This window comes from Gracilinanus agilis, chromosome 6 (genome assembly GCF_016433145.1).
Source record: "Gracilinanus agilis isolate LMUSP501 chromosome 6, AgileGrace, whole genome shotgun sequence".
In the NCBI taxonomy this organism is placed as follows: Eukaryota; Metazoa; Chordata; class Mammalia; order Didelphimorphia; family Didelphidae; genus Gracilinanus; species Gracilinanus agilis.
Window position 1 is genome coordinate 208221924 of NC_058135.1, and position 118832 is coordinate 208340755.

The window sequence follows — 118832 nt, forward strand, 5'->3', positions numbered from 1 at the left end:
TATATATATATATATATATATATATATATATATATATATATACCATGCAGAATATATATATACATATATATTCTGCATGGTGTGGTGAACTGAGCTGAAGGGTGACCAGTGACCAGTTAGATTTGTTCTAAGGCAGACCTGAGCTTACTGAGAAGGCTTTTGGCTTTAGACTTTAGAGGGCTTTTTGTCTTTTGGGGGGTTTGACTTTTGGTTCGGGCTGTTAGGGTCTTTTCCCTTCCTTGACCTTTTTGGAAGGTGGCTGGTCTTCGTTGATAGATCTAATTGGGGTTGGATTAAACACTGAATGGGTTGGTTTTTGATTGGACTGGATTGAGTTGGAACTTTATAAAGTAGTTGTTATTATAGGTAGATATAGGCAGTTTTAGATAGTAGTTAAAGGCAGTTATAGGATAACTAGTATAGACATGAGGAAAATGTCTTTCTCTACCTCTTTCCTATATTTCCCTCCTTTACTATATTCATTTTACTATATTCATTTTACTATCTCTATTTTAATTAAAACTAAATTGTTAATTGTTAAAAGCTGCTAGAAGTTTTCTCTGGCAAATATTAATTTACAACTCTACTATATTCTCATTAAAATTTAAGTTATTAAAAGTTGCTCTCTTCTTTTGTCAAAACCCCTATTTTAGCCCTTATACTCCAAAACCACAATCTTTTTCACTGTGTAATATTGTTTCTGATGTTCCTCTTGGATCAGAGCCTCAGTAGTCTCTACATCATAGGAACTGTGAACATGGTAGACATGTGACTGGTGAAGGTTAGTGGGGAAAGGAACCCCCAAGCATCTTCACAGCCTGAATGCAAATGAAATCAGCCTATGATTTTGAGTGGGAATATAAAACAATGACACCATCCTTATTTTTCTTCTCTGCAACTTAGCTTTTTCATTATTAAAGTGAGTGGGCTGGACTTGATAAAATAGTTTAGCTGATGATACTCCTATTTGCTATAAGTATAATCAATTATTCAGTTGGAAAATTCTCTGGACTGGCAGGTAAAAGAACTGAATTCCATCTCACACCCTCAGTTACCAAATGGAAGCAGCAAGAGGTTTCATTTCTCTGAACCTGGTTTGATTTTTTTTGTAAAGCAGGGATAAAGACTCCCCAGCTCTAGTAGAAGTAGTAATAATGGCATTTTTTAGGACTGAATTTGAAGGTAGGAAGACAAGCCTTGGAGAAATGAACATGTTTAATGGTAAAATTGTAATTCTCTTACAATTCTGAATCTTGACTTGAACTCACTAAAGTATTACAAGGAAAACTTTGTGTTATTTTGTCGTCTAGCCAAGTTACAAGTGTGAGCAAGCTTCAACAGGCTCATTCTGGAATTATTATGCACATAGGATATTGCCAGCTTGGAGTAAAGGGTGGGGACTTAGGTGGAGCATGAGATTTACCTACATTTGCTATATTCTCCACTTGGTTTCAGGTAAGACTAAAGGCTTAGAGTATAACAGAAGGCCAGACTTCTTTTTTGGTTACTCAATGCTCATCAATCTGATATTTCCACACAAGGAAGAACATAAAGCCTGTGGTACTTCCTTCTCTACCCAGCTTCAAATATAATATTGATGGTAGAAGGCTGAGCCTTAACGTCATGTCTGCATAATATATGGGGAAACTTAAACTTTGCCAAGTATTTGATTAATCTGATCAATTCTGATGGCTAAACCAGATAACCTGAAGCTCAAATAAACCAGTTTAGTGAGTTCATACAGGCTTGGATTCCTGCCTTTTGGCTGGTGGAGTTGTTAGTCATGAATGACAATTTCCTTTTTTGGAAATGGAGAAAGTTAGGCAAGATCACACATAGAACCCCTTCTAGCTCTAAATTTTAAAACATTAAACTAGAAGTCATAAGACCTAGATTTTAAGCCTGCCAATACTCTTAATTAGCTGCATGATCTTGGGAAAGTCTCTCCAAGTCATCAACCTTAGAGATGAAGTCATAGTATCATGGATTTGTCATAGGGTCATAGATCTGGGATCCCAGAAGTCTTATAAGCCAATTGCATAATTTTAAAAGATGAGACAAAAGGATCAAGATTTGAAGTTGAGTCATCAGATCCCAAGCCTAGTACAATTTCCACTTCCCTAAACATAATCTCCTCATTTTACAGAGTAGGGGGAAGATAGAAAACAATGAAGAAATAAGCAACATATACTAGGTCACACAATCACTTTGCTTCTCTGGTAATAGGTGTCCATCTTGTATTAATTTTGAATGTATTCAATATGTAAACTCCTTGTGGACAAGAATTAGATTGAATGTAAACCCCTTTGGACAAGGATTATTTTATTTCTCTCTCTTTATTCACAGTTTCTAAAGATGTACTTGGCATATAGTAGATGTTCAAAAGAATCTTTGTTGATTGATTGATCATATGATCCACAATATAACTTTAATATAGTGCTCTCTCACAAAACAATGAATAAAGTCAAACAAAAAGAAAAATCACATATGTCTTAAGGGGCGTAGCATGTCTAATGGACAGAATTCATAATTAGGAGTCTAGATCTTAGAATTATGGGAGTTTGAATCCTGGCTCTGCCACTCACTCTTTGTGTGACCTTGGGCAAGACAAGTTCTCTCATTTGTAAAGTAAAGCAATTGCTTCTGATGCTTCACTTCATACTCAGTAAATTGGCAAAGATGACAAAACAGAGGAGCAGTTAATGCTGGAAAAGGGAGTGGAAAGGTGAGGACATTAATCTATTGTTGAAGCTGTGAATAAATACAACCATTCTGGGAAACACTGAAATTATGCAAATAAAATGACTAAAATGACCATCTATCCAGAGATTCCTCTGATAGGGATACATCCATCCTAAGGTCAATGACAAAACAAAAATTATTACATACAGGGGCAGCTGGGTAGCTCAGTGGATTCAGAGCCAAGCCTAGAGATGGGAGGTCCTAGATTCAAATCTGACCTCAGATACTTCCCAGCTGTGTGAGCCTGGGCAAGTCACTTGACCCCCATTGTCTATCCTTACCACTCTTCTGCCTTGGAGCCAATACACAGTATTGACTCCAAGATAGAAGGTAAGGATTTAAAAAAATTTATTACATACATGTCAAAACATTTATAGTAGCATGGTGTGTGTATGTTAGCAAAGAAATGAAAACAAAGTACCGCCTATCCATTGGGGAATAACTAAACAAATTATTGTGTTTTAATATTACAAATTACTATCATATAGGAAATGGCAAATAAAGTGAAGACAGATAAGTATGGAAAGACTTATATGAACTGATGCAAAGTAAACGATCAGGAAAACAATATTGCAATGTTCACATAAATAAATTGAAAGAACAACCACCACAAAACAACAGCAAGTGAGATTTGTAAAAGTGTAAAGAACAAGGTTGACCCTAAAGGAGAAATACAAGAAGACACCTTCCCCTCTGATTTGCTGAGATTGTGGTAGTGGGAGATTTGACAGGAGTGGAACATTGTATAGAACATCCAATTTTTTTAAATGTATTGATGAGAATTTTTACCTTTTTTCATTTTTAAAAAATATTTTGTTATAAAGACTGGCTTTGTGGGAGGAAGGTGGAGAAGTAGATATGCAGAAATCTAAGAAAAATAAGAACAAAAGATATTAACATAAAACCATTTATAAAGAAACAAAAGAGCATCTTTTTCAAAAAATTAAATGAGGAAAATTGGATTAGAAGACTGCTAAGGTCACTTTTAGCTTCCTATCTGTGCTTCTATATTGAGCGGTACCAATTAATAAAATAACTGAGTGCTAACAAATCTTTTAAAAAACAATTCACATGAAAATTGTGAGCTTAAGAAGGCTTTGTTGATTAGATGAAGTTGCCCTCAGCTCATCAAGAAAAAAGAAAAAAAAAACAACAACTTCTCATCTACATGCTTGTTTGGAAATGTGTGCTTTGATTTACTGGGGCTACAAAGATTCCTAAAGTGAAAGGAAAGTATGGTGTGGAGAGAATTGGAGCAGCCCCAGCCTGCTCCTGGTGAAAACAGTTCATTGGATTGCAAAAATATCTGCCACCTAGTGTTCACTGACAAAGCTACAAATCAGTGGACTTGAAAAATAAAAAAAAAAAAATGACCAGATAAAGAAGGGTTGGGCTTGGAGGTCATTTGTTAGTTAGCCAGACAGCTTTGAATCTCCAGTTGAATTTCATATCCTAATGAAGCAGAGATTACTTAATTACTTAGAAACTTCTTAATAAACTATATAAACTCAATACATTCTTTAAAATAATTTATTTCTAAGACCTTAAAAATGATATGTACTGTTTTCTTTAAACTCTCCACCTCCAAGGAGATAGCCATGGAGTAATAAAAGAAGAATGAAGTTAACATGAGAAGATTTGGTTTTTCAAAGTAAATTGAAAGAAAAACAAAAAAATAAAAACTGAACCACATACAATTATAATGATCAAACAACCCCGAGGAAGAAATAGGAGAAAGTATCTCCCTCTATTCTTAGAAGAGTTAAAAGATGTTTAATGTGGAACATCACATAGATTATTTTGACTTGTTACCTTTACCAAATTATTTTTCCCCTCTAAATCTTTGTTGCAAGGGATAGATAGCTTTCTATGTGGGAAAGAATAGAGGGATATATTGGGAAATAAAGGTGATGAAAATGTAAAACATGGCAATATAATTTTAAATATTTTTATTTTACATTTTTTGATACGAATTTTTAACATTTGTTTTTGAGTCCTGAATTCTTTCCCTCCTTCAACCCCTACCCCATCTATTGAGAAGACAAACAATATGATATCTATTATTCATACGAAGTCCTATAGAACCTATTTTTATATTAGCCATGTTGAGAAAAAAAGAAAAATGAAGAAAGTAAAAAAGAATATGCTTCAGTCTACACTGAGAATTCATCAGTTTCTCTGGAGATAAATAGCAATTTTCATCATGAATCCTTTGGAATTCTCATGGATCATTATATCAAAAACAATTTTTAAAAGATCCACTTTTTAGATCTTTCTCCATTACTAATTTGCCATGGTAAAATCACTACTTCTCTGGGACACAATTTCCTCATTGGTAAAATGAGGGAGGTGGTATTGCATGATTCCTCATGTATCCTTTCTACCCCTACTACTCTGAGAGTTTTGCCATTTTCAGAGGATCATAACTCTAGAGCTGGAAGGGTCCTTATAGATAATTTAGTCTAAATATTTAATTTTATAAATGAGACCACTGAGGCTCAGGGAGTTTTAGTGAATTAGCCTAGAGCAGTGATGGGCAAACTTTTTAAAGAGGGGGCCAAAGGAAAGGGAATGTTCATCTGTCAGTCTGTTTCTAAGGCAACTCTTTTAGAGTTTCATTGTATTGTATACTACTCATTGCATTTGTTAGATTAGGAATAATGTCATGTACCAGATTGAACATTTCAGAGAGCCTCATCTGATCTATGGGCTGTAATTTTCCCATCAATGGCCTAGACTATAGAAGTAAAGTAAAAAAAGCTGTATTTTGAACCCAGGGCCTCTGAATTAAAGTTTGGAACTCTTAAGCTTGTTTAAAATAGAAGACAGCACCTAGAATTGTGCTGAATATAGAATATGTCCATAGTATAAGGCAGGGGTTGGCAACCTTTTTGGCCATGAGAGCCATAAATGCCACATTTTTTAAAATGTAATTTAATGAGAGCCATACAGTGCTCACAGTGTGCGTTCCTGTAACAGCGTCTAAAAAAAATTGACTTTATGTCTCCTGCAGAAAGAGCCATATCTGGCACTCAAAAGAGCCAGATATGGCTCGAGAGCCATATGTTGCTGACCCCTGGTATCAGGATTAAAATAAGGGTTTTGACAAAATAAGAGAGCAGCTTTTAATAACTTAAGTTTGAATAAGAATATAGTAGAGTTGTAAATTAATATTGTCCCTTTAAGCCAAAGAAAAGAAAACTTCTAGCAGCTTTTAACAATTAACAATTTAGTTTTAATTAAAATAGAGATAGTAAAAGAATATATTAAGAAAAATGAATATAGCAATGGAGGCAAATATAGGAAAGAGAGAAAGAAATTTTCCTAATGTCTATACTAGATATCCTATAACTTCCTAAAACTGCCTATATAACTACCTAATAACAACTACCTCACAAAGTTCCAGCCCAATCAAAACCAACCCAATCAGTGTTTAATCCAACCACAATTAAGTCTGTCAACTAAGACCAGCCATCATCCAAAAAGTTCAAGGAAGGGAAAAGACCCTAATAGCCCAAACCAAAAGCCCCAAACCCAAAAGGCAAAAAGCACTTTAAAGGCTAAAGCCAAAAACCTAGATCAGTAACCTCAGGCCAGCCTTTATATTCCAGCAACTAGATGCCACCCTTCAACTAATCACCAACCCACACCACCAGCAAACCAATCCCCAATGACCAATTCATGCCCAGCAGCAAACTACCCTGCAACTGCCAGCCCTAACTGTCAGCAACTGACAGGCCCACCAACTTACACTTGGCCCCTTTGATAACCTTTTGTTACCTCAATTCCTGTCTCTTTGGTTCCTCCTTCCTGTCTCTATAGTTTCTACTTCTTGTCGCTACAGGCTGGTTAATCCCTATATATCTCTATGGCCTCCAGGTCCCCTATTAAATTAGGGAAAAGGAATAAAGAATCCCTTTTGACAATAATAAATGTAGAATTGAATCCCTACTGTCTCTGATCCCTATGTATAGAGAGGGCTTTAAGGTTTACAAAACATTGTTCATATATTTTGTCATTAGATCCCTCTAATAGTCTAATGAGATTGGTTCTGCAAGTATAATTATCTACATTTTCATGATGAAGAAACAGGTTCAGAGAAATTAAATCCTTTGCTCATTGTCACATAGCTACTAAATGTTAAAGGCAGAATTCAAACCCAGATATTTCCATTTTCCAAGTTCTTCCTTTTCATTTCTACTATATCATGCTTCTTCCTCCTATGTTCAAGGTGTTTCTTACTTGTATGAGAGTGTAAGAAAAAAAGACAGAATATTCACAAATTAATTAAAAGTTCAGAGAAATAGAAGTGGGAAAAAGATGTTGATTTAAATTCTGACTCCACCACTAACTGTATAATCTTAGGTAAGTCACTTATCTTTTCTAGGTCTCAGTTTCCTCATCTTCTAATGAATAGTGTTAGATTAGATGACAGCAAAATTTCCTTACAAGGGCAGCTAGTTGGCAGAGTGGATAGAGTACTAAATCAGGTGTCAGGGAGGACATGGGTTCAAATTTGGTCTCAGAAAACTTCTTAACTATGTGATCCTGAGCAAATCCCTTAAAGCCATTTACCTTGCTCTTGACCTTCTGACTTAGAGTAGTTACTAGAAGGGAAATTAAAAGTTTTAAAAAAAAGGGAAAAAGAAACTTCCATTGATGTTCCAAGGTCCCTTTCTGGTCTGACACTATGGTTCTTTTTGTTTTTTAACTGTGGTCAATAGAATACCATTTTCTTTCCTTCAGATTCCATAGATGACAAGCCTGCTTTTAAAAAGTAATGATAATTAAATAGAACTAAAGCCTTAGTGAGAGCAGTGAAACTTGTAAAATCTAGTATAAACTAGCAGAAAGTAATATTAAAAAAAAAAAGAATGGAATGTTAAATGTTCCTTGAGAGTTGACTAATTTGTTACATTTTAAAGTTTGATATTGCCTTCCTCTATCTGTATCAAGAATAAAAGTTTATGATTTCTTTCTTAAAAATAAGTGACTCTATGCGATCTCTTTTTATGACTTTGGAGATAAGCATTTATTTTCATAGGGAACAAAAGAAATAAAAGATGTTCGCCTACTATTGCCCAGGGAATATAATTCCCATCGTTATTTGCTTTCCTGATGTCTGGCTGGGAAAAATGATATCTACATTGTAGCCTTTTTGTTTGGAAAATGATGTTTCTATTATTCTAAGAGGAGATAGTTGACTTAGAGAACAACATGTACAAACAAACATATTTACAAATAAACTTATTGTAATAAAATTATCATGTCTGACCAAAATTCTTTTCCTCAACAATCTATGCTACAAAAATGTTTGCATGTAGAGGTCAATGGACTGTATTTCAGCCAGAAAAAGGCCCAAGGAAAAGTTATTATGTATTAGAAATACATTTTCCACTCTTTACTATAAACAGAAACATATTTTTTTCTAAATGAGATTCTTTGCTGGCAGTATCCTCCTTAGCTTAGTATTTAAAGGCCTCCACAGCATAGTTTCAAACAACAAACATTTATAAAGTCCCCAGTACATCCTATACACAGTGATAAGAGCTAGGGATAACAAAAAGTAAAAAAGGAAAAGATAGGCCTTGCCCTCAATGAGTTTATAATCCAATGGATTTCAAACTTCATATGGTTATAGTACTCATTCCAGGATACTTCTCTAATTCTTCCTTCTGGATATACTTCAGATGAATAGATGAAAGCTGAGGAGAAAATATTTGGAGCTGGATAGGATTGAGAAATCTTACCCCTTGGTTTTTGGAAACATGAATATGGAGAAAAGAAAACATGAAACAGTAGAAAGAGAAAACAGAAGAGCTGGCTTTTGATGAGTCCTGTTACTTAGCAGGGTATAACCTTGGGCAATTAATTTATATTCTCTAGTCTAGATAACCTCTAAAGGCCCTTTCAGCTGAAAATCTATATGTTAAAGGATTTACCTAAGACTCCCTAGGTAGCAAGTGACAGGGAAAGAATTCAAACAGAATCTGGAGTCTAGTGACTCCAAACAAAATCCTGTTTTCATTGTGCCAAAATTCTGGTTTTAATCCATACAATTCACGTGACTTTGCACAATTCACTTTTCTTCCTTCTAAGACTCAGTTCCTTCATTTATAAAATGGGAGCTGGAAGGGAGAGAATGAAATGGGATTTAGATAATTTTTTTAAAGTGCATTTGTGCCCAGAAACAAGGAAAAATATTGCAGCAGAGGCTCCTATTAATGAGAATAATGATTCTAAGAAGTAATCATATGGAGTTGTATTTGAACTATCCAAAGTTCCAGCCCAATGGAAATATATAGTGCAAATTCAAATAATGCTTCCATTTTGTGAATCTTAATTGTAAAGCTCCATGAAACCATGAAGTGAAGATTTTGCCTTCTGCTGATTTTTTTTTCTATACATTTTCCCTCAGTAACTTGTGTCAGCTTCCTAACCCTTTTCATACTTCCCATACCCAAGAACAATAAAAACAGCTCACATTTTATGGTTAAAAGACTTTCCTCTGAACCGCCCTATGAGGTAATTCATTAGGTATTGTTAATCTGATTTTGCATATGAGGAAACAAACACAGGCTCAAGTCACAAAAATATTGAGCAGTCCAGATTCCAGTCCAGATCCAGGTCTGGACTTTTAGGTTTCATTCCATCACATTCTCCTCCTTAATAAAATCTTTATTCACATTTAAGTATAAATTGCTGAATTATAGTAGGTTAAAAAGTTACTCCTCTGAGAGGACCAGGTGCTTTATTAGGAATAAAACAAAGTCTTAAAATCAAAAACAATGAATCTATAATTGGATGGGATCTAATCATAGAACTCTTCCATAGAGAGATTTTTGTATAGCAATGAAAGCTTACAAAGCTCTTTAAATACTTTATCTCATTCAGTATTCTTCGCTAAATTATTCCCATTTAAAAGCTGAGGAAACTGAGTCTCAGAGAAAACTACTTGAATTGAACATGGTCACACAGAGAAGCTAAATTTCAGAAGCATGATTTTATTCTAGGTGGCCTACAGAGTAGGGCATTTTCTATAGCATTTCTAAATCTCTAAATGAAGAATTAGAAAGAACATTAGCAACCATCTGGTTGGATTTTCAGATTTGTCCTTGAAATCATATCATATGTATAGTTCCATATATATACATACATATATATATATGTATATATATATATATGTATTTTTTTTTACTAAGGGCGAAGCTAGTCATGCCCTATTCATTGTTTATTCCAGGATATATAAGCCTTTTCTCTAAGGAACTCAAAACATTACCTAAATAGATCCTTTTCTCTCCCAACCTTGACAAAATTGGGAAGTGGTACTCAACTCTTCTACTAGCTATTAGGGTTCCGTTTATAACTTCCAATAGGAATTATTTAGTTCCAAAGCTGAGACTTTGAGCCAGGAATGAAATTGGTCCAGTAGCTAACGAATCATGGATATAAATACATTTTAGGGGATGAACAAAGTGGGGCAGTGATTGGAGCTGAGGTCAGACATTATCTTTTAATTCATGAGTAAAATAATGATAATATATGACCTGTAAATTTTTTGAGTTCATGTAGTACAGTTTAACTTGATATTCAAATGACTGATTCAATGATTTAACAAACTGATAAAACTTATTTTACAAAAATCCTGTGCTGGTGATAAAAAGAGAAAATGTGTCCTGATATCTTTCCCACAAGGTACTTGGCAATTAACACAAACATAGATGAGTATTGCAGAAGGCAAGGAGTAATGAGGGAAAAGAGAAACTAGATAAAATTCTCTAGGAATATTTACAGAAGATGTTCAATTTAATTAGCACAGTTTCTCCCTTTACTGTTGAAAATCATAGGACTTCTACAATTTAGTAGATCATCTCTAGGAGATGAATGAGTTTGAATCCTATCTCAGGCACTTAGCAGTTGTGTGATGCTGAGCAAGTCACTGGGGCTCTCTTAGTCTGAGTTTCTTCATCTGTAAAATTCTGAAGATCAAATGAGATAATATAGTGTAAAGTATTTAGCAAAGCTTAAAGCACCATATAAATGCTAGCTATTATTAGTGAAGTTCACTGAACTGAATGAGGTGCATCCTTAGACAACAGACCACACAGTCTATCACTCAGCCTTTACTCAAAGAAATTCCAACTTTGTAGAGCCTATCAGAGTCTGTGCTTCTCTAACAAAGATTTCAAAAGCCCAAGATCATTTCCATGATGCTATAAGCCATCAGAGGAGGGCATTGGAGCCACAATCATTATCCTAACTTTGTAGACACAGAAGGTAAATCTGAGATGGTTAACGTGGTCAAAGACTCATACCTCAGAAGTAGAAAACTTGAAGTTTAGAACCAAATCTTCCTATTCCAGAATCTAATGTTCTCTCTACATCAAAGTTCTCTCCCTTAAAATAAGGCATTTAGAGGCAAAGGGAGTTACTTGTGAAACCACGATTCAAGTTAAGCCAAGCATCCTGAATTTCCAGTTCAGTGCTCTCTCTGCAGCAGATTATACAGCCTTTCAAATATGAAAATGAATTCTGTGAGTGAAAAGCAATCATTCACCTAGGGGCCAGGTTCTCAGCCTCCTTTGCACACCTGCCTGGAGCAGATCTGAATGTAAAGCCCTTAGTTACTACAAGGAGCCAAATTAAAGTGGAGTTTGGAACAAGCTCAGCTGCCCTCAAACCACTTAGCCCTTGGCTAAATTAAGTCCCTCATAGACTATGAGAATCCCTCCCTGTCTCCTTAGGGTTTCCAATAATCAGATCCTAAAATCTAGATTTACCTTGGCTTATGATACTTGTATGTCCCCAAAGAATGAGAGTTAGTGATACAACAGTTCAATTAAAATATGTAAATTATTGCCTTCTCACCTGCCCTATATGCTTCATATGTTATAGTATATTTATAGGAAAGGAGACTATAACCAAGAAAGGTAAGCACTAAAGACAAGAGATGAAAATTTACCAAGAAAGGCAGCGGTGGAATCCAAAAGTATTGTTGTGTGGAGATGGAAAGCATGGAATCCCTGCAAAGATACAGGGACAGCCTCACCCAGAATTCCAGGGGACCCCCCTGGAGAACTTTGACTGAGGGGGCTGTTGAGAGGAATTGGCAGTATTGGACCTGGAATTGGTACAACTGGATTTGAATCCCACCTATTAACCAGTTATCAGTCAGTAACAGTATTCTCTATATGCCTTAATAATCTATTGTGTCCCCAAACTCTCAGTGCAGATTTAAGCTATCAAACTTTGAAATTGCACTAAGGCTTTTGGAATATCATATATAAGTAAGATCATTATGGCCAGAGCTGGTTTTACAAGTCGGTAAAATTATGTAGCTATTTACATAGTACAAGTTGAGGAAAGAGTCTACTGAATACCTAGTCCTTGGCAGGGAAGGAATGTCTGTCAGGAAAGCAGCCAACACATTCTTCACACTAAAGGAAATCAATAGTACCCATGGGAAGATCCCTTAATGGGAAAAAGTATGTTGTCCAAGTCATGGTCAGCGTGTAAACCAATTGTAAAACTAAGTCAAGTCAAAGCTCTTTGAAATACAAAATCTTGAAGGAAGGTGGGAATAGAATTTATAGCAGCTGTCCCAAAACAGTAGGTCACCACAGAATCTTTGGGCCTAAATGCTCAAATATAGGAGATACTGGCAAGACAACAATTTCTTCTGTGAGACTTCCTTCATCCAACCAAAGGAAGAAGCATAGTTCAGTAAAAAGGAAATTGAATTTGAAATCAGAAGACCTGAATTCGAAAAATGGCTCTATTTCCTTCCTCCATAACTTGGGGCAGATCATTTTGCTTCTCAAAACCACAGTCTCCTCAACTGTAAAATGGGGATGAGGTTTGAGTAAATGACTTTGAAGATTTCTTCCTGCTTTCCCTATTCTAGGACAGCCTGTTTTTATGAAAAGAACATTGTTGCCATAAGCCAATGTTCCAGTGGTACCTTCATCCTGCTTCTTTGTATCAGCATCATTATAAGAATGAATAGTGGCTTTAATCCTATATATGCCTTTCTCTCCCACCCACCTCTTCTTAGGGTACCTGAGATTTCACCAAATTAGGGTTTCATAATCAGGGAAGATAAGTACACAATTTTTAATAAAGTTATTTTGTTTTTAATATAATAATAATTTCCCAACATATTTCCATAAAATGAATCCTTTATTGTAACAATGAAAATATCCAAAATTATTCAATCAATAATGCAGTCTCATTTTATAACATATACAACATTCAACCTCCATGGTCCTCCGCTTCTCTAACAATTAGTGTGAGAAGCATTTGACATAGGATAGCATTGAAGTAATAATAAATGGTGGCTTACTTAAAGAAATATTTTAGTGGCAGCATGAATGTTAGTTCATTTAGAGAGATCTAGCATTGTTCTTTAAGCATATGGTAGAATGCAATAAATTTGTAAGAGAATGAGCCCATGGATGAATGATAGAAACAAAAAATTAAAAAATCATTTTTCAAATGCTTACAATGTGCCAAGGACTGTGCCAAGTTCCAGGGATACACACACACACACACACACACACACACACACACACACACACACACGTCTGTTTTTAACCTTGAAAAGTTTATATATAGTGTCTAGAACGTTATAAGCAGTATGTAAATGTTAGCTACTACTACTACTACTATTACTATTACTATTATTATTATTATTGTATAATTGGAGTCTGAGCCCTAAAACTACAATTCCTGGCACCCCACTCTCCTCACATTACGTGCTGACATAGAGAAGATATAAGTTTGGTGTAGCCCCGCCAATCAATCAATATCTCTCTCTCTCATTCTCTCTCTCATTCTCTCTCTCTCTCTCTCTCTCTCTCTCTCTCTCTCTCTCTCTCTCTCCCCCCACTTTGGTGATAGTGCACTGTGGAGGTGAGGTGCCGCAAGTGGGGAGGCAGGAGAACTTGCTCATGTGATTTTAATTTTGTTAGATAATAAACTTTTTTTGCTTCTATTTCCTTTTTATTCCTTCTACTTCAAGCAATTATTAATAAACTCTATAACCTATAATTCTTGGAGTGTTAGATATTAATTTAAATCTAACATTATTATTATCATCATATTCCAATAGGGAAAGCTGAAAAATATAAATAATTAAATAGTGGGGAGAGAGTGATGTTTAGGTCAGGAATGTTGAAGGGTTGGTATAGGTATTGATTGACACATCCTTTCCCAGAATAATAATATAGATGTGATTACTATTGATAAAAACAAAGGAAAGTATGTGGTGGAGAAGAGATTAGACAGAGTGAAGGTTCAAGAATAAATAAGGATTCATGATGGGTGTGAGTTGGGCTAGAAGTCCAGTACCTAGAGAAGAAGACAAGAGTGTTCTACTGGGGTGGAATTGATAGAAGCCTGGAATTAAAACAGCTAGTCATCAAGGAATGTGAGTGTGCCTGGGTTGAGGTATCCCACGAGAGTGAACCAAGATGGCAACTGTGCTCTTGGAAACCTGAAGTCCTTTTCTTCTGGGAAAGTTCTGGTGCTTTGCTGTGATATCTATTATTTCAAGAAGACATAGGAATGTTATCCTAAAACATATTTCTCAGGGTATAGCTGTCAGTCAACAGCTTGTCTATCTTGGGCAATGAAAATATCATTGTGAGTCAGTCAAGGAAGAAAAGATCCTGAAGACTTAGATATCTACTACTGCTCTGGAGATGCCCTAAACTTGGAGTCACAGCATTTGAGGTTTGATTCCCAGACCTGATACTAAAGGATCTTGGTCTGCACTTTTTTCTAGGACTTAGTATATACCCTCATTAAATGGGTAGGTTATCCTTTAGAATTCCTTAATCTATGATGCATAAAGTTACTGTTATCTTAAAATACATATTTTAAAAATCATATTCCTGTGTGAAAGAAGTTAAGAATTTTGCAACTAAATGATTTCTAATGTTCTCTCTAGCTATGATAACAATGACCCCTCTCCTTCACCCTAGAGTGTGTGGCCACTTTAGAGTCCTAATTCAATCTTGGACGGAGGTGCATTCCACTGGTTTGTTAAGATTATTTCAGTTTGAAAATCCCCTATTAAAATGAAAATTGTAGTAACTTAAATCATGTTAGCTTCACTCTTTAGGATCAGAATTGAAGATGACAATTGCTTGGAAGATGCATAAGCACAAGGGAACAAAAGGAAAAAGAAAGCTGGAAATGTAAAGTAAGGGGGCACAGGAGACATATTTTACATTTTACAGGGACTTTTTAGCGTCCACAGGGATGATTCCAAGTTCTCTCTATAGACAGCAATGTCATTTCTCTATGCCCCTGAACACTTATAAAAAACATAGAAACATAGGCAAAAGTGGAAAGATCTTAGAAGTCATGTAACTCAACTTCTTCATTTGATAGTTGAGGAAATTAAGTTATATAAGAATGATCACAAAACTCCCAATTTGATGCCATCAGATGGGCAGAGATATCATATACAGAGATAATAAAATCATAGAAATACTAGTTGGTAAAAACTTTAGAGTCCAGCTAACCACTCCATTTTATAGATGAATAAAAAGGCTGACATTTATGTAAAGATTTAAATGTTAGTATGGTGATATGTGTGTGTGCATGCATATCTTTATATATAGGTGTGTCTGTATATAGAAATATATGTATACATATATGCATGTATACAGGATATCTCAAAAATCTTCATGCAGTTTTAAACTTAACTAGCTTTAAAAAATGAGAATTAAATTGTGCAGTGGATAGAACATTTGCCTAAAGTCAGGAAGAAATCTCATCTTCCTGAGTTCAAATCTGGCCTTGGATACTTACTAGGCGTCACCAAGTAAGTCATCAAACCCTATTTGCCTCAGTTTCCTCATCTGTAAAATGATCTGGATAAAAAGGTGGTCAACCACTCAAAAATATCTTTGCCAAAGAAAACCCAAATTAGGTCACAAAGAGCAGGACATTACTGAAATGACAAAAACACTAAAAATAAATTTAAAAATCTTTGAAACAACAGCTTCAGTTAGGAAAGCAAGACAGCTATTGAAGTCCAGGGGGTAGCTATCAATAATACCTTCTATCTCTCAGAGCTTTGGTGAGGATCAAATGAGATGATATTAGTATAGCTTGACACATTGTCTGGCACATAGGAGGTGCTTAATAAATGTTTGTTCCTTTCTTCTTTATTTCTGCTATTCTTCCCAAATTCTTAGCATCTTACGTGTGCCCCAGTTTCCAAAAGAAATTAAAAAACCATTGTGATGTAACAGAAAGATCATATATCATAATCAGATGGACTGAGTTTGAATCTTGGCTCTTCTACTTCCTAACTTTATGACCTTGAATATCACAATCTAATTCACTGAACCTCATTTTCTTTGGGAATAAAATGACAGGGGTAGAATAGATGAGATCTAAGGTCCCTTCCAGCTCAAATATATTGTGATGCTATGAAAGATATTATTTGATACACATTTGATATGGGAAAGCCAAGAGACCTTTCTAACTTTAGCAAGTCTGCTGTATATAAAAATAGCATGACTGGAACAAATATAAAGTTAGAGACATCAGCTTATCCCTCGAGCCCAGAGTCTAGTCTGTAAACCATCACAAATGACAAGAAAGCTTCAAATGATTTTGATGCCATCATACATCTTCCTAGGGCTGATAAGCAGTGGCTCATGGTCATTAACCAAAGGGCTGACAACATGTGGAGTCAGCGGGAAAGGGATGACCATTTTAAGTTGATATTTTAAGCTATGGTCAACAGGGTTTTCTTTGAATATGAGGTTGCTGATGAGGATGAGGCTGAGAGATGAAAGAAAATATCTCTGTTGGGAAAAAAAAAAGATCTGAGAGTTCAACATAAGCATTGATACCAAAACTACAGAAATGCTCATCCTTCTTAGAGAGTGTTTTCGATAGTGCTGAATCACAGATGAAGAGTGAAGACCAGAGATATAGTCCTAGCTTCATAAATAAATAGCTGTGTGACCTTGAACAAGTTACCTTCTTCATCTATAAATGGGGGGGGGGGTTAGTTACTTGGACTAGGCCAGTGGTTCTTAACTTTTTTTGTTTTTTTGTTTCATGGAGCCCTTTAACAGTCTGGTGAAACAGAATGGGAGTCTTCTCAAAATATTAAGTTTTTAAAAAATTCATGATTTAAGGAAAGGATAAAATTTACTTAGAGGTTAATGAAACTAGATACGTATATTTTTCCACCTAAATTCAAGACTTCCCTGATACCTAGTCTTGGCACCTTTGTCCATGGACCACACAGTAAGAATCCCTCAGTGAAACTATTTTTAAGGTCCTTTCCTCCTTTACCAGCCTAAGATTCTATGAAAGACTCTCTGGGGAGAACTCAGAGTAGGAAAATCCATGGTGGATCAATGAATTATCAACCCTAACTAAGCTCTGTGTATGTTTATGAGAAGGAGGCATGCATGTGTGTTTTCTGAGCTTCATGCAGAAATGTTTTTCCACTTTCTGACCTCCATGGATTGAGCCCCTAACTTGTGCCAGATCTCAGCACTGTTCTGCTTCTCTCCCCTAAGGCTTGGTTGTCTCTAAGAGAACCTTGGCTATAGAATATGTTTTGTCAGATGGCTGATGGCAGCAAGGCCAGTTTTGCTTATAGACTGAGAAGGCAACTGCTTGCATAATGTGATTTCTGAGTCTAAGAGGACAGCTTTCTCTAAATGTTGTGTTGTTTTTTTCCACCTAGTCATTCTAATACCTGAAATTTTCAGGTAAGTGACTGCAGCCTCTTCTTCAAAACCTTGAGGGACCAGTAAGACAAGATATTCTCCCTACCTCACCTGTAAACCCTTCATATTCCCATTCCAAGGAAAACCATTAGCTTTGTAGATAGCTTTAATTGTAAGGAAATATATTTTCTATGTAACTTTCAACAGCAATGGTGGAGCAAAAAGTTTAATCTCTCATCTATGTAAAAGACTTTTAAATATTCGAAGATAGCTTTTAGGATTTTCCTAAGTCTCCTCTTCTAAATGGCTAATACTAGAACCTTTCCTGGGAACTGCCTTTGGATGAATTGTGAACAAGAATAGAAGTCACTGGGCACTCAGAGTTAGATTCCAAGTCTAGGTGAACAGAGAATTGGGTCAGGAAGGAGTGGTGATAGGTGTAGAGAAAAGTATATGAGGCCAATCTAGATATTTTAAGCAGGCCCTGAATGCCAATGAGGCTGTTTGGTTGGTTTTTACACACATGCAAACATCATTGAAGCTGATAAAAGGAAAGATCAGATATGAAAGGATCTCCACTTTGCATCTTTTCACCTGCCTGGCTTCCATTCTACAGAAACAAGATGGCTCTGTGACCTTCTCATTTTCTGCCTCCTTTTATGTGTTGTCTCCCCCTTAAGATTATAAACTCATTGAGAGTCTAGATTTTCTTTGGTATTAATTGTATCCTAGCAAAGCACAGGTGCTTAATCAGTGTCTTTTAGATTGGATTATTATTGGATCAGATCTCAAGTAATGAGGCTTTAGTATAAAGAGAGCCAGATTAGAACTCAAGAGATATGTCTAGCATAAGCTCTGTAACTATTCTGGATTTGACCAATTCAGTTAATTTCTCTAGGCCTCCATTTTCCGTTTGTTCAAGAAAGAAGGTTTTTTAGATAACGGCCAAAGACTTTTTTGAGGCATAAAGAGGAAGCTACTCTTGGATGATTCCAAAAGTGCCCCAAATTCTGAGTTATGATACTTTCAGTCTTAACAGAGTCCCTCAGTGTGACACTCAAGTACTACTATATTTATATCATCATTGCAGACTTTTAAAATGATTTTTTGTTATTACAATAAAGCTGTTTTCCCACCGAGGAGACTGAGGTTTTTCAAATTGGAATTTGCCAAAAAAGGCAATTCTCAGGGCCTCTATACCCTGTGTAGTTGTTATCTGTATTTTGAATTTAGTAATTTTTAGAAAGTGAATTGATACTAGGGGAAAATGAATCCTCTCCAAAACAAGAAATAAAATATAGTAAAAACTAGAGAGGAACAATGGGATCAGTGACATACTTTAGAATAAGTAGCTTTTCCAAACCCAACTACAGTTCTTTCACCCTCTAATCATACTAAAATAAGGAGTGTCTTTTGTTGTTGCTGTTGTTGTTTTTCCCTTTAAAATGACTAGGACTTTCTCTCTCTGCTGTCTCTGGTACTCGAGAGAAAGGAGATATTGATTTGTGCATACATATATGCACACATCTACCTATCTCTATATGCTAATACTGTAAGGGGAAGTAAGGGGTTTTTGGGGTTCAGTTTATTAAAAGATGGTCCCCAGAGGATTGAACTATTATCAATCCTCAATTAAGAATAATCTCAAGTCAAAATTGACTTTTATGAAAGTTTATTTACAATTAAGAAGAGAGAGAGGAAATAAGGAAATAAGAATCTAACCCAGTAGGTAATTTACTACAATCCTCTAATTAATCCAGGTACATCTAATTAACCCTCAGAGGAGAGTCAGAGGGCCAGAGGCCTGGAAGTGAATGAAGCAAAACTTCATTCACAGAGTCTATTAAAAGAAGTTTCTTAAGAGAAGTTCAGGAAGATTCAGTCAGTCCTTAAACTCACCATGTGGAATTCAAAGAAGATATTTAAGGCAGTCTCACCAGGGTCTCAGTGTTCCAACACTCCTCCACGAACCAGAAGAGGTCCAACAGCAGACACTCTCTTCAACCAAACACCTCTCACTCACTCAACTCCCTCTTTTTAAAGAGGTCACTTATAAGACACTTCGAGTGCCTTCCCCTAGCCTGCCTATCCAATCACAATAGATGTTTCTAATAGACCACTTAAGGGGAGGTCAGTTGATTCTGATTTGGCACTCACTGTAGCACACATGGGTTGGGACCTCCCAGAATTGGAAGGTGCTCTCACCTTTGGTGATTAAATCTAAAAATGGGCAGAATAGATTTAATCTGATTATCGCAATACCCATACAAAATCAGCTACAATTATATATATATATATATATATATATATATATATATACATATATATCCTACTGAAATTAAGGAACATTTACAGTGAGAAGCTATTTTTTGTGAGGTGCAACAGCAGAGATTGTAGGAATCAGAGAAAATAGGGAATATCTAAGACCCTGTATAACCAGAAAAGTCTATCTCTTCAATGTAATTTAGTTACCTTAAGTAGTTTTCTAGTTTTATCCATTTGACTGTTTCTGATACAATGTTTTGAGGGGAATCATAACATAGTCAATAAACTAAGGAAACTGGAGACTGGAAGACTTGAGTTCAAATCCTACCTCAGAAAAAATAACTGTGTAAGCCTATTCAAATCATTGAAATTTCCTGTTTACCTGTTTCCTCATCTGCAAAATGAAGGTGTGGGCTCATTGAACTTTAAGGTTCTTTCTAGCTATAAGTCTGAGTTCCATCTAAATAGAACTAGTTCTCTTCTCTTTTTTTCTTTTCTTATTTTTCTTATGAATATTTTCTCCTAGTTACATATTTCATGTTCTTTCCCTCTCCCCCAAGCCTCACCCCCCCAACCCCTCTTAGCCAATGTACAATTCCACTGGGTTTTACATGTATTATTGATTAAGACCTAATACCATATTATTGATAGTTGGACTAGAGTTATCGTTTAGTGTCTACATCCCCAATAATATCCCCAACAGCCCATGTGTTCAAGCAGTTGTTTTTCTTCTTCATTTCTCCTCCTACAGTTCTTCCTTTGAATGTGGCTAGTTTTCTTTTTAAGTCCCGCAGCCTTGTTCTAGATCCTTATATTGTTGCTAGTAGAGAAGTCTGTTATGTTTAATTGTACCACAGTGTGTCAGACTGTGTACAATGTTCTCCTGGATCTGCTTCTTTCACTCTGCATCCCTGGAGATCTTTCCAGTTCACATGGAATTCCTCCAGTTCTTTACTCTTTTGAGCACAATAGTATTCCATCACCAACAGATATTACAATTTGTTCAGCCATTCTTCAATCGAGGGTCATTCTCTCATCTTCCAATTTTTTGCCACCACAAAGAGCACGGCTATAAATGTTTTTGTACAAGTCGTTTTCCTTATTATTTCTTTGGGGTATAATCCAAGCAGTGCTATGGCTGGGTCAAAAGGCAGAGAGTCTTTTAAAGTCCTTTGAGCATAGCTCCAAATTGCCACCCAGAATGGTTGAATCAGTTCACAACTCCACCAGCAATGCATTAATGTCCCAATTTTGCCACATCCCCTCCAACATTCATTACTTTCCCCTGCTATCATTTTAGCCAATCTTCTAGGTATGAGGTGATATCTCAGAGTTGTTTTGATTTGCATTTCTCTAATTATTTGAGATTTAGAACACTTTCTCATGTGTTTATTGATAGTTTTGATTTCTTTATCTGCGAATTGCCTATTCATGTCCTTTGTCCATTTATGGATTGGGAGATGGCTTGATTTTTTGTACAATTGATTTAGCTCCTTGTATATTTAAATGATTAGACCTGTATCTGAGCATTTTTTTTATAAAGATTTTTTCCCAATTTGTTGTTTCCCTTCTAATTTTGGTAGTATTGGTTTTGTTTGTACAAATTTTTTTTTAGTTTAATGTAGTCAAAATTATTTATTTTACACTTTGTGATTTTTTTCTAACTCTTGCTTGGTTTTCAAATCTTTCCCTTTCCAGAGATCTGACAAGTATACTATTCTGTGTTCACCTAATTTATTTATAGTTTCCTTCCTTATATTCAAGTCATTCACTCATTCTGAATTTATCTTGGTGTAGGGTGTAAAATGTTTTCCAATTTTCCCAGCAGTTTTTGTCAAATAGTGGATTTTTGTCCCAAAATCTGGGCTCTGGGTTTATCATACACTGTCTTGCTGAGGTTATTTACCCCAAGTTTATTCCACTGATCCTCCCTTCTGTCTCTTAACCAGTACCAAATTGTTTTGATGACTACTGCTTTAGAGTAGAGTTTAAGATCTGGTACTGCTAGTTTCTGCTCCTTCACATTTTTTTCCCATTATTTCCCTTGATCTTCTTGATCTTTTGTTCTTCCAAGTGAACTTTGTTATAGTTTTTTTTCTAATTCAGTAAAAAAGTTTCTTGGTAGTTTGATAGGTATTGAAATTCACTTTTAAAAATTCTTTATTTTTATTTTGTTTGTATTTCCTTTTTGTGACATGGCTAAGATAGAAATGTGTTTCGCATGATCTCACATTTATAATATAAATAAAAGTTATTGCTTTCTTAAGTAGTGAGGAGGGACAGGAAAAAGGGAAAAAATTAGGAATTCGAAATTTAAAAAAAGATTGCTAAAATACATGTATTTGGAAAAATATGTAACAAAATCAATTAAAAAGTTAAAAATATGTTAAATACCTGATTAGTAATTTGAAGATATATGGATGTGATGATTAGTTTTTCCTTCTTAGCTAATCCTCATATTATTCCATCCTGACAAATGTAACTTATTTGTTATGCAACACCACATTTTAGAATTTGAGGAAGCTTCTTAACATCTTCCCAATTATGTTATTTTCATCCTTTTATACTCTCAGCTGTCTTCCTCCTCTGTGTCTCTGGAACAGGAATAATGACAAGAAATGGAGGAGTGATGGGAGATGAACCAATTGATCATTCTTAAAAGTTTCACCTTGAGTGGCATCTCTGCACATGGCACTAAAATGTCACAATCCAGAAGATGGAATGAAAGAACATCTTAATTATTTTGGGATAGGTTGTCCAGTTAGTGAATAATCCAAACAGACACTATTCCACTAGACTTACAGTACTGTGAATTAAATAAAGAATAATAAATAAAAAATAAAGAGAATTAGAGTCAGGAAAAATTGGGTTACAGTCTTGCCTCTGACACATACCAGTCTTTTGACCATGGGTCACTAAATCTCTTAATATCATCAAATAATTCTTTAAAGACTATTATTTACAAAAGGGCTGCTGAAGAACATCCTTAAACTTTAAGTCCCCTAAACTGTTGAAATTATAGATTTGAAGACCTGCCCTAAAATAAATGAAAAGGTCATTAATGTATTTCAGCACCAGCTATGCCATGTACTGAGCATTTGGCTATGGTTAATTATTTCTTTGAATCATTTAAACTTCTAATCTTATTATAATTGAAGGATCTTGTCATGGAACAAAATGGCTAGTACTTAGTTATGTGGACAGGCAAGGCAACAAGGATGTATTAAGCATTAATTATGTGACAGGCACTATAATAAGTTTTGAGGATCCAAGCAAAAAGAAAGATAGTGCTGTCCTCAAGGAGTTTGCATTTTAAAGGGGAGCCAGAAATAACATATAAAAAGGAAGACAGTTTAAGAGTGAAAAGTCTATAGGGACATTCAAGGATGAGGTGGTAGCTGAGACAATGCTCAACTCTGTAATATGAGAAGTGGAACCAGATTCATAATTCACTAGTCATTCAGGATAATAGTATGAAAGTAGGGACATGTTTCCTTTTTCCTTTAAAAAAACACAATAAAACACTATGAATACATTTAATTTCCTTCCAGTACTACTACCACCATCATCACCATCCTTGCCATCACCACACTAATAATAGGCATTCACACATCACTTTGAAGTTTGCAAAGTGCTTTGTGTATATTACCTCATGTGATCGTTTGCAAAAGGATTCATATTACATAAATTTACTTTGTTGAGATGAGTCATGATAAAAATGTATTTTAATTCAGTACACAGTAATTATCATTCTCAGCATAGCTTCTGGAAAATCAGAGAGTTGTCATTTAAATATCTTTGGATTAGGAGTATACCTAAGCTGACACTCAGTTCCCTTATGGTCCCAGCTTCCAAAATATGTAAAATGATCATAGTGATATTTGCATATTTTTTTACCTCCTCAGGCTGGCTGATGTGAGGATAAAGTAAGATAATAGATGAGAAAGGCCTTTGCCACCTTAAAAGCACCATGCAAAAATATGCTACTATTATCATGTTCCTAAATACAAACATGACTTTGATTAGGTGGAGGAAGAGAAGAAGGAGGGCTTATTTTGGCAGTCTCATTGTCTTCCTAATCAAACAATCAATCAATCAGCTATTTATGGAGCTCCTACTAAGTCTCAAACTCTACTAAAGACTTGGGGTATAGCCAAGAGCTATAAGCCAGCAATTGCCTAAAATGAGCTATCTTCTGATCTAGTTGGGAAGAGATGCTATCTGTGCAGGAGAAAGCTGGTATTTTTCAAAACTGCTGATTAGGAAATGTAGGTAAATACCACAGGAATTACTAAAGAGGAGAGTAGGAGTGTTAGGGGAACCTGGCAAAGAATTCAAGGAAGAATTAGATTCTGAGAAAGGCCTTAAAGTAGGGCTTTTTAACTATTTTTATGTCAAACACTCTTCTGGAAGTCTGGTGAAGTCTATGAATCCCTCTCAGAATAATTTTAAATAATTGATGGAAATGCTAAATTTCAGTTGGGGATTACAACGATTCATGGACTGCTTCAGATCTATCTATGGGTCCTATGTTTTAAAAAAAAGCTCTCATCTTCCTTCTTAGTCTCAATACTACATATTGGTTCCAAGGAAGAAGAGTTGTAAGGGCTAAGCAATGGGAGAAGTGACTTGCCCTGGGTCACATAGCTACAAAGCTTTTGAGATCAAATTTGAACTCAGGACCTCCTGTCTCTAGGTATGGCTCTCCATCCACTGAGCCACTAAGCTACCCCTTATGGAATCCATTTTAAGAATCCCTTCCCTAATGAATGGACAGAATTTGAAAATGAAGATAAGCCCTAGAAGGGTTACAAAATATTGTCCTTCAAATAATACTATGAGGTAGTTAATGTAAGTATTATCTTTCTCACTTTTCTAGATGAGGAAATTGGGGCTTGTACAGACCAAGCCATTTCCCTAAAGTTACCTAATTATTAAAGGCCAGACCCACTCTCAGTCCCCTTACTCCAAATTCATTTCAATGAACTGGCTGTTAAGTATGTGACAATGAATCTTCAGTGATAGTTCTAAAACTGAGATCAGCGTATAAGGGACAGCTTTCAGTTGCAGCCTTCTTTAGCTGCTGATTATGTACAGAAAGAAGAGGAAAAAATGCACACACACACACACACACACACACACACACACACACACACACACACTGTGCTTTTGGGCCAAGCATTTTTTCTGATTAATTGGCTACACTAAATTCAACTTTAAAATAAATGTTGATATAATGAAAACTAGATTTACACAATTTATGGACATTATAAAACTACTAGAAAGTAAATACAATTTCAAATAATGGATGGTCAAATTCTCTCTTTTTCAGTCAAGTTTAGGGCAGAAAAGAACAGCTAAGTAGCACAACGGATACAGTACCAGGCCTGGAATCAAGAGGATATGGAAAAAAATGCAGCTTCAGACACTTGCTAGCTGTGTGACTCTAGGCAAGTCACTTAAAACCAATTGCCTAGCGCTTGCTGTTCTTTTGTCTTAGAATTCAAACTAAAAAAGAAGGTAAAGAACTTCTTACAAAATAAAAAAATAGATAAAAATTTGTGTGTGTGTGTGTGTGTGTGTGTGTGTGTGGAAATGGACTTGTGAATCATAAATTATCTCTGAATCTGTCTATTCTCTCTATATTAAATGCATCACCTTGTCTAAGTCATTATATTCCAATTTCTTTATCCTTAGAATGAAGATGGAGTAGCTAGCTGGTGGTGCAGTGGATAGAGTGCACAGCCTGGAGGTAGGAAGTCCTGAATTTAGTTTTTTTGAATACATTATTTATTCCTAACTTTCTTTTAGTTTTTTTTTTATTTTGATTCCTCTTTCCCTATATCTGCTGAGAAGTCAAGTAACATATCAAATATACATGTGAAATCATGCAAAACATATTTCTGTATTAGTTATATTTCTAAAAATAAACAAGAAAAATAAAATACTGACTTTGAACAAACCCCATTCTGAGATCAATTTCCTCATTGTAAAATGAGATGGTTTAATGAGATCATCTTTAAGTTTACTTTCAGCCCTAAATTTTTGGATGAATTCAGGGAAGGGGAAAGGGCAGGGCTTCATGAAAGATATGATTTTCAGGGAAATGTGAGTAATGGATTAATAATGATGAAGGTACATTGTTTTCAAATGTATATATGCATGGAGTTGGAAGTATTTACTTTTAGTACAGAAAAGTTTCTCTGCTCCATGGTATCTGGAAGAAGTCAATCACTTCCTCTCTAAAAATAAGGCTATGGAGGCTAATTAGAAAAATGAAAAGACATGAGTGAATTAAAATAATACTTGACCTTCATCCCCATCAAATCAGTAGATTTGTTTGCAGATAGGCTTATGATTTTTAGGTCACAATCATATCCCCTTCAGTTGGTCATATTAATGGAAAATTTTAAAAAAAAGGACAGAGAATGATGGGCAAGTCACTTCACCTGTGTGGGCTTCAATGTCATAGACTCATGTATAGATCACAAGATTTAGAACTTGGAAGGACTTCAGTCCAACCCCCTAATAATAGTATATCTATATCTATATATCTATATCTATATCTATATCTATGTATATATATCATCTTTCAAGTTTTTGAAGTGATTTACTTGTTATCCTACTTGACTGTCACAGCAATCCTATTGGTGGTGGAGTGTGCTTTATTATCCCCATTTTACAGATGAGGAAACTGAAGTTGACATTACATACTTAAACAAGTGTTCAAGGCAGACTTCATACCCAAATCTTCTTGACTCAAAGTTTGTCACTCTATGCATTTTAAGAGATAGCATTCTTATTTTACATTTGAGGGTAACTGAGGCACAGAAGTTGACTTGTTCAGAATCAATCAATGAAAAAAGTTTTTTATAAATTCCAGTCAGTATTCTGACCATTCTGTTTTGCTGCCTCTAGTCTGTCAAATTTAAAGACTGGCCTGGGTGATCCACAAGGTCCATTTGATCTCTAAAATTCTATAGCTTATGTGACTGATTCCAAGTGTAATGTAAAATTGCAGATCCACTGTGATCTGCTTTATAAATGAGATTCTATAGCTAAGCAAGATTAGGAGGTGTGCAATTACTTGGGGTCTATAAAGCCTCACACAAAATGAGGGTCTTTTAAAAATACATTTGATGTTTAAGGTGATTCAGCAGCAAGAGCTATTAGTGTGCCATGTAAATCAGGACTAGGAAACTTTATTAGAATTGGATTTTTAACCTGATCACAATTTCCCCTGCTTATAAAGAATCCCATTGGACTCTTTCATATTCACATTATTAACCTGAAGGATTCACATAGCTATTATAAGAGTGTAGGGTACAGTAGCTTAATATACATGGGACACTGATATCCTCTTATCAACTGTGGGGATAGAGAAAACTCTTTTACGTGAGGATAGAGTGCCAGTAAAGTTAATCTGAATACTTTATCAATCTTTTAGACAATTTTATTCATACTTTTCTTTTCCCTTATTTATTCTCTGCCTCAGCCCTCAAAAAGAAAAAAAAATAGATCAACAAAAGTAATACTATTTGGAAAGTAGGTGCCATTATTGTCCCCATTTTACAAGTGGGGAGACTGAGGCAATGCTTATGTGACTTGCTCAGCTAGTTCATGTCTGAGACCAGATTTCGATTCATATCTTCCTGATTCCATGTCCAATATTCTGTCAACTATAATACCTAACTGCCTAATTCTGGTATTCTGATGGAAATAACAGAAGAATAGAAGCAAGAAGATGGAGGTTCTGACCTGGTCTTTGCTGCTAACCAACTGTGTGACCATGGGTAACTCAAGTCATTTCTTTTGGCCTTGGTTTTGCTCATTTTTTAAGTAAGGAGGTCAGACAAGGTACCAATTAAGGTGCATTCTAAGAGTCAGATTCCATGATTCGTGAGTCAACAACTTACATTGACCAAATTATGACAAAGCTGCTCTATTTCCTGTTTTAATTCACCCATTAAAATGGGTAATACAAAGATTCAAGTCACTTTAAATCCTAAACCAACTCATAGGATGCCCTCTGCCTTTTACCTGGTGATTATTATCTTTTTGTATTGTTCTTTCACAGTTCCAAATGTATTCAACCTTGACCTAATTTGAAATGCCCCCTTTAGGACTGTGTAGCTATGGGAATAACACCAATGAAACTAATTTTTTTAAAAATTGTTAATGCTTCTGTCATGATCCAGGAAATGTTATGGGATGTTTTGGCCCAAAAATTAAAGTGAAATATTCCTTGCCTTCAAAAAGATTACATTCTATCTAGTGGGGTACAACTGATTTCTAATCCTCAGTACTACCTTCCTCAAAACATGATAAGCCTACCTCTCAGAGTGGTTATAAGAGAAAATATTTTGTAAATGTTTAACTGTCATGAAAATATGAGCTATAACTAAATGTGCCAATATGGGACCTTCCTCCCCAAGCATGTGAAGACTTCTCTTGGTGGGGCTGGGAAGCTGAGAACCATTTGTTAAAATGGCCATGAATGTGGCTGAAGTCAACACTGTGGAGCACTTGGAGGTTGGTCAGTCATTGAAGACACCAAAGCCATCTACTGCATTCAGGTTGCCAGCTTTTCTGACTTGTCTTTCCTTTCATCCAATTCACTATTTAATTTGATGTCACTGCTCCTCTTCAAAAAAAGAAGGGCAAAAAACAACAGGTAATAATGACTCTGTGATCAGGGATTCTTAATTCCAGAGTTTGTAAACTTCTCTTTTGAAAATATTTGATGACTATATTTCAATATAATTGTCTTTTATATTTGATGCATTTAAAAATATGATTCTGTTGGAAACTAAAGGGATATCCCTAGACTGGAGAATGGCTGAACAAATTGTGGTATATGATGGTGATGGAATATTATTGTGCTATAAGGAATGAGGATGATTTCACAAAGAGCTGAAAAGACCAACCTGAACTGATGCAGAGTAAAATAAGCAGAACCAGGAGAACATTATACATAGTAATTGCAATATTGTGGAATGATCAAATGTGATAGGCTTTGCTACTAACAGGACAACGATCCAGGACAATTCTGAGGGACTTACAAAAGTGAATGCTATTCATCTCCAGAGAAAGAACTGTTGGAGTAGAAATGCAGATGAAAATATATGGTTTATCACTTGTTTATTTGGGTATATATTTTGGGATTTGGGTTTTATGGGACTATTCACTTATAGAAATGAATAATATGGAGATAAAAATTTTAAAAAATATGATTCTGATGAGTCCATTGGTTTTACCAAATACTTCAGGGGGACCTTCACACACACACATTAAGGATACCTGACAGAGTTGTTTTTTGAGAGTTATTATAGTTTAACATTTCCTCTCTACAAGCCAACTAATTAATAAGCCTCTTTAATCTTAGCTAGGCCGGTCCTCAGAAGACAACATACAGTCTATCAGCAGGTCTGGATTCAAACACTTTCAAACCTGTTATATTTGACTGCCAATGCTTATATTCCACTTATTACTATGTCCTTCAGCAATCCAGGGTCATCTGCATACTTTTAAGATATTCCTGATATAAATTTAGTGGACAATATACCAAATGCAAAAAATTATTATAACTTCTAACATTGTACACAGAGACCAATACACTGTGGTAAAATAGAATGTAATGGACTTCTGTACTAGCAGCAATGCAATGACCCAGGACAATTCTGGGGGATTTATGGAAAAGAAGGCTACCCACATTCGGAGAAAGAACTACAGGAGTAGAAACAGAAGAAAAACAATTGCTTGAACACATGGTTTGAGGCAGACATGATCGGGGATGTAGACTTGAAACTACCACACCAATGCAACTATCAACAATTTGGAAATAGGTCTTGATCAATGACACATGTTAAAACCAGTGGAAATATGCATCAGACATGGGGGGGAGCTCAGGGGGTGAAGGGGAAACTAAGAGCATGAATTACGTAACCATGTTAACTTTTCCAAAAAATAAATATTAATAAATGTTTAAAAAATTATTATAACTTCTAAATTAGTTGTAGACTCATCGAGGGTGAGGACCAACCTTTTTTATGGCTGCAATACTAATTTATGTCCTATAGGAATGGGCATCCAGTAAACTAAAAAAAAAATACTTAAAATCCTTGACTAATCTGAAAATAGATATTTTTAAGTTTGCCTAATTCTCTAATTTTATAGTTGAGGAAACCAAAGCCCAGAGTGGCCAAATAACTTATTCTAGATCACAAGGATAATAATATAGCATCCAAAATGTGGAACCTAGTTCTTGATTCCTAGTTCAGTGCTCAATGTTGGTTGATTTGAGTAACTCATAAATAAAGTTAATATTATTATTATTACTTTTTCAGAAAATGGGTGAATAGAACAACAGAGAATTAGGAGTGAATTTGGGGAGGTGCCTAAAACTGTAGACTAACTAGCATGATGGTGGGCAAGTCACTTAGTTTTGTTATAACACTGTCTATGAAGGTAGAGACAATATTTATCTTTCCATATTTTATATATTAGTTGTAAAAGATAAGATCACACACATATATGAAAGCACTTTGAACTTTTTAGGACAGAGCTCCAAAATGCCTAAAGTATTAATGGGCTCAGTTCCTCTTAAATTTGTCAAGCATGCCAGTTCAGCCTTACAGGGTGGTTCTGAAATAGGCACCCAGGGGTCACCACCATATTTTATCTTTATACAGCTTGTCTCCCATGTGCCTGAACTCTGAGCTCTTCACAATGATGGAAGGAATATAACTTCTTTTTAAAGCTAATGGAAAGGAAAAGCCAGAGGTTTTCAAAATGAGAGTAAAGCAATTTTTAAATTCACATTTTCTATGAAGAATCATCTGCCAACATTTAGCCTAGAGCAAAGAATTAGCTGTGGTCATGGAAATCCCTAATAGCTTATGATGTCAAAGTCCTGAAGCTTTAGCTATAGAGGTATCTCATTCTCAGTCTTATCTAGTAACATGGAAACACCTGCCTTTTGTTGGCCTGGGAAGAAAATTGCTGCATAGCCATTTGAGCTGGTTAAGATTGCAAATTTCTCACTGAAATTTCTTGGCAAGTGTAATATCTTTAATGTTTTTAAAAGGGACAGATGAATTATAACTAATTAAGTTTAGATAATAGGAATTACAGTTGGAAGGGACCATAAGTCTGATCCCTATTTTATGTGAGGAAACTGAGATCCGGTGAGCAGAAGTTACTTGCCCAAGATATAAAAATGAAGAGCCCTGACAGTAAACGTGTACAGTACAAAGAAACCTAGCCCCAAAGAGTTCAAGTGGCTAATTTCAGTCACATTAATTCTAAGTAACAAGGGGAGAATTTGAACTGTGGTCCTTGGATCCTAAAGTCTAGTGCTGTACCATATTGCCACAGTTTCGCCAATCTTCTGGAAGTCTCCTTTTACCTATTTACCTGAATGTCTGATAAATTATATTTATACACTGCACATATGGTCTCAAAAAGATATTTAAACATAAATGTATACATATATGAATGTGTTTGTTAACACATGTATAAGATATATGTAGGCATACACCTGTATGTACAGATGTACATGTACTTTGAACTGCTCCACTTGTGGACATTTCCTGATCTTCCTGTGAGTGTGCTCTAAAATAATAATAATAGGAGATACCTTGCAGGCATCCTTCCCAAGGCGCAAACCCAGCGTTTCACAAAATTTTAAGTTTAATAACTTTAGTGGAATTTTAGCAGGAACCACACAAGTTCATGTTCGTCAGAGGGAAAGGAAGAGTTACACACACACACACACACACACACACACACACACACACACACACACACACACACACAAACACACGACTTCTAAAGCCGCAATTTGAATTCCCGCAAATAAGAAACCTGGCTTAAATAAACCCTGATTCATAAAGAACAAAGCGGAAGAGAGTTCTTAAATGGCGACAACCATACAGCGACCAGGACAGAAGCAGAGGATTCTCTGCGGGACTGGAAAGCCTGCTGGACCAGTGCTTCTTTGCCCGCCAAAGACAGTGTTTGCAATCTTTACCCTTCCTTCCCTTCCCTTTGGTAGTAGGTTCAGGCTGGGGCTTTGCTAGGGAGACCTTGGAAGGATCTCTCTCCAGAGCTCTGGGCCCCAGGTACCTGGAAGGACTGGAGGAGGGGAAAGGTGAGGGCTTCAGAGGAGGAATGGGGGAAGGGGGCGGGATGGAATCTTGCCCTGGATCTTTTAGGTGGGTCAGCACCAGCAGGAGGCTCTCCGCATGTCTGCCCAGGCTCCAGTACAGGCACAAGCTCCGCGGGTGGAGGACCGCGATCTCCCAGAAAGCCTGACTTGCAGCAGCATCTCTCTCGTGAAGATCTTCCCCTCCTAAGGGAAGCTGGGGAAGGGGAGGCAGAAACTCTGTCTTTCCCCTCTTTTCCAAGCCCTTACAGATCGCAGCGCACCGAGCCAAGGACAAGAGTCCCAGTTCTGTCTTCCCAGAAGTGAAGACACGGAACCCTGGTTTTCTTTTCCTGCTAGTAGGTCCCAGGAAGGGTGGCGGGTGGGGGTGCTGAAACCAGAGCGCCAGCTCCCAGTGGGCGGGGCGGGCTCGCCCATTGACGTGCGCTGGGGAGGGAGGGAGAGAGGGAAAGAGAGAAGGAGGGCAGAGAAAAGAGAAGACAGTTTGTGGAGCGAACTCCAGCCAGGCTGTGCAGCCAGAGCTTCCCCAGCATTGACCGGCCGCACCTGAGCCGGCTCGGCAGCAGCGGGCGCTCGCGCTCCTCTTCCCTCCAGGGCTCTCTCCCTCTTCTTCCTCCTCCTCCTCCAGTCTCCTTCTCCTCCTCCTCCCCGTGGGACCAGGAGCTGCCAGCCTCCCGCACTCGGTCTCCAGCACCGAAACAGGAGCACCCGCTGCCGCTCCGAGCCTATCTGCCTGCGTCTCTCCACCAGAACTGGCAGAAGCGGTGTACCTGTGGTCTCCCCCTACCTCAGCCCCCGAGCATCCCCTTCCCTTCCTCCTCGGACACCTTCCACCTTTCTTTGGCCCCAGCATCTACCGCAGCACCCCCGCCCTCGCATCCACTAACCCAGCCTTCCAATCCCGGAGGGTTTCGCGAAGATCTAGCCTCTGCCTGCCTCCCTTCTTCCGTCCACTTCTCTCTTGAGTTACACCGTGCCCCATGGCCCTGGCAGAGGGACGTCTGCGGGACGCCGACGGACTGCACAGTGCAAGTCAGGTGAGTGACCCGAGAGTGAAAGCAGGAGAGGCGATTGCTTAGGGACCTACAGTCTCAGCTGCAGAGTTTTCCGGGGCATGGCAATGAATGGGTGTCGAGTGCAGTTGAGAATGGACTTCTTTCTCCCTCTTAGGAAGTAACAACCCAGGACGACAGGTGCTTTGGGGCTAGGACTAAAGTCCAAACAGGAGGTGGGTGGGAGGATGAGATGAGGATTAGGGTTCGTCCCCAGCTCTCCCACTGCTTCCCTGGCATCTTTATGCCCCGAGGGGTAAAGTCTCTACATTGGTTCGCTTCGAGAACTGGGAGATGTCATTGCTTTGATTCTGTTCAAAGAAGATTGTTGATTTTTCTTCATCTCTAGCACCTGACTCCATGCCTTCATCCCGGAAGACCTAGCATGTTCGCAAGAGAAGCATCTCTCAGTCAATCAGTGGTGCTGAGGGATGTGGAAGTGGGTAATATTTTAGAAAGTCAGTTGGTATGGAGAATGGAGAGGAAAGTCTCTCTTTCTGGAATTTGGATCGAGAAGGGAAAGCAGATAAGGCAGATTTTTATTTTAAAGGAGGTAGGTTTAGGTTGCAGCGAGGATAGCATCCTAGCGTCCTAAATGCTAAGCATGAAAATATAAATTAAAAAACTCTACCCTTATACCTCCAAATCTCTGATTCTCTTTCTGGAAAATATAAATGGTGAAAGTGATGGGATATAGATAAGACTCGAACCCACACTACAGTAGTGTATACCCTTTCTCAATATGAGGGTGTTAGTAGCTTTAGCTGAGCTGCCTGGTTTCCTTGAGTGTAAACTCAGTTTAAGATATACCAGCGTTACCCCTCCTCCCCCTCCGAAGGTGCGGTCGGTCCCAATTTGGCTGTGCAAAGGAAGAGGTCGCTTTGGCAATCTCCACTGCTTCCAGGTGGTGGTCTCTGCCTTTGGTACTTTACACACTCCCAATGCTGTGTGGCTTACTTGCGAAACCCCAATTGTCTGGGAGATGGTCAGATGGGATAGAGATGGGGAGCCCAGAGAGAAGGAAACCACCTTCTCCTCAGATGTGGCCATATCTTCAACTCCCCTCCTGTTAATTCCGTCTCATACTATAAATCCTACACATCCTCCCATCTCCTGTATGTGTGCATCCCATCCTGTGGTGGTCACTGAGCTGTCCCTTCTGTTAGGGATGAGGCTTATTGATCAGTTCAATAGTATTTGGTCTCCCGCTCCCCACACTGGACCAGCGATAACTGCAGGTTATTTTTATCCACACCTTGTGTACAAGACTCATGGATTTGAGGGGGCTCTGGGGAGATGACTGCAAATCCAGTCAATTCAGCCGGTCCTCCTCCCAGGGCAGGCTTTTTTCCAGCTGGAAACATTTGAGATAAGCGATTTAGAGAAAGGAGAGGAGGGTTCAGGCAGCATCACCAAAATCTCTCACTCTGAATTGAAGAAATGACTTAGATCATTGCACAGCCCCCAGATGGGATGCTTGTGAGAAATACATTAGATCATTGTGCAGTTGGTGCCGATAGAAGGAAACCTACCTTGGGGAAAAGGCAACTGCAGCTTAATTACCTTGATAGCTTGAGCAAAGGAAAGGAGACTCTATGCAGATGACTGTGTTGTCCAACTTCACTTCTCATGCCTTAATTTTCCTCCTTTATCTAAATAAAGGCCTTTTGTTGTGAAGTGCAAAAGGGAGCTCTATAACAAAGCCTTATTCTATCTTATTAAGAAAGAAAACTTTTTTTAATATGCCTGGCTTTACTAAAGCATACTTTTGGTATATATAGAATATATTCTCCCTGAATAACCTTCTGGGGGAGAGATAAGCTGCTCAGTTAAATTCTATGGTACAAACTCCTGTAAATTGTATAAATTGGAATGAACCACCCCTACTCCTTTCAGGTTGGACAACCTCTACAGTTAATCACTCCCAGAGTGTTTCTTTACCCTCCCCCTCTTTTGGGGGGTAGTACAGGATTACATGAATAACTTATGGAAATAAACTATTATCTTATATAAGAATTCTCTAGCACCAGGCAATGAAAGGTTGGTCTATGCATTGTATTTCCTAGTGCTGGCTTAGAAGATCTGACTATTTCAACTGGGTTTGACATGGATCAATAAATTCATGACTAAGCACCTTTAGCTGAAAGCAGTTAATTACAGCCAGTATTAAGAAGTGACAGTCCTTTAGGAAGATGTACTAGGGAGCATTTGGCAGTGAAACATTTCTGTGAAGAGTCTGAAACATGGCATGTGGAATTTTTGTTCATGAGGCAAGGAGGTGATACCTTGAGATGGGGGTCTGCTGGGAGGAAAGAGAGATACTAGAAAGGCAGATGGTGTGCTTTTAAAATTCTCTCACTTTAGGCAGTTAACCAAAAAAAAAAAAGTAACTTTGCTCACTGTTGATAGAAACTGAAACTTTAAAAAAGAAGAAGAAGCCTTTCATCAAAAAATCCCTGGTGTTTATGAACCTACAATGGGAGAGTAAAAGTGAAAGCTTTACTAATTCTTGATTTAAAAAAATGTTGATTGGAGGGATTTGGTCATAAACAAATTCAGACAGTTTAATTCTCTTCTGCCAAATATAGAGAAAAAGTAATGCATGCTTTCTCACTGTGTTTTCTCTATTCACATCCAAAAAGCATTACTTCACACTGAATAGTCTTTGCTCTAGTGAGATTGGAGTTTGGAATTTTAGAGATTTTATACTTTGTCTAATGGAAATGTGTACTGAGGTTACTTTGTTGGGGCACTTTGATAGGTTATGTTCAGGTTTGGGGAAATGTCCTAGACTACTGAGCAGTAACTCGAGAAGTCAGATGATCAAGAGAAGATGAAAATAGTGGTGCTCCAGCCCCAAAGGAGAGAGAGAGAGAGAGAGAGAGAGAGAGAGAGAGAGAAGAGACAGACAGACAGAAGGGGGGAGGGAGAGAAGACATATATGATACATATCATATGTGTATATAATATGTATGTGTATATAGTTCTCAATCCTTTTTATCTTTTTTACTTCATTTTCACATGACTTCACATGTGAAATTGTATGTTTTATTCTGTATGGGGGAGTGGGGTCATTTGAGCATAGATGGAGTACAAAGTAAACCTGGGGGTCATTTAGCAAATGAGGAAGGTGATAACCAAAGAAAATAAGCAATGAAGGTCTTAGGGGTATCATTTAGTAAAACTAGGATTCGATTCTAGATTTTCTAACTTCAAGTATTCCCACTAATGTCATCTTGCATGATTTAACATTTGAACATAATTCCCTAAGATTACTGACTGAAAAATATCAGTACAATAATCCATACTTTACTGTCTTAGTACTGTTGATTTAAAATTTTAGAACTGGAATGGTCCTTATTAAAGGGGGGGGGGAGACAGAGAGAGAGACAGACACAGACACAGACACAGACACAGACACAGAGAGACAGACAGAGAGAGAGAGAACAATAAAAGAGACCTTGCAAAACAGAGTATATGAGTAAGAGGCCAATGAATGGCAAACTCATTAAAGTTGAAGAGAATGTTGGATGTAAAGTCAGAGATGCTTAATTAAAGTCCTATCACTGCCATTTATTACACAGGTGACCTTGTGCAGGTCACTTAACCTCCCTAGACTTCAGTTTCCTTTTTGAAAAATGAAAGGGTTGGAGTAGATAACCTTTAAGTTCCTTCCCCTCCCCCTTTATATCTATGATCATATGAACATTCCTCATTTAGATGAGGATACAATGATTCAGGCAATGTGCTGAGCACAAGGTCAAGTAGAAGCAGAGCTGCAAACTTTACCTATAAAATGAACTCTGTGAGATCCTATGGACCCTATCTATTGGCTTTTTCTTGTCTTGAACACAATTGTTTTTTTTTCTCTTCCCTGTTACATTCCTTTCTTTCATCCTTCCTTCTTACACAGATTGCTTTTATAATATAAATACATGAGAGAATTAAGGATGAAAATGCTATCTTGATATTTGGAGTAGAGACATATGTTAAAGCCAACATAAGTTGTTTATTTGCAGTCTGACTTTAAACATAGTTAACGATGTGATGCTTGCCCTATATCCTTTCTCCCCACCATATCTCTTCTCATTCTTTAATTCCTCAAATACTCATAATTTATGCTCCAAATTATTAACGGGTTTGTTAACTTACTCATATATAACTCACTATATGCCAGGGTATTATACCCAACTTCATAGAGATGTTTTCCCTTAAAGTATCATAAGTGATATAATTTTAGCCACCTTAATGCTCTCTCAGTGAATTAAAATATATATTAATAATGTAGCCATTTACCTATCTAATATGAAATGCCTAGTTTGGGATTAATGTGTAGAAAACAGATATTGCACTTTTCTACAAAATACCCCTTCTTTATTCTTAGCTCTCCTGTCATAGGAAGAAAGCTGGACTATTGGTCCCTGGGTCTGACCTAGTTTTTTTTCTTCCTCATGATCTTGCATATTTGTGAATATTTTAATATGAATTTAAGAATGGATTGAAGGGAAGTAGACTAATTATACTACATTGAAAAGGTCACTAGACTAGTATTCATGAGGTTTGAGCTTGAGCCTTGACCTCCAACACAAATATATGTGTGACCTTGGGCAAATCTGCTAATCATTTGATATTTGGTGAATACCTAGACTGTACAAAGTACTTTTCTAAGAAAGACAAACTTATCTCCCTTCCCATATGTTGCTTTTCCATTAGTAAACTATAGTTCTATCACTATAAGTCACACTTGCCAGAAAATGCAGTTATTCAAATGAATGAAATTGCTCAGCACTTATTGTGTGAATTGTGATCATAGTTTGAGGCAAGCTTTAGAAAAGTTTAGAAAGACTTTTCTTACTCTTTAACTTCCCAAGTCTAATAACTATAAAATTCCTATTGATACTATTTCCACAGTCTTTCTGAAATCTTTTCCCTCTTTTCTACTCCCACCATTAGAAAATTAGTTGAGAATCTAATGGCTACCTGCCTTGACAATTGTAATGGTTCCCCAAGTCCTCTAACACTTAACTATAGCCCCTTCAGTCTTTGAGGCATACCACTACCAAAATCCTTCAGTCTTCAAGTCTATTTAAAGTCCAAAAGGAAATTTAAGGAAGAGTTTGGAAACTGTATGCCACAGTAAAATGAAGAGTAGGGTCACAAGAACTAGACTTAAGTCTTTACTTTGTGGTATGGTATACCTCTGACATAAGCTGTGTCTATGAACTAGAAAATAAGAATAACCGTTCCAAGATAACTACTTTAAAGGGCTGTGGCAATAAAAATTATTGTAACTCAAAGGTTCTAAAGAAAAAAATTAACTATTTTTATTGGAGGCAAATGGAGGAGATAAGACATATTCAGGAAATGCATCTAACAATTCAAGGAAGAACAGTTGGAACAGATAATAAAGAGTGCAGGAGTTCAAAGGAAGGTGAAATTTTTGCAATGTTCAGGGAAGACTACAAGGAAGAAATAGGATGTTGAGTTGTGCCTTATATGCTTGGTAGGATTTTGCTATATTGAGAGAGAGAGAGAGAGAAAGTACATTTTAAAAGAGAACAGCGCAATCAAAGTCAGGTATTGAGGAAATTGAACTATATATTCCAGGGACAATCAAGCACTTAACTTCTCTGAGATTAGTGATCAAGCAATCAATGTGCTTTTTATTAAGTGCTTTGCTATGTGCCAAGCTCTGCAGATACAAAGAAAGGCAAAAGACTGCTCTCAAAGAGATCAGTCTCTAATGGGAGAGATAACATAAAAAAATATGTAACTATCTAAAAACAAGCTATATACAGGATGAATAGGAAATCATTAAGAGAGGGAACACTAACATTAACAGAGATCAGAAAAGGCTTCTTGTAGAAGATGATATTTTCACCAAGACTAGAAGGAAGCCAGGGAAAACAGGAGGAAGAGTATTCTAGGATTGGGGAACTACCATTGAAAATGTTCCAAATTTGAAGATGTAGGGCTTTATTCAAGAAACACCAAAGAAACCAGTGTCATTGTATTGTGGAGCAGTTTATGGTTGGATAGGGAGAGTAATGTATAAATGGAAATAGTATAAATTGAATACTAGCATATTATAGCTAGTATAAATAATAGCATAGTATAAATAGAAAAGTAGCAAGAAAAGCTGGTTGTGAAGGACTTTGAATGCCAAGCAGAATTTTATATTTGATCATAGAGGTGAAAAGAAGCCACTGTAGTTGATTGGAAGGGGGGATGACATGGTCATTAGGAAGAAGAATTTGACAGGTGAATGAAGGTTGAATTGGATTGGAGAAAACTTGAGTCAGGCAAACCCACTAGCAGGTTATTCCAGTAGTCCAATTATGAGGTGATAAGGGCCTGCCCTAGGTTGTGTCATTGTAAGAAAAGAGAAGAGGAGAAGGTATATGAGAAATGATATCAAGGTAAAATCAACAAGATTTTGCAATACTACTTATTTTTCTCACAAAGCATTTCCTCTGTAAGATACCTAAAGCTTGTCCTGCTGACTTCACTGGAGCTTCAGAGGAATTCCAGACAGATTATGAATTTGAAAACACTGTGAGATATAGAAAATGCTGTACAAATGTTAGGTATTTTAATTATGCATAAAATAAATGTTTGTCCTTACCTTATTCTTCTCCCCTATTCTGCTTTTGTTTATTTGTGTCCCCTGCCCTACCCTGTACTTAGTTAAATACTCAGGAAATATTCCATCTCTATTGAATATTGATTGAATTTAGAAGCAGGCTGGTTGCTATGAGTACAATGCTGAGTTTGGTGTCAAGAAGTTCTGGGTTCAAACCCATCCTCTTGCTTTTAGTTGCTAGATGACTGTCATTTAGTCACTTAGGCTCTGCTCCTTAGGCAACTGGGCAGGATTTCTCTCCTTAGTCATAGATGGGTTGGGAGCCACCTCCACTGAAGGAACTATAGACTTGTACTTTTTTTTAATATTGATTAAAGTGAAGTGCAGAGGCATCTGCAAGGACTTGGGATTCTTTCTGTTGTACTAAGATTCTCAAATGATATTTTTAATGTTATTTGAAAAGTGTAGAAAGTTATACTGATGATATGAATGGCAGTTCATAAGCAGCCAAGTATAGAACCAGAGAGATATTTTTTCCCCTATTGGGAAAATCATTCCTTTCAAGTAAATGGATGTGCTTGTTTTACTCTTTTAGGCTGCTAGAACACTATAGTTGTACAGGATGCCACTAAAATCTTTCCTTTTCTCTTTTCCCTTCCCTTCCCATTTCTTCATTTTTAATGGCACATCTATTTATTATTATCTTTTAAATGAAGAATAAGTGAAATATTCTATTTGCAACTTCAGATACAGAATTTCTTAGATGCTCAGGGCATTGAATAGTTAAGTCAGCCAAGGCCACATAGTCTGTTTGTTTTAGATCAGAGACATAAACTTAAAGCTTCTTGAATCTGCAGCCAACTCTCTATCTACTGTTCCATGCTGCCTTACACATTGTAGGCTATTAAATGTTCATTGAATTTGAACTTTGACATCAAGCAAGATATGAAACAGAAAGACATATGCTCCCTTTAGGTCCTGTAAAGAAATCAATAGGATTCCCTATGGATAATGGTGTCCCTATTCACAAATGGCATTGATGCATAACAAGCTCTGAAACTCTACAAATCTTCCTTCAGGAGCTCCACAGAAAGAGGGAAAATAGTCTAAACATTCACACAGATAGAAAAATAGTGGATGAAAAATTTGTATCATCCAGACAAGGACCATCGACTTAGACAGTCAGTGTATCTGTCTTGGACAAAAGTTGCTGATGGACAAAGAGCTAAGCCTAGAACTAAGAACTAGTAGAAGGAGTTTTAAATGTGTTGCATTGGCAAGAATGCTCTGTTTTTCAACACTCAAGCTACTCTGTGCCACAACAACTTATCTCTTAAACAGTTATTTTCCTATTCATTCTGTATGACTGCAACTTTCAGAATTTCCAATCTGCAAAAGAACCAAAACTTTAAGTAATTTAGAGAGCAATACAAAGTCATATGGACATAAATAGCGTACAAGAGATAACTGGAAATGATTCACAAGGAGAATTAGCTTAAAAGATATTATCCAGGATATATGGCAAGATTAGGAAGTGAGCTTTTCCTGTAAAAAAGGATAAGAGACAATAGATGAATAGCCACATTGGTATCCTTAGATATTAAGAGACTCTGAGAAAAAAATCTTCTAATATAGTGGGAGAATACTCGATGAAGGTTTGTGGAAAGACAAATATGAAAAGTCATAAAAAAGCTGTAATCTGCATTGGTAGAGGTGGAAATGGTAAGATAAAATCCGGAATCTGACAAAATACTAAAGGACATTTTCAGGTCTGCATCTTTAAGAATGGGAGAGATTTTCTTAGAATCAGGTTAGAGCAGGAGTGAATGTTAGAGATCATATAGTCCAACTCCTTTAGCTTACAGATCTGAGGCCCAGAGTCACTTAAGGACTTTCCTATAGTCAATATAATTCACCAAGAATTCATTAAACACCTATGATGTTCCAGAAACTATTCTAAGTACTAAGGATTCAAAGACAAAAGTGGGAGAAAAAAATACCTGCGCTCAAGGCACTTACATTCTTCTCAGAGAGAAACATCTATATCTCTAAATAAATAAAGAATAATTACTTAATAGATACAGAATAATTTCTAAGGATGCTGAGAATAAGTCTAACAGAAAAAGAGCTGAACCGTCCACAAAACTAGGAATTTGAAGAAGTAGAGATAGTGCATTCCAGGCATGGGGGAAATTTAAGGAGGTGGAAGATGGAAATGTGGTGTTTGGGGAATAAGAAGTAGGCCAGTTCTGCTGATCTGTGAAGTCATAGAAGAAAAGTTATTTGAACTAAGTATGAAACCATAAGCCATCCAGCTAGTCAGTGGCAGAGCTGCAGCTAGAATTTGGAACTTCCGACTTCTGGCCCCATGTTCTTTCTCTGCATTTTAAAGAGTCCTTCCTATCAGGACCTCAGTTCAGCAAGGCTGAGTAGACCGATCTGAGCAGTAATTACTCTCACCTTGGGTTAGGGAAGAAGGTTGGGCTAGATCTCTTATGCCCCTCCTAACTCACCCTTTCCATGACCATATTTAATAATAGCATGACACTTTGCAGGCCAACATGAATATCTCCAGACTCCAGCTCATGAAGTCAGGTTCACTAATATCTTTGAAGATACCTCACCTCTCTGGTACATTGCTTCCATCCAGAAAATCTGGAAAACACATTCAATAACTAAATTGTGTCTTGTCACCACTTAGCCTCTTAGGTTTACAAAATTCAGAGAGTAAAAGTTGTATTCACAGGATGAAGAAAAACATAGAGCTAATTACAGAAGTCTTGGAGAATGGTGTTAACCATCAATAAGCAGCTCATCCCCAAAGACCTCTATGATTCCTTAGATAAAGTCTTGTGGTAGGTTAGAATATGAAGAGATAATACTTCATATACTTTTTCCTTTTTAAAAAAATTTTTTGAGGGTTTTTTTGTATCATTAATTTTACTCCCAACATATGTGGTCAGTAAATCTTCCTTTCTAAAGAAGAAAAAAAAAAACAAAGTTAAGAGAAACCAACAATCATAGTGACCATTCTTGGCAATCTATGAATCATTCTACCCATCTAGGTTTCTACCATTTCAAGGGATAAGTCTCTTCTAGTTTACAAAACACTCAACAAATGGTGTTGCTTATTGTTGCTCTTTGTGCAGGTTTGGGTAGCTACCAGGAGGTGGCATCAGTGCCACTCCTTGGCACGGTTCCTGGTCATGATTCACCTAGATTTTCTGTATAGTGTATTAATAGCTTCCTTAGCCAGTACTGATATTCGTTTACCAGGTTTGGAGAGATGAGGAAAATTTTTTTGAAGGTTCAACAAATTAACAGCAAACTTTAATTAGTAGGGAGACTCAAATCAAATTAAATCCCAAAGTTCCCTTTCTGAGATCTGCTTTCTCTAGTTGAGGGATCTGTAGTGATCATACTCATTTAAACTCTGTGAACATCAGTTTTCTCACCTATAACATGCACACAATCTTTATTACAGAATTTAGGAAAATGTGCCCATGAAATGCTTTTGCAAACCTTAAAGTGCTTTGCAAACCTTAAACCATTTTAAAAGTAGCCGTGGTTGTTGCCATCAAAATAATTTAACTATTAGCCTGAAATGAAAATCCTTCACATTGTTTAGGCACCCTGCCTTTCCAGGCTTTCAAGCACTCTACATTCTAGAACATTCAACTTACTGTCTGTTTCCCAGAACAGCATGCCATCTCCCTCATAGTATATTAATAATAATAAAATTATTATTGCTGGCATTTCCATAGCGCTTTAAGTTTTCTCAAAGTGTTTTCCATGTTATACCTTTGCATAGGCTTACCTTCCCAGCCTTTTACCAGCCCCAGCTTCCTTTAAGCCTCAGTTTATACAGCCAGCTCCTGTGGGTCACAGGATCACAAATTTAGAGTGCAAATGATGTTAGAGGTCGTCAGGTCATCAGACACATCCCCTCATTTTATGATTGGGAAGTTTTTCCTCATGAGACTGGTTGTATTTGGTCATCTTCTTCTCAAATTACCATGTATAGATTTCTCAGTTGACATTTTATATGCCTTGTAAAGATGAAGCACCAGGGATGTTAAAATATAACCTAAATGGTTTGTGGGTACACACTGGGTTGAAGGAGAGACAGGACCAACCAAGATAGGGAGACCAGGGTTCACTGTTTTAACTGACACAGGAATGGCAGTTGGCCCAACGGTCACCCAGCTCACCCTAGGCCAGGGTCTATGGAACCAGCAGGCAAGGTAAAAGTTTATACAGTTTAATTGTGGGTAACTAAATAAAGGATGGGATAGGGGATTCTACACTTGAAAACCTAAGGGGCAAACCAAAGGGGGCAGGGAAGGACTTACCTACACTATTCTAATTGAACTAAGCCAGGCAGGGCCCAAAGGAGCAGTACTGAAGTCACAGGGAAGGCTCCCCCAAACCTAGTTCCAGCCAGGTTTGGTCAGCACAGCTAAAGGGCCTGAGAGTGGCTTTGAGGGTCTCATGGTAATCCAAGGATGGTCTCAGGATGCCAAGAGCCAACTCCACCAGGACAGGTGATCCAAGGTACCCAGGTAGGGAGAGTGAGTTTGCAATTCTGTCCACTAGATCCCAAACCACTTCCCCACTTGGTGCAGCTCTGCAGGTCTTGTCTACTTGCTGAAAGCCTCCACCTCTCAGGATCCCAGGGAATCTGAATGCAGTTTTTCCCTAACTCTGAGATCTCCCAGGCTTAGCAACAGTTATGTACAACCACTAATGGAGTCTCTCTCAGAGCACAAGCCCACTTCCTGCTCCTTCATTTCATCTTGGAATCCTCCAGCCCTTCTTGCTAGGTCCAACACTAAAACTTAATTAATTGCTAAATAAACCCTCACAACAGCCTCCAGTAAAATGTAAACTTCTTAAGGGCAGGGGCTATTTTGGGGCTTATCGATTTCTTTAATTTTAACACAGTTTAATTTTAAATTTAAGCAGTAGGTGCTTAATGTTGGGTTGAGCTACATATCCATTTTCTTCTATATGGATATAATCAGACATACATCACACTGGCAAGAAAAGAGTGTTGAAAGTGGGGATTCATTTTAATGGGGAGCAAGCAATAGCTTTGTTAAAGGCTACAGAACTAAGGAACCAGAATTCTCATGAAGAAATAGTTTAAAATCAAAGTCTTTGCTTTCCCTTTGTCCATAGAGAACTTTCATTTCAGCACTTTTTGAGGCACATTTTTATGTCTTGTTGAGCTTCTCCTCAAATTCCTGCCCATTTAAGAGTATGTATATACACCCCAGTAGGTTTTCCTATGTAAATGCTTTCTCTCTTTAGTTAAAAAAAGAGCAAATCAAAGCCCTGTATCAGCAGTTCAAATACAGGAGGAGAAATGCAATTGCAGATGTGAGGGAAATGAAAAGCATTTTAGATAGCTGTGCTTAGAAAAATAAATACATGAGTGAAAAGATGCCAAAGCCTTCTGAAAGCCGCCTCCAGAAGGCTCCCTTGTACTTCATTCAGTTTAGTTCAGGAGCCCAGTTCTCCCTGGCGCCTAGGGCATGTTTCAAATCTTTGGATATTTCCTGTAGAGTTCTGTGAACCAGAAACCAAAGGAGCAGTCCTAGTGGACAATTTTCAAGGGTAGATGGTACAAGCTGGAACACATCATCAGGCCATTTACTCCAGGGATTCTCAACCTGAGTGTCAGTGAACTTTTTTTTAAGGTTCTATTAACTGAATTTCAATGTAAATTTATAGTACCAAGCATTTTATTTTAAGAATTTAAAAACACTGTTCCTAGAAGAAGTTCATTGATTTTGCCAGACTGACAAAAGGTTCATGACACTGAAAAACAAACAAACATTGAGAAGCTGATTCTAGTCTAATTTTTTCACTTTACAGAGAAAGAAACTGAGACCTACTTTGTGACCACTTCTCTACACCCCTCATCCCTGCAAAAGAGTGAGGGAGAAGTGGCCACAAAGGGCATTAATGGGTTGGTTGTTTAAGAAATTAACTGATCTTAAATTCATTCTAGTAGTGAAGAAAAAAATGTGGAAAGAAGGTGCTTAGAATTCCTATATTCCTTACTAAATAAGAAGCTAAGATTTACAAGTTATGTGCCCAGAACTACATCTACATCTACATCTACATCTACATCTGCATCTGCATCTACATCTACATCTACATCTACATCTGCATCTACATCTACGTCTACATCTACATCTACATCTACATCTATATCTATCTGTATATGTATATGTATATATATATATATATAATAAGTGAGAAATATAGAGCATTTATTAAGCACTTTGCTTTGTGTCAGGCAGTGTGCAAAGCACTAGAGATGCAAAGGCAAATTAGAGAGATAGTTTGTATATTCTGATAGAAGATAACACATAGGAGGAGATTAAAAAGAGGTGTAAATTGGTAGGTTGCCTGCTCCTTAGTATTTGAACTAGACATTTTCCGAAGTTGCTTCAACTGAGGCCACCAGAGAAGATATGAATTTATTAAAGCAGTGCCTCTGTCCTTACAAGTGGGGTTAGGAGCTCAGGAGTGCTGGGTGGTTATCTGAAAAACTAATATAGTGAACACAAGATACTGTACTCATCATCAAAGGAATAATAAGAATGTTGAAAAGTTATATTATGAGTTCATTTAGTAACAAAATAATTTAATAACAATAGAATTGTTCAAAAGACTCTCAGAGATGTTACTATGGAGTGGGTGACTTCATGTTCTAAGTTTAGTCAAAACAATTCCCCTAAGACTGGTCCAATGCTGTTATAAAGAACAGAAAAAGCAGTTGGTTTTTCTTTATGTTAATTTTACAGCTAAACATTCCAATTAATAAGACCGTTGTTACAAAAAGGTCTTCTAAATTAAAGTTTTAGAGTTTTCTTAAATATCAGCATTTTCCTTATGCTGATATTACATTCTTATATTCTTATTCTCTCTCTGTCTCTCTGTCTCCCCCTGCACCCTCCTGACATAGATATATTGGTCCAAATATAGAGCTTCTCTATTTGGCTTTAATTTAACCTGTATGACAGGTATAATTATGCAAAATGAGGGGGGGGAAGAGAATGGAAATGAAAATGTTGAAGACAAAGATATGTGATGATAAAAATAAATGAAATGTTATTTGAATGTTAGGAAATGTAAAAAAAATCTCTGTGAAATTATTTTACAGGCTATCTCTACATTTCCCCCTTTTCAATGATATCTCATTTTAGGGATGATATTTTTTGGGGAAAAGCCTAAAATTCAGTCAATGCAAGTATATTCACATATATAATACCATTTTATTTAACTGATGGCTTCACTTATTCAAAATATAGATGAATACAAAAGGAAGCAAATAAGTTTGGTTATTGTATCCGAGTTGAAAAATTAAATTTTATAATTTCCAATATTAATGATACTAAGAAGAGTAATCAACATTTTATTAGGGAAGCTATTCAGACATGACTTCAAGATGGACTAAATTATTTTCCCCAAAATTTTATTTAAAAACAAACAAAAAAGCAAAAGTATCTGATTTCTTAGTGAATAAGAAGAGGAACTTCGGGAAGCATGTGGATGGCAGAAGGAATGAAAACTGATAACAATGTACCAAGAAAAGGGGAAAAAAACCATGAGAAACAGACACAAAAACTCCAAAAGACACAGGAACATGAAGTTAGTTAGAAAATAGACTCGAAGCCCAAAAATGAAATCAGCAACCATTTATTAAACAACTCAGTTAAATACTTGATTTCACTTATTTAATCTTGTAGGAAATGAAGGTACAAAGATAAAATCAAAATAAACCTTAAAGAATTTATATATAGTTCATTGGGAAATAACATGTATACATATAAGACTAAGCAAAATATTCAAAATAAATGCACAATATGGAGTGGGAAGCATTGGTAGCTCATTGATAGTAGGGAAGATCTCATCTATGGAGATGACATTTCAGCTAAGCTTTGAAGGAAGCTGGGGATTCTAAAAATGGTGGGTAGGTAGAGATGATGAAGGCATCCAAAGGTTCTGACACAGGAGAGGGAATATTGTGTGTCAGAATTGTTGTGCCTGAGGAATAGCAAGTAGGCTAGATTGCTTGGATCATAGACTGTGTAAAGGAATGAGAGTGGTAGGTGATGTCTAGAAAAGAAAACTAAAACCAAATTCTGAAGGACTTGAAATATCCCATTTTTGTCATTTATTTTCTATTTATATTACTACTCTGGGTCAGTCTTTTATCACCTTTTACCTGATCTATTGTAGCATAGTCTGATTCTGCTTGCTTCATCTTGCCCCTCTTCACACCTTCCTTCACACAATGGCTCAATTCATCTTCTGAATATTTTAATCTAATAATATCATTTCTCTTAGAATGTAATCCTTACTTGGTCCCATCTGACCTCTTCCATTCATATTTCGCATATACCCCCTAAACACACTCTGGACAAGTAAGTTTACCAGTTGTCCTTTGATCTTGTCTTGTCCCATGAGTGGATATTTTTAGTTCAGCCCCTGTGTCTGAAGTGTATTTTCTCCTCTATAATTGTAAAAATAGCCCTCTTTTTTCAAGGTCCAGCTCTAGGATTGCCTCCTCTATGAAACTCTTTCCTCTGACTAGAAAATGGGTTCTCTTTCAAGTTTTCCCTTTAACACTGTCTCTATATCTCCACTTTATCCTTATAACATCCTCGTGTGTACCATCTTATTTCATCTTCTCCTAAGCCTTCCTCAAGAAAATTATCAACTCTCCATGGACAGGCATTATTCTCCATTTTTTGTCTCCAGGACCTTGTATATAGTTGACATTTAATAAATGAATTTGGAGATATTTTGATGAGCTGGTGAAGAGTAGACTCACTTTGAGGAAAGCTCTTTAAGACAGAATAATTAACATTTCAAATACTCACATACCCAGCTATCCATATATGTATATATACATATGTATATGTACTTATATTTATGTATGTACACATACATATGAAAGAGAAACAGAAAGAGAATAAGAACCTTAAGTTTTAAGTTCCATTTACCAAAATAATAGATTTTCCTCATTGTCTAGTAATTCTCATAAGGTGAGCCATTATTGGATCTAGGCTTAAGTGAATTTATGATTTTCATATTCATTGGTATGTCATTTGGTGAAGGAAGGGCAACTTCTATGATAGGAGAAGGCTGATAGGAGCAGTCAGAAAGTTTGGGAGTTTCAGGTTTATGTGTGTATGTGGTATATGTGTGTGTGTTATCTATTTCTTTTTGAGTTTTGCTTGTTTTTTTTTCATGAAGTAAACATCTATTTGTAGAAAGGAAAACATTTCATATTTGTCTGCTCCATCATTATTTTGAGGTGTTTCAATTAAGCTTTTTTCACATTAAGTGCCTTATTTAAATCTGTATTTTGTACTAGTACTTTCTCTAAATTTAGTTTCATCATCCCTCCCTAACAAGTTCCAGTTGTTATTTGAGGCAGGCTACTGGGGTATACAGGGATTAATAAAGCGAATAGCAGCTTTTTACAACTAGGGAAAAGTCCTTTCAACTGCTTTGGTGATAAGGTCCCATTACCTATATTTAGCAGTTACCTAAATGTTAGCTGTTGCTTAAAATGATGCTTAAAAAATAATGTCAGATTGCTCAGGTAATGTGCCAAGTTTAATAATATGAAATTTAATTTGGATAAATGTAAAGTATTTTACTTGGGATCCAAAAATTAACAATGTGTGATAGAGGTGGCATTGGTGAACCTTAGTGACTTCTAGTACACTGGAAGTTCAATGAACTGTGTGGAACGGAAAATAAGTGAGCAGAAGTCCAGGTTCCATTAAAGGAAATCATGGCCCCATTGGATGATGATCTGAATAGATCAGGTCTGAAGTTTTATACTTAGTTCTGTTTTTCTTGTTGTTGTTGTTGTTTTTTGGTGGAAGGATGTGGGGAAGGATAATAACAACCTAGAGGACATCCAAAGAAGGACCACCACCATGGTTAGGCCACTTGCAATCATACCATATAAGAGTCAATTAAAGAAACTGGAATGATTAGCATGGAGAATAAAATACTTATAGAAAGACACGATAATATTCTTCAAGAACTCATGGTTGCATAGTATAGGAAAAGAAGGATAAGAATAAATATTTATAGAAGTTTTACTATGTGTCAGATACTGTGCTTAGCATTTTACAAATATTAGCTCATCTGACTCTCACAACAATCCTATGAGAAAAGTGCCATTATTATTCTAATTTTACAATCAAAGAAAGTGAGGCAAATAAGATGTTAAATGACTTGTCAATAGGATCTTCTTTGTACCCTAATTTTTACTGGCTAATTTGTGCCTGGATCTATACTTTAAAGCCAAATGGAACAACTCCAATATCACTTATCCATGAAATAATAAGTCTAATTTATATAGTTTAATATTATATAAATTTGAACTCAGATCTTCCTGACTCCCAACCCAGTGCTTCTTATCTATGATACCACTACATACTTTTGAGAACTCAGAAACAGTAAAGAAACCCAACACTCAGATTCCAATTCTGAAGCCTGATGACTTTGATCTCTTGGGCTAGTGACTTAGCTTGAGTCTTAGCTTAGTCTGTCTCAGTTTCCTCATCTTTAAAAGGGGGATAATTCTTGTATTATTTGTTTTACAGGATTGCTGTTGGTAAAGTGCTTTTCAAATAGTGAAAAACCAGACTTTATTATTCACAGATAAGTGGTATTGGATTTGTTCTGTTTGGCTTAAGAGTACAGATCCAGGAACAATTTGTGGAAGATTCAGAAGTATATAGGGGATCAATGTAAAGAAATACTTCTGAACACCTATAAAAATCTAATAGTGGAATGGGCCATCACAGAAAGCCATAGGCTTTTAGCATTAGAGGTCTTCAAATGGAGTTTGAGTGACAGTTTGTTGGGAATGTTGTTAAGGCAATTCATATTTAGTTAGAAGGTGGGTGGACTATTAGCTCTCTAAGTGGATCAAAAAATTCTTATCTTTTGAACTGGAAGAGACTTCAGAAGCTATCTAATCTTACCATCTCATTTGATAGTTGAAAAAAGTGACATGGGTACATTCAGGCTAAATTACTTGCACAAGGTCACCAAGATAGTAAATTGCTGAGCTACAAAAGCACAGTTATATACTCTAATTTCAATTCTCTATGCAAATGATCTCTTCCATTAAAGTAGGGAAGAACATAGCATATTAAAAATCAACCTCAAAGCTCTCAAAGCCACCTTGGCTTTAAGAAATTTATTTAGAGAATATTTATTTTTTGTCATGCTTCAATTAAAAACACACACATTCCAACACACCTATACTTAGAAAAAAATTCGAGACGTGTTGTTGAAATTTAAAATGTCATTATTGGACAGGAATTAAATATCCCCCTAATTAGAATAAGATAATTTGGATTTGGATTCTAATTCCTCTGTTTCCTACTTCTGTGAAAAGTAACCTAATATCTATGGTTATCAGTTTTCTTTACTGTAAGATGAGGGGTTTGGAATAGTTTGTCAGGGGTTTTTTCTAGATTTGAATCTTCTGATCCCAATCTAGTGATCTAGTATTGAGTACCTAGAATGTACAAGGTGTTCAGCCAGATTCAGAGATGAATAAAACATGGCTACTGCCCTTAGGGAAGTTATAGCCTTGCAGACTTAGGACAATGAATTCATGTTATATAGATATGAATATACTTTAATATTTCAAAAGACCTTGTATTTATTTTTGGTTGGGGGAATCCTTCCTCTGATCACTTGCCAAACCTTTATTTAAGCACCTACATTATACTAGACATTGTCCTAGACACTAGAAATATACAAACAAAAATGTAAAAAAGACCTTGCCTTCAAGAAACTTGCGTACTTTACAAAAAACAAACACTATAGGTACATATCTAAATAGATTCAAAATATATCCATATTATACACAAAATAATTTTGGAGAGAATGCAATACCTAGAGCTTTTGGAAAGGAAGGAATCAGGAAAAGACACAAACCATCTAATCCCAAAATGAACTATGTGACTGAATGTCTTCTGGGAAACAGTCTAAGTTTAGAGAAGTCGATACTGGAAGTTGGCTATCTGATAAGGATTTTCTTTTCTACTACAGCAACTCATAAAACCTATCTATTAAATCAAAAAAAGGTTGGTATGGATTACTTGAGGAGATTCATTTATAATTTAATTGTTGTGATTGAATTATGGATCATTGAAGAATTAAAGTAAATATCTTCTATTGAAGAATATAGGGAGAATTTTAATTCCCAAAGTCAAATCTCTGGAAATAAAATGATATAATCAAGAGCAATTTATAGAGATTAATGATAGAAGACCTAATTAATCCCATTTTGTCCATTTGCAAAGTTATGGAGTGATTGAGTGTTAGTCCTTTATAAAAATGCAAAGTTGTAAGAAGTAAATGTTTTGGTCATGGTTAAAGTAGAAAATGATATTCCCATATGTCTAAAGTACATAACTAAGTTATAATTAATGAAGAGCTTTTTTTGGTTTTGTTTTGTTCTTTCGTCACAATAACACTTTTGGTAGGTAGAATTGTCCAAATGTAGAAAAGACTTATTTAAGGAAGATGTCATTTGAGGTCTAAAGTAGATATTGAAATGTCAGACATATTGTAGATTGGATCATGATTCAAACATGTTTTGTTCTAGATGCCCTTTGCAGTATTTTCCAAATCTGATATTCTTAGATTATTATTCAAGAGAGAAAGTTTTATAGATTCAATTAGTCTGAAATTTTAAATGAAGAAGGTGGGGATTCTGTTGTGACTTAATTTATTTTCCTGTAAGCAGAAAGAAATGGGGAAAGCATTCCAGGGAGAATGTCCTGAGGGAGTAAAGGAATTGACCATAGAATGCTCCAGAGACAATGGGTAGAGTAGAGTCAACCACAGGTTTTGCATTGAAACAGTCTAAAAGGGTTGAAATTCAAAGGGTACTGTGTCTAGAGGACCTTCCAGGTCAAGTTAAGAACATAATATTTTACCCTTAAGGTGGAGGAAAGTCATATAAGACTTTTTTGCTTTATTTTGCAAGGGAATGACTTGATCAAAGTGATATTTTGGTAACATTATATTGGCAGCTATGTGAGGGATTGATTAGAAATGAAAGAGGAAAAAAGCACACTGATTCAGAGGATAGTACTATAGTCCAGGTGAGAGATGATAAGGGCATGGACTCAAATAGGGAAATGAAAACAAAGGTAAGTTACTAATGATATAGAAAAGGAAGAATTGCCAGGACATTGTGGCTGATTAGATGGAAGTACTATGGGAATCAAGGAATCAGGATTTTTTGAGGCTTCTGTCCTTATCATCACTGAGTAGTGTTATTATCAACAAAAATTAGAATTAGGCATTGAGAGCAAAGAATGCATTCAGATGTACTAGGGATTTAAAACAAGTAAACAAACAAACAAAAAGAAAACAACAGTCATCTGGCATTCAGGTCATGAGTTTCAGTCCTGATCCCTCCTTTCTCTTTTGTGTGAACCTGAAGACATCACTTAGCTTTTCTGTGCCTCAGTTTTTCTATCTGTAGATTGAGTTGTTTGGACAAGGTAATTTCTAAGTTTTCTTTCTGCTCTGACTTCATGAAAGACTTAATTATTAATGGAATAGATTTGATTCTGGGGTTTGGAATCTAAGAGTTTTTCCAAAGATAAAATAATCTGATTTTCAAGTTATATGGATTCTACCACACTATAACCGACTGCAATGTTCTGTTTTCATAGAAATTTCCTTTATTCTCCCCACTCTTTTCTCAGATTGCAAATGCTATTATTATCAGAAATATAATTTTTTTCTCTTTTAAAATTTAGGTGCAAAATGGTGTTTGTTCTTCCTCAGTCTTAAAGCACTTTCCTTTCTCTTTATATCTTTAATAATAACAATAATTAACAATAATAATAATAATAGTTAATGACTTTGTGATAGCATCAGACAATTCATTAGGAAACCTCTGATGCATGTTACCAGCCTTCCCTGATTTAAATAAATCCATGTTTGAAAAATAATCAGAAACTACTTCTTTTCTTATTTTAATTGCACTTTATAGTCTCCTATTAAAGTCAGTCCACAAGCTAATTGTCTCATAATAGTTGTCCTTAACAAAAAAAAAGATTGAGTGTTAAAACACACACACACACACACACACACAAAGAGGCTCTATCATTGTTATGGCTCTTTTCTGTCTTTTCTTATTTAAGATTAGTGGAATGTATTTCAGGTTCTTCTCTTGTGTGAGATATAACAAAAGAGCATTTTCCTCTTTAGTTAAGGAACATTTATTAAGCAAATACATTGTGCCAGGCAATGTGTGTATTAAGTGCTAGGAATACAAAGAAGACACAAACATGGTCCCTTCAAAAAGTTCACAGTTTAGTGAGGAAGACAACAAGCAAAGAGCTACGTATATACAAGAAACAGTGAGTGTAAAAATGGAGCTAATCTCAGAGGAAAGGCATTAATTAGCAGCCAGGAGACTGGGAAAAGGCCTGCTTCAGTAGGTGAGAATTCAGCTAAGCCTTGAAGGCATTTTGTTTGGTTTTTAAAAAAGATATACCTTTATTTTTGTCCTGTAGGTCAAAATATAAAAAAATAACAAATACTACAAAATAATGAACAGGATGAAACTATGTACTTTTTTTTCTGTCATGATATCACCAATGTCTTTGCTGATAAAGTATACATGCTCTTAGCTAGAAATGCAGATAAAATTAATATATCTTCTTTTGCTTAGTGCAAGCATAAAACTTGGCCAACTTCTAAATTCAGTTAGCATATATATATATATATATATATATATATATATATATATAATGATAATTACATGATTCAGTTTGATCAAAATGCTCTTTAATGAATTAAATTTATTAGAAAGTTTTTTTTTCTCCCTTCCTAAGTAGCTGTAGAAAAATCATGGGGAAAAAAATCTAATCCTATTCTTTAAATATGCATTTAACTCATTCTTCTCTCTGGAATCAGCCTCTTCATTTACTTTGTTGAGTCTGAGGAGAGGGACACTGCTTCCTCCCTATACACTGGTCCTTCTCTGGAACTGGACTTTAAGGATCACATGCTTATAGGGGAAATGAAGGTGATTTTTAAAGGAGTGAAACAATTTGGAAGATTGGCTGTTATGAGCCTACTTTTACCAAAGCTATTGCAGTAAGTTTTATTCTTTTGACACCTCTGAGAACTTATTCTCAGGGAAGCCTCATTCTAACTGACAAATTGCAATACCTCATAGTGTGTGTTAGCTTCATTATTGCATTAATGGCCTTGAGAAGGTATAAGAGTAGCAAGTGGTAATGAAAACTTAGCCCATTCTCAGAGTTATAACCCTGAACATATATGTATTTTTATGTAGCATCTGCCTTTTGTGTGTAGTTTACATGTTTCATTATGAGGCTGAAAACCACCTATCAAATTTTGGGGGCTTGACACAAGAAATAGTAGGTTAAAAATTCTTTCATGTCAAGGACATTCAATTGCCCCTCGTTTGCCTCCAAAATAAAATTCTACCCTTTATTTTTTTAACTAAAAATAAGAGAAGAATATAATAACAAGAAAAACACAAATATCTAGGTAATCTAATTTTTGAAAATCAACAAAACTTCTTTGGAATGATCCAGAAAACCTTATGCTTTGACAGGTGATGAGACTTTATTTTCTCCCCTCCTTATATCTCTCCCTTTACGGAGGTACTATTAATGTTTTTTGAATCAAGTACATGTTCTAATCAGTTATTTATAATTCCATCTTAACTGATAATTAATAATAACAATAAAATAATAATTTTAGAAAGCTGTGTGGTGCAAAAGAGCCTGGAACCTGGAGTCAGGAAGATCTGAATTCAAATCTGACCTCAGATGCTTGCTGGGTGACCCCTGAGCAAGTCACTTAATCTTGTTTGCCTCGGTTTGCCTGATCTTTAAAATGAGTCAGAGAAGGAAATAGCAAACCACTCTAGTATCTTTGCCAAAAACACACTAATGGGGTCACAAAGTGTTGAGCACAATTGAAAAACAAACAGCAACATAGGCACAATATTTAGTGGGTGTTCAGTAAATATTTACTGAATTACATATCACTAATTTTCTCCACCTACCTTCTGATTGGTTCCAATAATTAATTAGTGGGTACAGAATTCATTAAAAAATGCTTTAAAAGTCATTTTGTGTCATTAATAATCAGAAGTAACAAATGAAAGTGAGGCTGATAATTAAATCAGCTTTGAGTTCCTGTCAGATGTGATGAGCAATTATTATAATTTCAATTAAAATGAAAAAGAAAGAGGTAACCCAACTGAAGATTGGATTAAACGCAAGGACTAAGTCTTGCTCTTCTTTCTAGCAGGTCCAGCATTATATGTCATCATTATATTTTAAGATTGAACAGAACTCAATGTAGTATAATTGTCTTATATAAATTAATTTATTCAATTTTAAGCTTAATTGATAAACTGAAGCATTATTCATTTTATAGATAAGAATCCTTAAATTTAAGGCAGACAAGATTACTTCATGGTTAATTTGCTGCCATCAGCTGGAATTAATTGTTATTACAACCTAGCTCTATTGATAATGAAGGTGATGATGGTGATGATAATGATGACTTCTTCTGATGTTGATATTTGTATCTGTTGCATTATCAGTCTCTTATGTCCAGAACTTTAGGGAACCTACTCAACTTCCCAAGGCAATTTATTATACTTTTGGTTAATTCTGACCCTTAAGAAGTATTTTTTTTTTAAATTCCCTCTCACTTCCATACCTTTACACTGAGCCTACTTATTTTTGCCAACTTCTTCTTAGTCATTTTGCTGCCTTCTGGGAAAGTAAAAAGATTCAACTCACTCTTCTACTGAATTGCTCTCCATAAACTTAAAGATACTTAACATAATCTCAGTCTTCTCTTTTGTTAGTTAAACATTTCGTTCATTAAACCGATCCTTCTATGGCATGATCGTAAGATGCTTCACCATCCACTTGCCTTCCTCTGGAAACTATACAGCTTATCCATGTCATTCTTAAAATGTGCTTCCTGCATGTGAATATAATTTTCTAGTTGTAGTCTGACTAGATCAGAAGTCTAGAGTGCTACTACAACCCTATTCCTGTACACTATATCTCCCAGTACAGTCTGCAATTTCATTAACTTTCATGGCTAAATTTCACATTGAGTTTGCAGTCCATTAAGACTACCATATCTTTTCCAGACAAATTTGGAAATTGCCTACTGCCTTATACTTGTGAAGTTAACTTTTGAACCCAACTGTGAACCTTAGCTTTTATTCTTTTATACATTCCATCTCTTCTATTCACCCCCAGTGTTACATTAGACTGTTACATTCAGTTTAGATTCTGATTCTATTATCTAGAATGCTACCTTTCTTTCTCTATTTTGTTTCATTTGCAAATTGAGTGAATACATTGTCTGAATATTGAAATAATTGTTCTCATATCATTTGTTATATCCAATCGTGTATCAAAATCTGTTGTTTCTGGCTCCGTACTTTCTTATGTATGTCTAATTTCTTTCTATTTTTAATGTCATAATTACCAATTAATAGAACATTTCAGCAACCTTCCATTAGTCATCCCATCACTTCTCTTATAAACTTCCCCTCTAGGGATTTTTCTTACTTCTCCAATCTATGATTCTCAAACTTTTATGCCTTTTGTGAAGATCTGGTCATATTAGATCCCTGCTCAAAATCTTTTTAATGGATCTCTGTTGCATCCCAAATAAAAGCCAAGCATTCATTTCCAAACAGGAAACCAGGAAATCCCAAAAAGGAAAACTGTTTGATAAAATAGGATTTTGTAATTTTTTTTTCAGTATGTGTATGCTCATATATAAACTTGGAGATCACTGGATCTTTTAAATTATCTACTCTAACATTCTTTATATAGATGAAGAAACTGAGGCTGAAAGAGTTAGTTAAGTGAATCATCCAAGGTCACAACAGATGGAAGTAGTAGAGTTATAATTCAAAGTCAACTCCTCAGACGATAAATCTAGCATTTTTTCCTCCATGCTGTCTTGTCTCATATTGTGTATGTGTGTATGTTAGTAAAGAGTGACAGTATGAAATAGTGATAGAGAGTTAGCCTTAAAGCTTAAAAGACATGGGTTCAAATTCCACTTCTGACACCTATTGATTGGTACTCTAAGCAAGTCACTTAACCTCTCAGTGCCCTAGGCAACTCTTTAGGACCATAAAAGTTGTAGAGATGGGGCCAACTGGCATAGGCAGAGATGTATTATATGTCAATTAGCAATTATGTAAAATTGTACAGACATTATTATAACTTTTATTATTATTTCTATCCATATCCCTAAACTTAAAATCAAGATGTTGTTTCTCTTGTTGTTCAGTTGTTTTGGTCATGTCCAATTCTTTGTGACCCCATTTGGGGTTTTCTTGGCAAAGACATTAGAGTGGCTTGCCATTTCCTTCTCCAGTTCATTTAACAGTTGAGGAAACTGAGATAAATAGGGCTAAATGACTTGCCCAGGGTCACCCAGCTAGCAGAAATCAGATTTAAATTCAGTTCTTCTTGACTCCAGGTCTAGTGCTCTAATGTACCACCTGCTGTCCAAAAAGTCAAGAACACGGGTTCAAATGAATCTCTAACATTCCTAGCTGTCTATTTTGGGACAAATCATTTAATTTAGACTCAAGTACCTCCTTAGAATTTCTCTACTAAGGCTGAGAGAAGGAGGGAGTATCTACACAGAGAATTCTGCACACGTCTTTTTTCATACTGACCCACATGTGGATAAGTTTACTTTTCAAGGGATTTAAGGGTTTCGGCTTAGATCTGAGGTATCCCTAGATTTAGACCGAAGTAACCCAATAAAAAAGAGAGCAAGAGGCAAAAAAAAAAAAAAGTATTGCAGGATCCCTCAGGTGAGAGGTATCTCCCAGCAGTCCCAGTCCATTTTTGCTTTGACTATTTACCACTCAGACCCAGGTATAAAATTCATTGACCCTTGCTTCATTTACAATTAGATCTCTTAAAAACGCTCCTATTTATGCAGAAGCCAAACATGATCATTTCAGAGGACTTTCATCTCTGGCAGTTTCCAAATTCAGCCAAGCCTCAAGCATGTTCAGTAACAGCATAGGCAGAAATCAGTCCTGTCTGGCAGCTGAAGCCTGCCCGCCCACCAGCATATCCCCATTCTGCTAAGCAGCACAAGGTAATGAGAGCCCCAGCCCACCCTATTCTCAGGTAACTGTGTCAGCCCTTGACAATGTCAGCATGTTGGTTTCTCTGATGTAGGATTTATTTAGGTCATCACAACCCAGGTTGCAAAATATCTGAGAATAAAAATGGGTAATTCGGAGCTTCTCTTTCTGCATCCCTATGACCTCCCCACAGTAGAGCACCTTTGGTTAAAGCCCCCTAGGAAAACATTTTAGAATGGTTCCTGACCTGTCATTAGCTTTAATTCCTTCAGGACCAGGGCCATGGTGGACTGGGAACATTCAGTCACTTATTCAGGATTAGAAAGATTATGGCTAAAAAGCTGTTCATATGTTAAAAAAATACCTCAGGGTTCTTTTATATATATGTTAATGATTTCATTTTTTCCAACATCACTTACATTTCCCAAAGTATCCCCCAACTCTCCTTCCTAAAGGGCCAACAATTATCATATGGAACATTTTTTAAAGTGCATCAAAACTGAAAAACACATGAATAAATCCGAAGTTGTCTGAACTATTCCTCACCCATTTTCCCCTCCTTTTGCAAAGTGGGTCAGGCTTGCTTATTTTACTTTTGCATAGTTTTAGTGCTCTATTCTTTTCATTTATATTGGTGAAGCCATTATAAATTCTGTTCCCTGGTTCTACTTTCCCTATTCATCACTACATATGTCTTCCCAAGATTCACTCTATGAATTATTTTCATTTGTTTCTTAGAATAAAGTTATGTTTTGATATATTCAGGTGCTATGGGGATTCTTAACCTGATGATTATCAACTTGTTAAAAAAATTGATTGGTTTATTTCAACTTAATTGGTTTCCTTTATAATCCCATGTATTTTATTTTATGCATTTAAAAACATAATTCTGAGAATTACATAGGCTTGTCCAGCAAGCAAAGGGGACTATGGCAAGCTGTATGCATATACAAAAACCCATATACATATACACACAAACCTCTAATGTATACAACACAGAGACTGATACGCTGTGCTATAATCAAATGTAATGGACTTCTCTATTAGCATCAATGCAATGATCCAGGACAATTCTGAGGGACTTATGAGAAAGAATGCTATCCACATCCAGGGAAAGAACTGTGGGAGCAGAAACACAGAAGAGAAACAACTACTTGATCAGATAGGTTGATGGGGATATGATTGGGGATGTAGACTCTAAGAGATCACCCTAATGCATACATCAATAATATGGAAAGAGGTCTTATAATATGGAAGGAGAGAGGGAAAGAACATGAATCTTGTAACCATGGAAAAATATTCTAAATTAACTAATTAAATAAATTTTCCAAAAAAGAAAAAAGGACTTCTAACGTACTTTCTGAAGTTGGTTAGCTTGTTTAATTATGCCCCAATCGATGGGCGTCTACTCTGGTTCTTCAACTTGGCTACCTGAAAAAGAAAATAATACCACTATAAATATTTTAATGTATATAGATCTTTTTCTAAAATATTGACTTTTTTGGGAGTATATGCCTCATAGCAAGAGTAGAAAATATGGAGAAAAGGCATGGGCATTTTAAATCACTTTCTATTCATAATTCTAAGTAGTCAATCAACTAGTTATATTGGCCCCGTGATAAATACTATAAGAAACAAAGGCAAAATATGCTCTCTGCCCTCAAGGAACTCATAAATTAATAGAGGAGACAACATACAAATAACTATCTATATTAAATATAAGTATATGTACATATGCACATATCGTTTATACATATGTGTATATGTGAAGCATTTTTAGAAAACATTCTAGAGAAAAAAAAAATTAGCAGCAGGAGAGATCAGGCAAAAGTTTTTTAGAGAAAGTAGATCCAAGCTGATGCATGATAGAAGCTAGGAAATCCAAGAGGAAGAGGTGAGGAGGGAGAGAATTCCAGGAATTACAGTGAATGGAAAAGTTAAGAGTTGGAGATAAGAGTGTTACCTGTGGGAGGAATAACAAATAAGCCAGTGTAGCTGGATTGTAGAGTAATAATAGTAAATCTTTATATAACACAAATAACATTACATGTATTATCTCACTGTTTTTTGTAACAATTATGGGAGGTCTCCTTCCCCTATTTTACAAATGAGGAAACAGGCAGTGTTTAATTGACTTGCCAATAGCAAAATAGAAAGTTAAGGCCTGAGTTAGGATTCAGATTATCTTGCAGAGTCCAAATCTAACAGTCTATGCTCAGTCAGCCAGCTGAATTTATTAATAACTAGCACTTATATAATACTTTAAAGTTTTCAAGGCACTTCTTATTTGGTTCTCAGTATTTCCCTGAGATAGAAGCTATTATTACCCTATTACCCTATTTTACATATTAGGAAACAGAGGCTAAATGACTTGGCTATGTTCATACAATAGTGGATGTCTGAGGTGAGATTTAACCTAAGGTCTTTCTAATTCTAATTTTCATTCTTTTTATCCACCAGATCACCTAATTGCTTCTACTATGTGGAGAGAAATAAACTTTAAGTAGACCGGGAGGATAGGAAGAGGTCAATTTTTGAAGGGCTTTATGTATTTATGTATTTTATATTTATCTTGGGAAATATGGAACCATTCGAGCTTATTGAAATGGTCAGACTTATACTTTAGGAAGATGGCTTTCATATCTGAGTGGAGGATGGATTGGAATTGAGAAAGATGAGGAAAGAAAGCTAACTAGAAGGTTATTGTACATAGCCAGGCATGAGGTTATAAAATCCTCCAATATGGTGGTGGCTTTGGTAATGTTGACTTGATGAAAGGTTATATATTGGGAGGTATGAAGAAATAAAAACAGTTTGGATATGTGGGGTGGGAGGGCAAGTAAAAGTAAAGACTGTTCCTTTTGGGGACAGGTTTTACCCTAGGAAATTTGGGGAAATGGGAAGAGAGGAGTGTTTTTTGAGAAACATAATGAATTATTTTTCATGTTAAACTCAAAGTGACTATGGGATTTCCAAATTGAGATGTCAAAAGGAACTTATAATGAGAGATTGGAGTTCCATAGAAATATAGATATGAAAATCATCTGAATAGTGTTGATAATTAAATCAATGAAAGCTAATATAGTTATAAAGCAAGATATTATGGAGGGAGAAAAGAAGACTAAATACAGAGTCTTAGGAAAACCAGTGGTTAGTGATCATGACTTGGGTGAATATTCAACAAAAGATATAGACTCAGAAAAGGTGGGTGGAAAACCAGCAAGGAGCAGTTTGATAAAATCTTCTGGACCTGAGGGTGTTCAGAGGAGGCTCATTAGGAGTTTCAAAAGCAGAGATATCAAGACAAATCAGGAATGAGAAAAGGCCCATCAATTAAGAGACTGCTGAGGGGATAGCTGGGTAGCTCAGTGGATTGAGAGCCAGACCTAGATACCTGGAGGTCCTAGGTTCAAAATCTGGCCTCAGACAGTTTCTAGCTGTGTGACCCTGGGACAAGTCACTTAACCCCCATTGCCTAGCCCTTACCACTCTTCTGCCTTGGAGCCAATGGCTCCAAGAGGGAAGGTAAGAGTTTTAAAGAGAGAGACAGAGAGAGAGAGAGAGAGAGAGAGAGAGAGAGAGAGAGACAGAGAGACAGAGAGACAGAGAGACAGAGAGACAGAGAGAGAGAGACTGACTGCTGATAACTTCAGAGAGGATAATTTCAGTTGAATGATATCAGAAGCCAGATTTTAGAGAGTTTTAGAAGTAAATCAGAAATAGAGGTGTCGAGTATAGATGAATCTCTCAAGGTGATTATTTGAAAAAGGAAAAAGAAATACAAGATTGCTGGTGGGGGGATATCAGGAGGGTTTCTTAAGGATAGAATATACATGAATATGTTTGTAGGTAGCATAGGAGCAGCTTGTGAAAGATAGTGAAAGACTGAAGACTAGAAGGATTATGAATATGATAGAGGAGCCAATTTGCTAAAGATGATAGTAGATGGAAATAATGGGGCATGTGAAGGAGTTTGCCTTTGTTAAGATGAGTGCCCCTCTTCATGTTGTTTGGTTGCTGGCCTTTGTACTTGAAAAGAATCAAAATGATTCATTCAGTGCATAACCTTTACTTCTTTTATGCCTAACCAAGCTCTAAGCACTCCCGCTTCACCACCTTCTTGGCCACTGGAACAAATTATTCTCATCTGTCCTTTCTACTGGAAGAAGTCCTCACATGTCTCAGTAGACCACCCTCCCCAACTCATAGTTATCTTCAACCTGGTTGAGCCTGGCTGCACAGGTTTCCCGGGATGTGGTCCTTTATGGATGATATAGCATCTTAGTGCCGCAGGTGAGATATGGGTAGCAAGAAGACACCAAAAGGCAAAATAGCCCTGAAAAGAGTTCAGAAAGCCCTTATAGAAGAAATACTAGTTTTCCCTGGACATCCTATACGCCCCTTACATCTCTTCAAGTAAGAGCAAAGGAGGGCATCGTGAAGGAAGAAGTCTGAGTGATATCAGATGATGAGAGAAAACAGTGAGCTCTTGGCTATATGTCCTTAATTGTTTGTTTTCTGGTGAAGTATAAGGCAAGATCCTCAGTTAAAAAAATAGATAAGGGTGTATGATGGAAGGCTTAAGGAGTCTTGTCTAGTCTGTTTTATTGATCTACTGTATATTTTTAAACTAGTGCCAAATTGTTTTGATGAATAGCTTGAAGTCTATAATTTTTTTGTTCCTTCAAATGATGAAGGGTTCTTTCTACAGTGGAATTTAAACATAGTAGGAAACAGTAGTATGAAATTGTGGTTACCCCAAATGCAATGAAGTTGACACAGATTGTCTCTGGTGATGGAAATGATAATTTCATTGTCTTCTCCCCTAGTCAGATCATAGGTAGAGAGTATTGTTTTCAAGTTGGGTCCTACATCTCAGGCAGTTGGTGCACGACCAGATGAAGAGGATTGGAATTCTGAGGGGAATATTTCTCATATTGTTAAGAGGATTGGTTGAAACACTAGAAATAGTTAGCCTGAAGAAGATAAGACTTAAGGGTGGTAATAGTTTTCTTCACTTATTAGAAGAGAAGTTTGACGTATTCTGTTTAGAGTCAGAAAATAGAAATAGGAATGATGGTTAGGAGTTTCAAAGAGATGAATTTAAGCTTGATATGAGGACAAACTTCCAACCAATTAGATTTGCTCAAAATCTATATGGGCTACTTTAGAATGTAGTCTGTTCCTCTCTCATTATATGCATTCAAGCAAAGGATGATGGAAAAGTACTTGTCAAGGACATAATAAATAGAATTTATAATTTGGTTGCATGTCAATCTAGATTTGATTCACTTTAATAAATATTAAGTACCTATTATGTGTTACGATGCAGTGGATATAATGTTGGATTTGGAATGAGAGGGTCAGGATTCAAATCACAGCCCTGACAGTTAATATTTGTATGACCGTAAGAGATCACAACCTCTCAGGCTTTGGTTTATTTTATGAAAAGGGAGTCTTAGCCAAAATGACTTCTAAAGTCACTTCTACTTCTAAATCCATGATTCTGTGATCCTCTGTTCAAGTCATTGTACCAAGTGCTGGGATGATTAGATGAACAAAATTCTTAAATTAAAAACAAGTTCAGTTAGTCCCTCTAAAAATAGCAACAGTTATAGGCAAAATCTCAGGACCATGAAGTGGTGAGGACTTTAGTGAAGAGCAGTGTCTGAATTTTACTGCTTACCTGTTTCCTCCTATGATTTGCTTACTCATTTGTGCTAGTGCCTACTGCCTTTATCCTAACTCTTGCTGTCCCCACCATCACTTCTTCCCAGGTTGTCCTCAACTCTCAGTAGAATTCCATAGTTGTCCAGGCTCCTGAACCTATAAGCTTTGTCTAGGTACTCATTTAATCATTTCCAGTAGTCACAGTTGATGCCTGTCCTTCATGATTAAACTACCTAGATCCTCATCTCTCTCCCTTCTATTCACATGCCTTTGGCCTATAATATCATGGAAAGGGGGTACTGGACTCCCTTTGGATCTCCTTGTGTGCATAAATGACTACATGATATGTTTACTGAAGAATTGTGGTGGAAGGTTGTCAGTGTTATAGGGATTGAGAATAAGGATAGCTTCCCAGAGGAATTGCATTTCAACTGGCTTTTAAGGGAAGTTCAAGAATTCAAGAAAAAAAATAAACAACCTGAAGTCGTCTTAAGTATAAGAGCAGCATGAACAAAAGTGCAGAAGCAAGATATGACAGGAGGACCGAGGGATCAGAAATGTCACTTGGGTGGTATGTGGAAGAAAAGAGGGGAGTACTATGTGATAACTTTGCAAAGATAGTGATGCCATTCATTGTGGAGGACTTTAAGACATTTGGACTTCATTTGGATGTTAATATGGAGCCAAAGAAAGACTGTAGTCATCATATTTAGCATAGGAATGCCATAAAGAGATCTATAGGCAAGGAAGCTTACTAGAACAGTATGGATAGAAATAGAAGGAGAAGATAAGAGTGAGAGCCAAATCATGCTAATAACTATTTGGTAAGCACCTAGCCACCCAGTAAGGAATACAAAGAAAAACAAAAGTGGCCCCTACTATCAAAGAGCTCACTGTTCAAAGGAGAAAATGGACTAATAGAGGGTACTTTTTGGTAATCCTCTTCGGATTGAAAGAGAAACAACTAAATCTACCTTTCAGGTACTGAATAGAATGAAAACTTATAAAACTGTGTGGCCTGACTTTTGAGGGTGTATGTATCCTGAAGTGAATCTCTTCCTACCCCTAGCACAATTACCATAAGTAAATCCAAACAAAACTGAATGTCAACATTTATTGAAGAGTGTCGTATGTAGGCAATTTTGAGAAAATAAATATTTATGCAGCTCTTGAAATATCAATGTCCTTTCTGAGACTGACAGGCACCAGCTGAGGCTTTTGTTTCCAACCTTCTGGATTTTGGAGATGACCTGGCAAATATATCCATTTGACACCATTACAAGAGTGAGCCTAAGCAGTCATGCAAAGACAGAAAGGGAGATACATCCACCTTTTCTAAAGATGAGTTAGTAGTAGTGTGGATTTGCCCAGGAAGATGACTTTATAGGAAGGAGCATTTCTATTTTTACCCTTCCTATACTAAGTCTTCAGTAAACTTCAGATGTCCCAGGAATTCAAAAATAATTTTTACTCCTTTGTGTTAGAAGACAGGCAAAATTTGAATGATTAAAATAGGAAGAGAAAATGAGGCTAGTCGTATTGCAGTAAGGCAAGATGGTAGAAAGGTAGACTCACAGAGTGAGTGGTCCATTCATTTTCAAAAGAGGGAGAGGGAAAAGAAGATGGAGAATGCAAAAAAAAAAAACGTCTTCAGCACATTGGGTGAACCCTAAGGCAAACTTATGGGAGGACATGGACATGGACAAGTTACAGGATTGGGAGGCATGGGTTGACTGCCATCTTTATGGCTAAAGGGGTCTTCCAAATCTCTGACATCACAATTCAATTTCAGTATTAGAATATTAATGAGATGAAAAAACATTTCAAAGATGGATACGTACTTGATGGCCTTTTAGGCTAACCCATACCTTTCTGGAAAGGTGTTATATGTTAGGACTACAGAGCCTTGCCATCGATTTTGACACTAAAATCTACTACATGCTTATTTTCTCCACATATTGATGTGAGATCCTTGAGAGCATAGTTCAGGAAACTAGGACAAACAGAGATTAAGTGACTTGCCCATAGTCAGAGAGTAAAATTCTTTTTTAAAAATTTTTTTAAATTTTATTTTATTAAGAAAATTTTTCCATGTTTATATAATTCATATTCTTTCCCTCTCCTCCTCCTTCCCCCCTCCCATAGCCAATGCACAATTCCACTGGATTTTACATGTGTCATTGATCAAGACCTATTTACATATTATTGATATTTGTACTAGGGTGATCTCTTAGAGTCTACATCCCCATTGACCCACGTGATCAAGCAATTGTTTTTCTTCTGTGTTTCTGCTCCCACAGTTCTTTCTCTGGATGTGGATAGCATTCTTTCTCATGAGACCCTCAGAAATGTTTTGGATCATTGCATTGCTGCTAGTAGAGAAGTCCATTACACTCGATTTTACCACAGTGTATTCATCTCACAGAGTAAAATTATGAGGCCATATTTGAACTTGGGTCTTCCAGACTCCATGCCCAATATTCTACCCACTATACTACAGGCTGTCTGGTATGGACTGACAACTATATTCTCAGGACTTAGCATAGTTTTTATATATACTAAAGAATAAATGCTCTCTTTTTTCTTTCCTTCCCTCCTTTCTGGTCCCAAGCCCTCATTCTGGGATGCTATATATACTAGGAAAACATAATAGTTAAGTAATTATAATAATTTTAATAATATTTCAGTATTTTTATGGACCCATGATGTCATCAATGTGACTTCACCTTCCAAAGGTATAGCTTACAATGCTTCTTGTTCTGTGTGTCCCTTGCCCATGACTTCCTCTAGTTTCCCCATAGTGGGTTTACCAAAATGCCTTGGAGACATTTTTCTAACTCTTTTTTTTAATACATATTTACCTTCCGTCTTACAATCAATACTGAGTATTGGTTCCAAAGCAGAAGAGTGGAAAGGCTAAGCATTGGGGTTAAGTGAGTTCCCCAGGGACACATAGCTGGGAAGTATCTGAGATTAAATTTGAACACAGGACCTCCCTTCTCTAGGCCTGACTTTCAATCCACTAAGCTGCCTAGCTGTCCCTTTCTCTATATCTTTTGACATTATAAGACAGAAAACCAGGATAGCCTTGACCTTTTCCAAAGACTTTAACATTTGCAAAGTCCTTTCCTCACTCCCACCTGTGAGGAAGAGAATTCTATGAGTTTTCTTTTTTCATTGCACTAACAGGGGATCTAAGGGTCAGAAAGGGGAAATGATTTAATCAGTCACCCAAAAAGTAAGCTGAAGGATCAGCCACCAAATCTCACTTTACAGAAATTCGATTTTCTGCTTTCTTCCACTTTACATACAGCATCTTGTAGCTACAGTGGAAGATGGGAAAGGTGAAGTCAACTTAAGATTGACCTAAAGATAAGACATGGTGTCCCAAAAGTTAATGCAGTTTTTAAAAAGTCATACAACATTTAAAAGCTATATTAATATTAACCTTATTTGATGTACTTAAAATCTATTTGTTTTGACAATTATAAACTTAAAACTGCACCGAGACTCTAGGGACACACTGTATGAGACACTCATTCCATCTCCCCAACCCTCTGTTCCCTGAAGGCAACAAACAACCCCATACCCAGGCCTAAAACAAATGTAATATCTCTTTTGTGAATCTAAAAATTTTCTGGTTTTCCCCTTAAAGCACTTCTAGATATTATGGTTAATTCAGAGTCTCCATAGTCTTGGTTTTATTAGACAAAACCACCTTTCATGTTCATGTTAAGCAGTTTAAAGGCTTTTCAAAGCATTTCAAAGCAAAAAGGAACCTATAAATCAAGATGCAAAGACAATGATTTGTCCAGTGATCCTCTGGGAGCAAATGCTTCCAAATTCAGAGTCAGGATCTGAATTCAGGTCCTCAGACTCTAAAGACAGAATTCTGTCTGCCTCAAAGGGTAAATCAGGACCAGGAAGATTTAGGACAGACCAACAGACACTCACAAAGTACATCAAACTGACTCTTCTTCCCTGCCACACTAATAAAATATTAATTTTGTTCCAGCACCTATTCCAGTGCAAGGAACATAGAAAATGGTAGAAATAATTACATTTGAAACCCAGTTTCAGACTATTCAGATAATAAAAGAGACACACAAAAAGGTCTCTTTGTTCAGGGGGTTATTTTCTTGCCTTTCTCTAGTAAAATATTCAGCTTTAAAGGAGGAATTTGAAAGTCCTCTTGTTCTTCTTCCCCCTCTTTCCTTTCATATGTATTTGGCACCTAATTAACAGCTTCCCAGGGGTGCTGGACCATGTGATAAATGTAAACCAAGTGCAACCTAAGGCAAGGAATCTTGTCTTTTGAATTATTGAAACCCAACTAGAGGCATCCCTGCAGGTCAAAGAAACTGCCTCCCTCTTTTCTCCCTAGTCCCTCACCTCCAGCTTAAAGGGAGAGACAAAGCCCAATTATGGAGATTACTCATATTTGAAGCTATAAACCTAGTTACCAACTTAGGTTCACCTTCACTATTAATTATGCCTTTGGTCTTCAAAGAAAATAATAGCAAGGATTATAGAGGTGCTAATGATAAACAGGGACTATAGAATCAATGTTATCTAGATCTTCTGAGTTCCCTAAAGTCCATTTTCATATAATCTTTATCAAGTTAAATTTGATAAATTCCAGTTTAGAAAGTCTTTTGGTTGAGGGTTGTCTGGAAAGTGGGAAAGGTTTTTGTTTTTCTTTCCCTTTTCCATAGGTGTTGATAGAACCCTCACTTACATAAGGAGGAGGTCTGTTTATTGTGGCTAACTCCTTTGAATTTTAGAGGGTTTGACAACATGTTCTCCATAACAGCTGTTCCAAAGTATTTTTTCTCTCCTAAAGCCCCCAACTCCTCCCACTTCCCACTCAGTAAATATGAATAAATATTCTAGAATGATAAGGACAAAAGTCAGATGACAAGGCAGTGAAGACTGGTTGGTAGTGAGTAAGTAGAGGCAACAGGCAACTAGTACAAGTTTCTCTGTTTGACAGTGAGGAAGAAGAGCGAGGCAGGATGATGCCTCTAGTTGGGTTTCAATAATTCAATAATTCAACAAAAAGAAGGAAAGTTTTTGAGTGTTTCTAGTTATTTAGTGTATTTATTTGCCCTTGCTGTTTTTAGTTACAGAAGAACTGAGTATATTTATAAGCTAAGTGTAAAGAGCCTGCAGAGAAGAATAATTGCAGATAAATGGAAAGGGGGAATGATCTTTGATGGAACAAGGTTGGGAGGTTACCTGGTAAGAATGTTGGTAAGTTACCTAGTAAGAATGTTGGTAAAAGTTTTAACCTTGCCAAGGAGAACAGCTAATTTAACCTTTGAAGCTGGAAGGAACATGATAAATTAAAGTACTAAAAATTTTGAGATTTGTTAAAATCAGATGACTTCAGTCTTTTGTATAAAGAAGGCTAGCAGCTAAGAGTCTGATGGAAGTGAGAGGAATTAGGGTTTTTAGGACAGCAATGAAATTTCAGAGAAGGTGCTGCCAAAACTTCTAAAATCTCCACACAATAGGCATAATAAACAGATCTCTTCACCATACAATTGGATGGCTTTGTGGATTAAACTCATGGAAAGGGGAAAGAAAATATTTCCAAGCAGTCTACATTGTGGGGATGGGGATGGAATAGATCATTGACATGAACAAATCGACTTGCCAAATTCAATTCTTCAAGTTTGGTTGAAATAAGGATTATATAGAAATGGACTTTTATGTAATTTGAAAAGACCTGTATAATTTTCACATAACAGTTCATCTTGTGATGAGCCTCTACCAACTTTGCTGCTATTTTCATTGAACACCAGTGACATAGGAAGATTTGAAAGCCAATCCAAGTTGACAGGTTTTTAGGTTCAAATATGAGTGATTATCATAATTGTGTTTTATCTCTTCCCTTGAGTGTAGAGAGGGTGGAAATAGGGAGAAAAGTATTTTCTTTCACTTATTGAGATACCTATAGTTGGTTTTTGATAATTCAAAAGAAAATCTTACTAAATATTAGTTAATTTGGTTTGCAAAACACTTCATGAACTTTATCTCTCTTGAGTTTCAAAACACCCAAATAAAGGAGATACTAATACTATCTACCCTTTTACAGAGAAGAAAACAGATCAGGGACTATTTGTGTGGGAAACACAAGTCTTTTCATCATCATTAAGTCTTTAACTGAGAAGAAATGCCCCTACAGCAAGTTAAATCTCCCCTCCCCTTGATCACAGCTCAGTTGGAGTGGAGATGAGAGAGAAGGATAACAAATCATCTTTGTATACTCTTATGGAAATGAGGGAGGAAGGCAGACAAGTTCCAAAAGGGACAATTTGAGCTAGAGTACACTTATGAGAAGACGACTCCAGGGGACCTATGTTTCCCATCCCAGAAGACATAGCCTTGCTAAGGACTATGAGGAATGAATTCTGATTTTTGGATTCTGGTGTCTTTCTTAAAATGGAAAAGTCATACCTTCTTCACCATCCCTATACTGGGCCTGAGGAAAAAAAAATCCTACTTCCCTTGATTTTCATTTCTTCAACCAGTTTACCAGGTTCTAGTCCTTCAGTGCCTAACCTGAGACTTTGCTTTTCATAGACTCATAATATATGCCAAATTTTAATTAGAACTTAATTTAGCCAAATGAGGTATAGTATGGAAACAAAGGAGTTTTTTAAGTGCCCAAGAAAATTTTGTGACAAGAATTATTATTGTCATCACAATAACAATCGATATTTATAGTTCATATTTAAGTGAGCTTTAATAGATTTAATAATAACCATGTGAGTTGTCTATCAAAACTACATAAAGGTTAAGCAATTTTCAAATATAGCACAACTAGAATACAAACTCAAGCCTCCTAAATAGAGGTCCAGGACTTATTTATTACTTCATATTAATTTATAAAAAATAGATGTTTCCAGCTCTAAAACCTGTGATTTATTCATTCAATGAATATTTGTTAAGCACTGTTTAGGTGTGATGCACTCTGCTAGGAACTGAGGATCAAAAGAAAAAAATGCATAGTCCCCCACACTCAAAGAGATTGTATTTCATTGGTAGAATGCAACATGAATATCATGGATGGGATAATGAAGAATATATACAGTATTTCCTGGGGAAGAGGAAATTATCAATTGGGAGAATAATAGAATAGAGTCAGAATTTCAGACTAAAGATATCCCTTCCATGTTGAAGGGGTAAAAGGTACAAAATGGAACATTCACATAAAATGTTTTGGCCCTCCCTTTGTACCAGAGAAGAAGTCTAAATTTTTTTCTTTTTCTTTTAACTTAAATTTAAATTTAATTTAAAGAATTAAAAAATTAAAGAAATTGTGTATATTTATGGTATCAAAAAATAAAATATGCTGCTATTATATACTACTACACATAGATTTTATGCATTTCTGAGTTCTAAAACTTTTCTTTGAAATCTGCTGATCTTTGTGTGCCATCTGTGACTTCTACAAAACTCACCTGAAATTCTCATTTAATATCTTAAGCTGACCCATGGTATATCAAAACCAAAGGATACCTTTGTATCATTGTCAGTAGTCCCATGCATGATGGAATTATTTCCCTTATCAGCCTATCTTATGATCCATAAGCATCACCTCTTATTAATCTTTATTCACCTTTATTACCTACCATAGCATTTGCACATAATAGATGTTCAGCAAATATTTGTTGAAGGAGTGATGTAAGTAGTTGGTAATAGCTCTCAGGGAATCAATGGATGATACTGCAAAAGACAAAATATGTATTTTAGTAAATGATATTTTTAATTCATTCTTTTTAGTGGACAGAGAGAGGTTAGTCATGCAGACAACATTCGATTGTCTTCTCCCCCATCTAATGGTATCCTCAGAGGTAGATCTCAATACAAACATGAAGATGATTTACTGACAGCTATTTCTAAGGTCATACTAGTACAATGCAAAAATAATAGATTTATTTGGCCAATCCAGTTGACCTGAACTTCAAAAAGGAATGGACTTGGACTGAATGGATCAATCGTTCTGTTTTTTTAACTCAGTGGCCAATTCACTTAAAATGCTTGCATCCAGAAGGCATGACCTTAGACTTGTAGCAACAACATGGACCCAGTTTTCTAGGACAATCACCACTTCAAAAAAAAAAGCAACATGAATTTGCAGATTATGTGTTATTTGTCAGATGATAAGTCCTTATTTCATTTCACTAAATGTGGTCATGATACTTATCCCAAACTTTTATCAACTGTCCTGACCTCACCACAGTATTATTTTTGTGTGTTTTTAAATTTTCTAATTAGGGAATTATTCTAGATCATCTCCAAGATTTCTTCCAGCTCTAAAGGTCTATGATTCTCAAAAGGCCAACATTGCTTTAATTACATTACTGCTTAATATACATTCAAAAATCAGCACACTAAATTTGTATAATAGAATATTAGCCCTGCTGCTTTGATGACAAGGCAGGGCCTCCTAGGTTCCATTTTCCATTTGTGCAGTTTGAAGAATTTTCATCCTAATGAAGCAAATTCCAATCTATCTTGATTAATGATGATAATAACTCATATCTCGGTAGTACTTTCCAAAGTGATTTCACTTATATTATTCCATTTGAATCACAAAGTGACTGAGTTAGATAGGTATAGGAAAAGAAACTAGAATGGGAAAAAGACCTATAACTTAATTGATAAAAAGGACGCTGGATGATGAAACCTCTTCTGCCAATGTCTTTCCCAGGGTCACAAGCTTGTGTCAGAGGCAGGGTCTGAATCTAGCTCTTCATGCCAACTCTAATGTTACCCCTTTGAAGAAGGGGATGAAAATATTAATGAGTCACATTTTTTGCTTGAGGAGTCAGTCTCGGATGAAATGACTTCTTGGCAAGAGACCAGAAATTGAATCTAAGATCTTCTTAATGCAAAAGTTAAAATATCTTTTAAAACAACACAAACATGTATTTTGTTTCAATATCACCTGGATTTACACATATACTTCTCCTTGCTGCCCTGCCCATGAAGGTATCTACTGGAGCAAATATTGAAAAACAAAAAAGGGAAAAAATTCTTCTCTTTTATTACATACCTACTGTGTTTCAGGCAATGTGCAAATTTGCATATATTCTTATTTGTTCCTCACAACAAGCCTGAGAGGTAGGTTATTATGCTGCTGATTTTGTGGTTAAGGAAACTGGGGGAAAAATTTTGTGATCTGCCCATGGTCACATAGTGTGTCATTATTGGAGACTGGACATGATTGCCCAGCGTACTATCTGACATGTGCCTGGCTGCCAGTTCAGGAAACCATCATATTGACTCCATTTATCAATATAGTCACTGTTCCACATCCATACACTCTACTACCACCACCTAGCTTCAGTTATTTTTTTTCTATTGTATTTGACTCTTTATGACCCCATTTGGGGTTTTCTTGTCAAAGATATTGGAATGGATTTTCCATTTCTTTCTCTAGCTCTTTTACAGATGAGGAAACTGAGGCAAACAGGGTTAAGTGACTTGCCAGAGTCACAGAATTAATAAGTGTCTGAGTCCAGATTCAAACTCAGGAAGATGAATCTTCCTGACTCCAGGTCTGACAATCCATCCACTGGCTGCCCAGGTGGGAGCAAGGAAGTATATATTTGGAAAAGATGGTGATATACAACCAAATATATCAATAGTATCTGAAATGCAAAAGTTTTCATTGCCTTTATGAAGTTTTCATATTTGTTAGTGGTTAAGACATTACATTATGGGAGCAGCTGGGTGGCTCAGTGGATTGAGAGTCAGGCCTAGAGACGGGAGGTCCTAGGTTCAAATCTGACCTCAGACACTTCCCAGCTGTGTGACCCTGGGCAAGTCACTTGACCCCCATTGCCCACCCTTACCACTCTTCTGCCTTGAAGCCAATACCTAGTATTGACTCCAAGACAGAAGGTGAGGGTTTAAAAAAAAAAGATATTGCATTATGCCATTATATTACTGTATCACAATTTAGCCGTTTCCCAATTGATAGGGATATGCTTTTTTTGAGTTCTTTGCTACCAGAAATAGAATACTTTTTAATTATAAGGAGTCCATCCTGTTCATAGTTAAACTTTCTCCATAGCCTCATCAACAATACATTTGTCCCCCTGTATCAAAAGAGTGGTGCCATTCAATATTTATGTTTCTTTCCTAAAAATTGTTTTATTATTCTTTCATATTATGGAGATGATCCCAGTTTCTCAAATCTATACCAGTGGAGCATAATTTCTATTGGTATACTATATTGGAAATATTTCAAATGGGGATCCAATGAGGGATGAACTGTGTGTATTTTACTTAGGGAATACCCCAGGTAATTTCAGAAAGATGCATCACCTTGGGCTACCAGGTGATTAATTATATTGATCATGGCAACTCATAGAGAATATTAATGCATCAAGGGATCTGCATGGGTAGGAGGCTTATCCATCACATGGATATTTTGTACCCTGAGGTGGGGGTTCAGAGTATTAGCTGGAGAAAAATCTCAGATCTTTATTTCATATTAATTTAGCCAGAGAAGGAATATTGCATAAAAGTTTCATCCTGGCCTCCAAAAAAAGAAAAGAAGGGGATCACACTACATTTTGGTATTTCATATACTACTTAATGTGGTCATTGAACTTATAGTGGGAGACCCACAAATAGGAGTTCCCTTCCTTTTGACTCCTACACTTAAAAAAATAACATTAAATTTTATACAACTATTTGAGGGAGCCCCTAATAAAAATGTTTATTAATGAAGACCATTGACAAACAATAAACACATAAGGAATAATTAATAGTGTGTGACATTCATACTTAATTGCATTGAATATTACTGATGGTGTTAGGATTCTCTTGTGCAGATGTTGTTGTCAAAGAAGATCTATGATGTGAGTCCCAACCCTAAACAGTACAATTACAATTATGGCTTCTATTAGTTACCAAAGCTTGTGTCTGATGATCTATAAATAAGACTCAGCAGATATTGGTGTTCACTCTGGGTCCTCTTGAGAACATTAAAGCACTTGGTTTATTAAGTATATAACCCATAGGTTGTTCAGGAATGCTGAAACTGGAATGACCCAAAGACTATTGAATGTCAGAGCTGGAATACCTTTCAAGATAGATATTTAAGTCCAATTACCTCATTTTATGAGGGAAAAAAAACCAACCTGAAGCCAGGAGAAGGGGAAATGACTTATCCCAAAGTTAGTTATTTTAGTTAAAATAAGGCTTTGATCATATTTCATAGGCTAATCTCTGCCTATTGTCTTCTTTTCCAGTAATATCAGTGCTGACCACATATATGTGACGTGAACAAGGAGGAGCTGTGTGAAGGCATTTCTGGGCAGCGGTTGCTTCATGACCCCTCATGCAGTTAAGTGAAGCCAGACCAGTGTCCACCATGACAGCACTTGTTCTGGGAGCGGTGCTGCTCATCCTTCAACCGCAGATAGTGCCTTCTCATCCTGTCAATAGCCCGAAAGTGGAAGCCCCTTCAGAAGCCGGGCAGAAAGAGCTCTTCAGGAAAGGATCTCTCAAGAGCGACTTCCAAGATAGCCCTCCTCTGAATGGATCTAGCCAACGCCTCCCCCAAACCATCATCATCGGCGTGAGGAAAGGGGGGACCCGAGCCCTGCTAGAGATGCTCAGTCTGCACCCAGGGATAGCTGCTGCTGAAAGCGAAGTCCATTACTTTGACTGGGAAGATCACTATGGAAACGGTCTTGAATGGTACCTCAGTCAGATGCCCTTCTCTTTCCCACATCAGCTCACTGTGGAAAAAACCCCTGCATACTTCACATCATCCAAAGTGCCTGAGAGAGTTTATAACATGAACCAGTCCATCAGACTGCTCCTTATCCTGAGAGATCCCAGTGAGCGGGTTCTGTCGGACTATACTCAAGTGTTTTATAACCATGTGCAAAAACACAAACCCTATCCATCCATTGAAGAGTTTCTCATCAAAGATGGTGAGCTCAACGTGGAATACAAGGCAATAAACCGGAGCCTTTATTATTTTCACATGCAAAACTGGCTCCGTTATTTTCCGCTAGATCACATTCACATCGTGGATGGGGATCAGCTCATTAGAGACCCTTTCCCAGAAATAGAAAAGGTAGAGAGGTTCTTGAAGCTGTCTCCACAAATCAATGCTTCAAACTTCTATTTTAATAAAACAAAAGGCTTTTACTGCCTAAGGGACAGTGGCAGAGACCGGTGTTTACATGAGTCAAAAGGAAGAGCACACCCTCAAGTGGATCCCAAATTACTTAATAAACTGCATGAATATTTTCATGAGCCAAATAAGAAATTCTTTGAGCTTGTTGGCAGAACATTTGACTGGCACTAGACTGGCGAGCCAAGCTCTGAACCTTTCTACTCTAAGTTCTGGTGTATGTCTAGGAAAGACAAAAAATAATAATAATAATAATAACAAAGGGCATTGAAGCTATAATTTATTTGTAAAATCCATAAATTACTTATGTACAGTATTAGATTCACAATTGCCATATATACTAGTTATATTTTTCTACTTGTTAAATCGAAAGCATTTTGTATATTGTTTTTCATGGTTGTTAACATGGTGTATGATGTCTCTATATGAAGGAACTAAAATATTTCACTGCATAAGATTTGCTAGAGACTGTGTTGTCCTTCTCAGTATAAAATCCATTTGCCCCAAACACCTGAGGCAACCAGCAGTTTGAGACTGCAGCGTCCAGACCCCTTTATTACTTTCCAATGAAAAATTGCTTGTGCATTATGTTTTCTCAATCTGTTTTTTTTTAGTTCTTTTAATTTTTAATGCCTCACTGTGGTCATCAGATCTCTTTGACTTGCCTCATAAAATAATGTATCTTGCCTGACATGCCTTATTATTCGCAGAAGTAGCACTTTTTTCCCAGACTGAAGTGAAATTTGGCAAATATCTGGGTATGGGTCTCAACGTTGTATGGATTATGAAGCATCTCATAAAAGCCAGATGCTCTAGGTCTGGGCTTCTTAACCTTTTGTGGTTAATGGACCCCTTTGGCAGGCTACTGAAGCCTATGAACCCTTTCTTAGAATAATGTTTTTAAATATAAAAAATAAAATATATAGAATGTCAAAGAAAGCCAATTATATTTAAATATAGGTATATATATACATGCATATATATGTATATATATATACATATATATGCATGTATATAAGTTCATAGACCCTGGGTTAAGAGCCCTTGTTCTAGGTATTCTCTGTCCAGTTCTGTTAGCCCATTCACTTCTACATTTCAAAAACTGGAGAACTCAACAGTGGGAGACAATAAGGGTCCCAGGTTTCAGCATAGTTTTTGACTCATGTTGGATGCTCATTCAGCTCCATTTAAAGGAAACTTCAGTCAAAGCTTTGGTGCATTGGAGAGAACATTGGCTGTGGAGTTAAAGGACATGAGCTTGAATCTCAGTTCTGGCAATTAATCTATGATAATATGACATTGAAATTCAATATTAAGTTAATAAGCCATCACTGCACTTGGGTATTTGCAGCAAAGGACAAAAAAAGAAAAGTGATTCTATCTTATGACCCCTTCTCTGAGCCTCAGTTTACCTATCTTTAATAAGAGGCAGTTCTAAATGTTTTTGAAGTAACTTCTAAATATAGAATTCTTAAGATCCTATAAGACTTTATCTTTTGACAGCTAGATTATGCTCATCTCAAGCCATTCCTCAGTTCCTAAGAGGGGGGAAAAAGAAACTATATAGAAAGACAAATTCTGAACTTGGCTTGCTCATAGTAGAATAATTTTCCATAATTTATACTTCAGTGTCATGTAAGGAGTACTACTTTGAGAGACTGGAGAACAGTGGGTTGGTCTTGTTTCTACTATTAAATAACTGTGTCCTCAGGCAATCCTCTTTACCTTTTGGCCCTCGGTTTCTTCATCTATACAAAAGAGGATTGATGTTGGTCATCTCTCAGGTCCCTTCCCATTTTAAAAATTCTGTGATGTGCAAGGATTTGGCCAGCTTAGTTTTCTTACACCTAATAAACCAAATGTGTTTCCAAAGCCTGGAATCTAGACTATGCCTCTGACTTTCAGGATATAAGCAAGTTATCATGGCCTCTTCTTATATCTGAAATTAGAGACTTCTGGGAGTAGATCCATCCTTGACCTACACCCTGAGTTCATATTGAGTTGGAATCCTAGCAAACTTAATCAGCTTAGAGTCTTCCAAAAGAACTGAGATGGGTGAATCACTACCATGTGTTTTAGCAGGTCAAATTAGAGGTTGGTCTGACTTCAGTGTGCCCCAAGCGCTGTGCAGGGGTGGAGTAAAAAAATTCTCTTTCATAAGGAAACACCCTTCTGTTGGCCTGCCCTGTCCCTGGAGTGGTGGAAAGAATTTGTCCTTATATAGTTTTACAAAGGAAAAAGTAATGGATTAGGTGTGACGAAGCTCAGTACTCAGCCCAGGTCCTCCAACTCTTCTACCATTTTACTGTTGTGACCTTGATAAAACACTCAGGTTCCCTGAGATTCTTTCAGGTTTGTAAAATAAAAGGCTTGGACTGGATAATCTTGAAGGTCCTTTAGAGGCTTCAATCTTAGTTCTGGCAATTAATCTATGATGAATGAATGAATGGATTAATTAATCTCCCTTAATTCTGGATATGAAGATCCTTCCAGCTCTCATTTTTTATGTTCAAAGGTTTTTTTCTAGTTGCTCACATTGGTTTCTGAAGACAAAATTAGAGAGTTAAAGTTAGAGAAGACTCATTTCCTCCCTCCCCAAGGACCATCCACTTTATTTGAAACAATAAAGGAGCAGACACTAACCATAAAATGAATAAGTTGAATGAAATGAACTCTTGAAGATTAGTGGTCAGTAATTAGTTTCTCAATTAACTAATTGTTAGCCAACAATTAGTTTCTTGAAGATTAGTTGTCAATAGATTGCATTGTAGATACGTAATAAATGTTTATTGATTTTAATTTAATTTATCCCCTAAAAATGCGAGAGGTGCCAAATTGTGATACTAACCATAGACACAGAAGGAATTCAGAGAAATTAGTGATCAAAGTGCATCAAGGTAGATAAGGAAGTTTTCCTGAAGGAAGTGGGAAAAGAATTGGAAGTTAGAATGAATGTAAGAGGAAAGTGCAGAGCATTCAGCTAAAAAGAATAAACTAAGTAGAAGAAAGGAAGTCAGTCTGTATATTGTTGATGGTGGGGGAGGTAGACTTTAAGGAAACCAATATAACTAGACCCCATTATAGATGTCAGATAGCAATTGATTTCTCTCTTTCATGATGTAATGTTTTTACAAGATTATTTAGATCCTTAAAAGCTGGTCAAAAGAAGTAGGACTTGACAGTGAATAAAAGCTATTTTATTGTCAAAAATAAAAGGAATATATTGAATATTGGCAATTAAATGAAAATTTTTGAAAAAAATTATAAAATGAAAACTATTCAGTTCTCCTTCTTCTCCCCAGCTTTCAGATTTTCTACTTATGTTCAAAATGCCATTACAAATTTGACATCAAATATGTGTTAGGTGATACGAAGTAATTTCTCGTTCACCACAATTCTCATAGAGCTTTATATGATTCGAATGTGCTTTAGATTGGTTTTGTTTTGTCATTTTTTCTGTACCTGACACACCTGCCTAGTAGATTATAAGGTCTTTGAGGAAAGAAAATTAGCCTTGAATCTCATTCAATACTTAGGGTGGTATTTTGCCAGTACAAATGTTGAATTTTGTTGAAGACAGGGGTTACATTCAGAGACCCAGAGAATTAAAAGAATAACTTCAATAATTTAAGCCAACAAAATGAATTTTGCTAAATGTTGTAGGCAAATACAGGTCGATCTCAGCAATAGCTGAGTTACCCAGATTCTTATTTCTCAGACCTAGCTTTGATCTGTCATTATTTAATATAAAAAAATAAAGGAAAACCCGTTAGCTCTCTTAGTTATGTCTATCCTTCATTTCAGGGTAAGCAGGGATAGCCAAAACAGGAGTTTGACATTATATATCTTGAGTCAACATTCTCAGGAAGATGAACTTTTCTTACATCCATTCATTGATCATGAAAATACTTCATAAGTAGAAGATGGCCACACAGATGAAGTGTCCCTAGCTCCTTTTCTCAGTGAGTTCTGCTCTAATGATCCATTTATACTTCTGCAAGGGCTGAGATAAATACAAGGGAGAATAGAATGAAAATTCTTGAAAATGTGAAGGAAATTTGAAGGGGACATTGTGAAAGAAGGAAGAGAAAGGATCTTCATAAGATTCAGAGTGGGAAGGTGTCTCAAAGGCCATATAATCTCATTCCTTCATTTGACAAATGGGGTAACAGTCCTGACAAGGAAAAAGGTAACTTTTTTAAAGTCTTGTGATTCACCTCCTATGAATCTGATTATTCGGTTCCTCCATCTTCACTGCTTCTCTCCTACTCCCATATATATATATATTTTTTTTTTCCTAGCAGTGATTTAAGAAATCATCAAACCATCTCCATTAACACTTTGATTGTTGAGATTCAGCCACATTTCTTGTGTGTTTGCTCACACTGCATTTCATTATAGGCCAACTAACTAGTGTGAGATAAAAGCTATATTTGAAGCAAATTTCCTGGTATGCTTGGATACCTCTGCCTGATATAGACATGTACTTTTATTGCCCTTTCTGTAAGAACTAAACCAAGAGTCAGGAAAATTGAATTCTTGATCTAGCTCAAAGATGTATAACTTTGGGCAAGTCAAATCACCAAGCTCAGCTTTCCTTTTGTCATCTGTAAAATTAATAATATTATTTCTCAGGTCCCTTTCATATGATTTTATGACGTTAGGATTAATTTAAATTGATTAAAAAACAAACTCAGAATGAAATTTGACCTTAAATATAAGAAGACCCTTATAAAGTGTTATATAGAAAAAGGCAAAGTAAAGTTTAACTGTTTTTCTTTTCTGTAATTTGAAACACAGATTTAGAGCTGGAAGAGATTCAAGGGTTGTTATCTTAATTTAATTTGAATTTTTAAATATATATATATATATATATTACATATATATGTTATATAACATTATTTTAAATAAGGAGACTGACACCCAAAGATTAAATGACTTGACTAAAATCATCCCCATAGTAACTGGAAAAGTGAAAAATTTTTGGTTCCAACTTGCAGCTCTTCATTCCATGTTTTAGAAATTATTTCCATTTTTCACATTACTTAAAATGTCATATAGTTCTATTTTATTTCATTTTGAACAACCAGTTGACGCAGGATATACATAACTGTTTTCTGCACATCTGCCTCAAGGGAACATTTTAAAAAAATATGTATTACCACATATTTTGAAGAAACATACTGATGGACTGTTAGTATGCTACAAAGGTAAGTTCTATATTGAGCCTTGGAGTATGATGAAAAATGGTTAGTCATAGAAATGTCACATTACCTTTAACTATTTAAAGAAAAAGTATCTCAAATAAGTTGAACACACTAAGTCCCTAAAAACACAATCTTGTAGCTTCTGATCAAGACAGTTTCCCTACATAGGAAGGTAGACAATAAAGACTCTCACCCAGAAACCTATATTACCAAAATATTTCTTGAGATAGGTAGGTATTCAAGTGTATTTTATTAAAAATAATCATTATTTGAATCAAACCACCATTAGGAATTCAAGAAACTGAGTTGTAAATGGACTCAAAAATTAGCCTATCATGAAGCAATAATTTTCCCTGTCTAATAACCTCATGTAGCAGTTATTTAATAGCTCAATAAAAATAGCAGTTCATTGTTCATCTATTTTTTCATAGACTATTTATTTTAAAATTTTGCCTCCCAAACTTCTAAAATATTTTTGAAGGGCACCAAATAGTGAAGAAAGGGAGAACTTTGGTTTGGGGCAGCTCAGTATCTCACAAGATGGTTCTATTCCGTTTAGTGTAAAATCTAGTTATTCTTCCTAAAGAAGAGTGTTAACTTGGTGTGTGTGTGTGTGTGTGTGTGTGTGTGTGTGTGTGTGTGTGTGTGTGTGTTATGATTATGGGGGGAAAGGATTAAACTTGGTCTTGCTTGTAAGAAAATGGCCAGTTATCCACTCATTTCAGTCAGGTAGGTGGAATAGTTGCTTAGAGTTAGGCAAATGTCTTGCTTCTTATACCCCTTTGTGTCTTAGACAACTCAGGAGCTCTCTTTGAAATCACATAGATGTGGAAATGATTACCAGACCAGGAATTCCCACGAAGGACAAAAAGGAAGTTGTTCCCATATTCATTTATTCAGTTACATGGAGGAGGAAAAATTATTTTGCTTTATTTCACTTCTCCCTTAATTATGGCATTCTCTGCTTTTTTCCTCCCTGGTGCTTTCAAAAAAATATTAGGAAGGTTTGGAAGGCCAAATTCTAAAATATTGTGCTTATGAAAATCAGATGAACATAACTAAATATTTCAATCATTTTAATAAATTGCAGAAAATGTAATTTCTTAATATGTTCAGACTTTGACAGAATGCTCTCTACAATAGGAAGAACAGTTTGGGGGGTAGTAGAAAGAAGGCTGGGTTTAGCACGATAAGACCTGAGTTTGAATCCCAGCTTTGCCATGCGTAGTAACCTCTATGACCTTGCACCTTAACCTTTCTAAGAGTCTTTCTCCTCATCCAATAAAAAAATAATTTGACTAGATAAGAAGTTCTTCTTTAAAAAAAATAGCAATGGATCTTTTAGTCAGTCTAGTGAAAGATAAAGATCTCTTTCTCAGAACATTTTTTAACATTTGAAGGAAATATTTAATTTTACTTAGACATCAATGAAAATAAAGATGTTTGTTTTTCTGTCTAATCTCTTTTACCCCCTGAAATCTACCTATAGACTCCAGTTTAAGAACCTCTGCACTAAATCAGCTCTCTGAGATGCCTTCCAATGTTAAAACCTTGTTCTAATTTTAAGAAGTATTATTTCATGACATTTTGAGTTTAAGTTGCTAACTGAGAAATATTATTTTAATGCACATGAGTGAAAAAATGCTACTCTCAAATCCTTCCTCAGATATTTCCTGGCTATGTGACCCTGGGAAAGTCAATATAATTTTTGTGAGCATTACTTTCTTCATTAGTAAAATGGTGAAAATGATTCTAGCTCATAGAATTATTGCAAAGAGAAAAGAAATCGATGTAAAGCAATTTGCAATCCTTAAAGTTTCATCCAAATGTCACATCTAGTTGTGCCAGTGGGTCTTATCATCTGATGCATTGCTTCTTGCCACCAGGACCAGTGGACCTCCAGACAAGATACTCCTAGTTCTTTGGAAGAGTTAATGTTTCCCAAGAATTGTGGTCATAGACCTTTGGAATTTCAACCCTAGGAAGTTACCTGAATTGGACTGTGAGTGCAAAGTCACTGTCATTTTTAAATTTAAATTTTAAAAAGCCCTACATTTTTAGTCAGCTCCAGACAAACTGTGTTTCCCAAAACTTCTAGGTTTGGACACTTGCTATTCGTTCCCTCTCTCTCCCCAAAGTAATGTCCCTTCTTTCTCTTTCTACTTTTTGCTGTGGATGCAGTAATTATATCCATGATATTGTCCTTCTGAAAGTGATATGCCAATTGACTGTCCTTTGGAACAATTATGAGGAAACTTTATGATCCCCAGACTAAACTCCTCTTTCTAACTACCACTCTCTTATATATGTTGTTTTCCCCAATTAAAAAGTAAGCTCTAAGGGCAGGGACTATCTCACTTAATTTTTTATTTTTTTTAAAATTATTTTGTATCCTCAGCACTTAGGAAGTGTTAGGTACTTAAATGGTGCATAAGTGCTTTTTATCTCATTATTCCAAGTTTATTATTATTAAATTCAATTTGATGCTGACCTGTTTATTCTTATTTCTGAAAGGTTTAGCATAAGACTTAGCGTCCAAAGTTCATAAAATCACAAGATGATGATTCTAGAACTAGAAGAGAGGCACAGAGAGCCTTAGTTATTTACTGCAGGTCACATAAGTAGTGGAAGAGCTAGACAGCAGCATTACCTAGTGGGAAGAATAACCAGTTTACAAGCCAGGAGATGGGAGCTCTCTCCTGTCCTGACCCTCTCCCTTGCTAAGTGGTTATCATTCCATCCCACCATCAATTGCCTTATCTGTGAAGCATACAAATTGGACTAGAGGCTCTCCAGGGTCTCCTCCAACTCAGACTATGAGATCAGCTAGACCTAGTCACAAAGTTTAAAGAATTTTCAGAATCCTCATGTCCAAGCTCTTAGGATCAAGGGAGCCTAAAATGTAGAACTGAAATATCTGCCCTCAAGTTCAATCTCTTATTTTATAACAGTGAGGTCAAGTGACTCACATAAAGTCATACAGCTCAGTAATGGTGGATCTGGGGCTAGAAATCAGGTTTTCTAGAGTTCTGATTCATTGTTCTTTCCCCCATATCCCCCTATACGGACTAAATAAACCATTAGTCTGTTCTTATATTTTTAAAGTTTTTGAATTTTTCCAACACCCCCAATCATGAAAGCCTTTAATTGAAAGTATCTATAACAGTATTTCTTTGTTGTTATATTGTCCAGTTGCTTCAGTCCTGTCCAATGCTTTGTGATCACATTTGGAGTTTTATTGGAAAAGATGCTGAGATGGTTTACTGTTTCCTTCTCCAACTCATTTTATAGATGAGGAAACTGAGGTAAATGGCATTAAGTGACTTTCTCGGGGTCACCCAGCTGGTATGTACCTGAGGCCAGATTTAAATCAAAGAAGATGAATCTTGCTGAGCCCAGATCTGGAACTCTATCCATTGCCATGCTTAGTTTCCTTAAATTCTTACCTTCCAATAAAAACTATAACTTTTTAATTGATCTTGCAACAATTACCTGGATACATTCTCCCAGGGTATGAATTTCATAAATGATTGCCATCATTTGTGAAATAATGATGAAGGGAGCTAATGCCCTTCCACAACTACCAAACTTATTCCAGTTCACAAAGGAAAACTAAACCTCCTGGGGCTTTGGATATATCATTTACTGACGTCAGTGTTTCATCATTGCCCTCTGACTGCACACTTCAAGTTGCTTATGGTCCCAGAGTGGTTTCATAATATTTTGCTCAGAAGAATCTCTATGCAACTCCTCAACAAATGCTGAACAAATGGGTTCCTTCTTCCTTCCCTGAGGGGTTTACCCATTCACAACAGCCACTTTGGAAGCTTCCACAGTAGTGATTCTCTGGCTAGAAGCCAATTTCTCAGGAAAGCGGATATTGACCTATATTGCATAAATACTTTATGTTTTAGGAAATGGAAGCTTTGAGTTTTACCAGTCTGATTTCTGGGGGTGAAAAAATATATATGTATTGTTCCCCTTTCTCTCTGACATTCTCATGAAATAGGAAAGAGAATACTAGACTAGGAGGCAGAAGGACTGGATTGGAGTCTCAGCTGAGGAACTACCTGCTATTTGAATGTAGAAAAGTCACTCTAACTATCTGAATGTCAGTTCTTAATCTACAAAATCAGGATAATGGCACTTGTAATACCGCCACTGTAGGAGTTTCGGGGGAGCAAATAGCATAATATATGAACACAGTTTTGTATTGTCTACATAAAAGGCTACATAATCTGCCAGCATTATCATGGTTATATTCTCCCAAAGAATAGTGAATAGGAAATCTTTCTTTTGTGCCCTTCCTTTGGCCTTTGATTTTGTCAAACATAAACCAGACTATGGCTTTATGGCATAAGTAATGAGGACCAAAGAGTTTTCAGAAAGCCCCTTTATCACAGTCACATGGGAAGGTGACTGAGGACCTGTTAGAACTCAATGTCTTTCTACAATTTCAAATCCAAGGATTATTCTATTACATCATGCTACTTGACAAAAATCCCATGGATCTAAATTAAGCTCTCAAGGTAAAATGGTTGCCACAGGCTTAGGAATTTGGATAAACAGGAAAAAAAAAGTACAGAAGACTCTGATGTTTCCTTGGAAATAATGCATTTTTTATGCTGTATATCTGACTGTAGCTAAACTAGAGATAATGTACCATTCTTATTGAAGATGTTTGCATATTCATACCTTTAAAAAAACTTTCTCATTGAAATGTTTATGGGAGGTTCTACTCCCCAGGAAAAACAAAACAAAAATCAAAAACTTCTGCAGCTTTTAAATCTCTGGAGATCTTGGTGGTATACTTATATGAAAAGTGGGGTATAAAATAGTGGGGGAGGATGGACTGGCAGAAAAAGAAGGATTTTCAAACCCTGTGAAATTTTCTGTTCTTTGGCAATCTCCTAATTCAAGCAACTTCATTTTCTAAAATGTCACACTTGAGATATTCTATAGATAGTCATTAATAAACATGAATGTGTTTCTAAGTTTGGAAAAATAGTAATGAATAAAGTTATAGATACAGAAAATACCAGAATGAATAGGCCATTTACTCTCCAAAAATCAACTTGATGACATTTTTAGATTTAAAAACAGCCAAATGTGTGAGGATCCTCCAGGCCAGGGAAGATTTTTGGCCCCACTGTGAAAAGTAGGGAAGTTTGTTTTTTTGTGCTCTTAGGCATCATGAGCCCTAGGATGTTAGAACTAGAAGGGTGTTTAAAGATCATCTGGTAATATAATTGTAAAATGGGATAGTCGGAAGGGATTTCCTTGATCCATTAGTCTAATACCTACCCACACAGGAACCCTTTGCACAAGAGTCCTCACAGCAGGTCAATAAGTATTTCTTAAGCACCCACTAATATGCTAAACTCATCCAACTTTGGCTCGTGCTTATCTCATGAGACACTTCATTCTTCTTTTGGCTCAGGGTTTCCTTACCCTAACTTTGAATCTGATTCTCTTTAACTTCTGACTTTTGAACCTCAGGAACTGAGCAGAACATGTCTGGTTAGCTAGATAAGCAGACAGGACATTGGATCTCAATTTAGGAAGACCTGAATTCAAATACTACCTTGGACATGTACTCTTCATGTGACACTGAGCAAATCCTTTCATTGCTTCCTACCTCAGTTTCATTTTCTGTAAAATAAGGATAACAGCATCTACTTCCCACAGCTGTGGGGTTGAAAATGGAGGTAAAATACTTTGCAAATCCAGAAATGCTATATAAATGCTAATGATATTCTGTCTCATCTCTCCTTCCTGTGATAGCTCTTCAGATATTTAAAGAAAGATCTGAAATGCTCCTGGAACCTTCTCTTCTTCCAGCTAAATGCCTCCAGTCCCTTCAACTGATCCTCCTACGGCATGTTCTCAGGAGGTTTCTCCATCCTTTTTACTTCTCCATCCTTGGCAGTATCCTTCAAATGTGATGCCTAGAAGTGAACCCAGAGCTCCAGATGTCCTATGGCCATGCACGAGCCTTCTGTCATCTCAGACAATAAGCTTTGCTCAGTGTAGGCTATGATAGCATTAGATTTTCTGGCAGCTATATCACGTTATTGACTTATAATAAGGTTTTTTCCAGTAAAATTAATTGCTTATTTTCAGACAGGTGAATATTTAGACATACTTTTCCCATTCCTGGTCATTTCCTACCTGCTCTACATTACAAATGGTATTGCCAGAAGCTGGGGGTGCTCTGACATAAGAAGGAGCTAAGACACTCGACTCTCTACTACCTGAGACTTTCCAAACTCTATCATAAAATTTTGTCCTATTGATTCTACTCCATGGGGTCCCTCTTTCTCTTCTCCTTTCCTCCTCTTGCTCTGAGAACTGTAATTAAATCCCCATGAATGTGACGATACAAAGAGTGGTTAATGGATTGTCCTGTAATTCCATTTAATGTCTTTTTTTATCTGGAAATTTTTATTGAATTAATTAATTTAGAAGATTTCATTCAATGTCTTAATGAATTAGCAGAATATAAATCCATTAACATATCACTACTTCCTATATGTGTTATCTTTCCCTTTAAACTGTAAGCATATTGAGGGCAGACACTTTCATTTTTCTATTTGAATATTCAGTCTTTAGCATGGTGCTCAGAGCTAGTTAGCATTTAATAAATGCTTTCAAATGATTAGTTGATTCATTCATTCATACATTCATTCATTTTATCTTTTGAAAGGTTGGTTTTTTTAAATAGATGTTTGTTGAGAGCTTTTGTTTTTAAATTATCAGCATTTTGTCATTACAATCTCTGTCCCTTGAAATTCATAATTTCTTTTCAAATCCTAAATCAAATACTATCTACAAATCTTTCCTGATACCCTCATTTTGAGCCTAGGGAAATAGTCATTTTGGCAATCACAAGGACAACTTGGGGTATTCTCTCATGGACCACAAGTGATCTTTTCATCTTTAATTATATGACCAAGGCACAAAATCATTAAAACTCAATCTAACTTCTGTTAAGCCAGGGGGCTTGTGGGCCTAAAGTAACTAACATTTGAACCTGGGCCAACGATACAATGTACAGTGAAAAAGATAAAGCTGAGACAATGAGCCCCAACTAATTTGTCAAAGATAACTGAACCAAATAGCATGATTTGGAAATAACAGTTTTATTTCTAATGTGAAAAAAGGCTCCTTTAATCTGGAAAGAAACATAGCACAGACTTGAAAAATGAACATAACTTCAGCCTAAGGTCAAACATGGCCTTTTGACATATATTTCCACCTGAGAACATGATTATTTCAGAAGAATTTGCTTAAAAAGAAAAAAAAATTTTTGGCAGGAGCTAGAAATTGGCTATATAAAGCAAAAATCTCATGAAATAAATACTTTTATGAAGATTAAAACAAAAGAAATCATTAAGATCAGAATATATAAGCATGAACAGCATGAAAAAAATGTCTTTATGAAGATTCAGAATACTAGTAGACAGAGGAAGCACTTTTTAAGTTTAAACAAAATAAATGCAAACCACTTAAAAGGCCATATGAGTTTTCACAGTGGACAGGAAATTTAGAGGACTCATTATATCATTGGTTGATGCTTACCTTAATATTTCATATCTACTGATCTCATTACTGTATATGTCGCCAACCATCACCTGTTTGATTTTTATTGATAACATTTGATAATGTCTCCAAAAGAATCTGCCTAATGCACTAGAGGCTTATTGTAGAGCTATTATTATGTCTAGCAAGGCAACCCTTGGACAACCCACCTTTTATCTCTCACTTTCACTATGAGACTTGTCTAAATATTTTTTCTAAACTCACCATCCTTAGCAATGATTTTAGGTTAGGTCATTTATCGTACAATCCATCCACTGCTATATGCAGCAAATTACTTAAACCTATCACTACATAGCCTTCCATTGCCCTTGCGTTTTTTTAGATCACGATTGTTTCCCTGATTCACAGTCATATAGTATCACTAGGAGAATTGTTGTTGTTATTTTTTTAATAAATGCACTTTTTAAAAATGGAGTAGCTTGGGATCACCGAAAGTTCCATGTAATTTGTTGAATGCAATCCAATTCAATTTCCTGCACACATTGAATTCTGACTAGAGTTGATTGTCCATCTTCAGTGATTATCTGATATGCATTTAATAATTAATTAACTTAATGGACTTTCCATTAAACTACATGTTATAGTTTAAGCAATGTGCTTTCTTCAGATGTTCCTAATTCCATTGGTCTTAAATTTATCCTCCTCCTCACTGTTATCATCATCATCATCATCATCATCATCATTATCACCACTACCATCATCATCATTCCTGCCATCTGCTACTAACATGACATTGAAGATATTTTCAGCAAATGCTTGGAAGATATGCTTATATCTCAATATTTTATTCAATTAAAATAATAATGAGCATTTATATTACACTTTGATTTTGACAAGTGCTTTATATATATTTTTTTCTGAAACTTACAGTGACCTTTTGATGTAGATGCTAAAATTCCCCCTTTGTAGATGAGAGAATTGAAGTTCAGAAAAGTTTTGACTTTTGTTATTATATAGCAAATCTATGTAACAGGCAGGATCTGAACCAAGGTCTTCTTCCGTGTCAGGCACTTTACTACTTCTCATTGCCCTCATTAAGAGACCTCGACTGAATTACAGGGAACAGATATGTATGTTCTTATTCTGCTGAGATATGGTGATATAGACTTGCCCCTACACTTGTTTAATTCATGGGAGTGGACTTCATCATCCTTTGCAATAGAGTAATAACCTTCCCTAGCTTTTACACTGGTCACTTGGGAAAGATTTTATAAAGTGATAAAACTAATGGTGTATTAAATTGAGGTGTTGAAATTGAACACCAATGAGTACAACCTAGGATGAATAAGTAATGAGAGATCTGTGATACTGTGCTTACAAAGCCAGAGTAGAGGAATGGAAAAGAGTACTGTACTATGTAGTTCTAGATAACTTTATCTGAACAGAAGCACCTTCTTATTTCCAGAAACTGATGTTTCATAGAATGATAGGATCTCATATTATGAATCTAATATTGGCCATTGATAATTCAGTAAACCTTTTTTCTTTTTAGGGTTCACTTGTGTTAGCAGTGGTTCCCAAACTTTTTTGGCCTACCACCCCTTTTCCCAGAAAAAAAAATATTACTTAGCACCCCTGGAAATTAGTTTTTTTTTTAAATTTTAACAGCAATTAATAGGAAAGATAAATGCACCTGTTGCCATCACTGCTTCCAGGGATTGCTTCAGCATCCACCAGGGGGCGGTGGCACCCACTTTGGGAATCACTGCCTTAGAGTAATGTCTTAAACACTGGGGGAAGCTACAAAACCTAGATGAGGCATAGACTCTGCTCGTAAAGATTTTATCCTCTAATAGGAGAATGTCACAAAAATAACTATGTAGAGAGACAGCTGGTATGGTTCATACTCATCATTTATGCATTAGAGGGATTGTTTTATGCTCTCCCAACTTGGGAGAGGCTTCTAGTCAGCATACACAGTAGAGCAGCTGGCACCAACATGGCTAGATTGCTGAAACCCAGAGAATATAGCAAGAAAGCATGTTAGTGATCATGAGATCAGCAGAGATACACAGCAAAAATGAGTGGAGAAGAGCAGAGACCCAAAACTCAGTTCAGAGAAAATACATTCTGTCTACACATAGAGATGATGTTCTCATCAGAGTTGATGCGCTCTCCAGAGGCAACACATCCAGTGGAGTCCAGCAGAATTTAGTATTTCACCAGAGGATATTATTTGACTTAAATTAGACATATGGTTTCCCCTGGCATTCTACGTGGGCTAGCTGAATGCAGTTGTCATATGGACACCCTTCACAGTTGTATTCCAGTCATAAAACATCCACATGGGTGCTCCTTACCTATCTGTCATGTTCCCATTCAGTCTTGGCGTGTACCCTTTGAAATGTGTCTTTTGGCTACTTCTTTCCTACATCTGTGTCCCTGTGTGTTCAGTCTTCCACTGTTAGTGTAGTAATCTGGGGAAGAGTATTCATCCTATCTGTAGGGGAAGAAGGGAACTTTTAATAGCTCTGTCCTTTGTTTTGTATTAATTTGTCTATGGACAGTTGGACAAAGTAAGTACATTACTGGGAGCTGACACTCCATCATGCCTCAAATCTGGAATAGTTTGGCTGGAATCTGATGTGCAAGTGGACTCCCTGTATGCTACAAGTAGTAGGACCATCAGAGAAATGCAAGCAAAAAGCTGTTTAAGATCTATAGTGAGAAAAGGTCAATATTAGCCTGAGAGATTAGAGATTTCCTGGAGATGATATTCAACTCAGTGCTTACAAGATGGATAGGAATTTAGCAAATCATTTATGGAAGGAAAGCTCTCACGGTCATGGGCATTCATATATGGATGGTGTCAGGGGAGTGTGAGTTAGATTTGGAATACAGAGAGTTGTCTACTTTGACTGGAACACAGAATAAATGGAGCAGACTACAACATAAGGCTTGACAGTGACTTCCATGAAGAGCCTCAAGTTGCAGGCAAAGGAGTTTGAATGTTATTAAGCAGGCAGTCGGGAACTACTGACATTTTCTTTAGCAGAAGAATGGATAGGAAGAGGTCCACACATAAAAATAATTATTCTGGAAGTAGTGTGAAGGATACTTAGGGAATTGGGGTGGAGAGGACTTTTGAAAGTGAAGGAAGAAAGGTCTGCAAAGAGATCATTATCATAGCCAAGGCAGATGATTTTCTTAAGTCTTTTCTTTACCATTTACTACTTGGCTGGTCTTGGAAAAGTCCTTAAACATTTCTGAAGGCTTATAATAGACTTGGAACAGTGGAAATACAATGAGAGGGATATTACTTAGGCCAAATTTACAATATTTGGAAATAATGGCATATATACAGAAAAAAGACAGAAGGGTCACAGATAAACCCAAAGTCTGTAATATGGAAGACTGGATTGTTCTCTCCCAATAGTGACATCACTGAAAGAAATAGTCAACTCAGAAAAAGAGGCAGACAGGAAAACTTTGCCAGGGAACAACTTCATTTATTTCACATACAGGTATCCTTACCACATGGCCCTCATCACAATTTCAATCTCATAAGACATTAAATGGCAATCTGGGGGGACTGTTGTGGAAGATGACACATGAAAGCCAGGAGATGACACAGAAAAAGTACAGACACTCAGAAATGTATAAAATATATGTATAATATTATAGCATATAAGCAAACTTTATCTTTTAACACCATAAATATAAATAATTTATTTTTAAAAAATTAAAATAGAAATTTAAAGTTCAGGATAAGAACAAGAAAGCCAGCAGGTGACACACAAAAGGCTAGAAATTTTACCATTAACCTTTATATAGCTTATGACCAAATACTTAACCCAAATTTTACAATAAGGTTCTCCAAACAACTGATAAAAGAAAAAGGAAAAAATTAGATCTCTTGTATGAAGGGAGGGTAAAATTATATGGATTTTCCAGATCATGGGGCTGTACCCATAACTCCCATGATATGAAAGGGATACCTACATTTAGTCAAAAATGATCCTAATTCTAGGACTTTCTAAGTTTTTTTAAGGTTTTTTTAAGTTTCTAGATGCAGCCAAATTCAAAGGTTCCCTAAATTTAATCAGCCTGCATTATTTTATGCAAATTGGGAATTTCAATGATATATCACAAACTAGTATCATTTCATATCTTTGTAACGTTCATAGGATCTAGCAAAGTGTCTTGTACAAAGCAGAACCTTTATAAAATGTATTAAAAGGTAGATGAGTATAAATAGATAAACTGATGTAGATAGATAATAGATATATACTAAACGAAGATGACAGATAATAGGAGATGGATAGATAGATAGGCAGATGGGTAGAGAGACAGACACTTAAAACATTACAGGGTAGGTCAATCAAATAGAAGTTTCAATATATGCTAGACTGACCTTATAATAAAAAAAATAACAAACTTGCATTGTACTTTACATTTGAAAAAACACATTTATATATATTATGCAATTTGAACCTCAGAAGAATCTTATGAGGTAGGAAGTAGATAAATAATTATTACTATTATTTTTATATGAGGAAAGTAAAATCCAAAGAGATAAAATAATTCCTTTGAGAAGGCATAACTTGTAAGTGAGTCAAGCTTGAACTTACAGTTAGGTCTTTACATTCCATTTCACCATCTTGTTTCACTAATATATTCCACTGCCATTCTATAGTCCTATGTAATAACATACTTAGAAGATGAAAGAACTTGGAATCAGAAGACCTTACTGCTTGACAATGAAAAATTATTAAATTTCTTTTCTCTCCAATTTTCTTCATTTAAAAAATGGATATGATAATCTTATGAGTTCCCATTTCTTTATCTATTGATAAGAGGATTAGGCTAGATAAATGCTACAGTCCCTTTCAGCTCAAAGCTATGAATTATGAACCTTGATACTTGCTGCATCTTACCTACATCCACTCTCTTTTCTTTCACTCTCTTCTAAACATTCTATAATCTAATTTCCTCATCATTCAACTGAAATTCAATTCTCTAAGTTTCCGACACCCAAATATAATGATTTTTTCACCTTCCAGATCCCCCTGACCTTCTTCAACTTTTGATATCTTTCTCTTAGATATTTCCTCTCCCCTAGTTTTTCATGACACTGTTCTTTCCTGGTTCTTCTACTTTCTGCCTCCTTCTTTTCTATCTCCGTCCTGGTTTTTACTCTATATTGTATTTATTAACTGTATGTTCGCCAAGGCTCTATCCTGAGCTCTCTCCTCTTTTCTTTATATTATCTTACCTGGTTATCCTGTCAAACCTATGGATTTCTCTCTATGCAGATAATTCCTAGATCTATATATCTACCCCTTCTTTTTCCTGAGAAATGAATTACCAAGTGTCTCTGACATACCTCAAACTAGATATCCTACCATCATCTCACACCCAATATATCTGAAAGTATACTCAATATTCTCCTTTTCCAAACTTCCCTCTTACTGTTGAGGACACCATCACCATCCTGGTCACCCAGGACCCGAACCTTTATGCCATCCTTGAATCCTAAATCTTACTTATTTGGCATATCCAATCTATTGACAAATCTTATGATTTTTACCTCTTAAAAATTCCCTTCCTCTTCATTCACATAACTGCAATCCTTATACTTTCCTTCATCACCTCTTGCCTGTACTCTTGCCATGCCTTTCTAATTATTATCCATGCTTTATGTCTGTCTGTACTCTTTTATTCATCCTCCAATCAGCTGCCACTGTGAATTTGTTAAAATGTAAGTCTGAGCATGACAATTCTCTGCTCACTCAACTCCAGGTGCCTTCCTATTAACTTCAGGATCCAATGTAATTGCTGAAAGTCTTCCATCACCTGGTCTCTTGTTACCTTTCCTGAATTCTATCATTGTACTTCTTCCTATATCCTCCGTGATCCAGAAATTTTGAGCTGCTCAAACAAGACTTGTTTCCCATCTCTCTGCCTTTGCACTGGCTGTGCTCCATGCTGGACATGTTCTGATCCCCTCACCTCAACCTTTAGTATGGTTGGTTGCTTTTAAGACTTCACTTAAATCCTATATTCCATAGCAGACTTATATATGGTCACCCTCTCTACCTTTAAATGCTGAAGACTTTTCTCAATTTGCCTTCTAATTATTTCTATATTTATCTTTTGTGCAACTAGTAATCTACATGGTGCCTCCCCATTAGAATATATGCTTTGTGTTGGATTTTATTTTTTTATCCTTCCTTGGTAAGTAACCTCAGTATCTCTAACATAGCCTGGTATATAGCAAGCTTTCAATAAATCATGGTTGGTTGACTGACACAGGATCTTTCTTTTTTTTTATTTGAAAATTTTTATTTAATTAATTAATTTGGAATATCTTTCCATGGTTACATGATTCATGTTCTTTCATTCCCTTCCTCCCAACCCCCTTAGCCAATGAGCAATTTCCCTTTTTAAAATTTATTTATTTAATTGTTTTTTTTCCAACAAGCAGTTCCACTGGGTTTTACAAGTCAAATCTGACCTCAGATACTTCCTAGCTGTGTGACCCTAGGCAAGTCACTTAACTCTCATTGCCTAGCCCTTACCACTCTTCTGGTTTGGAACCAATACACAGTATTGATTCTAAGATAGATAGAAGGTAAAGGTTATTTGTTTGTTTAATACAATTAGGAAATCTTTAATAAAATAAATAAAAATAAAATACTACACATACATATGTAATGTTAATGTATGGTTTTCTAAGTCAATATGCAGACAACAGGGATTAATTTTTATTTGAATTTGACACTACTAATCTAGACCATCTATTGTATTTAGTGGTAAATTTTTCTACCATAAGGTACAGATGAGTAGCTAATCTGCATTGGTTGTAGGAATTTCTATACCAGGATTTCTCTACACAAATGAAATGAGGGGTACTAGTTTCCAAAAACATCACTTTATAGTTATTCATTAGTCCTGGTTCACCTTTAAACATTTCATATGGTATGTGGAGCTCATTCAATTTGCATATTTATTGTTCTTGCTTGTACTGTATATTTTGAGGACCCACTAGATTATCTGGCCCCAAGTGATAGTGATAGAAAAGGAAGCAGATGTCCCAGCTGCTATGTGGGTAGTCTACTGTCTGTTGAGACAGAAAAGGAGAAAGAACAAGAGAGAAAGCAAATGAAGTAAAGTAAATCAACAAGCTTTTACTAAGTGCTTTTTTTTGTATGACAATCATTGCCAAGTAGTAACGGAAGGAAGGAAAGAGGGAAGGAAGGAAGGGAAATAGGAAAGGAGAGAAGGAGAGAAGGAGGAGGACGAAGCAGAGACAGAGAGAAAAACCCTTTCCATGGATAAATATTTGTAAAAGATAATTATAACCACTATAAAATGGATTAATAAACTGACTAAAGCAGTCATTAAAAAGTAATCAGTAAATAATAACTGAAAGAAGAAAAAAAAGATCAAAAGATCAAAGAAATCAAGGAAAAGAAAACATTTGAAAGAAGGTAGTCTAGAGGTACCAGATTTCAAACTATATTTCAAAGCAATAATCATGAAAACAATTTACTGACTAAGAAATAGAACAGTGAACTGATGGAACATATTATTACATATTATGATGGAACACATTAGACATAAAACACACAGCAGTAAATTACCAGAGTAAGTTGGTATTTGATAGTCCAAGCTTTGGGGACAAGAACTCACTATTTGACAAAAAATCATTGGGTAAACTGGAAAGTAATTTGGCAGAAACTAGGCATAGATAAATGTTCACACCGTTTACCCAAATAAGGTAAGAATGGGTATATCATTTAGCCTCAAAGGGTGGTATCATAAGCAAATTAAGGAAGTATAGGAAAAAATTGTCTTATCTATGAATGAGATAAGAATCTATGAATAAACAAGAGAAATAAATTATTACAGGAAGTGAAATTGATAATTTTTATTAAATTAAATTAAAAAGTTTTTGCTCACACACACAAATATACTGAAGCAAAAATTAGGACAGCAGGAAATATGGGGGAAAACATTTTCACCAAATTTCTCTGATAAAGGTCTTATTTGTCAAATATATATTGAACTATGAGAAATTTATTAAAATAAGAACAATTCCTCAGTTGATAAATGGGGAAAGCATATGAATAACCAGTTTTCAGAAGAAGAAATTAAAGCTATTAATAGTCGCATAAAAATGTTCAAAATCTCTATTGATTAGAAAAATGCAAATTAAAACAATTCTATATCATCACCTCATACCCATAAGATTAGCTAACCTGATAGAAAAAGAAAATGATAAATGTTAGAGGTGATGTAATTACATCCAATGCACTTAGTTGTGAACTGGTTTAATCATTCTATAGGAAAAATTGGATTCACATTAGAAAGATAGACAGGTATATAGATAGAGAAAGAGAGAGAGAGAGAGAGAGAGAGAGAGAGATGGATAGAAAGTATAAGATTTGGAAACTGAGGGTAGGCTCATCACTGGGGAATTTCTGAAAAAGATGTGATAAAAATAATTGTGTATAAGCAAACAAGACTTTCCGAAAAACTTAGGAAGAGTTATATGAACTGATTCGATGTGAAGTGTGTAGAATCAGGAGATCATTGTAAACAGTAATAGCAATATTGTAATGATGGTCAATTGTTAAAATATGTACTTCTCTAATAAAGAATTAATTTGACAATCCCAAAGGAACTATGATAGAAATTACTATCCAATTCTTGAGAGAGAATTGACTAATCCTGACTGCAGATTGAAGCAACGTTTTTTTTTTCATTTTCTTTTTGTTTCTTTTTTTTTTTTTATAATAGATAGATAGTCTAAGGTCTGTAAGAAGATACTCCCTGTAATTCTTCCAGTTTACAACTTTTATTGAATCTCCAGAGCAATAGCACATCTAACAGAGCTGCTTAAATATTCAAGATATGAAAATATCAGTAAGAAACCCAAAGGACAGGAATTTGCTCTGTAGTACATTGCAATATATGCATTCCCTTAATGAATGTACAAAGATTGTGTGGTTTGATGGCCCATTTAACTGTGAAGGAATTAAATACACAAAAACTGAGAATTGATTAAACCAGAGTGCTCTGTGAAATGACTTAGCAATCTTAACTATGAATTTTTTTCCTTTTAGATTGTGTTAGGATGAATTTCTTTTCTCTATAAATACATTCCTGAAAACATAACGAAAGCAATTTCAGATGTATGATTCAGAATGCAAATATTCACTTTGCATTCTCTTTTCTGTTTACTTTCTATCTTTCCTTTCTCTATCAGTTTGTCTGTCTAGCTATCTACCTGTTTCCTTTCTCTCTTTCTCTTCTATATACCCACCTGCCTATATTGACATTTTAATAGCATTCATATAATTTGAGAGTAAAATATTTAAGAACAAGTTAACTTTGATAAAATATCACTAAAAACAAATTTATTACAATTCAGAGACAGAGATGGAAAGGCCCTTTGTGTCCAAATCAAATGTGAATAAAAATCTCCTCTAAAATATCTCTGAAAAATGGTCATCCAAAATTTGCTTCAAGGCATAAGCCCCTCCCAATATGATGGGAAACTCATTATTTCCTGAGATAAATCATCTATACACTCTTGGATGGCTTCTATATTTAGGGAACTGTTTCTTATATGCATGTGACTAACTTTACTAGGATTAGCCAGTTTTACCTATCTGCAAACAATATAGATTAATACATATCCAGTTCAATATAGCTTCATTGACAGTCATGGACAAAATACAATTTCACCTTCCAGCGGTCAAGCCTAGGAACAGTCAGAAGCATGAGTGATAGAACAAAATTAACAATAAGAGGCTGGTGAAAGGACTGAAATCCAAACACTTAACAAGCTTAGAACTTGGTAATTAAGACTCTACCAGTTCTAAAATCTATGAGAAACTAAAAATGATGGGAAGCTCATATTTGGAACTGCAAGGGACCTTAGAGATCATCTCATCCTTGACTTTCAAACTCTTTGATCTTAGGACCTCTTTACATACATAAAATTATCAAGGATTCCCCAAAGTACTTTTGTTGAAGTGGGTCATATAAATCAATATTCATCATTTTAGAGAGTATAATATTTTAGTATTATTATGAAAGTTGTTTTGATTAGTTTTGATTTCATTTCTCTGTCTCCCTAGACTACTTTGAGAACTGTTGATGTAACCAAATCTTTGGAAATTACAAATGGAAAATTGAACTTTAGAAAGGCAAAATTACTGGCTCAAGAATTACAGTGATAAAAAAAATCGCCAAGCCAGGATCTGAACTTGTGTTCTGCTTTAAAGTTAATTATTTTTTAAAGAACTGGATAGCTAAGCATCATGAAATGTGAACAGAATTTTCATAAAGATATAGCTCCTTACCATAACTAATGTTATTGAAATATTTTTAAGTTCATGAAACTAATGAAAGGAAGGAAGGAAAGAAGGAGAGAAGGAAAGAAGGAAGGAAGGGAGGAAGGAAGGAATGAAGGAACCATATATGGGGTAGTTGTAAAGTAGATTGAAAATAAAGGAAGATGTGTGAATCTCTTGAACTGTTTTTATTTTCTTTTTCTTTTTGTGTTGGAAATTGTTCTCCTGGTACCTTGTGACATGTGATGTGACCATAACTCAAAGTAGTTGGGTTTTGCTTGTCAAATTCATCAGTTGCTGAGGGAGAAAAATAATAGAACTAGGAAATCAAAATATTTTTTTCTGGTCACCACCAACACATGGGAAGATGTCAAATATAGAAAATGATTCCAAATAAAAAAATTCCAGAACTGTGCCTCTGAAATCTCCAAGTAGCCATTGGGCCAATAGAAAAAGCTGCCTTTTCCCCTTGGAATGTGCTGTTCTATTCTAGACACCATGCTGTAAAAGGGTATTAACAAGGTTGAGGGCAATCAAAGGAGGAAAAAGCAGGACAGTGGGGGTTTCTTAAAGCTGAAAATTTAAGTAAGGTGTGTCATTAGTTATAGAATTTTCACCCCTCCCTGTTGGATCACATTTTTAAATGATGACTCCCCTGAATAGGGCCATCTGTGTACAGAAAGCTTTGTCATCAAATTAGTATTTTTGAGGTCAACACAAATAGCTCAGGGGAAAAAAAAAGATTAATCTTGCTTTTCACTATTGCTGTTTTATATCTACTCTTGCCTACCAATGAGTCATCAAACAGGACAGGTACAAAAAGAAATGACCTTTGAAATTTTTTAAGTCTTAGACCAAATCTCACCATGACCTTTGGCAGGCAACCTCTCAGAGTGCCTTTAAAATCTGAGTTTAACTTAAAGTCTTATTTTGCATTCTTAACATGTTCTGTGAAGATCCCTCACCCTTTCCAGGAAGTATTCCCTTCTCATCTCTACCTAATGCGATATGGTATCTGAAGACAAAGGATTTTTGTACAAAATCACTTTGGTTAAATCGCTTAATGAACCTTGATTTGAGTTTCTTTTAAAATAAGGTATTTGTTCTAATGACTTCAAATGTTCCTTCCTTCAGAGTCTCACCTAAAGTTCTACCTTCTATAAAAAGCCTTTCCTTATCCTGATTAATTTTAGGGCCTTCTTTCTGAGACAATCTATAATTCATCCCATGTGTATCTTGTTTGAACATAATTTTTTGATGTTACTTTCCTAGTAGCCCTGAGAGATTCTTGAGAACAGGTATTCTATTTCATTTTATTTTTGCCTTTCTTTGTAGACCTATCTCTTAGCACAGCACTTGACACATAGTAGGTACTTAATAAATCTTTGTTAATCTGACAACAAGACCTCTAGCTTATGATCTATAGCCTAGGATCTTTCTACACGGTGTGATTCAAATAGGAATCTACGGAGTCTTCCATTGTCCTTGACTTGGAAAAGAATTTCTCTCCCCCCAAAAAATTTTCCTAGGATGTTTTCTTGAATTCTACTACCTTTTGTCTATCATTATATGTATTTTATAGTTAGTTGTCTTCTTTTGTACTCAAAAAGGATGAAAATAACATCATTAAGTGTCAATGTACAGTGCATCTGACTGTGGCTGATCAGATCAATATGAGCTTGAAAGGCTCTACCAAAGTTTATGCACAAATATCCATATGCATAGTAGCATAGAGAAGTCTCTAAATTTGATCATATCCCATTTCTTTTGAGCTACTGAAATTCTGATTAGCTTATAGGACACAGTATCTTTGATTCCAGCCTGAAATCCTGGATCATCCTGTGCCAGTGTCTCCTATGTCTCCCAATTAATACAAAAGTTCTTTAGATAGATCTTTTAGGGTTTTCTTATATTACTTCTTCTAACCTCCACGTGAGAGCCTGCCTTAAGTTCTCTGCAAAAAATTCCGTTGGGCAAATGTGTATTTGGCATTTGGACAATGTGGCCAGCCCATGGCAGTTTTACTCTCTGCAGGAGAGTTTGAATGCTAGGCAGGTCAGCTCAAGAAAGGACTTGGGTGTCTGCTGCCTTGTCTTGGCAAATGATCTTCAGATTCTCCCTAAGACAATTCAAATGGAAGTGATTCCATTTCCTGGAATGGCCCTAGTAGATTGCCCAGATTCCACAGGTGTAAAACAATGAGGCTGGCGCCATATTTTTGTAGACCTTCAGTTTGGTCCATAGCCCAACACCTCTTCTCTCCCACACTTTCTTTCAGAGCCTTTTGAACTCTGAGTTAGCTCTGGCAATGTGTATATCAACTTCATCATTTATGTGTACATGCTTTGAAAGGTTAGTGAGATTATCCACACCATTCAAAATGTCTCCATATTCTGTAATCAATGACCCCATTCATGGATGGTGTGGCTGTGTTTTCTTGGTGTTGTCAGGCTGAATCGTCATAAGTGTAACATAGAAAATGGCAGAGTGGAATTCCACCCTGCCATTTTCCATGTTGCAGTATTAATATTATTGAAGGCAAATAAGGGACTCAGTGGAGAGAGAGTTAGGCATAGAGATGGGAGATCCTGGGTTCAAACCTAGCCTCAGACACTTCCTAGATGTGTGGCCATGGGAAATTATTTAAACCCAACTGCCTTGTCCTTACGTATTTTCTGCCTTGGAACCAATACTTAGTATGGATTCTAAGATGGAAGGTGATTTTTTTATATTATTTTATTAGTATATTATTTGTCCAACTTGATTACATACTCATTGAGAGTGGAAATTATATCAAAGTTTATCTTTCTTCAACCAATTCCCTCATATAGGATCACCCTTATATAAATAGCTACTAAATAGATATATATATATTGAAATATAATAATGATGATTAACAAAAAAGCCAAATGGTAAGAGAGATCATCATATAAAATTAACTGAATTAAAAGGGAAATTATGAATTATGAGGTGGGTAGGAGGTACAAGAAAACTCAGTTATCTAGAATCTCAAAAGCTATTCTGCTGAACTGCATAACAGAGAACCTTCCAAAATTCACTATTTCAGAAGATTATTTTTCTAGATTTGACGTTGTTTTCTTCATTTCCCACCAGGCTGCACTAATTTGAAAGACTTCTTCAACATGACCACAGGAACCTCATCATACTGAAAGATCAAACTGGCGTAGGTGCTCATTTCTCATCAGTGTACTCTATTCCTGAGACTCTTCTAGATAAAGGGTGCAAAAATTCTACTCAAGAAGAGCATCAGAGTAATCTTTTCATTTCCTATCAGGCTGCTCTTTTCAGCTTTCTTATGTGTGTTGTTGTCTCTCCCCTATATTGTAAGCTTCTTGAGAGCAGGAATAGTACTATACTTATTCACATCCTTAGCACTAAGCACAATACCTGGCACATGGTAGGTATTCAATAAATGCTTACCAATTAATTAACAACTAGAATACACTTTCTCCCTTTCTGAAACAGAGGGTAGCACATACTATGTAACTCTTTTTATATGAATTATTGACATTTATAGAGCGCTAGAAACTTAGAAAGTGCCTTAAAACATCATTTGATATTCGAAACTACTCTGTGAAGTGGGGGCTTCTTTTAATGCCCATTTTATAAATAGAGAAATTCAAGTTATCTGAAATTATTTGACTTGTTCAAGATCATACAGCTGTTGTTGCTGTTCAGTCATTTCAGTTGTGTCTGACTCTTCTTGACCTCATTTGGGGATTTCTTGGCAAACATATTGCAGTGGTTTGCCATTTCCTTTTCCATTTCATATTACATAAGAGGAAAATGAGGCAAATAAGGTTAAGTGACTTTCCCAGGTCACAAGACCAGTAAGTGTCTGAGGTCAGAATTGAGCTTTGGTCATCTTGACTCCAGGCCTGGCATTCTATCTACAGTTGTCCAACCACATAGCTAGGCAATGTCTAATCTAAGATGGAATTCAAACTCAGATCTTCCTGATTACAAAGCCAGTAATTTATCCACTATGAAAACTCAGTGCCTCTTTTTGGCAACTCAGTTCATGACTAAATGTCAACATCATGAATTATTTGATGATGGAATTTAGAGATAGAAGATACCTTAGAGAAAATATAATTAATTGTAAAATCAGAAACTGAGAGTCTTAAAAATAATAACTTGCCCAATAACATCTGGTAATAAGTAGTAGTAAACAATTCAAAATTCATTTGTTCAGATTAGGCTGTAATGAAGTAAGGAGACATAGAAATGTACAGGTTTTTTAACCTATTCTAAATAGCCCCCAACTCATGAGTTTTTGTGTTTTTTTGAATGATTATTTTAATAGACTTTTTTTTCCTGATTTTACCGTTATTGTCAGGCTATCAGTTTTCCTTACTTTTAATGATACAAATTACTTCTATTCACTCTCATTTTTAGTCAATAGTCAATAAACATCTATTTAATAAGTGACCAAGAACATGGTACAAAAGCCTAGGAATACAAATACATAAAAGACAATCAATTCCTGCCCTCAAGGAGTTTACAATCTAAAAGAGGGTATCCAAGTGGCAGAATGTTACTGGAATCAAGCATTCATATCAGGCATGTCTGCTCAAACTCAAAAAATATATGATTAAATATATTGGCAAAATGATTGTTTACCCAACACAAATTGACTCTCTAGGCCCTTGGCCTCTTGTCACAGTCATAAGCTTTAAACAAAAGAAAACTAAAAGAGAGGAAAGAAGTGTCAGAGGTTTTCCAAATGAGTGTATCCCAGGTGGGAAGTGAAGAAATACATGGCAAGATATTTGTTTTGTCCCCTCAATTTAAATGGAGGGATTTATGGCTCCACCCTGCAAATATCAGGTACCATTTTAATATGGTACTCTCAGCTAGAAAACCAAAAGCAAGCTTGGAATTTGGGCAAATTTAGAGTATGTGCATTCAGAGATCTGTTGTGGTTAAGGTTCATGAGTTCTGATTCATGAATTTTGTTACAGGAGAAGAATAATAAGAGAAAAAAATTGTGTGAAGAAAGCACAATAAAGCTCAATTATCTGAAATCTGTGGGGATTAAGTTCCTCTGCAGAGTTGGGTTTTCCAGATAGCTGTAGTAGTAACAGTAGTCTACACTGTCAATTCACAGACTTTCTTTAATTCTCAGCCACTTTCACATAATTGAATCAAATAAGCCAACAGATATAAAGTACTTTATGAACTAGAAAGTGCTATGTAATGCCAGCAAGCAAAATATTAATTTCGATATATATTATTAATAATAATTATTATTTATTGCATATGAGGAAAAATGTATAACACCAGCCAGAGCCTAAAAAGAAAACTATTCTCCTTGTCAGAGTTTAATTTTCATAGTTCTGGCTTTTAATGAGATCAAGATAAGAATAGGGCAGGATTGGAAGGAGCAACACTTAGAATCTTAATAAGAGATACTCCTTGGGAAGAGCCATTGGGTACATAATGGGAAATAGTTCCTCAAAAGTATCCTAGACCATCAAACTGTTCAAGATCACTTCTCTCTTGGGGAAAATGGGTCAGAATACTTAGTAAGTGTCTAAATCAGAGCATGAGTCTGGTTAAGAACCAGAGGTTGTTTTTTTTCTTTTTTTCTTTTTTTCCTTTTTTTAAACCCTTACTTGCTGTCTTAAAATCAATACCATATATTGAGTCTAAGGTAGAACAGCAAAGACTAAGCAATGGGACTTACTTGACTTGCTAGGAAGCATCTGAAGTCAAATTTGAACTCAGGACCTCCTATCTTCAAACATGGCTCTCTATCTATGGAGTCACCTAGCTGCTCCCCAACTTTCCTGAATTTATTATTTTTTTTTAATTTTTAAAGCCCTTACCTTCCATCTTAGAATCAATACCGGGTATTGGTTCTAAGGTAGAAGAGCAGTAAGGGCTAGGCAATGAGGGTTAAGTGACTTGCCCAGGGTCACACAGCTAGGAAGTATCTGAGGTCATATTTGAACCCAGTCTCTGGGTCTGACTCTCAATCCACCGAGTCACCCAGCTGCCCCCTCCTGAATTTCTTAATAATCCAAGTGGCTGAATGTCAACTTGGAATCAGGAATTCACGTCAGGCCTGTCTGTTCCAAAGCCAAGAAATAGATGACCAAATGCTTTGGCAAAAGGATTGTTTATCTGACACGAATAGACTCCTTGAGCCTCTGGCTTTTTATGACAGCCAGAAGCTTCAAAGATTGCAGATCTGGATGTGGAAGATCCTATGGGGCCCTCTCGTCCAGCCCCCTCATTTTACAGGCAGGAAACCTGGAATGTGCATCTCCTGTTACCCTTCCTGCTCCTCCAAGCCCTTGAGGAGTGGGATATAGACTCTGGGACCCCCGGCTGGTACCCTGTTTTAAGGAGAAGAGTGTGTGCTTAGTGGTGTCTCCCTAAGGGTTTTGTCATTATTCTTGACAGCCCTTTTGTGTTTTCTATGTTCTGTTAGGGAATAGGGAACCGCCAGGCAGATTAAAGAGGAGAAATAAACCCCGAGGCCACTGGCTCAGTTTGGGCCTGTAATAATTGACTAGTCTTGGAGTCTACCTGCCAAAATAACAACAGACATGATGGCAATACTTTTAACTCCGAGCTGTGCTCTTGTATGCACGCACATTACCCTGGCTGGCTAGGAGGGTCTGTCAGAACTCTCCTGGGGAGATTCTGTAGTCCAAAGGGAATAAGGCTCTAGGCCTGAATCATTGTCACAGGGAAGCTATGAACTTTTAGACAGAAATGACAGACCCTGTAAGACAACAACATCGCTCAGATAACACTCAGGATAGGATGGGAGAAATGCTGGATGTTCAGGCAGAAGGCCTGGGTGAAAAACAAAGCATAATGATTTCTTCCCTGAGTGGCCTTAAGAAAGTTGTTTAACTGCTCTGGGTCTCTAACTCATGGAGGAGAGACATAACTCACAATTGATAACTGGAAAAGACGACAGAGACCAGCTAGTACACCCTTATGTCCCTTTATCCCCATTTTACAGATAATAGGAGGCAATTTATTTAATTTTTGTGAAAATTTTTTATTAAATTTTTTTTCTTAAAAACTGTGCCTTCTGCTTTAGTATCAATTTATTTTTTCCTTTTTAAAATTTTTTAATTGATTGATTTTGAATATTTTTCCATGGTTACATGATTCATGTTCTTTCCCTTTCCTTCCTCCCATCCCCCTACCTTAACCAATGAGCATTCTACTGGGGTTTATGTGTGTCATTGATCAAGACCTATTTCCATATTATTAATATTTTCATTAGGGTAATTGTTTAGAGTCTACATTCCCAATCATATCCCATCAACCTATGTGATCAAGCAGTTGTTTTTCTTCTGTGTTTCTCTCCCACAGTTCTTTCTCTGGATGTGGATAGCGTTCTTTCTCCTAAGTCCCTCAGAAATGTCCTGGATCATTGCATTGCTGCCAGTAGAGAATTATTAGGAGGAAATTTAAAAACAAAAAAAGGAAGTGCTGATATTAATTGTACTTGCAAAGAAAAGAGGAATTGGTGTAGGCTAGAAGAGTCAAGATGGTGCCCAGGAGCAGATAGACCTTGAGCTGAGTTTCTAAAGTAAAAGGGGGTGAGGATAGGAAAAAGAGCTTTTTTTTAGGAGCCAAGAGACTTTGGTTCAAATCTCTTCTCTACCATTTAATGACTATGTAACCATGGATGAGTCATTTAACATCCTTGAGATTGGTTTTTCTTTTCTTTTCTGTTATATGAGGAAGATAATATTTACACTGTCCACTTGAGAGGTTACAAGGATTTAATGAGATAATGTATATAAAGCATCTGATAATAGAAAGGAGCTACCTAAAAGTAGGTCCCTATTATTCTTCCATCAACTGGAACATAGAAATCAGGAAAAATACTTTAATAGTATAATGCTGTCTGTCTCCTAGTCTTAATTTTCTGTTAATCCATTTTATATCTTGACCCAAAGATGGGCAGGTTGCTTCAGACATCCCTATCAAAATAGTTTCATTCATAAAAGGGCAGCTCTAACAGGACCTGGTCTTTTGCAAAGAGGCAGATTGATGAAACGAAAACAGAAAGTGATTTTTTTCTTCAGTCAGAGTGAATTGAATTTTTTTCCAATAGTGGTGCTAATATAGCCCCTTTCCTCAACAATGTATATAGTCCAGAGGCTCCATAGTTTTAGGGAAGAAAATTAGGGAATTATTGGTACAATAGTACTTGGGATAGCAAGGTAGCATAGTGGATAGAACAATGTGATTAAATTCAGGAAGACTAATCTTCCTGAATTCAATTATGGTCTCAGATATTTATCAGCTATGTGATCCTGGGCAAGTAACTTAGCCCTGATTGCCTCAGTTTCTTTATCTGTAAAATGAGCTGAAGAAATAAATGGCAAACCACTCCAGTATCCTTTCCAGGAGAACCTCAAATAGAGTCATAAACAGTTGGATATGGTTGAAAACAAATGAACACTACCATCAACAATAACACTAACTAAAGGGACAACTGACTGCAAGTACAATTCCTTCTTTCTCCTTTATATGTTCAGCAAAACTACTAGAGACAGGTAACCTGGCTCCAATGCAGAGTTGACGTCTTTTTAGTTATGTGATCAAAAACAACTATCACTGACTTTCTAAGAATCAGTGTCTTCATCCCTGAAAATATGATGTGATAGATTCTCCCTTACTTCTTGGATCAAATGTGCTTTGTAACTATATATTCTGGTATAAGTGAGTGTAAACTACTTTTTAAAAAGGTACCACCCATTTTCACAAATGCAGAGATGAGACTGATAGGAACTCATCACAAAATGGAAGAAATCTGAAAATTTGGTCAACCCTGGACCTCCAATGACCAATATTAGCAAATTGAGCATCTGGGCTTAGGAGATAAGTAAATTGGGAGAAAAAGAGGGAGAGGAAGTTGTCTGAAGATGAGCTTGATGCTGTGGTATTTATAAGATAAAAATGAGTCCTTGAATCTAAAACATTGGGTTTGTTTCCTGAATATAACAATTAGTGGCTAGGTGACTTTGAGGAAATCAAGCAGGTCTCTGTTTCCTTATCTGCAAAATGGGGATAATACTTTTATAACTTCACAGGTGTGAAGAAAATATTTTATAGATGATAAAATACTATCCACATTTGAACCTTGTAAATTCACCTTTTAAGTTAAGCCAGATGCAATCCCTTTCTCAAGCCCTGCTGATGAACATTTTGGGGAGCCATTCTAAATGTTAGTGATGGGAATCATGATTTAAGCCCAGGACTTATCTTTATACAAATCTCCCTTGGCTAACAGTATCAGGCTTCAAGAGAGACAAGGAGGAAGAATTTTCAGGGTTCCAAGCAAGCAGCATGAGAAGCCCAGCTAACTTATTAGCAGCTGTCAAATCTTTTCAAAGGAAATCCCCTTTCACTTCTACACATAGATGTTTGAGGCCCCACAGTCTCTTGGGGTGAAAGGTGGAATTTATTGAAAATTGAGGGTTTTCAGAACTCAATGGTTTCTGAGTGATTATAGCTCATACATAGAATTTTGAAATGCATGAATCCATTCTTCAAGGCAATCCTAGGCAGTTAGTTCGAATGTTATTATTCCCATTTTAAAGATATTAGGACTCGGTCTCGGAAAGATAAAGTGAACCAGAACCACAGTGCTAGCAAGTGGAAGAATAAGAATTAGAACCCAAATGTTCTGACTTCAAATCCAGAGCTCTTGGTATCTCACTGTGCTTTAGGGTTTGAGTGTAAGAATTATAATTTGCACCCAGAGCTCCTGATTTTGGTTCTAACACTTTTCCATCCTTTCTCCAAGAAGCCTTATAGTCTTCAGTCACCCACTGAAATTCAGTTATGCAACTTTCAATTTGTGGGAAAGGATTTAAGAGGGAAAAGTAGTAATTCAGAGAGAAGTAAATAATACCCAATTCTGAACAAAAGTGCAATTGGAAATATAAATAGACTGGATGCAATCAGATCTCATGTTCTTCCTCTTGCCTGAAGAGTTTGAAAATACAGCTAGGACATTCAGCCTATCTTCCTTCGAGCTTTACTTGTCCACCAACTGGCAAGACTAGTCTGATTGTTTATCCACTATAGCTAGCCCCAATATGATTACTTATCCTTTCATCTGTATTTATCTTTTGACCCCAGGTAGACTAGCTCCTGGAATGTGGGAGTGGAGAATACAGAACACCTGACTTCTGCTCTGATGACTAGAACTAAGTTCAATTATTTAATTGGTAAGTAACCTTTGGCAGATATTTAAGCCTTTTTGAATTTGTCAGAAAAAAAAGATAGTTGTCCAACATGTCACAGGATAATTATATGGATCTCACGAGGTAACGAATATGAAAGTAGAGTGCAAAAGTCAACTGTTTTTATTACTTCTTTATCCCCATCCACCCACTGCCCAGCAGTCTTCTTATATTGAACAATAATTAATTCACATCTACACACTCCATGAACCAGCTACACTAACCTACTTTTTCTTCTTTAAATATGTTACTCCATTTGCCACTTGTGACTGGAGGGATCTCCTCTTTCACCTTTATCACTTGGATTTTCCTTGCTTCCTGAAAAATTTAACTTAAATCCTACTTCTGCAGGAAAACTGCCTTCATCTCGGACTATGCTCCTGTCCTGTTCTCCATCTTCTCTCTGAGATTCCTTTTCATAGGGCTTTGCAGATAGGAGATACTGTATGGCCAAATAAAAAGTAGAGCTGCTTCCACCTCCCGTGAAAAGATTGTTTCTGAGAAAGCCTTGGGGATGGTAAAGCAATGGGACTGGCCCTATTTCACCAAGTTGGCCCCACTCCCAATGCAATAGAAAATATCTCTCTGAATGCTTGATTTAGTATTTTCCTGCATCTTCTTTCTATTCTCCTTTCTTTGGGCTCCCCTTTTTTCCTCTGCTCCCCATATGCTCAGTGTCTTCATCCTCCCACTCCAAGATGGTCCCCCTATCCCCCTAGCCAGCTATGCCCCAGCTGTGCATCCTTCTTCCAAGTTATCCTTCACCTGACTCGAAGCTAAATCAGGTCCCTGTCTATGCAGCCCGGCTGGAAAGGATTCTATAATTCAATAGGAGGCTAATGTCACCCAGCTTCTGTTGCATGGGAACCCTGTCACAACATCCCCTGCCTTTCTATTGTATTGGGGGTGGGACCAACAGAGTGAAATGGGCCCAGTCCCTTGCCTTATGCTTGTTTTCCATCCCAAATGTTTTCTCAAAAACCATCCTTTCCACCAACTTGAAAGCAGCTTCTTGTGAGGTTTTCCCCCTCCCATTCTTGGCAAAGCTGTTTGTGCTATAGTCACGGCCCACCAATATGTCATTCCTTACAGAATAAATGAGAACTGAGAGATCTTTTACTTCTGCCAAAAAAACCTCAAGGAAATGGGGGTAGGGGTGAGGGAATGGGTTATTAACATCTCAATGAGATTAGAGAATCCGAGTTTTAAAATGAGATTGGGTGATAAAAAGCATATTCTTCATAAATATTTAACCTCCTTCAGCATGACAGTAATTAGAGTGTTGAGCTCCACACACTGCTGCTAGAGGCCTGTCCTAATTTTTGAAGTGAACCCCTCCTCTCCTTGGCTTCATAACGTTACTATAAAAAATAAATTGCTGGAGTCCAGGAAAGTAAAATACTATATTGGCTTTCTGAGTTTTTCTTGAAATATGTGGGGGAGAAAAAAAAAAGATGTTCCTTAAATTGTGGCAGTTAAAGTCAATATTTCCTTTAATTTGTTTTCACTTCTGAAGAGAGACAACTATGCTATGTGAACAGTCAGCTATGGAGGCTGAGCACATCTGAGCAGAGACTACTTCGTAGTGTCTCCAAATGAAACTTTTTTACAGTTAATCCTACATATATTCAATTAAAGGAAGTTTCCCATCTTTTCTAAGATTCAATTTCCTCATCTGAAAAATGGGAACAATACTCAAAGTTTCTATCTTCACTAGCTGTAATTTAGGCTTATTAGATAATATATGAAACTTTTCAAGTCTTAAAAGTATTATATCAATCAGGCAGCATTATTATTATTATTATTATTATTACTATTACTATTATTATTATGGCTGATACGGATTTGGTAAGAGGAGTGAATGATATCAAAGTGCTCTCTCTCTTTCTTTTTCTCTTTCTCTCTCTGTCTCTGTCTCTCTCTTTCTCTCTCTCTTTCTCTTTCTCTCTCTTTCCCTCTCTGTCTCTGTCTCTCTCTTTTTCTCTCTCTGTCTCTCTCTCTCTTTATCTCTCTTTCTCTCTTTCTCTCTCTGTCTCTCTCTGTCTCTCTCTTTCTCTCTCTCTGTCTCTCTCTTTCGCTCTCTCTCTCTCTGTGTCTCTGTCTGTCTGTCTGTCTGTCTGTCTGTCTCTCTCTCTCTCTCTGACATGAACCCAAGACATGAAGAAATAGACTTGTTACAATAGAGTGATATAAAGATATTCTGTTCCAGTCATGAATGATAATCTTTGGAGAACATACATAAGTAGAATATTGAAGAACAAAATCAGGAAATGATTCATTGTCCAGTTTAGGTAGAACGTGTGGATAGCTAGATGGTGCAGTAGAAAGAATACTGACCTAGAGCATAGGACATGAGTTCAAATTCAAGTGTCAGACATACACTGGCCTGGTAAACCTGGATCAGGTTCTGACCCCCTGCCTGCCTCAATTTCCCCCACTGAACCTCAGTATCTAACTCTGACATATAACAACTGAATAATAATATCTAATTCTGATGGTTGTGAGATACTCTCTTGAAAACTTTGGGGCAGGAAGTTAATGTCTTCCCTGTCTTGTGAAATAAGTTCTCTACCATCCTGATTTCCTATTATATCAATTCTATCCATTTTTAGGAACTGGATTTGATTTAGGGCAAAACAACTAGATTCATGCCACAGTGATTTCTGTTCTTTATTATGAAGTTTAAATCAGACACAATGATCTCTAGCTAGAAACTAATGACACAGTAAAAAGGAGACTCATTGCCTTTGGAGTCTGATCAAGGTACAAATCCAGTCCTTTAAGAGCTATTTGAACTTTAGCAAATCAATTAATCTCACTTAGCCTATTGCATCTGCCTTCTTATTTTTACCTAGGAACAGCCTTCAAACAACTGAAGTTGTCATCCAACTCTTGTCAAGCCCCTGACCTCTGAGGTTCCTTCCAGCTCTAAATCTTTTTATAATATCAAACTAGAACATACCTTCCCCTAATACATCTACACACCTGCGTGAGATTAAAAATTAATATCCAAATACTCCATATAGTATATTTTATTAATAATAAAATTTATTAATTTTTATTAATAAAATTTATTAATAATAACTTGAAGTAAGGGAAGAAAAACCTAAGTAAAGAAAGCCAGCTTTCCTAGTCTCACACTCTGGGAAAAGAGAGTGAGAGGCGGAGTTACAGCAAACTTATAAACAAAATGTAAGCACTCGAGGTGGGGATGAAGGAGGAAAGAGATTCTGGGAGATGAAAAAGAATTCTGGGAGATGGAGTCCAAGGGTTCAAGATTTTCTAACTACACACCTGTATTATCTTCTGTATCTTGTGGAGGTAAGCAGGGATGCACAAGATGAGATCCTAAAGTCCTGGAACATGAACTTGACATTCATCATCAGGAGATTAGACCTGTTTTCCTCTATTCCCAAGTTCTACTATCTATTCTCATTTAGAAATCTACTACTGGTCCTCAGCTGTTTAATGAGCTGGTTTTAAGGTATGGAATAGCCTAAGCAGGAGGAAATGTACTCAAATCTTTATTTTGCTTGGCAGGCAGAAATTATGTGAGAGACCACTTTAGAGCTTTGGGGCAACATGCACGGGAACCATAGGAAGAATTATGTGATCCATGTCATTCTAGGAATAGAAGAGAAGAGAAAGGAGTTAGAAAATCTTGTACACTGATTGGCATAGAATAAGTGTTTATTAGAGGCTAGTTGCCTTGAATGGAATAGAATGCTTGAACCAAAACATTTCTTAGGGACCATCTAGTCCAAGCCCTTAATTTCACAGATAATTTGCCAAGAAGTGAAGTGATTTTCCCATGATGACTTAGGTCAAAGTCCAGGAAGAGCTCAAGGTAGTTCATCTGTAGAGAAGTGTTCCCTCTACTTACATCATATCCCCTCTTTCAGAATGGTTATAAATTAAGACTGAGAAGAATGCCATTTTAAATCTTTATTTGTTACCGTTATTAATTTGAAATTTCTCATAAAAGAATTTTTATTTCTTCACCTACAAGTAAACAGATTACCACCAGGAGTTTATAGATTTACTAGACAACAGGGTTGTTGAGGATATTGGTATCTTCTGCCACACCTAAAACAGCTGTCCAGTGTTGTTGGCTAACAGAGTTATCATAATTTAGGGTCATCGGTCCAGATCCCAAATTAAGTTCTAACTACAAGTTCATAGTGTGACTGGACAGAATTGATTAGTTACTGTAAGATCAAGTACCATGGACTTGGTGAAGAGGAAAAAACATTAACCTTTTAAGAGACAGATGGGCATTAGTAAGAAGGTGTCAGCCTTCCTGAGGACATCCTGAAATATACTTTGAATACAACAAACCCTCAGTTGAAGATTCTTGCTATATTTGACTTAATTTCCAGGTCTCCCTATGATGTTTGTATACACTGCCACGTGAGCTTTAATTATCCCCAACTTCATGAACATTTCTAGGCTCAATTCTTTTCTTTCTATTAAGAATAAGAAAATTTGAAATCTAGAAGAGACCTCAGAGGTCTATAGGATCACATTCAGAGACAGCCCATTTTCAGTTGGAGCAACCTTAATTGCTTCAATTTTTCTGTTGTTCTCTTTTCTGTTTCCTTATATTGAGCCAAGATCCTTCATGCATTTGTTTATCAGTTGATTGATTAATTGGCTTGTAAGCAGGGCAATTTATTATCAACATTATCTGGCACCCTTTCTATTGAATAATGATCCAAGTGCCCCAGCATCTCAAATTTTAGGCTTTAGGGCCTATTTTGTCATCTCCAAATTTTGTGCAGAACCAAGGCCATCAGGAACCTAAAAGTCTGTCCATCATTGGAAAATTTTTGAAGAGAAGTCCAATCCTCTATATCTTGGATGGTTTTGTAGCAATTCTGCCTGGCAAAGAGAATAGAACAGAAGATCTCTGTGACTACTTCTAGTCCTTGAATCTGTTATGCCTTTGTGGGTGGGTGGGTGGGTGGGAATAACTCTGAACTAATTATAATTGGGAATCTACTTTTATGTTGTTCCTTCATTATATACATACATACATACATATATGTGCATATATATGTTTCCATTTAGTTGGTTTGACAAACATTTATTAAGTACCTTCTGTATGAACAATATTGTACTGTGTGCTGAGATTCAAAGATTAAAAAATAACACATTCTACTAGGAAACTTACACTCCATTGGGGGATGGAACAAATTTGCAAATAAATGTCAGATCACATGAGATAAGGGGAAAGGAGGGAGACAAAGTACTCTCAGAAATTTTGGGGAGGAAGAGAGTATTTAATGGAAGACTATAGAGATGATGGTATATAACTTGATTCTTGAAAAAAATAGAAATATTTTCACAGGTAAAAATGAAGATGGAGTTCATTCTGAAGGGTGACCAGAATGAATGCATGAAGATGAATGATGATAGGACCAGTTTATCTGGAATAGGTAGTACATGAAATGGGCCACAGCTGGAAGGTTCAGTATGAGAGTGATTCCTGCTCATGACTGATCACTCCCTGCAAGCTCAGAGTATCAGGGTGTTCCCCTGATAGAAATATTCAGGGGAGCAGATAAGATTGGAAGCCAGCCTAGAGATACTAATTAGCTAAGTAGGTTTTATCTGGAATGTCTATCTAATATGATTGCACAAGTGGTGGGCTTGTGCTTCAGCATCTTAAAATAGGGGCAGGTTCAGCCATGAATCACCGTAGTGTAGTATTAGATGTTTAGGTGTAGGTCCCTGGAGTGTTTGGGAAGATGTAGAGAGAAGATACTGGGGTTTGCTGGAACCTGAAGCACTCTCCTGATACTTCATGGCATGATATTAAATGCTTGAAGCATCCAAATGTTGAGGCCTGTGAATATGATAGTGTAATTTGGAGGATTATGATGATAGATGTCTTGAAGATTGGCCATATGATGTACATAATTCTGGATCCTCATTGGATCTTTTCATAAGAAAAGAGAGTTCATGGGTTGGTACAAGTAGATTTAGAACCTGAATATGAGGGCATGTGTATGAGTGGTTTCTTGTTAATAATATGAAATTCAGCTGTAAAAGTAGGTTGAAATTAGACTGTAGAGGACCTTAAATTCAGCCTAAGGAATTTTCATTTTATTCTATGGTCACTAAAATATTATTAATAGGAGAATGACGTGGCTTTATACATATTCATTAGAATTATTTTTCTTTTGAAGATGTGAGGAGGATTCATTGAAGAGATGGAGATACTCAAAATAAAAAAAAGAATAATTAGTTGATTATTACAGTATTCTGAGTGAGAACTGATAAAGTCCTGAACTAGGGCAATGGTTGTGGGAGTGTAAAGGTATTGTCATGGTAGTAATCACTGGTAGTTGAACTTTCCCAAGCTGGTCTTGGGAAAGAATTTGTCAAGTAGAAGACATTTGTTTTCTAATTCAAAAGAGCTAAAAAGTCAAAAGGGCCAACAGTTTTCAAATTCAAGGAACTTCTCTTTACCTTCAGGGAAAGAGTTGATCCTTCTTGTAGCAATATGAAGTCCTCCAATATGCCTAACTCAAAGAAATAAAAAATTGACACTGAAGTAAGTTAGCCCTGAACGGCAAATGTAAGGGGAGCTTGGAAACAGGAGTTTCATGATTCAATTCCAATAATCATTAAATATTTACTAAGGGCTAAAGGGGCTTATTGAATTTTGAAGTATAATAGATAATAAAGAGAGAGATTTTTCTACATCTATATATACATTCGCATATGCAAATACATATATACATTTGTAAATGCAGATTAGAAAATACATGAAATAATACAAAGTGATATCAAGAAAACAGAAGGAATAAAGAGTGGGGGCATCATGAGAGGCTTCTTGTAAGGCGTAAGTTATGCTCTGGAGGAAGATTTAGCTTGAGATGGAAATAAAGAAGTAAATTGCAGTTCTGCAGATAGGACATCACCTTTTGCAAAGGGATGAAAGTGAGAGAAGGAAGAGTTCATGTGAAGAACATAATTAAATTTGTTTGGATGAACCATAAAGTGAGTGAAGAGGATTAACATACAATAAGACTGAAAAAGCAGGCTGGAGCTAAACTGTTTTATATATAATAAATATAAAAGCAATTCTTTTTGTAGTTGCAAAGAATTGGACATTAAGGTGATGCCCATTAATTGGGGGAATGGCTGAAAAAATTCTGATATATGCTTATAATGGAATACTATTGTGCTTTAAGAAATAAACAGGATGATTTCAGAAAAACCTGGAAACACTTACACAAACTGAAGCAAAGTAAAATGAGCAGAACCAGAAGAACATTATACACAGTAACAGCAATTTTGTATGATGAACAACTATGAATGACTCAGCTTAGAATTCCAGAGGCTTTCTCCTGGTCACACAGAACAAGATTTGAGCCTAGAACCCAAGTACACAACTAGTTTATTTCTTTCTTACCATATTTTTTCTATAACTTATCAAAAGGTATACTTATAAATATTTTAATTACCAGCTCTCCAAAAAATAAAATGTACTATAGGGCACACTTTTAAGTTTAATCTGCATTAGCATATCTTTCAGCACATTCTTCATTCTAGATAACAAAAAATTAAGTCCTTATTTATTCATTTACCCATTTCTAAGATTTATATGTCTCTGCTGAAAATTTAAGAATTGCCTCTGGAGAACTGGTTTGAGCTGTTTTAAGCATATCTCTAAGCTACACTTCCCCAATTATACATCTCTATATCTAATTTCGTGGTAGTTCATCAGCTATTGAAAGGTTAAATGCCGAAATCAGACATAAGAAAAATAAAAGTACCTTTAATTAAAAGAAAAATCCTCAATTTGCTTGGCTCACAACTGTGTTTGTTTGTTTCAATAGTCAGGAGTCCTAGGAGCTCTATGTGTGTACCAAATGGCCAAACTGCTGCTGATTATTCTGAGAAGACATTTGTGGATTGAGTCCCATTATCAGACAGTGCTTTGTTTTCCTTTGGATGTGGTGAGACTTTAATAAGATGGATTGTATACAAACTGTCTCCTACCCCCCTCCTTTACTTGTAAAGCTCTGGAATAGTCAGATTATCTCCCAGGATGAACCTGCTCATGAGGAAGCTGTCCATATTACATTTTAGTATTGGCTTTATTTATCTTTTTCAATTTTAAGCTTCTAGCTTCCCATTATTCCCTAACACTCCTGGGAGACTTTCAGAATTATTCCTCAAGTCCTTTTGGGAATAACTTGTCAGCTTTAAAACTCATGTTATTTTGATAAATCTTCATAATCATCAACACATTTGTCCTCATGCCTACATGATCACTGATTTCTCTTCCAAATCTATTTTATAAAAATGATTTTTTCAAATGTTTGATGTCTATCAAATTCTTGGGTAGTCTTCACACTTTGGGAGCAGAGACAAGTAAACTCTTAGAAGTGAAAAGACACCTAGTCTAGATGCCTGACCAATGGAAGAGGCTCCCAGAGATAGAGGGTCACATACAAAGGACCATTCTTCTTCTGCATGTTTGACCCTCAAAAAGTTATTTAGCTCTCTGGGCTTCACTTGCCTTATCTTTATAATGAAGGTATTGGAATAGACAATTTCTAAATTTCTAAAGTCCACATTAGCTCTAAGTTCACTGATAATAATAAAAATAAAATAATAATAATAATAATAATAATAAAGACTTTAACATTATACAATGTTTTAAGGTTTGTAAAGTATTTTGTAATCATCAGCACACACAAACACAGACACACACATTCACACAAATATGTGTGTATGTATTAAGGTTTTTGCATACCATTTCCAAAATCTTAGTGCATTTCTATCACACTTAGTCACAGAAACAGTGCTCTCTCTCTTTCCTTTCTCTCTCTCTCTCTCTCTCTCTCTCTCTCTCTCTCTCTCTCTCTC

General features: G+C 36.2%; 1 protein-coding gene across 1 annotated transcript; it reads left to right on the forward strand.

The window, feature by feature from the left end:
• Positions 1-32422: 32422 nt before the first annotated feature.
• Positions 32423-77265, forward strand: HS3ST1 (heparan sulfate-glucosamine 3-sulfotransferase 1). The gene is made up of 2 exons (XM_044680178.1): positions 32423-32918; positions 75682-77265. Exon 2 carries the CDS (start codon positions 75771-75773, stop codon positions 76749-76751), a length of 981 nt encoding a protein of 326 aa, XP_044536113.1. The 5' UTR covers positions 32423-32918; positions 75682-75770; the 3' UTR covers positions 76752-77265.
• The last annotated feature ends 41567 nt before the right edge of the window (positions 77266-118832 follow it).

What these genes read in the sequence shown, in the direction of transcription:
- HS3ST1 (XM_044680178.1), top strand. Translation starts at nt 75,771, where the DNA reads ATGCAGTTAAGTGAAGCCAGACCAGTGTCCACCATGACAGCACTTGTT.